At 45.7% G+C, this 144179-nt stretch overlaps 1 protein-coding gene across 1 annotated transcript; it reads right to left on the reverse strand.

Moving 5' to 3' along the window:
- Window positions 1-1869: 1869 nt before the first annotated feature.
- LOC136157207 (basic proline-rich protein-like) lies at window positions 1870-86843 on the reverse strand. Its single transcript, XM_065919199.1, has 6 exons — window positions 84261-86843; window positions 84025-84081; window positions 83632-83937; window positions 34097-34197; window positions 33412-33563; window positions 1870-2024 (listed from the first exon to the last, which is right to left on the reverse strand). The coding sequence occupies exons 1-6, from the start codon at window positions 86841-86843 to the stop codon at window positions 1870-1872; spliced, it is 3354 nt and encodes a 1117-aa protein (XP_065775271.1).
- Window positions 86844-144179: the final 57336 nt, after the last annotated feature.

The following is a 144179-nucleotide window of genomic DNA, read 5'->3' on the forward strand; positions in this document are numbered from 1 at the left end:
TAATTACGATGAGTAGGTTTCTCTGCCTCCTTTGAGAACTGATGCTGAGCTTGCTGGCGCAATTCCTCCTTGCACGCATCTTCATCTCTCTTTTAAATCTCCTTCATTATTGGCTATTTATTTTGCTAAAGGTAATCACTGCCTTATTAACCACTGCTTGACTACAGTGGGATTTGAAAGAAGCTTGTCTGGATGGTAAAACCACGCCTTGCAGGTAGTGGCTCAGACTTGGACCACTCCAGCTTTTTCTTTCCCCCTTGATTCCGCAAGAGCTGCCCTGTACTCTCGAAATGGTCCAGGTGCCCTTGAAAAGAAGGTGTTTTCTGCATCCATGGGAGGAGGGTTCTAATACGTCAATTAGGGTCTGTGGGTTGGTTTTCTGCTGACTTTCTCTATTCATTTTTGAGAGAGGGGGTATTGGAATCTCTGACTATGATTGTGGATTTATTTCTTCTTTCAACTCTATCAGTTTTGCTTCATGTATTTTGAACCTCTGGTGCTAGGTGCATAAATATTTAGAATATTTAGGTTGAAGGTCAGCTCCCCATTCAGAGCCAAATTCCAGGTTGTACATTTTATTACCTGCTTCTGTTCCAAGAACCCTAGTAGATTCCTGAAACTGTGGATAGTACCAAAACCCATACACAATATGTTTTTTTCCTATCTATACATACCTATGATAAAGTCTGATTTATAACTTAGGCACAGTAAGAGATTATCTGCAATAACTAATAATAAAATAGAGCAATTATAACAATACACTGGAATAAAGAAGGCTGGGTGCCAAAGAATTGATACCTTTGAATTGTGTTGCTAGAGAAGACTCTTGAGAGTCCCTCAGACTACAAGGAGATCAAACTAGTCCATCCTAAAGGAAATCAACTCTGAATTTCATTGGAAGGACTATTGCTGAAGCTGAAGCTCTAATACTTTGGCCACCGCATGCAGAGAGCTGACTTGGAGAAGACCCTGATGCTGGGAATTATTGCAGGCAAATGGAGAAGGGGACGGCAGAGGATGAGATGATCGGATAGTATCACTTATTCAATGGACATGAGTTTGAGTAAACTCTGGGAGATAGTGATGGACAGATGAGGCTGGCGTGCTGTGGTCCACGGGGTCGCAAAGAGTGGGACAGGACTTAGCGACTGAGCCACAACAGCAACAACTACTGGAATGAAAGCGATGTGAGTGTAGTCTGTCTCTCAGAATATCTCGTTGTACAAATGTCAGGCCTTTTCCATCTTTCCTCAGCACTTACCACACGCGGTGGCTGTGACTTTTGCCGGTGGAGGGGCAACAGCAAAACTAGCATGAATTTCTTTTTCCTTCACAACTTCATGGATAGCATATTTGTTCTGTCTGCAGAAGTAACCAAGAAACACTCTATAACAGAAATAGAAAAGTGCGCTATTTGAGTCAAACTGCGTACTATTGTTGTAGCCACGCGTCCCAGGAAACAAACTCACTCAGAAGGATGATGCAGATAGTGGAGTGCAGTTTATTACACCGGTGGGCCCAAGGCAGAGCCTCCTCTTAGCCAAGGACCCCGACCAGTTTTTGAGAAAACCTTATATACCCTAGGCGTACTTGCTCAAACCCACCTCCCCAAATTCCTCGAAACTAGTCTGGACAAGGTAAAAGAGAGATATGATCAAAGTTAACCCATGACTCATGTGTCACAAGACTAGATAAACAGTGGATATTTATCAATAGGCCTGTGGTCATATTCCAATAAACATAATGGAATTACGACTTTGTTCTGTTACAGAGATAATTAGCATATTCTTTTAGGCAACGAGAGTCCAAGTCCTGAGGCTCTTTTATCCGGGGATCTGGTTTTCCATTGGTATGCCATTTCTATGGACACTAGGCGCAAAGTTCAGAGTCCGTTGGGAGGGTGACCATGCGTGTGGCCTGAGGTTCGCAGCCTGGCCTGAGACGGGAGCCAGCTCTGTCTGTTTCCTCCTTCACGTAGCCGGGGAGACACAGGTTGAAGGGCACTTGAATTGTGTTCTGCTGGTCTACAAGATGAGGGAGGCTTATAAAGGCTACAGCTGCAAGATTACAGCTCGTTTCATGAGCTGTTTATCAAGAATTATGATTTGAACTGGTAAGAAGTAAGGTACTGGTTAAGTAAGGATCAGAGTGAGTCTGTAATGGCTGCGTGTTTATAAGCGGACACCTTCAGTCCTTAAGGCTGCAGCTGGCAGCCCCCGGGAGACACTGTGTTGAGAATGGATGATGGCGGCCAGGAGTCAGATACCTTTCAGAAAATTCCAGTTCTCAGTGATGCAGGAAGTGTCGGAAACCACATCCACAGTGGCCACCCAGCTCCATTTTGAATGGCTGAAGCACAGTTACTCTGTTTTAATTTATCAATGCGTTCTTTTCTCTAACAGTTAAAGCTGATGTACAATGCCTGCTTGGGCTTCCAGGGGACTCAGTGGTAAAAAATTTGCCTACCAATGCAAGAGACATGGGTTTGATCCCTGGGTTGGGAAGAGCTCCTAGAGTAGGAAATGGCAACCTACACCAGTTTTCTTGCCTGGGAAATCCTGTGGGCAGAGGAGCCTGGTGGGCTGCAGTCTGTGGGGTCTCAAAGAGTCAGACACAAATTAGCGACTAAACAGCAGAAACCGACAGGCCATAGGCAGAGTCTTCCAATTATCGCCAAGTTCAAGTCAAATCACAGATGAGCCAGAATGGCCTCCTCCTACCTCAGTATGTCAAAAGAAATGTGAGGAAAAGGAATAAGACATGGGGGTTTGAATTCTAGCGACAGTGGCGACATGGAGATTGAAAGGCAGGATGAAGTGGGTTGGGACAAGAGGTCTAGAAGTCAGACGTCAGACTGCACACGTGAGCCAGCATTTGACGCTGATGAGGACGCAGCCTCTGACACGGCAGCTGGAAGAGCAGACGCGAGACTGGCCGTCATGCTGGTGTGATGGGGCAGTCTTTAGCCCCCCATGTCCCCCCAAGACACATACGTCATATAAACCTGCTACACTCGTGTTAGGTGCAAAGGATGGACACATCCTGTCCTGTCTTCATGGAGATTTCACATCAAGGCGTGGAGAATAGGGTAGATGTTCACGGAGCATTCCCACACATCATCAAGAACCATGGAGGAGAGAGGGAGGGTTCAACAGAGCATGCAGCTGAAGGCCCGTCGCTAATCTACCTCAGTAAGAAAACAGTCCTTGAGAACTGGCTTTTCGACTGGGCTGCACTGCATGTGGGCTCTTAGTTCCTGGACCAGGGATGGGACCCAGGCCCCTGCAGCGGAAGAGCGGGATCTTAAACACTGAACTCTTGACACTTAAACACGGACTTCCTCAAGGAAGTGCAGGGAACTCAAGAATTTGCTTTTTGAATTGAGATTTAGAGGAGGTTTGTCGGTCAGCTCAGGCTGCCATGATAAAATACTGGGTGGCTTCAATAGAAATTGATTTTCTCACAGTCTGGGGGCTGGAGGTCTAAGGCCAGAGCTCGCGTGTGGTTGGCTCCTGGAGAGAGTTCTCTTGCTGGCTTGCAGACGGCCCTTCTTGGCTGTATCTTCACATGGTGGAGGGAAAGAGCAAGCTGTCTTGGGTCTCCCCTTGTTTTGTTCAGACGCTGAGTCGTGTCTGCTTCTTTGCGACCCCACGGCCCGCAGCACGCCAGGCTCCTGTCCTCCACTGCCTCCTGGAGCTTGCTCAAGCTCAAGTCCATCGAGTCGGTGATGCCATCCAACCATCTCACTTCTGTCGACCCCTTCTCCTTTTGCTTTCAATCCTTCCCAGCATCAGAGGCTTTTCCATTGAGTTAGCTTGTCACATCAGGTGGCCAAAGTATTGGAGTTTTAGCTTCAGCATCAGGCCTTCCAATGACTATTCAGAGTTGATTTCCTTTAGGATTGACTGGTTTGGTCTCCTTGCAGTCCAAGGGACTCTCAAGAGTCTTCTTCAACACCACAGTTTGAAAGCATCAATTCTTCAGTCCTCAGCCATCTTTATGGTGGAGAAGGCAATGACACCCCACTCCAGTTCTCTTGCCTGGAAAATCCCATAGACGGAGGAACCTGGTAGGCTGCAGTCCATGGGGTCGCTAAGGGTCGGACATGACTGAGCGACTTCACTTTCACTTTTCACTTTCATGCACTGGAGAAGGAAATGGCAACTCACTCCAGTGTTCTTGCCTGGAGAATCCCAGGGGCGGGGGAGCCTGGCGGGCTGCCATCTATGGGGTCGCACAGAGTCGGACACGACTGAAGTGACTTAGCAGAAGCAGCAGCAGCAGCCTTCTTTATGGTCCAAGTCTCACATCGTATGTGTCTCCCCTTATAAAGGCACTAACTCCATCATGAGGGTCCCACCTTCGTGACTTCCTCTGACCCCAGTTACCTCCCAAAGTCCCTACCTCCAAAGAGCCACGTTGAAGGTCAGGGGCTCAATATATGAATTTTGGGGGACACAGACATCCAGTTCCTAACAGGGCTGAAGGGAGAGTTTTCCAAGAAGGAAGCCGATGCTCTCCTCTCTCCTCCTCACCACTGCCCGCTGACAGTTCCAAAGGTCAGCTTCTCATCTCAGGCCCAGAAATGACAGCGTGCGAGGTGCCAGCCTCCACCACTACCCCCACGGTGGACGCACCCACCTGCCCTCCCACCGGCGGCCCTGCCTCTGCCCCCCGCCTCGGATGAGTGCAGAGTATGCTTGAGTTCGTGCAAGCCATCCACACAGACTGAACAGTTTCACGTGTTTGGGGCCAGACTTTTATCCCCATCCGCATCATTCTTCATCTCCATGGTGCTCAATGAAGCCAGGACGCGGGCCGACAGCCGGTCTGAGTGGGCGAGTGAGTGAGCTTCTGGCCAACACTGTTGCCTTCTGTCCCACCCGCTCTGCCTCCCTCTCAGCGTAAATGGATGTTGTCACAGCTCCCCGGCTCCCTGGCCAACTTTGGAAACTGCAAAGGGATCTTTTTTGGTACCTTTTTTTGGCCATGCTTCATAGCGTGACCTCAGTTCCCGACCAGTATCGAACCCGAGCTGCGGCGCTGCGAGCCGCTCGGCCACTGGGGGGACTCCCCTGGTACCTTTTAGAGAGATCAAGTCTTTGAAGAAAATCTCAGAGTCTAAGTTGTTTTCCAGAAGAAGCTCACCCAGTTAAGATCTCTTGGATTGACAATCTCTTGGTGCCATCGTAACATGACACTTACAATAATAACAACAATAGCAGCGACTAAGAGATGTCCTGAGCACATAAGTATCAGGTGCAGCGCTGAGAACTTTGCGAAGGTTTTCTTCTTGCTGCCATTCTGTTAGGTAGACAGTCTTATTTTGAGATCAGAGTAACTTATAACCAGTTAATAATTTATGTATTCCCTCCCGTTTCCCTTGAATATTTATGAAGTATCTATTGGACTTAAGGTAAAATGTACACAACTTGTTAAAGACTTTTGGAGAGCTTTTAGCCTTAACTAGGGAAAAATTAAAACAACTAACATTTGTCGAGTTCATTTATTGAGTTCTTACCATATCTCTGGAGAAGGCAATGGCACCCCACTCCAGCACTCTTGCCTGGAAAATCCCGAGAACGGAGGAGCCTGGTAGGCTGCAGTCCATGGGGTCGCGAAGAGTCAGACACAACTGAGCGACTTCACTTTCACTTTTCACTTTCATGCATTGGAGAAGGAAATGGCAGCCCACTCCAGTGTTCTTGCCTGGAGAGTCCCAGGGACGGGGTCGCACAGAGTCGGACACGACTGAGGTGACTTAGCAGCAGCAGCTGTACCACATCTCAGACGCTGAGCTTTCCAGTCTTTACTTATTTAATGCTCTTGACAATCCGTTGATATAGATTCTGCTTTCTGCCCCATGTTCTTCAAGCAGGGGAATGAGTGTACATAGGTTAAATGAGATGCCTCCCAAATCGCTCATTTTCTAAGTAGCAGAGTTCAGATTTAAGCCCCGCAGGCCTGGCATTAGATTTCTAAATTCTGCTTACCCAACCATGCCTCATGTAGGCCTAGCTTATACTATTATTATTTTTATCTCTTTTTAAAGGTACATTTATTTTACTTTTTGGCTGCCCTGAATCTTTGTTGCAGTGCATGGGCCCCTCATTGCAGGGGGCTCTCTTGTCGCAGAGCAGTCTCTAGGGCGCTCAGGCTTCCGTAGTTGCAGCCCTCGGGCTCTAGAGCACAGGTGCAATAGTTGTGGCCCACGGGCTTAGCGGCCCCATGGCATGTGGAAACGTCCCGGACCAGGGCTTGAACCTCTGTCCCCTGCATTGCAAGTAGAACTTTAAACCACAACCACCAGGGAAACCTGGGCCTAGTTCATTTTAGATGCACACACATGCACCCACACGCACAATAATCTGTAACGTGAACTAGTGCAGACGGTCCCCTCTCTTTTTTCCTGCAATGAGACTCAGTTTGCGCCATCACAGAGGCGCCCTCATCCGTGTCTCAGTGTCCCTGGGCAAAGATTCAGGCGCTGCTGCTGTTGGTTTTGTTCCCAAGGAACGTTTGCAACATCTGGAGACATTTTGGGATGTCACAACGGGGAAACGGCATCTAGTCGCATCCAGTGGGATCCAGCGGGATCCAGTGGGAGGAGGCCAGGCATGCTGCTCAACAGCCTCCGGTGCACAGACAGACCCCACAGAGAACTCCTGGCCCCAGAGGTCGGTAGTGGCGAGGCTGGAAAACCTGCCCCAACCTGAAGCTTAACCCAGAGCAGCTTCCCAGTATATATTCTGCTGTGTGGATTTCCAATCACATACAAGACCCTCCACCAAAGTTGTTGTTCAGTTGCTAAGTCATGTCTGACTCCTCAGGCCAGGCTCCTTTGGCCTTTACTATCTCCCGTTGTTTGCCCAAACTCATGTCCATTGAGATGCTTTTAATATTGAACGTGTCATCCTCTGCACCCTCTTCCCCTCTTGCCCTAATCTTTCCCAACATCAGGGTCTTTTCCAATGAGTCGGCTCTTCACATCAGGTGGCCACAGTATTGGAGCTTCAGCTTCAGTCCTTCCAATGAATATTCAGGACTGATGTCCTTTAGGATGGACTGGTTGGATCTCCTTGCAGTCCAAGGGACTCTCAAGAGTCTTCTCCTCACCACAGTTCAAAAGCATCAGTTCTTCAGAGCTCAACCTTCTTTATGGTCTGTCTCTCACATCCAAACATGACTACTGGAAAAACCGTAGCTTTGACTGTATGGACCTTTGTGGGCAAAGTGATGTCTCTGCTTTCTAATTTGCTGTCTAGGTTGGTCATAACTTTTCTTCTTTTGTCTTTTAATTTCATGGCTGCAGTCACCGTCTGTATTGATTTTGGAGCCCAAGAAAAGAAAATCTGTCACTGCTTCCATTGTTTCCCCTTCTATTTGCCATGAAGTGATGGGACTGGATGCCATGATCTTAGTTTTTTAACACTGAGTTTTAAGTCAACTTTTTCACTCTCCTCTTTCACCTTGATCAAGAGGCTCTTTAGCAGTTCCTGAAAGAGAAGCTTCCACTTTTCTTTCAGAATCCAGCTTAAACATCATCTCTTCCTGGAAGTCCTTCTGACACCCTCAGACAGCTTTTCTTTATTTATTATTATTTTTTAATTCCAGTAAAATATTGACAGATTTTATGAACTTTCTCATTCACTATGGTCAAGAAAATCTGCCTACAATGTGGGAGGCCTGGGTTTGATCCATGGGTTGGGAAGATCCCTTAGGGGAGGGTGTGGCAACCCACTCCAGTATTCTTGCCCGGAGAATCCCATGGACAGAGGAGCATCATAGGCTACAGTCCAGGGGTCATGAAGAGTTGGATACGATTGAGTGGCTGAGCACAGCGCTTGGCCATTCAGTGGATCTTGAAGCTGAAGCTCAAATGCTTAGGCCACTTGATGTCAAGAGCCAACTCATTGGTAAAGACCCTGATGCTAGGAAAGATTGAAGGCAGGAGGAGAAAGGGGTAAGAGAGGATGAGACGGTTGGATGGCATAATTGACTGAATGGACATGAGTTTGAGCAAGCTCCGGGAGTTGGTGAAGGACAGGGAAGCCTGGTGTGCTGCCGTCCATGGGATCAGAAAGAGTCGGACATGACTGAGCAACTGAACAGCAAGCCTAAGAATGACACATTTGGGCCAAAATACGTTTATTAAAAGCTACATAGCACATTTGAAAGTAAAATAAAATTATCTGTGGATTTTCCATGGCTCTGTAGGTAGCAGGATCAGGATGGGATTTAAATTTTAAGTTTTCAACCATAAACAGTTATGCAGCTTTTAATGAAATGCAAACCCTCTATCCAGTTGCTAAATCTCAGGAGGTGATTTCTGTGTTCTTTAGTTCTCAGTAGGGCATTGAAAAAAAATTTTTTAAAGTCAAGTTTATTGAGGTAAAATTTACACACAGCAAAATTCACCCTTGTAAAATACATAGTTTTATTTATTTTGACAAATATATGCAGTAGTGCAAGTGTAGGGAAAAAAACCCTAAACACACACAGCTAACATTTTATTTTTTAGTATGTATTTCAGTCTTTTGTAAGACACATGCGCTAACTAGTATTTTCTGTCTGACCAATTGAGGTGTGATTTACAGACAGTAAACTGACCCTTTGCAGTTATAAGAGTTTTGACAGGTAGAGGGTATCGCATGGGCTTCCCTTGTGGCTCAGACAGTAAAGGATCCATCTGCACTGTGGGGGCCTGGGTTCAGTCCCTGGGTGGGGAAGATCCCTGGAGAAGGGCGTGGCAACCACTCCAGTATTCTTGCCTGGAGAATCCCACGCACAGAGGAACCTGGCGGGCTGCGGTTCATGAGGTCGCAACGAGTTAGAACGACCAGTGACTAGCACTGTTTCCAGGGCTGCTGTTGTCACCACCACAGCACTGATAAAGAACGTTTCCATCGCCTCTAAAGATCCCGTGTCTGTCTGTCTGTCGTCAGCCCTCTCCCTCCCCACGCCCCCAGCGCTGGCGTCTCCTGGTGAGATTCCGGTCCCTGTCCTTCTGCTTTGCCCAGACTGTCCTATGAATCGAGTCCTAGTCGTCAGTGACACTCTGTGTCTGACTTCTCTGATTCAGCGTCATACTTCTGAGATTTATCCATGTTGTCGAATGTGTCAGTAGTTCGTTACTTTCATGGCCTTTTATTCTGTTGTATGGAAGGATTTGCACACAGGGTTTCCTGTGGACATTTGTTCATTTTCTGGAGGAAATTCTAGGAGTAGGATTGCTGGATCCTGTCGTTAAGTGTGTGTCTGACCTGCCGAAAAACTTCGAAACTGTTTTCCAAAGTGTTCGTGCTGCTGTATTTTGTCTTCCCGCTAACAATGCATGGCGCACCGCTTGCTTTAAGTCTCCTTGACACTTACATTGTCAAGTTTTAGAAAAATAATTGTTACTTGTTTCTGTCGGTGCTGGGTCTTTGCTGCTGCTCCGGCTTCTCCCTAGTCGGGTGCAGGCGCTGCCCCCTGCGGAGGCTTCTCCTGGTGCAGAGCAGGCTCTAGAGCCCAGGGGCTTGGGGTCGCAGCAGCAGGAGCCCGGAGTTTCGGTGACCAGGCTCTGCAGTTGGCGGGCACCAGCTTAGCTGCTGGGAGGCCTGTGGGACCTTCCGGATCAGGGGTTGAACCCGCCGCTCCTGCATCGGCAGGCAGATTCTTTACCACTGATGTCACGGGGGAAGCCCTAAACGGTCAGTTTTCTAAAGCCATATTACTTGGTGTGTTGTGGGTTGGCAACGTTCTTTTAATTTGCATTTCTCCGATGACGATGATGTTGAGTGATTTTCTTGTGCTTATTCGCCATCCGTGTCTCCGCACGGTAGGAGAGGTCGTGAGGGGATGTGAGCCCGGCTGCCGGGTGGGCTGCCCCAGGGCGGTGGGGGCGGCTCCCCCTGCCTGGGGCAAGCTGCCCTCCGCGCGGGCGGGGCGCCTGGAGAGAGGGAGGGGATGCTGAGAACCCAGGCGGAGGCAGGACCGCCGCCGGACGTCTGTACCGAACCGTGGAAGGTGCGGGCCGACGGGGTGGGGACCTATTACTAACTGTCTTGCAGAGCCCAATGCAAGCCTCGGTGTGAGTTCTTTTCCTTGTTTAAAACCACAGCTACGCTCCTGGATCAGCTGCCTCTCTCTTTGGCCTCTACTTGCCCTTCGGTTTTCTGGTTTCTCCTATTCTTTCATTCTCTTAAAGATCTTTCAAAGGCAGGTGTTTTTACTTCTGAGGAAGTCTAATTTGTTTTTATTTTAACATCTGTGTTTCTTGTGTCCTCTGTAAGAATGTTTGCCAGGCATGAGGTCCTAAGGATTTTTCTCCTAGGTTCTCCTCTGGAAGTTCTCTAATTTCAGACATTATTCTAAGAACCATGATGCACTTTAAGTTTTGTATATAGAGTGAAGTGTAAGTCACGATCTCCTTTTTTGCTGTATAACAACCATCTGTTGAAAAGACAATCTTTTCTTCGTTGAATTACCTAGTGCCATTGTCAAAAATCAAATGACTGATGTGTGTGTGGATTTATTTCTGTATTCTCTGGTCTGTTCATAGCAGCCTTTTACTTTATTTTCTTGAGCAAACACTTAGATGTGCAAAGCACTCTTCTAGTATTCATTACAAGTTGAGTGCTAGGCGCTTTCCGGAGTTCCGTTTTATTGACAAGGAAACTGAGACACAGAGAGGTTAAGCAGATTTCCCAAGGCCACACAGCCAGTCCGTGAAGATCCCCGGCTTACCCCTTCCTTTGTCCATCACACTTGACTGTAATTGTCGCTTTGGTTGTGCACACTTCAGGGAGTGGAGATGGGGTCTTTTATTTTTATTTATTTACTTTTCATGATAACACAGCAGAGCCTCACAGCACAGTTACACACCCTGTCCTTTTATTTATCTATATATAGAATTAATTCACTTTGACTGTGCCGAGTCTTTGCTGCTCTTCAGTTGTGGTGAGCGGTGCATGGGGCTGCTCCCCGATTGTGGGTCGGGGCTTCTTATTGCAGCTGCTTCTCTGGGTGCGGTCTGCAGATCCTGGAGCTCTGGGGCCTCAGTTATGGCTTGGGCGCAGGCTCACGAGTTGTGAGCACGGGTTTGTTGCTCCTCAGCCCATGGGATCCGCCTGGACCAGGGATGGAACCTGTGTCACCTCCCTTGGCAGGCGGATTCTTGGCCACTGAGCTACCCGGGAAGCCCGAGATAATGTCTTTTAACTTTGTAGCCTGAGCCTCAACATGTCTCATGAAATTGTACAAATGTGGGAATGAGTGAATGAATGGATGCGGGAGCACAGAGTGTAGACCACACCGGTGCTTTGACCTTTATGCTCTCTGGGGCCACTGCCTCTAGCAGCATCCCCAAGGAAAACTCTGCCAGACACCCAGTTGGAAAGCTAACTCGGACTCAGGGAAAAACAGACAGCACCGTGCCCAGGGAGATTCATCACCCACTCACCGGGTTCAAATGGCCATAGATCAGCTTTTCTGGGCTGGTCAGGGGCTGTAATTAGAAGGTCCTAGTCTCGCCAGACGGAGAAAGCAATGGCACCCCACTCCAGTACTCTTGCCTGGAAAATTCCATGGACGGAGGAGCCTGGTGGGCTGCAGTCCATGGGGTCGCGAAGAGTCGGACACGACTGAGTGACTTCACTTTCACTTTTCACTTTCATTCACTGGAGAAGGAAATGGCAACCCACTCCAGTGTTCTTGCCTGGAGAATCCCAGGGACGGGAGCCTGGTGGGCTGCCGTCTACGGGGTCGCACAGAGTCGGACACGACTGACATGACTTAGCAGCAGCAGCAGTCTCACCAGAGGCCTAAACCAGAGAGGTGACACCTGCCAACATCTCAGGTGTGAATTAAGTTACGGAGGTGTGTGGTGAATTGCCAAGTGTTCAGAGATGTCGAAGATGGAGCAGGAGGCGGGGGCAGAATTGTGAGGATCACGTTGGCCTCGTCTTGGGGAAGAATGGAGGCTTAGGAGTGGGCGAGGAAGATTAAGCCACAGCTAACAAGGGTGTGTGGAGGGAGACCGAGACTCCAGCCAGCTGAAGGTGGCCTTTCTTGTGTCCTTTTGTGAGTAAGACACAGCTTGTGGTTAAAACTGTCAGCAGAAAAGGACAGTGCGACTTACAAAGGAAATGTGCCCTGAACTTCCACGAATAGGGTCTTTGATTCTGGAGGGTTTTCTGGGCACATGCAGTGGTCTGTCGTTTGCGTCCGAAGGTCAGGCATTTTCTGTTGTTGTCCCTCCCCTCACCCCAGAGAGCCACCCCACTTTCAAGCCTTTCCAGAGCCTCTCTGTCGGGGAGTGCAGTTTCCCCGCGCTTTGTTTTGAATGAGAAAGAACTCTTTCTTGTTCACCTTGGCTGCAGATTACAATCACCTGGGAGCTTGGTTCCGCGTTTCAGCGATGGATGAGGACACTTAGGCTGCACCCCCGAGAATTCCGCTCGGTCCGTGGCCTGGACGTTGGAGTGGCCCCCACGGGATGCGGTTGTGTAGTCAAAGTCAAACAGAGGTGGTTTCCAAGCCTGGTGGTATCAGGTCATTTTGTTTTCTTTGGCTGTAGCTGACCAGGCCCTCGTTTCACCTAACTGATGCTTCGGGGTGGGGATGAGGAGGTGGTGGTTTGTCAGTGGTCCCCAGGGGCAGCTAGAGTGGAGCGTCCTGCTCTCAGAAGTGTTTGCAGTCAGTGGTGCACGTGCCTTGCAGAGGGGCCCTGTCGTAATCGGGGTGTGTGTGTGTGTGTGTGTGTGTGTGCACGAGCCCACTGGTGTTTGACTCTGAGGCCTCTTGGACGGAACCCCGCCAGGCCCCTCTGCCCATGGGGGGTGTGTGTGTGTGTGTGTGTGTGTGTGTGAGTGAGCCCAGTGGTGTTTGACTCTGATCGGGGTGTGTGTGTGTGTGCGAGCCCAGTGGTGTTTGACTCTGAGGCCTCTTGGACGCTACCCCGCCAGGCCCCTCTGCCCATGGGGGGTGTGTGTGTGTGTGCCTCTGTGTATGTGTGTGTCTGTGTGTGCGAGCCCACTGGTGTTTGACTCTGAGGCCTCTTGGACGGTACCCCGCCAGGCCCCTCTGCCCATGGGGTGTGTGTGTGTGTGTGTGTGTGTGTGTGCACGCGCGCCCAGTGGTGTTTGACTCTGAGGCCTCTTGGACGCTACCCCGCCAGGCCCCTCTGCCCGTGGGCTTTTCCAGGCAGGGTTGCTGGAGTGCATCGGCATTTCCTCCTCCTGGGAAATCTTCCTGCCCCGGGGATCAAACCTTGCGTCTCCTGCATTGGCGGGCGAACTCTTTATCACTAGTGCCACCATAATCGGTATGAAAGGAGGCAAAGACACTGGACAAAGCTTCATCACTGTTCTCAATAGGGGCTCACAATTGTAACTAACGGCTACTGTGACAAGCCACTTAAAGATCGCGTTAATAGTCCAAACACTAGCTGTGACTCCATGGTGCTCACGCAGGTTAAAAGAAAAGTAATCTCGTTAATGGTGTATGATCCGTCACTTAGGCGCCAGTGGCTCCAGATTCCATCTCATTGACTAGCGTCCCCCGTGTGGACAACAGTGAGTGTCGTCTGCGCTGGGTCACTACGTTCCAGAGGCGTCTCAGCTTGAATGTGCGCAGAAAGCATAGGGGATTTTATTTTATGTTTATTTGTCTTTTTCATTTTTTAAATTATGAAAGTATGATAGCACTTTTACAAGAAGACTTGGAAAATACAGAACACAGTTATATATAGTTCCACTATATATTACAGTTATTTTTTAAGTAGATAAATTAAGATTTTTTAGCTGATGTTTCAATATCAAACTTTCAAAATTAATGGAATGAATAGACAGAAAAGTGAAGGATACAGTAGACCTGAGAAGCATTGTGAACCAATTCAGCATAATTAAAATTTATACAATTTTCACAGAACAGTAGGATGCAAATTCTATTGAAGGATTATAAACTAGGAAACACTTTAAACCAGGAAACACTGGAACACATCCAGGGATGTAAAACAAGGTACAAAAATTTCATGGTCTAAAGGTATTAAAATCATACAATCTGTTCTCTTATCACTATGGAATGCTGTTAGAAATCAATATCAGAAGATATTTTAAAATAAGCCACATGTTTTCAAGTGTGATGTGACATTTACCAAGAGAGATCTTTGACTTAGCCATTGAAAGCCTCAATAAAATTATAAGACTGAAAAAAACCACAGAGGGTGATTGCAGAGAAGAAAGCATTTAAATGAGAAATTAATATCCAAGGTACTTTAAAAACTTGTCTGGGAATTTTATAAAAAACGCTGTTTCTGATTAAGTGGGTCTGGGGTGGGGCCTGAGAATCTGCATTTCTAGGAAGCCCCTGGGGGATTCCAGAGTGCGTCGTGGGATGACACTTTGATTAGCAAGATGTCAGATCACTCAAAACACGGTCCTGACGTGAGAAGAGTTTGAGCAGAGTTGTGCAATCAGAAAGTGGAAAATATTTCGGGTTGACTTTATTATTTTATATAGATGATTTCAAATGGATACATAGCTAACATAATAAATGAATAGATACTGGATCATTCAACTAGATACCAAGTTTATGTTCTGGCCCCAAAGTGTTTTTGCTTATTTTTTAGCTTCACTAGGAATGGAGTTCTGCTTTACTTGGTGTGTGGGGGGTGGACTTGCCACGTTCCGGCGCGGGGACCAGCATCTGTAGACCCAGATGATTCTGTCCGTGCTGAGCAGCTGACATCAGCCGTAAGACGTCAGCGACCAAGAAGCGTCTGGGCTGGTCGGCAGCTGCCTCCATCTGCCCAAACGGGGGCAACATGAATACTTACCTCGCAGGACTGTTGTGCGGATAGGATGAGGACATGTGTGTGTAAAGCGTATCGCACGATGCCCGCTTCACTGAAGCCCCTGGAGGTTCGTTTCTTTCATTATTATGTTATCAGAAGAATTCAGGAGGGTGTGGGCTGTTTAGAAGCATGGTTGGACACTTTTTCAACAAAATGGCTAAAAAGTGTTTCTTTATTAACTCTTAATCACAACCAGTACTTTTTGAGGCAAATAATATTATTATCTGTATTTTACAGAAATGAAGCTGATTCATAAAGAGATTAGGCCGCTTGCCCGAAGTCCTGTGGGAATAAGTGGGCGAGCTGGGTTTTGAAGCCGGTCTAGCTGCAGGACTTGAAGTTAGTGGCACTTACATCTCACAGCCTATCCTGCTTGATTGATTTTACTTAATAATATATCTTGGATGTCTTTTCACATTAGCACTTAGAGATTATCTCATTCTGTTTTTCAGCTTTATTGTTTAATGTGCCAGAATTTCCTTCTCTTGTCTTCTATGGATGGACATTTAAGTTGTGTACAGTGGTCTGCCATTACAAAGAATTTTACAATGTCATCTTTGAATATATGCATGGTAGGTTATCTTTGGGAATTTGTATAAATGCATCTGAAGGATAAATTCTCAGCAGTAAATGTATTCATTCAACAGTGTGTGCCTGTACATTTTTGCTAGATGCTTACCTCTACCCTCAACTGTAGAAATGAAATCAACTTATAAATTTAAACATGCAGCCGCAACGTGATAGTGGGAGAGCAACTTTTAAAGGATATATATATATTTAAAATGCTGTTTATTTTTAATTAGGCTGCCCCAGGTATTAGTTGTGGTATGTGTGATCTAGGTCTCCAAGCAGGGGTTGAGCCCCTGCATCAGGAGCCCGTAGTCTTAGCCACTGGACACCACGGAAGTCCTTTAAAGGCTGTTTTAAAGGATGCTCTGGCCATGACTCACATGATATTTCAAAATGACAGGTCACTGTTTCTCCTCTCAACTTCGTCTCGTTCCTATTTCAGTACGAAAGTCAAAAACCCAACAATCCTATTCCAATCAGAAATGCCAAATACATCAGTAGATTTTTAGAGAGATTGCCTTAATTATCTGAATGTAGTAATGATGTCACCTGGGGACTGGATTCAGGCTGTTGGCTTCTCCACATGTGTTCAGTCATAATGGGGGAAATGAGACCATTTCCAATTTCTGTCTGGAGCACAGAGGTTTGAAGAGTCTTGGGAAAGTGACAGCTTTCCGTTTCTGTAACATCTGAGATACAACCTCCCCAAACTGAGCTCAGAGCCCTAGCCTCGGGTGAGATGATTGGAATGGCGACGGGAGCCACGGCTCACACCGACGCCCCCTGAACCCCAGCTGTCTTCTCTTCTCCTTGTCTCTCCCCCAGGACAACCTCTGTGCCTGGTAGACGAGGAATAAACAACACGCTTCTCTCCCATTCACAGAGGAACGATTTCTCCTCTCTTTTCTTCTTTCAAAGGTGTCATGTTACGTTTGTTGAAAACACTTATTTTCCCTGCCTTGACATAATTGAGCACTGGACAGTTCATGCAAATAATAAATCCCCCTAACTTTACACACTTCTGACTAGAAATAATAAACCTGGCCAATAATAATAATGACGGTAGAACTGAGTACATTGCTCAGAGGGGCACTCAGTAGGGAAGTTTGGCACTTACGGTTAGCAAATGGCCCTTTGCCAACAGAATGTCTTTCTTAAAAGCGCCACAAGAATAATTTTGAGGAAAATAAAAAGGCATAATCTGTGAAATGCTAAATGTAAACTGTACCACATGACCTAATTAAGAGGACTGCTGTGGAGGCTATTTCTGAAATACTCAGTAAAATGAGCCTCATTGTGGCAGTTTAGGGGAAGGAGGCCTATTTGCTTTTGGAGGCGCAAAGTCCAGGTCATCTAATATTGAAAGGGCTTCCCAGGCGGCAGAGTGGTAAACAATCCGCCTGCCAATGCAGGAGACACAAAAGATGCAGCTTCAGTCCGTGGGTCGTGAAGATCCCCTGGAGGAGCAAATGGCAACCCACTCTAGTATCCTTGCCTGGAAAATCCCATGAACGGGCTACAGTCCATGGGCTCACGAAGAGTGGGACACAATTTGGCAACTAAAGAACAACAACCAAATGGCAAGAAGGAAGATAAAGCCGGCTAAAGGGATAAAGCTTGATGGAGATTGTGTGTGTGTGTGTGTGCGCGGGTGCGTGATGTTTCACAGAAACCAGAATGAAACTGGGGAGAAAAGTCTGGGGTTTCCTGGGAGAAGACCTCTGGGATGGGGCAAAGGTCCTGAGGTAGAATGGGCTTGAGATGTTCAGGAGTAACAGGCCAGTTTGACTAAAGCAGAGTTTTCAAGAAGGAAACTCTGAGAGTCTAGAGCAGAGGGGTAGCGTGCAACAAGACGATGTCCTCTGGGCCTTATAGGAAGTGGATTTTATTCCTAGAGGGATAAGACACCAGCAGACGGTTCTGAGTGCTGAGTGGCTTGATCTGGCTTATGATTTTGTTTATTCAGTTTGTTTATTTGGCCGTGTTGGGGCTTCGCCGCAGCACGTGCTGTCCTTGTTGGGTCGGGAAGGTCTCCCCCGCGATGCTCGCTCCGTTTGGCTGCGGGACGCTGGCTCAGTCGTTGTACTGCATGGTCTGCTTTGCTCAGCAGCCCGTGGCATCTGAGTCCTTCCACCCGGGATTGAACCCCTGTCCCTGGCGTTGCTAGGCGCACTCTTAACCACTGGCCCAGCAGGGAAGTCCCTGATGGGTGTTTTGAAACGCTGCATGAGGTACTTTCAGATGTGACAGCAGCATCCTGTCCCGTGATGGCTCTGCTGGTTTCAGGACTGTCTGTGTTTGTCAGAGCTTGTGGAAACGAACGCCTGAAAACGGTCCATTTTACTGTGTGCACACTAGATCTCCGTAAGTCTGACTTTAAAAACACTCCGTGTAAGACGCAGACGCAGAGAACAGGACGTGGACACAGGTGGGGACGTAGAGGGTGAGCCGGATTGAGAGAGCAGCGCTGAAACATGTATGTGAGCGACGTAAAATTAGCGAGCCAGCGGGAATCTGCTAGGTGACGCAGGGAGCTGGCCCCCGGGGCTCTGCCACAACCTAGAGGGGCGGGGTGGGAGGTGGAGGGGGTCAAGAGGGAGGGGACGTGTGCACACTTGTGGGTGATTCTTGGTGATGTACGGCAGAGGCCAACACAGTACTGCAAAGCGGTCATCCTCCAATTAAAAGTAAGCAAACTAAAAGAAATGCTCCCTGTCAGTGCTGTGTGGGTTATAGAGGAACGAGAGTGAAAGTAGAAAGACTGATTATTAGGAGGCTGCAGTAAAAATTCAGACGAAACACAGTGACGCTTTCAACTAGACTGGTATCCAGAGATGTGGCGAGGAGCAAACGGGTTCGGGGTGGGTTTTAAGACAGGGCCGTTGGGAGTTCATCGATTCTGTGTGCGTTCTCCTGGCGCGCTTCACGCCTGCAAATCTCAGCAGATGCTCCCACTGTAAACCAGCTACTCAAGCCCGAATCTCGTAGCCCTCTTTGACATCACCCTCTTTCTTATTCCCCGGTGTCTATGCCACTACATTCTGTTAGCCCATCTTTTAAATCGTGGCTTGAGATCGTCCGTTTTCATCCATCCTTACTGTCCAGGCTGAACCCCATCATTTCTTGCCAGGACAGTGGCACTGCCCACTAGCAAGTCTCTGCATTTGCATTCCTCCTCCACTGAGACCCATTCTCTGTGCAGAAGTCAAAATACCATTTTGAAACTTTTATTTAACACATGTTTATTCAATCCCTATTATTTTCCTGGCTGGTTTAGAACCAAGAGATCTATCAGGGAACAAAGCAGATCAAAGTCTTTATATGAGCTATTTAAGTGGATTTATGTATCAAAATACCTGAACTCCTTTTTTTAACCTTTAAACAGTGAACAAGTGGCTTAAAAATATCATTGCCAAGAAACTGAGGATATGGACAAAAGGGTACCCTTCTGACCTGTCGGTGGGAATTTATGGGTTGGCCCAAAAGTTTGATTGGCTTTTCTGTAACATTTTATAGAAAAACCCAAACGAACTTTTGGGCCAACCCATAAACTGGGGGAGCCACAATGGAAACAGTATGGAGCTTCCTTAAAATCTCAAGCTCCATGCACAGAGCAGGGCACTCAGGCCCGGGCTCGGGACAACCCAGAGGCTGGGTGGGGAGGCCGTGGGGGGGTGCAGGACGGGGGGCCCTGTGCACCCGTGGCTGATTCATGTCCGCGTGCTGCGGGAACCACCGCAGCATTGTGATTAGCTTCCAGTTAAAATAAATAAATAAATTTAAAAACTAAAAATAGATTTGCCTTATGATCCAGCAGTCCCACTCCTGGGCATATACCTGGACAAAACTGTAATTCAAAAAGATACAAGCACCCAAGCATTCACAAGGACACTATTTACAATAGCCAAGACATGGGAGGAACCTAAATGGATGAAGAAGATGTGGCATATATAATGCATAACGGAAGACTACTCAACCATAAAAGATTGAATCATGCCATTTGTAGCAACTTGGATGGATCTAGAGATGATCATACTAAGTGAAGTCAGAGAAAGACAAAGACCACATGATATCACTTCCATGTGGGATCTAAAATATGATAAAATTGAACTTATTTACAAACCAGAAACACTCATGACGCAGAAGACAAGCTTGTGGTTACCAAAGGCGACTGGGGTTAGGGAGGGAAGCGTAAAGCAGGGGCCTGGCATCGGGCGATACACACCACTGCCTCTAAAACGGGCAAGAGCAGGTCCTCCTGGGCAGCTCAGGGGGCTGGAGCCAGTGTCCTGTGTGTCCCCGCTCAGCCGCCCTCGGGACCCCAGGGGCCGTGGCCCGCCAGGCTCCTCTGTCCGTGGGGCTCTCCAGGCAAGAATACTGGAGTGGGTTGCCATCCCCTCCTCCAGGGCATCTTCCCAACCCAGGGGTTGAACCCAGGTCTCCCACTTTGCAGGCAGATACTTTACCATCTAAGCCACCTGGGAAATGATTCAGTTATATTTATATTCTTTTTATAAATAGCAGTTTTATTTTTATAAATATAGATAGCAGTTATATTTATAGTCAGTTATATTCTTTTTCCTATTCTTTTCCATTATAGGCTATTACTACAGTATCTTGTAAATATATATGAAAAAGGGTATGTATATAATTTATGTATAAAAAGAATATATATATAACATATATATGTACATATATGTATAGGTACATATATATAAATATAACTGAATCACTTTGCTGTATACCACAGAAGGTAAAGAAACATTGTGAATCAAACCCTTCAATACGTAAATGCATAAATTAAAGTCCAGACCCAAGGGTGAAACTTATTTCTGTGACTTGGTCAAGGCTTGCAAAGAGAAACACCCTCTCTCTCCCTGTGTGAACTTCCCTCCATCTTCTGTGGAATTAACAGTGTATCACTTTTGGGAAAAAGGTAGAGTCTTGCCTGGGAGGAGACTCAGGGCTGTTGCTCGTGGTTTAGGATTCCCTGACCTTGAGGCCGTGAATCAGGGCAGCGGCCTCAGTGAGTGTCAGGTTCGCTGATAAACACACACGACCCTTGCAGCCCGTGGGGTCTCCTTCCCTGAGTGGGAGACCAAGCCGTGCGTCTCCCCTGTGTTCATCCTCAGCTGCAGGAGGAGCGTTAGCAGGTCATCAGTTCACTCACACATCCCCTTCTTTCCAGCTGCCTCCCTCAAGTTCGCAGTCTCAGCTACTCATGCCATCCAAGCTGATTTTCAGGGTGGGACCGGAGGAACGGGTGTGTGATGGATGGGGACCTTGATCTTGGCCGGCATGTTTCTGAACAGGAAAGAGTGCCCATGCATTTGAGGGTGTCGAGAGTTTCCTCTCCCAAGAGCAGCCCTTTCTGCCTTGGTGTGTGGTTTTGTTGACAACTGGGGAGGGCTGAGTTAGATTTTCTGCTAACACAATTGTATTGGATCCTATAACTTTCGCCTACCTTGAGGAGATTTAGCTGCTCGTGCCCAAGATTGGACCTTTGATATAGTGACTTTTTGAGGTTAGCCAACAACGTCTTCCTTTTTATTTATCCTTTTGTTTTCTGCAGAAGTCTCTCATTTCTTTCAGGAACTCTGCAAAGTCTGGGATTTTATTCTGCTTGCAAGCCAGCCCCTTAGTCTGCCCCAGCTTCTTAGATGCTGGCACAGCCAGGAGACTGCCGGGCGAGAGACAAAGAGCTTCCATTACAGCCCCGCGGGAGCGGGAGCCCCACGTTCACACCAAGCCTGCTCCCCAAGTTCTACAGGAGCGGTGGGAAGCCGCCAGCCAGATGCCCCACTGTCTCAGGAGGGGTCCATCGTAGCTCAGCAACCCCCAGCTTAGGAAACCCCAACCTTTGGAAGGGGCTGCTAGCAAGACTGTCTGGCTTCCCCAGTGGCTCCGTGGGTAAAGAAGGCCTGCAACGCCGGAGACACAGGAGACTTGGGTTCTGCCCCTGGAGCAGGAAGATCCTCTGGAGAAGGAAGTGGCAACCTGCTCCTGTATTTTTGCCTGAAAAATCCCATGGACAGAGCAGTCTTGTGGGCTACAGTCCGAAAGGGTGGAAAAGAGTCGGACGCGACCAGGTACACACAAAAAAACTGTCCACCCTTTGCCTGGAGAAATTCTTTACTGCGTTGGTCAGAAAGTAACTCTTGCCCCGAGGGATCTACAGCCTCACGGATCGTCACAGAGCCCCAGGTGTGAGCGCCCTGTGTCACACGGCAAACTGTGAATAAAAGCAAATCTAAAAACATTTTCTTTGGCTCAAATGTTAAACAGCATGAAATTTTGCCTGTAGAGTACAATCTGGGGTAACATCCTATCCTTTTATTTAATGTCCCTTCAATTAAAATGCCAGTTAAAATATGATTTATTTCAAATAAATGTACTATTTGCTTTTAATTACAGTTTACTGTATCAGTGTATTCATATTGAAAACAAAATTATTAAAAAGATTATTTATCTTTGAAGTTGAAGCATTATTCACTCAGTGTGTCAAACTCTTTGCGACCCCATGGACTGTAATCTGCTAGGCTTCTCCGTCCATGGGATTCTCCAGGCCAGAGTACTGGGGCGGGTAGCCGTTCCCTCCTCCAGGGGATCTTCCCAACCCGGGGATCAAACCCAGGTCTCCCGCATTGCAGGCAGATTCTTTACTGTCGGAGCCACCACGGAAGCCCCCTTATTTGTCTTATACGTTGTTAAATGAGGCCAGGCCCTGCGGTTTCTTCCAATTTGAGAGGAGCTGCGAAGATAGAAAATAATGGGATATTTTATTTCTGAAAAGTGGAGGTTCATCTAAAATATGACTGTTTGAATTGCTCTCTCATTTTTGTGAACTGCCGCTTTATTTTTATAAAAGAAAAAAGTTTCCTGAAGAAATGATCAGAAAGCCCCACTTCCCTGTCTCTACACTTAAGACTTACCGCCACGCCTTTTTTGTGTTGAATATTGTGATTATAAGATTCTTTCAGGCTGATCAGTGTAGCGTGTAAGAAGTGCTAGTTCTCTCAAATATCTTTTGAACTTTATTCATCTAACTATGGTTCTTTTTTTCTTTTAAAAGTTTCTTTTAATGGCTCTAAATTAATCTCAGTAGTCATTTTTATTTGATGGTCTATCATGCATAGTGACCCAGTCATCTTTCCAAAAGTCAGATTTCCAGAATTTAGGAAACTTTAAAAAGCCTCAGGCTTATTCTACCGACATCTTGTATGTTTTTGAAAGATTAATTGATAACTTCATGTGATACTTCGAGGCTCTGATGAAAGAGCTTGTTTTTCTCTTTTCTTCCTGTCCTCAAAACCATCCACAAATATTCTTCCAGCAGTTCTTGTCTCTTTGATATTTTATTTCTCTCTATGGAAGTTTAGGGAAAAGAGAAAAAATCTTTGGAAGGATACATTGTAATTTTCTTTTCAAGATGGTTGGTGCTGTTGCAACCCCTGGCCCCTGACAGTAATATCTGCTAGACTTACATCTGCTCTGAAGCTGAGGTGTGACTACAGGACCCCAGGCAGAGCGCGCCACAAGCAAGATGTCAGGCAAACACTCAGGCTCCTTGTCTTCCAAACACATCATTTAAGTGGCTAAGAGCTTGGAGGGTGCCCTCCCCAAGCCTCAGGTTTGCTTCTGTATCTTTGTGTTCATTGAACAGTGTAACAGAGAATCCACAGTTATGATAAGCCCAAGACCCAACCATATGGACTGGAGACCAATAATTGTTAAAATGATTATCATGATTAGGTTCCTATTGTGCTGAAAAGTAACAGGCAGATATTCCTATTTTGCTACAGTTCTAATGACTTTCTTGAGATGGTTCTCTCTCTTTTCCCCTGTCTTGCTCTCTCAAAAGAAAAGTTTGAAGATTTCAGATTCACTTTCCTTCGGACTTTTAAAGAGCAGTCAGTATTTTGTAGATAGATTCATTTGTGCCATATTAGATTCCACATATAAGTGACATCATATGACCTTTGTCTTTCTGAATCACTTCACTGGGTGGGGCAGTCTCTAGTCACGTCCATGTTGTTGCATATGGCATCATTTCACTATTTTCTGTGACTGGGTAATATTCCACTGTTCAGTTCAGTCACCCAGTCGTGTCCGACTCTTTGCAATCCCATGAACCACAGCACGCCAGGCCTCCCTGTCCATCACCAACTCCCGGAGTCCACCCAAACCCATGTCCATCGAGTCAGTGATGTCATCCAGCCATCTCATCCTCTGTCGTCCCCTTCTCCTCCTGCCCCCAATCCCTCCCAGCATCAGGGTCTTTTCCGATGAGTCAACTCTTTGCATCAGGTGGCCAAAGTATTGGAGTTTCAGCTTTAACATCAGTCCTTCCAATGAACACCCAGGACTGATCTCCTTTAGGATGGACTGGTTGGATCTCCTTGCAGTCCAAGGGACTCTCAAGAGTCTTCTCCAAACACCACAGTTCAAAAGCATCAATTCTTCAGTGCTCAGCTTTCTTCGTAGTCCAACTCTCACATCCACACATGACCACTGGAAAAACCATAGCCTTGACTAGATGGACCTTTGTTGACAAAGTAATGTCTCTGCTTTTTAATATGCTGTCTAGGTTGGAGATTCTACTGTAGATATGTACTACATCTTCATTCATTTATCTGTCAATGGACATTTAGGTTATTGTACAGCTGAGACCAGCACAACGTTGCTAATTAACTACTGCTAATTTATTATTAATAAATGAATAACATAATTAGCAATAATTTGTGAGTTTTTGTTATTCAGTTGCGAAGTCGTGTCCAGCTCTTTGTGACCCCATGGACTGCAGCAGGTGAGGCTTCTGTGTCCTTCACTGTCTCCTGGAGTTTGTTCAAATTCATGTCAATTGAGTTGGGGATGCTATCTAACCATCCATCCTCTGGTGTCCCCTTCTCCTCCTGTCCTCAATCTTTCCCAGCATCAGGGTCTTTTCCAATGAGTCAGCTCTTCGCATCAGGCGGCCAAAGTATTGGAGCCTCAGCTTCAGCTTCAGTCCTTTCAGGAATATTTAGGGCTGATTTCCTTTAGAAATGACTGGTTTGATCTCCTTTCAGTCCAAGGGACTCTCAAGAGTCTTCTCCAGCACCATAATTTGAAAGCATCAGTTCTTTGGCTCTCAGCCTTCTTTATGGTCCAGTTCTCACATCTGTATGTGACTACTGGAAAAAATAGCTATACTTTAATTAAAAAAATAAAATTGAATAAAAGGGCCATGACTTTGATTTTTTTTAAAGGTATTATTTCTTGCTTTGTTCCATTATTGAGCAGAGAACTGTAAAATGGCTCCTAACAAGGGCATGGGGACTAGATGAGCAATCTCCTGCAGCAATAGTCAAAAGCAGCTTGTTTATACTAAGGTGATGATATCATGTTCACATGCTCGCATCCTGTCTCCCTGAGTAAGTGGCCAGTCTCCCAAGAAGAAATAGGCCCCAAACAGCAACATCACTTCTCCACGCTGTATCTGGGAGTCCCGCCAGTTTATGGTGGTTAATAGGACCAATCAATGTGAAAGGAAATCAACCCTGAATACTCACTGGAAGGATTGATGATGAAGCTCCAGTACTTTAGCCACTTGATGTGAAGAGCCGACTCATTGGAAAAGACCCTGATGCTGGGAAAGACTGAAAGCAGGAGAAGGGGGCAGCAGAGAATGGGATGGTTAGACAGCATCCCCGACTCAATGGACATGAACGTGAGCAAACTCCGAGAGGAGGTGGAGGACAGAGGAGCCTGGCAGGCTGCAGTCCCTGGGGTCGCAGAGTCAGACACGACTTAGGGACCGAACAACAACAAGAGGGACCAGTGGCCCAGCTTCATCTTGGCGCATGAGCTGGATGGAGCAACGACACCACCAAAAAGACAGTTCTGCTATGAGTCATTTTCCTGATTGATCTGATTTGCCTTGAAGGTTAATGTATTCTAAACTAATTCCGAGATTAATAACCACTTAAAGACACATGAGAGACATTTCACTCTCTGCGAGCACTGAGTCATAACCTCGTTCATTGCCTCTCCAATGACTTTGGGAGTTATCTGATGAGATTTAAAGGGAGATTTGATTGCAGGATATGGAGACTGACAGGTGCAATGCATAAAGGGCTTTAGAACTTATTCCTGTTAATAATAAAAACAAGCTTGTAATTTGATTTTCAGTAATAGGATCTTTGGAAGCAAATATTTATTTTCAAGGTGGAAATCATTTTTATTTATCAAATGAGATAATTGAATATGCCATTATGCAAAAAGGGAAAGGTTGCTTTTAGGATAAAAAGGGACACACATGTTTTTATTTCACCTCATTTCATTTATTTAGTCAAAACCAGCAGCCCGTTGCTGAGAGATCCCTGTGTGTGGGCATCTTAAATAGAGGTTCATAAAGAGTGTTTTCTCTCTTCGTTTTCCATCAGTTGGAACATAGTATTTACCAATTTCATGTGGTTCACATCATTTGGGCATCATTAAAGTCGAGGTATTTCTTGTTGTTGTTTATTTGCTGAGTCCTGTCTGACTCTTTGTGACCCCATGGACTGTATCCTGCCAGGCTCCTCTGTCCATGGGATTTCCCAGGCAAGAACACTGAAGTGACTTGCCATTTCCTCCTCCAGCGGGTATTTCTGACCCAGGGATTGAGCCCACATCTCCTGCATTGGCAGGCAGAATTCTTTACCACTGAGTCACCAGGGAAGCCCCCCAACCCAATAAATGGCAAGATCCTGTCAACAAAGCTCTGCTCTACTGAAGGCAGGCAGAAAAGGGGACGACAGAGGATGATATGGTTGGCTGGCATCACTGACTCAATGGTCGTGGGTTTGGGTGGACTCTGGGTGGTGGTGGAGGACAGGGAGGCCTCGTGTGCTGCAGTCCATGGGGTTGCCAGAGCCGGACACGCCTGAGAGGCTGGACACAGCTCCTTCTGGTGTTTCCCCCTCAGCTTTTCTCCACCTTCTCTTTCTGTCATTGGTCTCCTTTCCCATTGATCTAACTCCACCTGAAATTCCCAAGTTTAACATGAACGCTGATATGTAGTCAGTGAGATTATATTGGAAGGGAAGAAGTGGCAGGGCAGTGCTGTTAGGATTTATTGCAGCCACAGTGGGCAAGAGTTTTTGAATCTGCACAAAGCTGTTAAGAGATTTAGAAAGAGGGTTTCAACTGCTCAGAGAAAAGGAGTGATTGTGGGGAAAAATAGTTTCCTGTCTTCACCCACCTTAAAGAGTGGACTCTACCCTAAGTTGTAAAGTGCTGTATATATGTCAAGACCAGTTACCTCTCAACAACAGTGATATCACTTATTGGCTCTCAGCTGTTGCTTTAATACAATACACAAAATAACATATATGTAAAGTATATTTGAATTCCGAAGCATGATAATGAAACAGACAACTGGACCTTACCACCCACCTTAAGAAGTCAAGTATCACCTTTATCATCAGAGTCCTTGGGTGTCCGTCTTGGGGCTTCCGTGGTGGCCCAGATGGTAAAGAATTTGCCTGCAATGTAACAAACCCGGGTTTGATCCTTGGGTCGGGAAGATCCCCTGGAGGGAATGGCTGATCACTTCAATATTCTTGTCTGGAAAATTCCACCTGTAGAGGAGCCTGGTCGGCTACAGTCCATGGGGTCGCAAAGAATCAAACATGACTGAGCAGCTAACACTTCACTTTCATTTTTTTTATGTCTCTCTTTGATCTCATCTCCTCTGCTTAGTTTACTTGCTTTTCTGAATTTTTTGCTTTTTATTCCCTTGATTTAGAGAAAAAGTAGCTCTCGAATGTCAGGTTGCTGAGGGCAAGGGACCCCAGTTGACATCTCTGTCTGTGGAAGTCAAAGCTGCCTTGCTGGAATGTAAGCCGCATCCCACCTAGAACATGAGATGTTATTCGTCTGATTCTCTCTGATCTCTAGCTAGTTGCCTGGCCCCCAGAGTATCTGACGCACGTCCACATGTGGGATACTGAGATTTGTGATGAGGACTGTGACTGATCGCCTCTACGGAACACATGCTCTGGGCCAGGCTCTGCTTATGTTTTTCTCTTTTTCTACAATATCCTTTAAAGCAGTTTGTATTAATACTGCTTTACATATGAACAAACCAAAGGGTCATTTAATAAAGCTACACTCGGCTAGTTAATGGCTGGACCAGACTGGAAGCCAGCTCTTCCAGGTGACCAAACTTGCCCTCTTTTCATGGTGCTAACTCGAATTGATCCACTTCTCGGCGTCTCTTATAGGATCAGGCGTGTGTGTGTGTGCTGAGTCATGTCTGACTCTTTGTGACGCCATGGACTGTAGCCTGCCAGACTCCTCTGTCCATGGCATTTCCCAAGCAAGAATACTGGAGTGGGTTGCCATTTCCTACTAAAGTGATCTTACCGACCCAGGGATTGAACCCGTGTCTCTTGAGCCTCCTGCATAGGCAGGCCATGGGCAGGCCACCTGAGAAGCCCAGGATCAGGTCTAGGGCATGTTATATAACAGAGATCTAGAGAGTTCCAAGTGGTCTGATGATCAACACAAGTGTGGCATGATTCCCAGCACTGCCTTCCTGGTGAGTTCAAGGTTTTCTGTTGTTGTCTTTGCCCTTCCTTACATCATATCTTTGATTGGTAACTACTAAAAAAAATGATTTACAGGAAAAGTTGCCTCAGGAACTACAACTGGTTATTTATCTGCAGCCTTTGTGGCATAAACATTGGAGGTACAATGGGACTTGTGCTAAGAAATGATTTATCTCCACATGCTATTGATTCTCTCATGAGTCAGGAATGGTGCAACTGAGCAGAGTAATGTGTGATTTATGAAGAGGTATCAACAAAGAATAGAAATCGGATGTCTCCATAGCTGGGTCCATTTGATTTCCTCTCTTGCTGCATTGAACCCAGATACATTTCACAATTCAATCAGTTACCTACTGTCGGGACTGTGTCCCAGCCAGCTGTTTAGAAAGGCGATCTTATAATTGATAAGATCCTTTAAATTGTGCTTGTCAACCAAAAAGTGTCTTTACAAACACTTTGAGGTTTTATATCTCTTCTTTCACAATGAATTGCGAGGTCAGTGTCTTCTCAGCTTGAGCCTTTTTAGTCGGAAGTTCTGGCTGCTGGACTTGTCACATCCCCAGATATTTTAATATCTTGTTTCATCTCCTTGAATCTTTGCTGATTTGATGTATATGTGTAATTAGTAATTATTAATATATAACACATAACAGTGTATCATGTTAGTGATATGATATGAGTTCCTGAGCCAAAACCAGCCAACAAAGCTCTGTGTTTTCTTAACTCTCAGAAGCGTGCAGAGCTATATGTGCTAGCTGTTTTAAGTTGCTGAGCTTGGGGGTACTTTGTTACACAGTGATAGATACTTTACTAGCCATTGCAAACCCTGCTTTGGCCGTTGACATTCCTAGCTTCTCTGCTCTCTTTTTTCTTTTCTTGCCATCTCTTTCTCTCTCTCCCTTTCTTTCTTTCTTGTTCTAAATCCCTTGGCATCATTTATTCATTGCTTGTGTTTATTGTCTATCTCTCTCCTTCTAAAATATAAGTTTCACAAAGATGGAGGTTTGGATTTGTGTTAAGTATTATAGCTTAAGTGCCTAATAAAGAGGGACTCAGTGAATGTCTATTGAAAGAGTAAATAAATACAACAGACATGCAATTGTCTTGTTTAATTATGGTTTAGAGAAAAGTCTCATTTTCAGGTTTTTGGCTTTGTTTCATTTAGTTTTGGTCCCAACTCAGATCTGCCCTAGACTTGGAACATTTTAGAAATTTAGGTTCAGAGAGCTAAGAGATAAAGATTCCTGCTATTCGAGGGAATTTTTTAAAATGTCATTAAAAATCTGATTCTTTTTCCTAGGTGGTTATAAATTTTGGTAAATTTGCCTGCTGGGGAAAGAGGGATGAAACAAATGGCCTTCTGTTTAAATGACTTTCACTTGAGTTTTATTTCATTTGTGCATAGCTTCAGTATGAAGTTGGTTTAGGATTCTTTTGATAATAAGCAATGCTGAAGAAATGGAAGCAATCACAGTGGGCTGTATGTGTGTGGGGGGGTTGGGGGAGGAACCAAGGTTTCGTATTTCTCTTTCTTCCTTATTGATTCCAGCTTTTCATTTTCTCTGCATCTTCTCTCCAATGAGACTCTGAATTCTGTTTCTCCCTCTTAGACACACTGAGTGTGCTCCAGTTGTCTGTCCACCCTGACGTGTGTACTTTCAATTCCGAGGATTTAGTTCAGTTCAGTCCATCAGCCATGTCCTACTCTTTGCAACCCCATGGACTGCAGCACACCAGGCCTCCCTGTCCATCACCAACTCCCAGAGTTTATTCAAACTCAAGTCCATTGAGTTGGTGATGCCATCCAACCATCTCATCCTCTGTCGTCCTCTTCTCTTCCTGCCTTCAATCCTTCCCAGCATCAGGGTCTTTTCAAATGAATCAGCTCTTCACATCAAGTGGCCAAAGTACTGGAGTTTCAGCTTCAGCATCAGTCCTTCCAATGAATATTCAGGACTGATTTCCTTTAGGATGGACTAGTTGGCTCTCCTAGCAATCCAAGGGACTCTCAAAAAGACTCTCCACCACAGTTCAAAAGCATCAATTCTTCAGTGCTCAGCTTTTCTTCACAGTCCAACTCTCAAATCCATACATGACCACTGGAAAAACCATAGTCTTGACTAGACAGACCTTTGTTGACAAAATAATGTCTCTTCTTTTAATATGCTGTCTAGGTTGGTCATAACTTTTCTTCCAAGGAGTGTCTTTTAATTTCATGGCTGCAATCACCATCTGCAGTGACTTTGGAGCCCAGAAAAATAAAGTCAGCCACGGTTTCCACTGTTTTTCCATCTATTTGCCATGAAGTGATGGGACCAGATGCCATGATCTTAGTTTTCTGAATGTTGAGCTTTAAGCCAACTTTTTCACTCTCCTCTTTCACTTTCATCAAGAGGCTCTTTAGTTCTTCTTCACTTTCTGCCATAAGGGTGGTGTCATCTGCATATCTGAGGTGATTGATATTTCTCCTGGCAATCTTGATTCCAGCTTGTGCTTCCTCCAGCCCAGCGTTTCTCATGATGTAGTCTGCATATAAATTAAATAAGCATGGTGACTATATATAACCTTGACGTACTCCTTTTCCTATTTGGAACCAGTCTGTGGTTCCATGTCCAGTTCCAACTGTTGCTTCCTGACCTGCATACAGATTTCTCAAGAGGCAGGTCAGGTGGTCTGGTATTCCCATCTCTTTCAGAATTTTCCACAGTTTATTGTGATCCACACAGTCAAAGGCTTTGGCATAGTCAATAAAGCAGAAATAGGTGTTTTTCTGGAATTCTCGTGCTTTTTCAATGATCCAATAGATGTTGGCAATTTGATCTCTGGTTCCTGTGCCTTTCCTAAATTCATCTTGAACATCTGGAAGTTCATGGTTCACATATTGTTGAAGCCTGGTTTGGAGAATTTTGAGCATTAGTTTACTAGCGTGTGAGATGAATGCAATTCTGTGGTAGTTTGAGCATTCTTTGGCATTTCCTTTCTTTGGGATTGGAATGATAACCTGACCTTTCCAGTCCTGTGGCCACTGCTGAGTTTTCCAAATTTGCTGGCATATTGAGTGCAGCACTTTCATAGCACCATCTTTCAGGATTTGAAATAGCTCAGCTGGAATTCCATCACCTCCACTAGCTTTGTTCATAGTGATGCTTTCTAAGGCCCACTTGACTTCACATTCCAGGATGTCTGGTTCTAGGTGAGTGATCACACCATTGTGATTATCTGGGTCATGAAGATCTTTCTTGTACAGTTCTTCTGTGTATTCTTGCCACCTCTTCTTAATATCTTCTGCTTCTGTTAGGTCCCTACAATTTCTGTCCTTTATCAGACCCATCTTTGCATGAAATTTTCCCTTGGTATCTCTAATTTTCTTGAAGAGATCTCTAGTGTTTCCCATTCTGTTGTTTTCCTCTATTTCTTTGCACTGATCCCTGGGGAAGGCTTTCTTATCTCTCATTGCTATTCTTTGGAACTCTGCATTTAAATGGGAATATCTTTCCTTTTCTCCTTTGCTTTTCGCGTCCCTTCTTTACACAGCTATTTGTAAGGCATCCTCAGACAGCCATTTTGCCTTTTGCATTTCTTTTTCTTAGGAATGGTCTTGCTCCCTGTCTCCTGTACAATGTCACGAACCTCCATCCATGGTTCATCAGGCACTCTATCAGATCTAGTCCCTTAAATCTATTTCTCACTTCCACTGTGTAATAGTTAGGGATTTGATCTAGGTTTAATTCCTAGGATTAAACATGCAATTAAGACTTAAGTAAAATAAACTACAAGAAAATGTGCAGCTCAATGAGACTGTGACACTGGTGAAAGATTGAAAAGTCAACACCTCGCTGGTCAGAAATGGGGCTTTCCTCGCTCAGTGTTGAGTCTGGAAAACACTGTTCCAAGCTGCTAACCAGAATCAGGTGAAGCCTCAGTGCACTGATAGCACCTGCTTTCAGGCTTATAATGGATTTGCTGGGGCTAATTTTCAGAGCGATCTGTAGGCTTTCAGGGTCCACAGGGAGCGGCACAAATGATGTTATTCTAGCTTATCAGTGTATCACGGCATCTCTCCTTTCTTTCTTTCTTTTTTTATTAGCTTTTTACTTTGTATCGGGATATAGCCAGTTAACAATAAAACAACATTTACAAACAAAGTTGGGATAGTTTAAGGTGGGCAGTGAAGGAACTCAGCCACACATACACATGTATCCATTCTCCCCCAAACTCCCCTCCAGTTCCCTCCCTGCCTAGCGCTTGCCTTGTAAATCTTCCATTCACAGGCGAAATCTCTGTGATCCACTCGGCTGCCTTGAGTTGCAGCAACATTATTGTGAAAAATACGTTCATTTTCCACATGGAGAGGACTTAAGGGTTGCTGCATTCATTTTTTACCGCAGTCTGAGTACTTAATCATATGGACGTTGTTCAGCAAGAAAAGGATCTCTTCCTCTCTTCCCCATCAGCAACATTCTTGCAGTCTAAAGAAATATAAATATTGGAGCCTATTAATGAAAATGACATCCAACACTGATATATTAGAGCTCAAAAAATGTGATTAAGTATGCAGTTAATTAACTCTTTTTGCTAGAATCATCTTAAATGTGTTCTCATATTTTAGAGCTGTTTTAACTGCCGGGAAAAGGTTAGTAGACTGGTCTGAGATAGTTGGAAGTCAGACACCATTAGTTTAATTAAATTCCATTAACATAACAAAACAGAGTTTGCATCTTCAGTTTTAAAAAGGATCCTAACGGGGAGAATCGCGGTGGTTGCAATAGCAGCTAGCAGGATGGAAGCGCCTCTTTCTAATCCACAGCCTTCCTCACTTGTCCAATGCGTTTGTGGCCACTGTCATCACTTGTTCGGCGACAAATGTTTATTAAGCAGGTGCTGGGTTTAGGCACTGATCCTGGTGTCGGGGTAGAACCGTGGGTGAAGTAGTCAAGGCCCTCCTTACGTGACACTTCCATGCCGGTGTGGGGGGTGGGATATAAAACGGAAAAGTGGGACTTCCCTGGTAAGAGTCCACGTTGCCATGCAGGGCATGTGGGTTTGACCCCTGGTTGGGGAACAAAGGTCCCACACGCTGGGGAACAGCGAAGCCAGCGCCCTGGAATTCCTGAGCCCACCGGACACAACAAAACATCCTGCATGATGCAGCACAGCGAGATAAATAACTGATAAATACTAAAATAAGGTGAGATTGATAAGCAAGATAATTGTGGGTGGTGATAAATGTTGCGAAGGTGCCCGGGAGGTACGTGAATAAGCAATCATTTTACTAAACCATCATGATTAAACCATCCTCTTTAGACTGGAAGGCTGCATACCCACTCTCTGAGGAGGTGGTTTGTACACCAAGACCCCAGAGACGCAGGAGTGGAGGACTTGGCAGGCGAAGGAAGGAAGGCGTGGGGAGGAGGACAGGAACCTGCTGACGGGCGGGCTCCGAGGGGAGTGGGGGCTGGATGACAAGGCGTCTGGGCGTGAAGACCGGGCGGCAGGCTTGGATTTTGTTCCCAGGGCAGTGGAGGCCATCACAGCAGAGGGCTGTGGTCTGGTTTAGACGGTTGATCTTGTCTTTGGTGCTGCTGTTTGGGGGAGGGACACAGAGGCTCAGGGGTCAAGTGGTTGGAACCTTTAGGAAGCTGATGAGAGCTAAGTCACTTTAGTCGTGTCTGACTCTTTGGAAACCATGGACTGTAGCCCGCCAGGCTCCTCTGTGCATGGGATTCTCCAGGCAGGCATACTGGAGAGGCTGCCATGCCCTCCTCCAGGGGATCGTCCCGACCCAGGGATGGAACCCATGTCTCTTAGGTCTCCCACGTGGGCAGGCAGATTCTCTACCACTTGCGCCCCCAGGAAGCCCCGGAAGCTAACGCCTCGTCACCGTGGCCGGGGTGCTCTTGCAAGGTGATGTGCTCAAGGATGGGGCCCTGAGTGCAGAGGCAGCTGCCTGGAGGCTGAGCGTGACCTTCACCCTGGATAAAGCTCGTGGTGGCCTGAGGCCGCCACACTGTGTGACCCCTACCCTTTTCCCCAGCTTGATTTCCTGCGACTTATCGCTGCAGTGGATGAAGGTCATTCAGACTCCTTGGTGACCTCACGCATTTGGACTTCTCACCTCTGCTCAGGGTGTGGGTTCTGCGGAAACGTTCCACATTCTCCGTGATCTGCGTCCTTCCCCTGCAGGATGCAGTTGGGCACTGCTACCTCCAGGTGGCGCTAGTGGGGAAGACCCCGCCTGTCAATGCAGGGGACAGAAGAGATGCAGGTTCCATCCCTGGGTGGGGAAGATCCCCTGCAGGGGGCCATGGCAACCCACTCCAGTACGCTTGCCTGGAGAATCCCGTGGACAGAGGAGCCTGGCGGGCTACAGTGCGTGGAGTCGCAAAGAGTCGGACAAGACTGAGTGACTTAGCACACGGCGCACCTCCGAAAAGGGTTTCCCGCGTGCCTCAGGGGTAAAGAATCCGCCTGCCAATGCGGGAGACACGGGTTCAGCCGCTGGGTCAGGAAGATCCCCTGGAGAAGGAGATGGCAACCCACTCCAGTATTTTTGCCTGGGAAATCCCATGGACAGAGGAGCCTGGTGAGCTTCAGTCCCTAGGGACACAGAGTCCGGCATGGCTTAGCCCCTGAACAACAGCAGTAACCTCCAAAAAACCCGAGGGCCAGGCCAACCTCAAACCTCACATCTGCATCTGGATCAACCCGACTATAGACAGCCTGCAACAAGAGTCCCGGCATCCTCCTTACAACCACACATTTCTGCGGCTCACTCAGTATGATGTGCAAAATCAGCTGTTTGGCTCGGAGTTAGGAATGCCTAAGTTAGGCGTTGTAAGTGATTCAGGTATCCACTCGGATTCGCGAATGAATGAGCTCATGCTTCTCGTGTGTTGTCTGGTAACGCTGGTTGTTTCTGTGATTCCTGTGTTTGCACAGAGAAGCCTGTGTTCCTTTGGTTCAGGATGATCTGGGTCGGTGTCTCTGCTCTGCAGCTGGCAGCTGTCTGTTGCCAGGCAGGTCAGTGTCTCTGAGAAGGGCCAATGCCCCTCCGCTTCCCCAACCGCACACTTCCAGATGGTTACGAGTAAATGAAGTGGTGTACGTGAAGTCACTGGCCCTGTTCCTGACTGAGCATTTGTCACAGTAACAACAACTAAGATAATTAGTGTACGGGATGTAGGGGCCAGCAATATTCCAGGCACCTGTTAAAAGACATTCATTTATTAATTTTTTTTGCTGCGCTGAGTCTTCATTTGTTCGCATGCATTTCTCTAGTGGTGGCAGCCGGGGGCCACTCCCTAGCTGGGGCGCCGGCTTCTCAGGGCAGTGCCTTCTCTTGTTGCGGAGCACAGGTTCTTTGTGCGTGGCCTTCAGTAGTCATGGCTCGGGGGCTTAGTTGCCCCATGGCTCATGGGATCTTCCTGGACCAGGGATGGAACCGGGGTCCCTTGCATTGCAAGGTGCATTTTTAATCACTGGACCACCAGGGAAGCCCTAGGCAACGTTTTAATTGCTTTATATGGAGGAACTCATTTAATTTTCACAATTACCCAAGAGGTCCACTTTATTGCTATTTATCTCCAATTTGCTTCCCAGGTGGCCTGCGGATACAGGAGACACAGGCTGGATCCCTGAGTTGGGAAGATCCCCTGGAGAAGGAAATGAATCACTCCAGTATTCTTGCCTGGGAAATCCCTTGGACAGAGGAGCCTGGTGGGCTACAGTCCACAGGGTCACAGAAATGAGCGCGCACACGTCTCCATTTTGCAGATGAAGAACCTGAGGCACAGAGGAGTGAATATTTGACTGCAGAGAGCTAAGAAGGGGCCCTAAGTAACTGTAAACTGTAAGTCCTGGTAACTAACAGCCCATGTGATTAGCTTGTTATGCTACCCTGCCTTTTACCAGAGCTAGAGAGACCCAGTGGGGACATCATGTATGGGAGAGCTTGTTTCTTTGCTACGGTTTTTCATTAAGGAGGAAGAGCTGTTATATGTGCTCAGGATATAGCCAGTCTAGTTATCATTCTCCACATTCTTTTCCTTCTCTTCTTCCTCCTCCTCATGAAATCCTTGAGGCTCTACTTTCTAAAGCTCTTATTTTCCGACGTGACTTCCATGGTCACCTTACACAAGCAAAGAGGTCAGCAACAAGTGTTGAAAAAGAGGGTATAGATGTATTTAAGACATAGCACACAGACTTCCTGGTGGCTCAGTGGTCAAGAATCCCCCTGCTCCAACCCCCAGGAGCTTCGGGTTGGATCTCCGGGTGGGGAAGATCCCCTGAAGAAGGAAAGGGCAAACCATTCCAATATTCTTACCTGGGAAATCCCATAAACAGAGGACTCTGGTGAGCTACAGTCCATGGGGTTGCCAAAGAGTTGGACCCAACTTAGGAGCTAAAGAACAACAAGATACAGTGCCGGGCCTGTAATGGGAAAGGTGCTCAAAGAACGTGTCCTGAGTGAATGAGCGAAATCAGACTTCTCTGCCTCTGTGTGCTCTTGACCTTCCTTAGGGTTGTTTTACCTTTGACCTTGGTACCATCATCTAAATAATCAAAAAGCTGGGCCTTGCATTGAACTCACCACTATACCCCCAACCTCTAACACACGCACAGAGAGACATATTACGTGTCTTCCAATTTTTCATGTACTAAACCCAAGCATTCCAAACACCAGCGTGTGTCTTGGAAAGTAACAGGCTTCTGTGGTCGTTGATTTTCATGATGATACCAAGGTAGCTTTAATTCCCTCTCAGGCTGAATATATCTACGAAGAAGAATTAATTTGTGTTGCTATGAAGTTCTGAAGTCCTGCCTAAAATATATCACCTCTAGCAGATGGTTCTGCTGTTTCTCTGTAAAGAGAAATGGAACGCCACTGATGCACAGATGTATTTAATGGGAAATAATGGGGCTGAGCTTCCCAACAGCTTGGGTGTCTCTTTGGGTTGTGAATGACAGAAAGCTATGACAATTGAGCTTGAGCAAAATGAGGACTGTGTTATAAGGACTCTGGGGTGTTTCTCCCACCATCGCAGGTCAGGATGTGGCTCTGCCTCTGGCGGATCTGGAATCAGACTCGTCCTTAGTAGCTGGCTAGTCGCTAAGCCGTGTCTGACTCTGCGACCCCATGGACTGTAGCCCACCAGGCTCCTCTGCCCACAGGATCCTCCAGGCAGACACTGGAGTGGGTTGCCGTGCCCTCCTCCAGGGGGTCTTCCAGACCCAGGGAGGGAACCTGCCTCCTCTGCATTGGCAGGCGTGTTCTCACCGCCGAGCCACTAGGGGAACCCCTGCACCCTAGACACGGGGTTTCCTCCTGTCCTGCTTCTCTCTGTGCATCCGGTTTACCAACTTGACTCTCTTGGCCTCCCCTTTACCGGCATCCTCGGCCTTTTCCCCTGGTTGAAGGTGCTTCTCTGGGCTTTAGAGCTTCCAGTCTAGCCCTTGTGTGTGACTTCTCTCTCTTAGCTGTAGTTCTCAGTTTCCCCAGGCGGCCCCTCCCGGTGCAGTCTGGACCAGGAGCCCACCCCTGCACCAATGGACAGAAAATGGGCTAGTATAGACGGCTGTTCCTATTACAGCCATACAGATGGTTTGAAGAAATAGCTTCAGAAAGAGCAAACGGGCGGCTTGCTGACGGAAGCCAGAGCTGAAGAATGACACCAGGCAGATTAGACAGTGAAGCGTTTACTAAAATCTACCAGGAATATCTAATTGCTATTGCCATCCACATAATTGCCTCTGGCAAAAAAGGACTGTGGTTTTTCTCTATAAAGAGGGATAAAGTGGAGTTGTGCTAGGTACATTTCATGGGAAATGTCAAGGCTGAGATTTCAGATGGCTAGAACATGGAAAACCACCCCTTAGCTTTCAGAGAGTCTTTGTTTCACACGTAGGGAACCATCTGGTATTGAGTTTCCAGGACATAATGCACAAAAGCAAGCAGAGGGCTGATTGTTATTTTTTAAAATTTAATTGGAGAGAATGGCCTTACAGTGTTGTGTTGGTTGGTTTCACAGCAATCTGAATCAGCTGTGGGATGTTGCTGAGTAGCTAAGTCACGTCCAACTCTTTCTGGACCCCGTGGACTGTATCCTGCCAGGCTCCTCTGCCCACAGGATTCTCCAGGCAAGGACACTGGAGTGGGTTGCCGTGCCCTCCTCCAGGGGGTCTTCCGGACCCAGGGATGGAACCTGCATCTCCTGCGTTGTAGGCGGCTTCTTCACCGCTGAACCGCCAGGAACTCGGCTGTGTGAGTGCATGGAGCGCCTCCCTCTCACCCTTCCCAGCGCACCCCCGAGGCCGTCACGGAGCGCGGGGCTGGCCCCTGACCTATGGAGCAGCTCCCCACTGCTGGGCGCTCTACACGGCGCGGTGTCCATAAGCCAGCACCACCCCTCCTCCCTGCCTGGCCACAAGACCGTTCTGGACATCTGTCTCCTTCCCTGCCCTGAGGGCGGGTTCATCTGTACCATTTTTCTAGATTCCATGTATATATGCATTAATATGCAGTGTTTGTGTTTCTCTCTCTGACTTCACAAGCCCTAGGTCTACTTCCCTGCAAACTCCTTGTTATTTAAACCGATGATAGGTGGAGAGGAGGAATGGAAAGTTGGACATTTATCTGTCACCCAAAGCTTAGATGGATTCTTTCTTATCTAAGAAACTGTTGGTTGGGTATTTTCTTCTGGGCAGAAGCACCAAAACTAAAACAAGTGAACTGTTAAATAAGAAGGTGCAGATATTTTAAAAGGTGAAAAATATTGAGAAAGTACAGCTAGTGAAGCAAAAAATACATATGTGGAACACAAAATGCAAATATTGTTAAGATTAATAATGCAGAATTTGTCAGTTTTCTATGAGTAACTTCCAAAGAAAATCATCAATAGTTTAGTAGATGTGCCTTTTCCCCCCTCTTATTATGACCAGCTTACCTGGTGGCTCAGATGGTGAAGAGTCTGCCTGCAATGTGGGAGACCCGGGTTTGATCCCTGGGTTGGGAAGATCCCCTGGAGAAGGGAATGGTTACTCACTCCAGTATTCTTGCCTGGAGAATCCCACAGAGGAGCCTGGTGGGCTAGCCCTTGGGGTTGCAAAGAGTCAGATGTGACTGAGCGACTAACATTTTATCTTTAACTTTTAAATTTTTTATAATAATTGTAACATACTACTCTAGTTTCCTTTCTCATTTAACAGCATGTGTTTGTACAAACCGTGGCTCTCACTGGGCTTTTCAGTGGCTGTGTGATATTCTAGAGTACAGAGGGCAGGTCACTACATCCTTCAGGGGATGCCAGCTGGCCTTGGCTGTTAGAACTGTTAACAAGAGTGTCCAAAATTTGTATTTCTTGGAATATTTTTAAAATATCCCCCAAACAATACAAAAATGTATGTATCCTATAACATTTATTATATAACTTTGTGTTTATTATAACAACAAATAAGGAAACTATGATTCTTTTGGTTCTTGATCACATCTTTTAATTATGTGTTAGTATTTTCCTGAGTGCTCCCCAGGGGGCTCAGTGGTAAAGAATCCGCCTGCCATTGCAGGAGCCGCAGGAGATAGGAGTTGAATCCATGGTCAGGAAGTGGCAACTCACTCCAGTGTTCGTGCTTAGAAAGAAGCGCCTGGCAGGCTACAGTCCATGGGGTTGCAGAGTCAGACACGACTGAGCGACCACACACAAGAGTATATACAAGATTTTCCTGAGTACAATAGCATACCTACAATTACTAACTTTAAGCCTACTTTTTAATAAATGGTAATAATTTAAATTTATAATTTTTCCTAGAATAGCATTAAATAGCAAACAGAAGAAAAAAAAACTGTAGCAAATTGTGAAGGGGATCATGGAAGGGAAAACGTCTTAGTGCTTTTAATGGCACTGTTTCCCTGGCACTTTGGATGAAAGGCCCCCATCCTCATTTTGCACCGGGTCCTATGTGTTAGGTAGCTTTTGACCTCTCTGCTTCTCCTGAGGTGGGTTCCAAACCTTTCCTGATTGGAGCACCCTTCTGTCTGTAGTCCTTGGGGGACTCCAGCTGATTGTCAGTAATTTTAAAGCTTAAACCTACTTTTTAACTTTCTTTTTAAGCCAGCATTCTGCTCTTGCAGTTGGTATGTCTCGTGTCCCTTTCATAACTAAATGTTTTCACCGGGAAGGTGATATGGAATGCTGATCCATCCATACATCACTGTTTTTATGCACTCCATGATTATTAATGGGTTCAGGGACTGGAGGTTTTTAATGAATAGGACATAAAGACAGATATAGAAAAAGGTATTAGCTTCACTCCCCAGAGTGATATAGTTTAATTACATGTAGGATAACTACCTGTGGAAGAACTTACAATCACTCTCACACAAAATGAATTATTTTGTTTGAACAGACTGAATATTGTTTTATCATTTACTTCAGAGGGAAAAAAATTGACTGAATTTGCTGGGGAAATGGTAATGTCATGTCCGTTATTCAAATATGTTAGCACCTGTCGCATTTATTCAGTAGAGATTTACTGGGTGCTTACTTTGTACCAGGCGAAGGTGCTGGGGTTACAGCAGCTGAGAGAACAGACAAAATCTCCTAAAAGAAATGAAATCTTAGTGCTGTCAGAACGTAATGAGATTTCTCTGTGGATAGCCCCAGCTGAAACCTGGACATGACTCAGCGACTTACTTTTTTATATATAATTTTATTTATTTATTTTTAATTGATTGATGCCTGCTTTACCATGCTGGTGTGATTTCTGCCACACGTCGACATGAATCGGCCGCAGTATCCTGTGTCCCCGCCCTCTTGGAGCCCGCCCCAGCTCCCAGCCCATGCCAGGCCTGCAGGCCCTCACGGAGCCCCGGGGCGACTTCCCCGAGTCACAGAGCAGACTCCCCCGGCTGTCTGTTTACCCCGCTGGTGTGCGCCTCCCTGCTCCTATCTCCCGCTCACCCCTCCTCCCCCGCCCTTGTCCACACGTCTGTTCCCCATGTCTGTGCCTCCGTGGCTGCCCTGCAGGCAGTTGCATCAGTCCCATCTTTCTAGGTCCCATGTATGTGCGTTAAAATACGATGTTTGTTTTTCTCTTTCTGACTTACTTCACTCTGTATAATAGGCTCCAGTTCATCCGCCTCATCAGAGCTGACTCGAACGCGTTCCTTTTTACGGCTGAGGGGTACCCCGTTGTGTGTGTGTACCCCAGCTTCCTTACCCATCCGTCTGCCGACGGACCCTAGGTTGCTTCCATGTCTTAGCCACGGTGAGTAGCGGGGCACCGAGCCTTGGGGCACGCGTGTCTCTTTCGGTTTTGGTTTCCTCGGGGTATGTGCCTGGGAGTGGGATTGCTGGGTCGTGTGGTGGTTTTATTCCTGGTTTCTTTCGGAATCTCCAAACTGTCTTCCACAGTGGCTGCATCGGTGCACCTCCCACCAGCAGCGGAAGAAGCTCCCTTCTCTCCACACCCTCTCCAGCGCTGGTTGTGTGTGAGCTTCTTGACGATGGCCATTCTGACCGCTGTGAGGTGGCAGCTCATTGTGGCTCTGACTTGCGTGTCTCTGATGAGGGGTGTCGAGCATCTCCTCATGTGTTTATTAGCCATCCATACAGCTTCTTTGGAAAAATGTCTGTTTAGGTCTTTTGCCCTCTTTTTGATTGGGTTGTTTGTTTCTCTGATATTGAGTTGTATGGGCTGCTTATATATTTTGGAAACAAATCCTTTGTCAGTTGTTTCATTTACTATTACTTTCTCCCATGCTGAGGGTTGTCGTTTCCCCTTGCTTATAGTTGCCTTTGCTGTGCAGAGATATTAAGTTTAATCAGACCCCACTTGTTTGCTTTTGTTTTATCTGTTATTCTAGGAGGTGGGTCACAGAGGACCTCGCTGTGGTTGGTGTCACACAGTCTACGGCCTATGTCTTCTGTTGACTTACATTTTTATTGGAATGAGCATTTCTCTCATTTATAAGAAATTGAGAAGAACCTGATGCAAAGTCAAAATTCACAGCTATGAGTTGAGTGATCAACCAGAAATTTGGAAACATTTCTTTCTTGATAGACTAAGCATTTCAAACTTCAGGTATGAGAACCCTTAGTGGGATTATATTGACATTTCCTTAAAATCTACTTTTTATCAATTATTATTATTTTAAAAATATTTGTCTTTATTTGGCTGTGTCAGGCCTTAGTTGCAGCTGGCAGATCTTTGCTGCAATGAGTGGACTCTTCCTCTCCTGTGGATCAGTCAGGGCTGGCCTCAGCTGAAACGGTTCTTCTCTGTTCCTTGTGGTGTTGGTTTGGCTCCTTAGAGCACGTGCGTTTAGTTTGCAGGTAAGCTGGGGTGGCTGGTGCCGAGATGGCCTCACTCACGTCCTGGCAGGTGGCTGGGGCTCCCCACCCTCCTGCACGTTGCCTCGCCAGCAGCCATCTAGCACTTGCTCACTTGTTGTATATCAACCGTTTTCTGTTGTTTGAAAGTGAGTCACGAGGCCGGGCATATACAAGGCAGTGGAGAATATGCTCCATGTCTGAATGAGAGGAGCCGCAGAGAAAGTACTGCTGTTTCATCCCACACCTGGACACCTATCCCCAGAAAGCCATAATTTGAAAGGATACATGGACCCGATGTGCACTGCAGGACTATTTACAATATGCAAAACATGGAGACAACCTGAATGCCTATCGACAGAGGAGTCGATAATGAAGATGTGGTGTATACATACCATGGAATATAGTTTTTCTGCTTGTTTAGTTGCTAAGTTGTGTCTGACTCCTTTGCGACCTCTGGAACTAGAGCCCGCCAGGCTCCTCTGTCCATAGGACTTCCCAGGCAAGAATACTGGAGTGGGTTGCTGTTTTCTTCTCCATGGGATCTTCCCAACCCAGGGATCGAACCCGCGTCTCCTGCATTGGCAAGGATTCTTTACCACTGAGCCACCTGGGAAACCCACGATGGAATATTACTTAGCCATAGAAGGAATGAAGTAGTGCCATTTGCAGAGACGTGGATGGACCTTGGGACAGTCACATAGAGTGAAGTAAGTCAGAAAGAAAAAACAAATACCGTATAGTATCACTTTTATGTGGAATCGAGAAAAATGGTGGAGATGAACTTACTTGCAAAGCAGAAATAGTGTCACAGGCATAGAGAACAAGCTTATGGGACCACAGAGGGATGCGAATGGGGAATTGTTACTGAGATGTATACACGACTAGGTATACGACAGACAGTTATAACACAGGGGATTCTACGCAGTGCGCTGCTGTGACCTACGCGGGATGGGAGTCTGAGAAAGAGTGGACGTATGTGTGCATGTGGCTGATTCACTTTGCCGTACAGCAAGGGACTAACCAACATTGTAAAGCAATTATCCTCCAGTAAATTACTTTTTAATATTAAAGTAAAAGAAAGCGTGGCTGTTTTTAATCAACTATAGTCTATTTTATTCTGTTAGCTAATGACATTTTGGTGGGAGCTGCGTATAAAATAGAAGGTAAATTTTATGATGTTTTGATCACACTTTGGTTTTGTTATATTTATCTGAAAGCCAAGTTAGAGTCCTCTTAGACATCACCGTCATGAAACAGGGAATAAATTCTCCATCCTCTTTATAGCCAGCTAAGCACAGCTTATCATTTCTAATAAACTGCATCCTCTGTCTTCCCTGATGAGTTCTGCTAGTCTGCTCTTGTCAGAAAGACACACGCAGCAGCTCACCAGGTGGCCAGGTTAATGTTTAATTGTCATGTTTATTCCACTGAAAAATAGATTTGCCTGATGAGCTGAGAAAAGTGAAGGTGACGTGAAAATGGTGGGTTGAGTTCTCATGGAGCACGGTTTACTGTCTTGGAAGATACACAACTGTCATGTTGATAAGGGCTTGGGATACGGATACTCTTACATACCCCGGCAGTGGGACTATAAGTTGACAACTCTATTTTGGAGAGCACTTTGGAGATTTCTGTGACATCTAGCCATGTATCATATTTTAACAATCTTTCCAATTTTCTCTGAGTGGGCATATTGAGGAGTCATTTTCCAAAATGTGTGCCAAAGCATGCTCACTCCAGAAAAAGGTCATAATTGGTTCCAACAGATGACCAGTCTTATCTGGGAGATACTTGATCCCGTGGTTGTTCTTTGAAATTTGCGCAAGCTGTTCGCATTTTCAAGGCTCCGGGGAGCTGAGCGGTAGAGAATCTGTGTAACTGCATCACTGAGCACATGGAGCTTCCCCAACTTAAGAACAGGGTTTTCCCTTCACTCTTGAGAGTCCCTGGGACGGCAAGGAGATCTAACCAGTCCATCCTAAAGGAAATCATCCCGGAATATTCATTGGAAGGACTGTTGCTGAAGCTGAAACTCTAATACTTGGCCACCTGATATGAAGAACTGACTCGGAAAAGACTCTGATGCTGGGAAAGACTGAAGGCAGGAGGAGAAGGGGGCAGGGAAGATGAGATGGTTGGATGGCATCATCAACTCAATGGACATGAGTTGAAGCAAACTCTGGGAAACAGTGAAGGACAGAGGAGCCTGGTGCGCTGTAGTCCATGAGGTCGCAGAGAGGCGGGCATGACCTAGCAACTGAACAGCAGCAACCTTCTCGTTCACACCTGCCGATACACACCCATACTTCTTACACAACTTCCTACACCAGCCGCTCAAGCACCCATCTAGGAACCTGCTAGAGAAAGAATATATGCATCAAAAGGACGACTAAATTAGGAGATCTCTGTTAGCCTCTGATTGTGTTTCCTTAGCCTGAGCTAGAATTGTGAAACATTTTCTCCTTCACTTGTATTTTTTCATGAACTAAGTTTTGTCCTCTGATTTAGTGACTCAATTGTTATAGCTTGTAAATTCCAGGACAGCATAAACTGGCATTTGGGTTGGTGAACATGTCTCACTTTCAATGTCAATATTGAAGTTGATTCATTACAGTTGGACCACGCAAGTATCACCTAACATCCTGGAAGGAGGGGCAATGGTTAGCAGGCTCCATCGAGCTGTGTGACATCTATTTGTGGCTAAGTAGATAATGAGGGTTGTAAATGGACAGCATTTGAGCTAGGTAATTTGTCACCTAGTTAGGCATTTTAAAATACTCATTACAGAATCTAACAGCTGTGTCCAGCCATGGGATCCTTAATGGGAAACATCACTCAGCAATGTCTGGGAAGGTTGAGAGCCTCCTGGATCTTTCTGTTCCAGTCTTGGGAGATCGATGCTCTGAAAACACCTGACTCCTCTGCATTCTGTTTGTTTTTGTGTGTGGAAAGTAATTTGTTGCTGTTCAGTTGCTATGTCGTGTCCGACTCTCTGCAACCCCATGGGTTACAGCACGCCAGGCTCCTCTGTTCTCCACTGTCTCCGGGAGTTTGCGCCAATTCATGTCCATTAGTCGGTGACGCTATCTAACCATTTCATCCTCTGCCACCCCCTTCTCCTTTTGCCTTCAATATTTCCCAGCATCCGAGTGTTTTCCAATGAGTTGACTCTTGGAATCACGCAGCCAAATTATTGGAACTTCAGCATCAGTCCTTCCAATGACCATTCAGGGTTGATTTCGTTTAGGATTGACTGGTTTGATCTTACAGTCCAAGGAACTCTCAAGAGTCTTCTCCAGTACCACGGTTCAAAAACAACAATTCTTTGGCACTCAGCCTTCATTACGGCCCAACTCTTACATCTGTACGTAACTACTGGAAGAACCACAGCTCTGACAATGCGGACCTTTGTTGGCAAAGTGATGTCTTTCTTTTACCTTCACGGAAAGAAAGCTGTTCTCTGTGAATTCAGGGAAAGGGAGGTGATGCTTCTTATAGATCAGATTGCCTGTATCTTTAAATGTGCCAAGGGAACAAAGGCGTTCCAAGGGATGCTGTTGCAATCTGGCCCTTTAACTCTGAAGACCTCTTGCCAAAACCATAACACAAGTGAATGTCCACTGGGGTAACATCAAACTCTGACCTTCAGTGGTACACTGGATCAAGTTCTTCAGACTCTAACGAGACATAAAAAGTAAATAGAGTTGACAGGCCTAAGTTTAATTAGGAGTTTTGTGATGAGCAGAATGTGTCACCCAGAATAATCAGTTAAAAATTTCCCATGAGTTAATATTTGGGTCAGAAGTACTTGTGCAATTGTCTAGTTGTTCAGTCACTAAGTTTTGTCTGACTCTCTGCAACCCCATGGGCTGCAGCGTGCCAGCCTTCCTTGTCCTCCACTATCCCCTGGAGTTTGCTCAGGTTTCTATCCATTGTCTATCATGCATAGACAGAAATTGTCTATTATGCATGTTTTTCTCTATCATCACAATTACTGTTTTCTTATACCCTATCCCAGGGCCAAGAGCAGAGATCTTATAACCTAAGTGAGTAAGTGAAAATGTTAGTCACTAAGTCTTGTCTGAGTCTTTGCAACCCCGTGGACTGTAGCCCACCAGGCTTCTCTGTCCATGGAATTCTGCAGGCAAGAATAATGGAGTGGGTTGCCATTCCCTTCTCCAGAGGATCTTCTCGACCCAGGGATCAAACCCAGGTCTCCTGCATTGCAAGCAGATTCTCTACCGTTTGAGCTGCCTAGCCTGGGGCACATAAAATTCAAAGAATAAATGGTTGTAGATCCTTTTTCGGCCCCTTTCCAATCTACTATTTTTTACTTCAATGCCAAAAGGAAATGGAAATAAATATGGATATATATACAGTATCGGTATAGGTGTAATATATGTATATGAATGTATACATGCGTACAAGCAAATCTTTCTTTTTCCTCCAAAGACACCCAGGAAGAGTGAAGATTATAACACGGTGGTGTTAAGGGCAATGTGTATTATCCCTGCTTTTGTTCTGGGTATTGAAACCAATCTTGCTGTTATAAATGCATCACTACGACTGCTTTGATTTAGCCCGGCAGGTATGATTCCTACTCAGAGCCAAATGCTTCCGAGTCAGGATCCCGTGAGCTCACCAGATTCCTTCATCACTTCCTATCAGACTCATTGGCCCTCCTTACACTGTTCTGCTTTGCCATAATATCTTAAATACAGTAACCAAATACTATATTTACTTAAATATAGTAAATTCTGCTATTGTTTATCCCCCCCAGACTGAAGTCAGAAAGTCATGGACTAGTCATTCATCATGGGCTTTGGCTCAGTGACTTGAAACTGAAAGCGTAAGAGAAGCAAGAGTGCTGACTGTGCAGAGGTGGCCAGATGCCCAGGGGTGGAGTGAAACTGACTGAGGACGAGAGAAGTCAAACCTCAGCTTCTAGAACTTCCGCAGAGATAACTTGCTTTTTAAAAGTAGCTTCTTTTCCACTGAGACTTCTATTTTGGAAATGTATTATGGATGCTTTTTCGTCTGTTGATCTGCTAAATCTTCATTTAACAATCATAAAACAATGTTTAATGACAACAAGACTGTTGCTTTCTCTGTTATTTTAGTTCATAAGGATTCTGTAAATGTGTTCTAATGCTAGTAATTTGGTGTTTGAAAGTGGGGTTGTTAAACTAATGAATAAGTAACAAACCTGAATTTGCCAGCAAACATTATTTTTAGACAGAAAAAGCCTTCTTGAGAATGAAGCCAATCCTAGCAAAGCAGAACCTGCAGATTGATAATACTTGTTCACATAATTTAAGCCTCTGAATACAGCCATACCTGAAGCTGACTATTTCTCACCACATGAGCCAATATATTCCAGTTTTTTCTTAAGCAATTTTGAACCAAACTTCTGTTACTTGCTATCAAGAGTTCTTATTAATGTATTTCCCCAACACATAACCTGCTTTCGTCATTTTTCACACTGAAGTTATCTAATTCAGTCTAAAAAGTGAAATTTCCAGGGGAAAAAAGATGTTGCTATGTCTCCTTCCATTATTTAAAAAATCCATCTGGAGTTTACTTTAAATAATACTTTCACTAATAATTAAAATAACACTGTGTACTTTCAGCATTATGTAATGCAAGCAGAATCAAGATTATTACTTAATACAGTTGGTGAATTTGTCCATTTACTTACTATTTTAGCTATTTCCCTCCCTACCTGTTTTCCTAAGACACGGTCATATTACAGCAAAGATTTAAGATATAAGGGTGAAGAAAATTAGCAAAACCTAAAAGCCTGCAGTAAGACGAGCCAGAAGAAATGCAAAAAAAGCCCTAGAACATACTAATCTATATTCTTATTCAACTATTATTATTGATCTGTACCCTTACAAAAATTTGTAGCTGAAGTACAAATTGGGCTCTGAGCTTCCAGCAGGTAATGAGAAAACTGAAACAATACTGATCTTCATTTAAAAATTATCCAGTGTGTTCAGGAATTCAATCTTTTTCTAGTAGAGAATGCAAAAAATTTTACCTAAATGCTGTGTTTCTCATAAAGATGAGAAGGTGGCATCATAAATCCAGTTCAGCACACACAGGAATTTAAGGGAGATGTTCCGTATTCTCTTAATGGAACGTGATAGGGTCCCACAGCCCCGCTTCTGCTGACTTCTTGAAAGTACCTTGAAGAACAGGTGGACAAACTGGGATTCAAGCATGTCTTTGCTGAATATTCTTGGCACCTTTTTAATATATAAGTTTGTAACAGGCTGTAATCCACACTTCCTTTGTGACCCCATGGACAGTAACCCACAAGGCTCCTCTGTCCACGGGATTTCCCAGGCAAGAATACTGGCGTGGGGTACCATTTCCTCCTCCAGGGGATCTACCCGACCCAGAGATCTAACCCGGGTCTCCACTGCAGGCAGATTCTTTACTCTCTGAGCCACCTTTATACAAAATGGCACCTTTTAATAAATAAGTTGGTAACAGGCTGTAATCCACACTTCCTCAAAGCCTTGACTATACTTAAACTCTATGGGTAACTTGTCTTCCCAAGTTATAGCAGACCCTGTAGTTGTAAAACCCATTAAAAAGTTCTCATGGGGATTTTAATGTCCTTGGAGGCTAGACCAACATCTGCTGCGTACTTAGGTGCTTCCAAAGTCATCTCTTAAAAGGTTAAAACTTGAAGATAATCCAAGCTCAGCAGGCTTATTTACACGTTGCTGATGTTATTTGGAGAGGCCACGAGCAAAGAGACGTGAGGTCAGGTGACAGCACAGCGGAGATGTGAAATAGTTATCGAAATGTACTAAGCACGTTTTATGCATCCTTTTTATTCTTCTCTGAAAGCTGAGGAAAGGAAGCTCAGTTCAGTTCAGTTGCTCAGTCATGTCTGACTCTTTGTGATCTTATGAACCACAGCACGCCAGGCCTCCCTGTCCATCACCAACTCCCGGAGTTCACTCAAACGCATGTCCATCGAGTCAGTGATGCCATCCAGCCATCTCATCTTCTGTCGTCCCCTTCTCCTCCTGCCCCCAACCCTTCCCAGCATCAGGGTCTTTTCCAATGAGTCAACTCTTCACATAAGGTGGCCAAAGTACTGGAGTTTCAGCTTCAGCATCAGTCCTTCCAATGAACACCCAGGACTGATCTCCTTTAGGATGGACTGGTTGGATCTCCTTGCAGTCCAAGGGACTCTCAAGAGTCTTCTCCAACACCACAGTTCAAAAACATCAATTCTTCGGCGCTCAGCTTTCTTTATAGTCCAATTCTCACATCCATACATGACCACTGGAAAAACCATAGCCTTGACCAGATGGACCTTTGTTGGCAAAGTAATGTCTCTGCTTTTTAATATGCTGTCTAGGTTGGTCATAGTTTTCCTTCCAAGGAGTAAGTGTCTTTTAATTTCATGGCTGCAGTCACCATCTGCAGTGATTTTGGAGCCCCCAAAAATGAAGTCTGACACTGTTTCCACTGTCTCCCCAGTTGTTTGTAAACAACTTCCTATAGGACCCTCCTCACTGTGCTCCATGCTGCCCATCACATCCCTGGATATTACTCATAACTGGAAGTTTCTACTCTTTGACCAACGTCTCCCCATTGTCCCAGTGCCCCACCCCCTGACAACCATTATTCTACTCTATGTGTTGGGTTTTTTTTAAGATTCCACATAGAAGTGGTATCACACAGTAGTTTTCTTTCTCTGCCTCACTTATTTCACTCGGCATAAAGTTCTCAAGTTCCACCCATGTTGTTGCAAATGGAAGAATTTCCTCTTTCTCATGGCTGAATAATATTCATATCTATATATCTATATCTATCTTACCTATCTCTCTATATATACATTCACTCTTGAGAGTTCCTTGGACAGCAAGGAAATCAGACCAATCAATCCTAAAGGAAATTAACCCTGAATATTCATTGGAAGAACTGATGCTGAAGTTCGATACTTTGGCCACCTGATATGAACAGCCGACTCATTGGAAAAGACCCTGATGCTGGGAAGATTGAGGGCAGGGGGAGAAGGGGACCGCAGAGGATGAGATGGCTGGATGGCATCCCCGACTCAATGGACATGAACTTGTGCAATCTCTGGGAGACAGTGAAGCACAGCGCGGGGATTGCAGAGTTGGACACAGCTTAGCAAATGAACAACAGTGGCAACGTATCAGCCATTACCTGCTAATGGGTACTTAGTGGTTTCCGTGTCTCGGTTGTGATTAATGCTGCAGTGAACAAGGGAGTGCAGGGACCCCTCTGAGACACTGACTGTATGTCCTGTGGGTTTAGTCATTGGTGTCCATGGGGATTGGTTCCAAAACCCTCAAGGATACCAACATCTGAAGATGCTTAAGATCCTTACAGTCAGCCCTCCGTATGCCCGGGTTCTTGGTGCAGAGGGAGGTTGTATACCTACGTCTAGACTGTTTTCCACAGCGGCTGCACAAGCTGACATCCCCCCAAGAGTGCGCAGAGGTCCTCTTCTCTCCACACGCTCACCCGCACTTGTTATCTCCTCTTTCGGATAGCAGCCATTCTAACGTGTGTGAGGTGATATCTCCTCGTGGTTTTGATTGGTATTTTCCTGATTAGTGATGTTGGGCATTTTTCCTGTGCTTGTTACTGTCTGTGTGTCTTCTTTGGGAAAACGTCTCTGCAGGGGCTCTGCCCGCGCTTTAATCGGCTCGGGTTCCACCCCCTTTGTTTTCGTTATTGCTGTTTTTGCTATGCTGTAGTATTTGGTTGTGTGAGTTCCTTACGTATTTTGGATATTAACTGCTTATCCCATAGATGGCTCACAGATACTTTCTCCCACTCTGCATGTTGCCGCTTCATTTTGCTGGTTTGCTTCTTTTGCTATGCAGTATCCTACTTGCTTATTTTTGCTTGGTTGTTTGCACTCAGTGGGATATCCAAAAAAGGCACTGCCAAAACCAATGGCAAGAAGATTTTTCCTTATCTTTTTTTTGTAGGAGTTTTGCAGTTTTAAGTCTTATATTTAACTCTTTAATCCATTTTGAGCTAATTTTTTTGTGAGTGGTGTAAGATAGGAGTCTAGTTTCTTTCTTCTATATGTGATTATCCTGTTTTCTCACTCATTGAAGACATGGTCTTGCTTCAGTGAATATTCTTGGCTTCTGTGTCAAATATAAATGCCTATATATGCAAGGATTTGTTTCTGAGCTCTCAATTCTGCTTCATTCATCTGTCATAGTTTTGTAGTATACTTTGAAATGGGGAATTATGATGCCTCTAGCTTTGTTCTTCTTTATCATAATTGCTTTGGCTCTTTGGGGTCTTTTCCAGTTTCATAGGAATTTTAGGATGACTTTTCTATTTCTGTGAAAACATGCCATTGGAATATTGATGAAAATTGCAGTGAATCGATAGATAGCTTTGGGTATTATAAATCTTTTAACAATATTAATTCTGATCTATGAACATGGGGTAGCTCTCCATTTGCTTGTTTTCTTTCATTTCTTTCATCAAATTCTTACAGTTTTCAGTGTACAGGTCTTTTACCTACTTGGTTAAATTTATTCCTAAGTATTTCCTAAGTTAAGTTTATTTCTAGATTTTTGATGCTGCCACAAAGGGAATTTTTAAATTTCTTTTTCAGACATTTTCTTGTTAGTGAATAGAAATACAGTTGACTTCTGCCTGTTCATTTTGAATCTTGCGACTTTACTGAATTCGTTCCAATAGGTTTTTTGGTGGAGTTCTTAGCATTTTCTGTATATAACATTATATTATCTGCACACAGAGTCCGTTTTGTTCCTTTCTTTCCAATTTGTCTGCCTTTAATTTCTTTTTCTTGACTCACTGTGCCAGGCCTTGTCCTGGGGCCGCCGCGTCTGTAAATAGACTTTTTTGGAATTCCAGCTGCTTTGAGTATTGTTCTTGTCCAGTCTCTCAGTTGTGTTGACTTTTCGTGACCCCACGGACTGCACCACACCAGGCTTTCCTGTCCTTCACTGTCTCCTTGAGTTTGCTCAAACTCATCCATTGAGTTGATGATGCCATCTAACCATCTCATCCTCTGTCATCCCCTTCTCCTAATGCCCTCAACCTTTCCCAGCATCAGGGTCTTTTCCAGGGAGCTGGCTCTTTGCATCAGGTGGCCAAAGTAGTGAAGCTTCAACTTCAGCATCAGTCCTTCCAATGAATATTCAGGGCTGATTTCCTTTAAGATTTACTGGTTTGATCTCCTTGTTGCCCAGGGGACTCTCAAGAGTTTTCTCCAGCACCATAGTTTGAAAGCAGTTCTTTGGCGCTCAGGCTTCTCTATGGTCCAATGCTCACATCCGTATACGACTACTGGAAAAACCATAGCTTTGACTAGACAGACCTTTGTCAGCAAAGTCTCTGCTTTTTAATATGCTGTCTAGGTTGGTCATAGCTTTTTTCCTAAGGTGCAATTTAAATTTCATGGCTACAGTCACCATCTGCAGCGATTTTGGGTCCCAAGAAAATAAAGTCTGTCACTGTTTCCTTTTTTCCCTGATCTACTTGCCATGAGGTGATGGGACCTGATGCCATGATCTTAGTTTTCTGAATGTTGAGTTTTAAGCCACTTTCCTCTCTCAGCTTCACTCTCCTCTCTCAGCTTCATCAAGAGACTCTTCAATTCCTCTTCGCTTTCTGCCATAAGGGTGGTGTCATCTGCATATCTGAGATTATTGATATTTCCCCCAGCAATCTTGATTCCAGCTTGTGCTTCATCCAGCCTGACATTTCGCATGGTGTACTCTGCATATAAGTTAAATAAACAGGGTGACAATATACAGCCTTGACGTACTCCTTTCCCTGTTTGGAACCAGTCTGTTGTTCCATGTCCGGATCTAACTGTTGCTTCTTGACCTGCATACAGGTTTCTCAGGAGGCAGGTAAGGTGGTCTGGTATTCCCATCTCTTTCAGAATTTTCCACAGTTTGTTGTGATCTATGCAGTCAAAGGTTTTAGCATAGTCAATAAAGCAGAAATAGATGTTCCTCTGGAATTCTGTAGCTTTTTCTATGACCCAACAGATATTGGCGATTTGATCTTTGGTTCCTCTGCCTTTCCTAAATCCAACTTGTACATCTGGAAGTTCTTGGTTCACATACTGTTGAAGCCTAGCTTGAAGGATTTTAAACATTACATTACTAGCTTGTGAAATGAGTGCAATTGTACGATAGTTTGAACATTCTTTGGCATTGCCCTTCTTTGGGATTGGAATGAAAACCGACCTTTTCCAGTCCTATGGCCACTGCTGAGTTTTCCAAATTTGCTGGCATATTGAGTGCAGCACTTTCACAGCATCATCTTTCAGGATTTGAAATAGTTCAGTTGGAATTCCGTCACCTCCACTAGCTTTGTTTGTAGTGATGCTTCCTAAGGCCCACTGAGTTCACTCTTTAGGATGTCTGGCTCTAGGTGAGTAACCACATTGTGGTTATCTGGGTCATTTAGAGCTTTTAGTACAGTTCTATGTATTCTTGCCCCTTCTTCTTAATCTCTTCTGCTTCTTTTAAGGTCCCTACCATTTCTGTCCTTTATTGAGTCCATTTTGCATGAAATATTCCCTTGGGATCTCTATTTTGTTGAAGAGATTTCTAGTCTTTCCTATTCTATTTTTTAAAATTTCTTTGCATTGTTCACTTAAGAAGGCTTTTCTCTTCTTGCTGTTCTCTGAACTCTGCATTCAGTTGGGTGTATCTATCCCTTTCTCCTTTGCCTTTTGTTTATCTTCTTTCCTCAGCTGTTTGTAAGGCCTCCTCAGACAGCCAGTTTGCCTTCTTGCATTTCTTTTTCTTAGGATGGTTTTGGTCACCACCTCCTGTGCAGTGTTGTGAACCTCTGTCCATAGTTCTTCAGGCATTGTCTCTACCGGATCTAATCCCTTGAATCTATTCATCACGTCCTCTGTATAATCATAGGGGATTGGATTTAGGTCATACCTGAATGGCATAGTGGTTTTCTTTACTTTCTTCAATTTGAGCCTAATTTTGCAATAAGGAGCTGATGGTCTGAGCCACAGTCAGCTCTTGGTCTTGTTCTTGCTGACTGTATAGAGCTTCTCCATCTTTGGCCACAAAGAATGTAATCTGTCTGACCTTGGTATTGACCATCTGGTGATGTCCGTGTGCAGAGCTGTCTCTTGCTGGAAGGAGGTGTTTGCTGTGACCAGTGCATTCTCTTGGAAGAACTCTATTAGCCTTTGCCCTGCTTTGCTTTGAACCCCCGAGGCCTAACTAGCCTGTTACCCCAGGCTTCTCTTGACTTCCTACTTTTGCATTCCAGTCCCCTGTGATGAAAAGGACATCTTTCTTGGGTGCTAGTTCTAGAAGGTCTTGTAGGTCTTCACAGAATCATTCTACTTCAGCTTCTTTGACCTTAGTGGTTGGGGCATAGACTTGGGTTACTGTGATATTGAATGGTTTGCCTTGGAAAGGAACTGATATCATTCTTTCATTTTTGAGATTGACCCAAGTTCTGCATTTTGGACTCTTTTGTTGACTACGGGGGCTACTCCATTTCTTATAAGGGATCCCTGCCCACAGTAGTAGATATAATGGTCATCTGAGTTAAATTCACCCATTCCAGTCCATTTTTGTTCACTGATTCCTAAAATGTGGATGTTCACTCTTGCCATCTCATTTGACCACTTCCAATTTGCCTTGAGTCATGGACCTAACATTCCAGGTTCTCATGCAATATCGTTCTTTACAGCAGCGGCCTTTACTTTCCCACCAGACACACCCACAGCAGGGTGTCATTTGGGCTTTGGCTCCGTCTCTTCTTTCTTTCTGGAGCTGTTTCTCCACTCTTCTCCAGTAGCATAATGGAAACCTACTTACCTGGGCGGCTCATCTTTCAGTGTCCTATATTTTTGCCTTTTCATGCTGTTCATGGGGTTCTCAGTGCAAGAATACTGAAGTGGTTTGCCATCCCCTTCTCCAGTGGACCACGTTTTGTCAGGCCCCGCCTAGCAGACGCAGGCCTTCGGCTGTTGCACGTAGCTGAGGACATACCCAGCACCCTGGCTGTCTGCTGCTGGTCCCCTTGAGTGTGTGAACCTTCACCAGGCGCTGGGCATCAGTCAGTGAGTCACCGGGGGCCTGGGCAGGGGTCCTGCTGGCCTTGTTGGCGAATGCCGATGGGTGTTGAAGGATGCCCAGGAGTGGACAGTTTCCTGGGCTCTCTGTGGCCACTGGTTGCCGTGAGGCCGATCCACTGCCCCGGAGCCTAGAGGTGCAAAGGGCTCCTGGCCTGACTGTGGCTGCTGGTCACACTGTTAGGATAAGGTATTTTAGAGGGGTTATACTTTGTTGACAGAACTCAAGGAATTGCAATTTAAATTTGGAAATAATATTTTTAGGCCAAGCCTAAACAAAGGTTTGGAAAAGGAAGGATAGCAGGGATATATAAGCAGAAAGAGATTGGATTAGAGCTCTTGAGTTTAAAGGCCGAAATCAAATATAAAGTTTTGAAAATAATTCAGATAAAGGTAAACTTTTTGACTTGAAATATCTAAATTGTATTCTCTTTCCAATTTGTAAGTACTCAGCTCCATAATGATAAATGAATCTGATAGGATACAAATATTCATTTTAACTTTCATAACGTTACTTTTGTAGACACAAGAAATAATGACATAATCGAATCACTTCTTTTGCTTCTTTTTCTTAGCATCTGTTTAGAACTATATAAGTAAAGAATTTTGTCAAGAGGAACACTTTTAATCCAATTAATTTTCTAGTTCTGTGGGACAGTTTTTTCCTCCAAGAGAAAATGCATATATCCTCTCAGTGTGGATCTACTGTGACAAATTTGCATTTATCCTTTGTTCACAGCTCACAGTAGGAAAATGTAATCAGGTATTAACCACACGTGTACTTCCAATAAAGTATAATTTTAATGTCTTGCAATTTGAAGACTTAAAAAAGAAATCACACCAAAGCAAATGATTCCTTTCAGAAGCCAGTAATAGAACGTGCCATGAAGGTCAAAATCATCTAGGAAGGAGAGGGCTAATTCATGTATGTAAATGAAAAGTGGGCTGTGGGTTAATACTTAGGCTTAGTGAAATATTGACTTTTGGCTCCTGGGTTTTTATAGATTATTAAATAAATCAGCCTAGAGAATGATTTACTTTATCCACACCATGCTTGGGAAGCAGCGCAGAAGCCAAGCCTAACTTCAGTATCAATCAAGGCTATAGTTTTTGGTTTGACTATCTTGAAGTACTTGAAAAACAATATTCTTAAATTCTTGAGATTGTGGCTATGCTGTAGTGAGCAACCAGAATTTGGCCCATATCACACTGAAGGCATGTGTCTCTCTTCTAAGACGCTTACAGCATATTAGCTATTTACTGCTTGGCTTCCCTGATGGCTCAGAGTAATGTAATGCAGGAGACCTGGGTTCGATCCTGGAGTTGGGAAGATCCCCTGGAGAAGGAAATGGCAACCCACTCCAGTATTCTTGCCTGGAGAATTCCATGGACAGAGGAGCCTGGTGGGCTACAGTCCCTGGGGTTGCAAAGAGCTGGACATGACTGATAGGCTAACACTTTCACTTTCAACAGATTACTTCAACATGGCTGAAAATACACATTTCTTACCTCACTTGGTCTCTTGAATCAGGAATTCTGGAGCAACTTAGCTGGTAGTTCTGGCTGGGAGTCTCTCTTGAGGTTTCACTCATGATACAAGCTGGGATTGCATTATCTGAAGGCTTGACTGGGGCTGGAAGATCCACTCCCAAGAAGGTTCATTTATGCGGTGCTTGTTGTTGGCAGGAGGACTCAGTTCCACAATGCAAGGACCTTTCCACAAGCTGCTTAAGCATTCTTGTGGTGTTACAGCCAACTTCCTCTAGATCCAGTGATCCAAGACAGCAAAATAGTAGCCATAATGTTTCTTATGACCACACTTTAGAAGTCACACTCTGTCTTTTCTGCAGAATCATAGTTAGCCCTAGCCAGTAACAGAGGAGATGCTATTCTAGAGGGTGAGAATCATTGAGGACCAGCTTGGAGGCTGGCTTCCACATGTTTCTTGTGAAGTGAATTGTATGGCATGTTACAGTTTTGAGTATCCTTAAATTGGAAATAAATAGAACCAAGAAGAAATATGGTATTTAGGTATCTAAGAGCAAACTTGTTACTATCAGATAGCTTTTGATCATCCTTGAAATGCAGCACCCCTCAACCCAGTAGAAACCATTGTTCATGTTCAGTTGCTCAGTCGTGTCTAACTCTTTGGACCCCATGGATTGCAGCTCACCAGGCTTCCCTGTTCTTCACTATCTCCCAGAGTTCTCTCAAACTCACGTCCATTGAGTCGATGATGCCATCCAACCGTCTCATCCTCTGTCGTCCCCTTCTCCTCCTGCCCTCAATCTTTCCCAGCATCAGGGTCTTTTCCAATGAGTCACCTCTTTGCATCAGGTGGCAGAAGTATTGGAGCTCCAACATCAGTCCTTCCAATATATATTTGGGATTGATTTCCTTTAGGATTGACTTGTTTGATCTCCTTGCTGTCCAAGGGACTCTCAAGAGTCTTCAGATGTGAGAATTGAACTGCATAGAAGGCTGAGCACCAAAGAATTGATGGTTTCAAACTGTGGTGCTGGAGAAGACTCTTGAGTAGAAACCATTACTAGTTACAAATAATTAATGTGCTGGCTCAGAAAATCAAGTATGTAATTCAGGCAAGGAGAATAAGACAGAAAACAATCACTCTAATTTTCTCTGGAATACATTGGCAATTGTATACTTTTCTGCTTTCTCAATTGGCACATATCTAAGAAGTTCTCTGAACTTTGAGACAGATGGTAGATCATTGCTATTGTTTGTTATTGCACTATCTCAAAATTTTCCTACATTTAACATTTGAAAATATATTTTCTGAAGCATCAAATATGAAATTTGTTGAATTATCTGTAATTTGTGCAACCTGTACATGGAACCAATAGGTGTGGATATGATCAAAAGATGCAGTTATTCATGGGCCATGCATCTTTTCATTTGCTACTGTAATAAATCCTCTAGTACCTTAGATTAGATTAATTAAATCTAGAATCATAGGTGTGTGTGCTCAGTTGTGTTTGGCTCTTTGCAACCAGATGGGCTGTAGCCCGCCAGGCTGTTCTGTCCATGGAATTTTCAGAATCATATGCCTCTGTTTCAAACTGAAAGATCTTTCAATCATTCAAACATTTTCAGGTCTCTACTTTCTTGTATAAGTTGTTCATTCACAAACATTTATTGATGCCTGCTGCTGCTGGGCTTCCCAGGTGCCACTAGTGGTAAAACACCTGCCTGCCAGTGTAGGAGATGTAAGAGACTTGGGCTCAGTTCCTGGGTTGGGAAGATCCCGTGCAGGAGGGCATGGCAACCCACTCCAGTATTCTTGCCTGGAGAATCCCATGGGCAGAGGAGCCTGGCGGGCTGCAGTCCAGGGGGTCAAGACTTGGCACACATGCCGCCACTGCTGTTTATTCGCTAAGTTGTGTCTGACTCTCTGTGACCCCGTGGACTGTAGCCCACCAGTCTCCTTTGTCCACGGGATTTTCCAAGCAAGTATACAGGAGTGAGTTACCATTTCCTTCTCCAGAGATCCTCCCAACCCAGGAACTGAATCCACATGTCCTGCATTGGTGGGTGGATTCTTTACCACTGAGCCACTGGGAAGCCCTCTATTGACGCCTGCGTGGCTCCCACTGTTGTAGAAAACGGGGATGCAGAGGCTGACTGAGAGAGACAAGGTTCCCTTCTCTCACGGCCTTTGCATTTTAGTGGGGGACACACACACATAAAATAAATGCATAGACATGCCACATGGCAGATGATAAGTGCTCTGAGAAAAGACCAGCAGGGTCTCAGATGTGTCATTTCAGGTCAGAAGTTAGGGAGCGCGGGCCTGTTGCAGGCAGATCTGGAGGAAGGATGACATGGAGGCGGGCCGAGGTCTGGAGGAAGCGTGTTTAAGGCAGGGGGCTTGGAGGTGCCTTCTTGTGTTTGCGGAGCTGAAGACCTGCAGTGAGACCTGAACTCATGACCGACGGGAGAGCAAGGAGAAAAGGAAGTCAGAGGCAAGGTCACGGGACTGTGTGTGTTTTTTCACCGTAAGGATTTTTGAATTTTAGTATGAATGGTATGAAAAGCCACCGGAGGATTCTGAGCAGACAAGCGACATCATCTGTCCTTGGTTTTAAAAGGATCGCTGTGGACTCTGGGTGAAAAACGTGTAATAGAGGGTCAAGGAGGGATGAATCGGGGAGGTCAGTAGATGGAAGAATATACTCTTGCATTAGCCCAGGAGACAGATGCTGGTGACAGTGTGTGGAGGTTGCTGTGGGGAGAAATGCTTGCGGTCTGGATGCCTTTTGGAGAGAGCGCTCACGTGTCTACCTGGTGTGTCAAGATCAGTAATAAAATCTGCTACTCCGGAATGTACCTCGTGCGCGGTGCTGTGAGGGAAAGCCAACTCAGGGACTTCCCTGGGGACCCAGTGGCTAGGACTCCACGTCTCCACTGCAGGGGTGCGGCTCTGATCCCTGGTTGGGGAACTAGACTCCCCTGTGCCTAGCAGCGCAGTGAAGAAAAACCCAGACTGTCTGATGTACGCGCTATTTGGCTGCTGCCCCAACCCCCTCCTAGTGCTCATCTAGCCTTTCCAAAATAGTTTCACCAACTAGTCATGTGTGTTAGCTGGATTTTAAACCAAACATGCAAACTGGTCGACAAGCAGGCCGTTGTCTTGCTTGATAATTTTGAGTCCTTAGTCTGTCTCCAAGACCACGCTGATCATTTTGTGTATCTTGCCTAATCCAAACCTGTCAATAGCAGATGGGATTACACGGCTTTTCAAAATTGGAATAAATGAATATATATCAAACGCAATGCTTGACATATAGGTTTAAAAAAAGCAGAATGGTGTAAATACCCAGACATCTGTAAATTTCCTCTTGTTCTTTAAGCATAGAAATTACTATATAAGGAAGAATGTTGTATCTTATGTGTGATTTAAGGGGTAATTTAAGATTATTTTATTTTATTCCAGATTACTACTATCCAAAACAAATATATTGTAAATGATTTATGTAATTTTACATTTTTAGTAGACAATAAAAAACAGTAAAAATAATCAGACGAAATTAATTTCAATGATCTGTTTTATTATATTATTTATAAAGTTAATGCTAAATATTAGCATTTAAACTAAATATACTAAAATAGAAATAATTTCTATTTTGTCTAACTCAATATATTCAGTGTAACTTAATTTCAACAGGCAATCAATACAAAACTTATTGCAATAGTTTATATATATATTTTTTCATACTGAAGACTTTAGAATGACTTGTATTTTACATTCACAGCATCTCTCAGGTTGGCCTGGCCGCTGACCATTGGCTCTGTATCCCTCTGTGGCAACTGGGTACCATTTTGGAGCGTTTATCTGACGACTTTAGGCTCTAACCTCAGTCTAATAGGACAGAAGGCCTTAGGCAGTGGTTCTCTGGATTTATGTTACGTTCATCTGGGAAGTATTTTACAATACCAACGGTTGGGCCTTACTCCTGATACATTAATTATAGTCTTTGGTGCTCAGGGAAGCCAGGCAGGAGAACTTTAATTTCTCCTTGTGGTTATATCTGGGCAGACAGTGCTGACAAACCTTGCAAAAGTATGAGGTCATTTAAAAGAAAACTCCCAGAGAGGGGCTCCACAAGGAATTTGCACGCATGGCTGGATTTAAAGGAAACTTTTCCAAGGGCCTCCATGTTCATTTGCTTTCTTTCCTACAGCTGAGAAAATGCCTTGATTAAAGCATCACGTTCATTCTCCTTTCTTTTTTAAAACTGCCTTCTTTCCACTTTACCGAAGAAAGGTCTACCTCAACTAGAAACTTACTCTTATGTATTGTGCTGAAGACTACATTTCTGCATTTCTCAAAAAGCAAACAAACAGAAGAGATAAAGACAAAGTGAGAAGTTGGGTATAAAGGAGACAGCCTTTGATCATTTCAGGGCAACCACCCTCACCCTGTGTCCACCTATCCATCTCATTAAAGAGATACACTTGTAATAAATTTCCTGCTAGGATTTGCCAGGCATACATATTGTTTTGCTTGGTCCTGGGTTAATAATACTCATAGTTACAAACCAGTTGAGTGAAACATTGTAATGCCATGGGGCTTATGGTTATAAGAAATGTAAACAAAATTTTAACATTTTAGTTTGCCTTATATGTCTTTGTTGCAGAGAAGTAGGTTGATGTGTTTATATTTTTAAGCATAAAAATATTTTAGAATAAAATTCTCTAGTGGATATAGAATAGCAAAGCAATTTCAAGGGAAAAAGCAAGTCATTTAAAAGTTCTGACTGCCGAAGGAACATTCTTGTTCTTGTATATTTGAAATGGATGACTGCAGATGTCAAGTTGAAATGATATTTATATTTTTTCAAATAAATATAAAAGAGTGATCTAACTTTTTAAGAGTCAGTACTTTCAATCTTACAGAAAGTATGGCCTTTTCAATTTAAGATGAAAAGATGAAGGTGTCAACTTAATATGTCAAGGTAGATAGAGATTTCCAAAAATGTGTAGAAGGTTGGGAACGGAAAGCACTTGAAGACCATAATTTGGTGTACTTGCCAACCAGGGTTTGGACCAAAAGTCTATCACTTCCTACATAAATGACCTTTACCAGAGCTGTTTACCCTCCTTAAACCTCACTTTCGTTATCTGTAAAAAGGAGTAATACTGCTAACACCTACCTTCATTCCCCTGATGTGGGGTGAACTGTGACACCGGAAGTTGACATGTAGTAAGTACTGAAAGTTGATATCTTTCAGTATCTTTCTAATAACCATCAGAATGAGTGGAAGAAATGGTGCCAGTTAGAATGATAAAACCCACGAGAAGCTCATGCACGCTTCCCAAGAGCTAGTTCCAGATGTTGTCAGCTCTCTCCACCTCTAGCTGTTGGCATGCTGAGGTATAACAAGTGTCCAATAAATAAGTTGGGTTGACAAAGCTCAGAGGTAGCTGGTCTTTAATATTAACTAGAGGGCAGTCTACCCTAGACATCTGTGGTCTCTTCTTCGCATTCAGCCTCACTAATAGAGTTTAGTCTGGGTCTGCATACGTGCTCAGTCGCGTCCGACTCTTCGCAACCCCATGGGCTGTGGCCCACCAGGCTCCTCTGTCCTTGGGGTTTCCCAGGCAAGAACACTCGAGAGGGTCGCCATTTCCTCCTCCAGGGGATCGTCCCAATCCAGGGATCGAACCTGTGTCTCCTGCATTGGCAGGCAGATTCTCTACCGCGGGGCCAGCAGGGAAGCCCACTGCAGTTTGTAACTCCAGGTCGTTCTGACCAGAAGACAGGCACAGACAGCAGTAGAGCGGTCAGGCCCGTTTCCCGTCGACGCAGAAGGCGTCCCCACTCCCAGGAAGCGAGGGCACTGGCACTCCAGGTGCCTGCTTCTGGCTGAGAGCTGGGGGCTCTTTTGTTGACTGACTTTCTCTTGACGAGGGCCCCCTCTCACTTCTTGCCGTGACTGGTCGTTTTCGTAACTGTGTTTGGGACGCTGAGCCCAGGAGAGCAGGGGAGGCTGAAATGCCTCCCTTTCTTTATCCGCTGATGTGAAGCGTTTCATCAGTTTGATCAGATCAGAGGCTGAGCAGATCTGGGGGAGGTTTCTGACTTTAATCATCTAACAACATCTTAGATGTCAAAGACCTGGAATCAGAGTACCTTTGCTGTTTCACAAACATATGATAAAATACAAATAACGTAAATTTTACCATTTTAACCATTTTATGCGTGCGGTTTGGTAGCGTTAAGGACATCCACACTGCTGTGCAACCAGTCTCCGTAACTCTTTTCATCTCACAAAACTGAAACGCTACCCATTAACCAGTAACTCCCAGCTCCCCACGCCACCCCCAGCCTCCAATAATCATTCTACTCTCTGTCTCTAAGAATTTGACTATTCTAGATATCTCATATGTACAGAATCATACTGTATTTGTCTCTTTTTTGGTGACTGGCTTATTTCACTTAGCATAATGTCCTCAAAGCTTATCTATGTTGTAGCATGTGTTAGAATTTCCTTCCTTTTTAAGGCTGAATAATATTCCATTGTAGGGCTTCCCTGGTGGTCAGACAGTAAAGAATCTGCCTATAATGCAGGAGAGCCGGGTTCGATCCTGGGTTGGGAAGATCCCTTGGAGAAGGGAATGGCTACCCATGTCTGGTTCTTTGCGACCCCATGAACTATACAATCCATGGGATTCTCCAGCCCAGAATACTGGAGTGGGAAGCCCTTCCCTTTTCCAGGGGATCTTTTCAACCCAGGGATCGAACCTGCATTGGAAGGCGGGTTCTTCACCACTGGACCACCAGAGAAGGCCCCCTGTTCTTCCTTGATGGGGGCTCAGCCAGTGAAAACTGTGGGCTCTGTTTACAGCCCTCCCACTTCCTCTCCCTCCCTGGGAAGCATCCTCCTTCCTTTGCCCTCCAGAGACTTGCACGTGGCTCACCATGGTTGGAGACCGTGAACTGCAGTTCTCTTTAGATCCTGAACAAACCCATCTTTCCTGGAGGAATAGCTGGCACTGTGTTTGCTTCAGGTCAACAAAAGAACACCCAGCTGTCTCAGACTTGCAGGGAAAAGCTAAAGATGTCTCCTGAGGAAGAGAATCAGGAACCAGAAAACCACCAGGAAGTAGAAGGGATGCTTATTCTTATTAGTCTCTCTTATTCTCCTTCTTATCATTAAGTGCCTGATGGCTGTGCATTTTGGCTTCATTTCCTCCTTTTCACTTTCTCTGCTTCTTTTCACACCAAGAGAGACGGCCGCCGTTGCTATGGAGCGACATCATTTCTGGTTCTTTCTCTGACACTGAGCACCGTTCCAGTGCCACATTAGAGGGTCTCAAGTGGGAGAGTCTAGTTAGCAGAGCCTTGACGTGGGGTCCACTCCGGGACGAGGCGGCTGTTGCCCTGAGGTCAGGCTCTTACATTATAAATAGGGCCACAGTGATTCCCTCCTTTGGCTACATGAGTCTTCACAGAGAGGGGGGATATGACACATGCCATCCAGATATTCCAAAAGATGATTTTAAAATAGCCCTCTAACCCACTTTGCTCCAACCATACACCCCCTAGGAAGGATCTTAGTGGAAAGTCTTTTTTGGACATTATTGCAGAAAGTAATGTATGACTGTGAAATGTCTGACATCAATTAGCATACATATTAAATGTCGATCTTATTTTCAAAAACTAATTTACAACTCTCTCACCAGCTTCTTTTCAAAAACTAATTTGGAACTGTCCAGCCAGTGATCTCCTCCAATAACAAAGCACACTTCTTGCTCATTTTATTGAATAATCAGAAAGCAGTTCTCACTTATTGCTTAATGGTTGGATAATTAGACCTGAGCAATGGTGGTCTCCTCCTGTGTGTGCTTGTTGAAGCTTATAGTACTTTTCACGGGTTGACTTTTAATTAAGGAAAGCCTTGAAGACCTACATTAAATTATTACGTGGGTATCTTACTAGGGCCCCAGGGGGCAGAGAACAAAGTAGGCAGGGGTGGTGGAAAGAATGGGGAGGGAGGGAGAGGTATGTCCTCAAAGTCTCAAGTCTGGGGGGATTCGTTTAATAATTTAGTAATAAAGAAGCTATTACTTGAAGTTATTCTTTATTTATGCCTAGATGTGGCTTTCTTCCTTAGCTTGTTCAATGGCATTCTGCAGAGTGATGAGACAGAGGGCTTCATCGTCTCAGTGACATAAACATGAATTACTCACCCATTTTTCTTCTTTCAAAATACCTGGCAATATTGAATCTTTGGGGGCAGTAACTAGCTTAATAGTACCCTAATAAGCTTTCCTGCAAGAGAGAAGAGATTTATGCTCACTTGTATTAGCAGCAAAAATAATGTGTCCATTCAGTCCGATTCTTCTGGGATTAGGAAATTTCCTCCTGGACTCTGGAATGCCCATAAATCAGCATGAAGACTCAAGCACTGAGGTCACTGCAGAATTATTAGTAAAACAGTCTTTGATTATAACGAAACACAGACCACATGCACGTCCAGAAAATGAAGCCCCTATATTCGAGCAGTTACAAGCCCAGAGTGCAATCTCCTCGATGACAATTTCCAAGATGAAGAGCTGAATAACTCAACGATGCACTAAATATATCGAAGATTTAGAATTGATCTATGGTCCACCGAGGCCCTTTGATTACTCACTTGTGTCAGCCTTGCTCATGAATTATGTGTCTGTGGATTCTTCATGAATATAAATCCCCATCTCTCTGGTATAGTTATATGTAGTTAGATCATTTATGTGGTGACGATCCCGTGCGTTGAAGGGAAAAGGGAGACACTTTTGCAGTGTTTAAAAAACACGAAGAGTTTTCTGGCACCAAGGAGACTCTCAAGGGCCCAGAAAAACACCATGTGCCGTCCAACTCCTGCCATCATACAGGGTGTTAACTTAAACCCTTACAATGCCGTTATTTCAGAGTAGATCTGCCTTCCCTGCATCATTTCTTACTAAGTTTAGGGGAAAGAAGTGGGGGTCTTAATCAAGACATTAATAGTTTGCTAAGAGAAGGCAATGGCACCCCACTCCAGTACTCTTGCCTGGAAAATCCCATGGACGGAGGAGCCTGGTGGGCTGCAGTCCATGGGGTCGCGAAGAGGCGGACACGACTGACGTGACTTAGCAGCAGCAGCAGCAGTCTTTATGTGGAGCACCCTAGCTTATCAGGGGAGATCATCTGAGCTCCATGTTAATTATTTAGTTTCTCCTTTCTATCTTTTTAAAAAATGTTTTAATGAACGGAAGTGTGAATTTTACTTTATTTATTTTTCAGCCACACTGCATGGCGATGGGATCTCAGTTCCCAAACAGGGATCGGAGACTCACCCCATGCAGAGGAAATGTGGAGTCTTAACCTTGGCTGCCAGGGGAGTCCCTGTTTTCTAGTTTTCAATGATGGGTCTTCCCTGGCGGCCCAGGGGCTGAGACTCCATGCTTCCAGTGCACGGCGGCATGACTTCAATCTGTGGGCAGGAGCTAGGATCCCACATGCCGTGCGAAATGGCCAAAAAGTAAAAGTAAATAAAATAACAATAAGAATAATACAGTAATTTTAAAAAATACTTTAAAAATATTTAGAAAACGGTATTACTAAGGTATTGTTATTGGTGAGCACTTGCCAGAGAAACAGAACCAGTGGGAGGAAATTATAGGTATCTGATAGGTACGTGGATGGTTGTTCAGTTGCTCAGTTGCATCCGTCTCTTTGCAACCCCGTGGACTGCAGCACACCAGGCCTCCCTGTCCTTCGCTGTCCCTGGGAGTTTGCTCAGACTCACGTCCACTGAGCTGATGATGCCATCTCATCCTCTGTCGTCCCCTTCTCCTCCTGCCCTCAATCTTTGCCAGCTTCAGGGTCTTTTCCAGTGAGTTGGCTCTTTGCTTCAGGTGGTCAAAGTATTTGAGTTTCAGCATCAGTCCTTTCAATGAATATTCAGGGTTGATTTCCTTTAGGATTGATTGGTTTCATCTCCTTGCAGTCTAAGGGACTCTCAAGATACATGGATACATCATAGATAGACAGGTAGGGACTTATTTTGAGAAATTGGCTTTCATGATTATGAAGCCTGTCAAGTCTGAAATCTGTACGGCAGGCCAGCAAACTGGAAATTCTAGGCTGATGTCTTGAGCCCTGAGGCAGAAATTCTTCTGCAGAGAAACTTCAGCTTGCTCTTAACTTTTCATCTGGGTGAGGTCCACGCAAATGATCAAAGGTAATGTTCTTTACTGGAAGTCAGCTGATCAGGAATGTCAATCACATCTACAGAATGCCCTCCTAGCAACACTTAGATTAATCTTTCATTGAATAACTGGGAACTATAGTACAGCCAAATTGACACATAAAGCTAACCACCACAGGATATTTTGGTTGTGATTTACAAGACAACTAATAAAACTGCCTTCGTAATAATGGTTAATGTACACTGAGGTTAGTTACAGGGCAGGTAGTGTTCTGACGCTTATATATGTCACCTCATCCCAAGGTTTTGCAGTTGGTGATGGCAAAGACGGGATTTGAAATTAGCTACCTGACTCCAGAGGTTGGACTTTGAACTGCTATATGGACTCCAAATACTGTTTCAGAAGAGCATTTGTTGAATCATGTATCTGGATGGGGTAAGGATAGCTCTGGCTTCAGGTGTGGCTGGATTCAGGGCCCAGAGAATGTGATTGGATCTCCACCTTTTTATCCATATACTTGGGCTTCCTTCTCAGGAAGGTCTTCTTCGAGTGACAGCTCCCGGGTTGTGTTTTCTGAGCTCAGTAGCTTCAGGGAGAGGAGAGAAAAGAACTTCCCTTTCTCAGCAGTTAGGACGGGAGTTCTGGGCTCAGATCTGAGATCCTTGCTTAGGCCATGCGCTCAGTCTTCAGCCGACCCACACGTTCAGGAGAGTGGAATGACGCACTGGGGCACAGGGCCTGGGCCTTGTCCTCGGGGGAGGCGGGGCGCTCACACCTCTGGAACCCCTCAGGGGGGTGCGGGAGAGCTGATCCCTCAGGACAAATCTGGGTGTCAAAGACGGAAGAGGACACGGTGCTGGGCAGGCAGGAAACACAGGTGCCCCCTCTAATTTCTGCTCTCTACACTCATGGCGCCTCCCTTCTGTTTCCACATCTCTTGGCGTGTCTCTGAAGAGCCTGCTCCGTCTGGGCCCAGGTCTCTCGCCAGCCCCCACTGCCTCGTTCCCTCCTGAGATCTTCTGTCATCAGCGCTTCAGGCTCCCATTGAGCTGTGCCTTCTGACAGCTCTGCCTTTGCTCCTGCTGTTTCCCCACCAAGAATGATTTTCCCAACACAGCGCCTTCTTTTTGCAAACGCTGACTTGCGCTTCACCTCTTTAGTGACGCCTCCATCAAGCTTGCTTTGATCAGCGGAGTCACCCCTTCCTTATTTATTCAGAAGCTCCTGCTATGTTCCATGACTGGAAGGAGTTTTGGACTCTGGCAGATCGGGGAGCCTTGACCCCTTTCCTCGTGGAGCCCGGCTCTCCTTGCCGCTGGATCGGGAGAAGGGGAGTCTGTGCTCGGTCCATCTTTTCTCACTAGCGCGTGCAGTGTAGCCCCAACAGGAGGCAAAGCCCAGGGTCCTGAGGCAGACAGACCCGGATTCCGGCCCAGTCTGCCGCGTGAACTTGGGTGCATTGATGGACTTCTCTGTGCTTCACTGTTTTGTCTCTGCAGTGGGGATAACAATTCCTATCTCTCTCTTTTTTTAATGTACTTATTTATTTAACTGCATTGGATCTTAGCTGCTGTGGCATATGGGATCACGTTCCCTGACCAGGGATCGAATCCGGGCCCCTGCATTGGGCGTGCAGGGCCTTAGCCGCTGGACCACCAAGGAATTCCCAGTGACTCCTATCTTGTTGGATGGCTTTCGGTACTCAGTAAGGCAATGTATATAAAGTGAGTGTCGCTGCCTCAGATCACAAGCTCTCAAAGTAACAACAGCTCTGCTGTAGTCGGTGATCCATCTGCGTGTCCGAGAACACCTGGTCTCATCAACCACACACTGTCACGGCGCCACGTCCCTGGAGGTGGGAAGGAAACGGCTGCCCCGGCCTGGGCTCTTCCAAAGTGGAAGTCCTGAATTTTAACACAAAGCTCAAAAAAACCATAAAAGGTTATAATAAAGCTATACTATCAAGGCATTAACTCTTATCCCCATGAATCAACCTCTTTAACAGAAGTTGATTGCCGTTTAGATGGGTTAGATGGGAAATCTCAGAGTACTTCCCCAACCAAATCCCCTCCTTAGAACAAGCTCTCCTTCGTTAATGGAGTCAGGATTCGTGGTTCCCTCTGAGACTGGGTAATGCAGCGAGTTTAATATTTTCTCCCTCAAGCAGTGAGGTGATGGGTGGAATATTTAACTGCCCTCTCATATTATCAGCCCATCCACTGAGGACACAGCACCATCCTTTTAATGTGATTTCCCACTAAATGATGCATGTTGCCCAACATCTGGAGACTTGGATTCAAACCCAAGCCCGAGTTACAAATGCAAGTGGATTTAATTGCCTCTATTTAGCCCTTATCAGCAAACTCATTGAAGAGCTGACACAGCCTCTGGGCAGGGCTTCGGGGAAGGCTGAGGTGTCTCCAGGTGAGGACACAGGGGAGACTTGAGAACTGAGCTGAGGAGAGAGAAGAACTTGCTTGTGCATCAGGAGATGAATGCAGAGATGTTCACTGCTGGCATTTATCAGAGCTGGAAAAGGGACACAAGCTCATTTTCCATCAGCAGGGGGGCTGATAAATAAACTGCAGTTCATTCATGCAGGGAAATGAATGGCAGGTCTGCATGAGGTCTGCAGGTATAATAAGGATAAATTTCGATGACATAGTATTGAGCCAAAAAAATGGTCTACCATTTATCTATATTTTTAAAGAACAGGAAATGATATTGTATACCACTTCAGAATACATTATAAGGACATACATAGATATTGTGTGCATATATACATACATTTGTGTCTATTTGTGAGTATATAAATGTGTGTGTGTGTGTGCTCAGTTGCTCACTCATGTCTGACTCTTGGCAACCTTACGGACTGTAGCCTGCCAGGCTCCTTTGTCCATGGAATTTTCAGGCAAGAACACTGGAGCAGGTTGCCATTTCCTCCTCCAGGGGACCTTCCTGACCCAGGGATCGAACCCGTGTCTCCTGGGTCTCCCGTATTGTGGAGGATTCTTTACTGGTGCACTAGCAGGGAAGCCCCATATGTGTATGTGTGTGTGTATATAGATAGATAGACACGTAAGAGTCTAAAAATATGTATAGTAATCATTTCAGGGAAGAAGTAGAGGGAAGATATAAGAAATAAGGTTTAAGTCAAATTTGCGATTTATTTTCTTTAAAAGAGGAAGACAAAAAGAGTTAAAGAAAATATAAAAGTCTGTTAACTATGATTAAATCTTGGCAGTATGCGTAGTGTTGCAAAATTATTTTCTGAATGCCTAGCATGATTATTATTAAAACTTTATAGGAAAGAGCAGAAATTTGCAAGAGAATTTTGTGAATATTGGGAGACTGACAGTGACCATCATTTCAGAACTTCAGATAAGTGAACAATTTACTCACCAACTTAATAATAATTGCAGTCATAGCATGAAAGAATACCCTGTAAGCTATTGAATTTTACATCAGCCATAAAAATAATTTCTGGCCCAGCAGGGATTAGAAATTAGGAGTAATCATAAAGAAAAGCAGCTGGTGATTCTAAAATACCCCATCGCTCCTGTGTTTAGTCAGAAGGCCCTGTCAGAGGGAGATGTCCTTAAATTCAGAGTCTTTTTGACACCCCCCTTTTTTACTCCTGCTTCAAAGTCCTACTGGCAAATGCATTTGTAAATCTCGATGTTCCTCAGAATGGTCTGTACTCCTAGTATCTTAGTTAGTAAGGGCTGCCATAATAAAGTACTGCGAACTGGGTGGCTTAAACAACAGAAGTTTATTTTCATTAACTATTTCTTTTCAATTTTTTAAAAAGGCTTCTCTTAGGATGCGACTTTCATTTTCCTTTCATAGCGGTGATTCAAAATATCCCTCATAAATAAACCAGTAGTTATTTTAAATGACTCGTGATGTTCTGTGATGGTGAATTTTATGGGTCACTTTATCACGGGGTGCCCAGATATTTGGTCAAACACTATTCTGGTGTGTCTGTGAGGGTGTTTTGGCTGGAGATTAACATTTGAATTGATATGCTGAGTAAAGCCGATGGCCCTCGGCAATATGGATGGACCCCATCAATCTGTGAGCGGCCTGGATAGAACAGAAAAACAAAAGAGAATTCTCTCTCACTGTCTGACTCTCTAGAGCTGGCGCATCAGCCTTCTCTTGCCTTTGGACCCAGGCCGCAGAGCACACCGTCAGCTTCCATGGCTGCAAGCAAGGCCTCAGGACTTGAGCTGGAGCCGTCATCTGCTGCCCGGGGCCTCCAGCGTGTGGGCTCCCCAGCCTCCATAACTGTGAGTCACTTCCTTATGATGTAGATATTATGTATAATATTCCTCAGGATAGAGAGGTAAGATGCATCTCCTGTTGATTCTGTTTCTCCAGGAACTCAGACCTTCCATCCTGCAATATTATCATGAGAATAATTTCTAAAATGCTGTTGTCTTTGTTGCACATGACTTGTCGTTTATTTAAAAAACTAGGAAATGTAGAAAAGCAGAAGAAAAAATAAAAATTACCTATGTTTCCGCCTTCACAGAGCAATCAGACTGAACATTTTAGGGTGTGCCTGTCCAGTGGTTCCTTTCTATCATCTATTTGTCTGTAGCGTGTTGAATGGTGTCCCCACCAGATTCACGTCCACTGGAACCTCAGATGGGATCTTACTTGGACAGTCTTTGCAGAGGATTTTATTACTTAAGATGAGGTCGTTCTTGATGAAGATCAGCCCCAAGTTCCACGCATGAAGTCCTTAGAAGATGAGGAGAAGCCACGCAGAGAGGATGCTGTGTGAACACGGAGGCAGAGGCTGGACTGGGGCACCTACAGACCGAGGACCAACCACGGTTGCCAAGGCCACCACCAGAAACCAGAGCAGAAGCAAGAGATTCTTCCTCAGGGCTTCCAGAAGAAACCGGCACTGCCAACACCTGGCTTCATAATTCCGGCTTCCAGAAATTCGAGCCAATACATTTCTGTTGTTTTAAAGCCATCCAGTTTGCAGTAATTTATTATGGCCGTCGGGCTTCCCTGGGGGCTCAGTGGTGAAGAATCTGCCTGCAAAGCGGGAGACCCCAGTCAGTCCCTGGTCAGGAAGACCCCCTGGAGGAGGGCATGGCCACCCCCTCCAGTGTTCTTGCCTGGAGAATTCCATGGACAGAGGGGCCTGGCGGGCTACAGTCCATGGGGTTGCAAAGAGTCGGATACGACTAAGGCAACTGAACATGCGCACATTATGGCAGCTACAGGAAATTGTCCATACACATAGGCTTTAAAAATGAGAATTATATTATATAATTATATATATATAATTATTATATATATAATATATATTATGTAATATAATATATATAATATAAATATAATATAAATATATATAAATATAAATATAATATAAATAATATAATAATTATTATATTGTATATATAGTATATATATAATCTCAGGATTATATATATATCCTGAGATTATATTGTATAGGACTTCCCAGGTGGCAGAGTGGTAAAGAATCTGCCTGCCGATGCAGGAGCAGCAGGAGATGAGGATTTGATCCCTGGGTCGGGAAGATCCCCTGGAGGAGGAAATGGCAACCCACTGCAGTGTTCGTGCCTAGAGAATCCCATGGACAGAGGAGCCTGGCGAGATACAGCCATGGGGTCCAAGAGTCAAATGTGACTTAGGGTGTGCGTGCACATACACACACACTGTTTTGTAGCTTATTTATTTTAATTGAAATATTTGAATCATATTTGTATGTTATTTAATATTCTTCTGTAGTGTTATTTTTATATTTCATTTCTTTTATTGGTGTATGCTATTTTATTGATTAGTCTCCTATTATGCTTTTGAACTGCTAGGTTTTCCCCAGGTTTTCATTATTAAATATATTGTGCTCATGTATCTTCTCATGGCTAAATATTTGATTTAAATATTCATATATTTTCCTTAGAATAAAGTCTTAGGTGTTAGATTCTCGTAAGAACTAAGTAGGCAGAGACCTTGTCTGTCTTGTTCTCTGCCACTATCCATCAAATAGTTCTAGACATATAATAAGAAAATTGCCCATTTGTTTAGACCTACTGGGCAAAACAAAATTGAAAAGCTTTGTTCATTTTTACAGCTTTGGGAATATATTGCAAACTGTATATCAGATAATTTTTCAGGTGTCAGACTAAAGGAATAATGTTGTTCCTGGGTGAACTCATGCAGTCTGACTCCAGTGATTAGATTTGTTCTACCCTAAAGTCTCCTCTTATGCAATCATTACTTATGAGTCCAGAAGAAGTTTCATATACAAACTTCCTGATTTAGTTATTTTAGGCTATCCGTGATGCCATCAATTTTTGAAATTGTGTATTTTCTCCTCTGGCACAAACCATACCTCATACTGTTCAATTAACCCAAATTTAGAATGTAGGCCCAGGAGATGGAGATTACTCAACAATTTGGCACTTATTTTGATTTGAGTCATACTTATACTTTAGAAGTGATGATTATGGATCATGATTCAACGAATACTTCCGTATGTTATTAGAAATATTAGTAAGAAAGGCAAGGAAATGTGTAGTAATAAGGATGAATTCATCACCAACTATTGAAAACTATTTTCGATGATTTTCATTCTTTTTCCCAAAATAGCAGATGGCTTAATTCTTTCAACCAACTGCTAAGAAAAGAAATATTTGAATGATGAGGAGCATAAAGTTGTTTCCCCTTGTAAGACATGCAACAAAAAAGTCTTTCGTGCACATATAGATATGCCTATATAGATAGATGTGTGTGTGTGTGTATATATACACACACACACACATATATATATATATATATAAAATGATCAGATTAAAAAGAATAAAACCCAGTCAGCAAAGCCCAAGTCTGGACAAAATTATTGCATAAATTTTTAGTGGTTGATCTTGGAATATATCTATATATATGCCTTTCAGGTGGCGCTTGTGGTTAAGAACCCACCTGCCAATGCAGGAGATGCAAGAGACAGGAGTTCAATCCCTGGGTTGAGGAGGGCGTGGAAACCCACTCCAGTGTTCTGGCCTGGAGAATCCCATGGACAGAGGAGCCTGGCGAGCTGTAGTCAATAGGGTCACATAGCGTAGGACACTACTGAAACGACTTAGCATGCACACACACGTGCATATACATGTGCATATGTGTGTATGTATGTATATGACATTTAGCAATATACTCAGAATCAATTCTTACCACTTCACATGAAATATAGAAGCCATATGGGTCCCTGCATCCTCCCCGTTTTATGTTTTAGTTGTTTTATGTATGGAATTCACATACATTGAAAACTCTATCAGTGTTATAATTTTGTATTTCATCATTCAAACATGATTTAAAGAGCTTGAGAGGGAAAGAATAGTCATAGCAGACCACATTACTGTTTCTGTTTCTTTTTCTTCAAGAACACATTTTATTTTATTTTTTTCATTTGGCCATGCTGCTCAGCTTGAGGAATCTTAGTTCTCTGGCAGTGATGGCTCTGAGTCCCTTCACTGAACCACCAGGGAATTCCCACAAAAATACATTTTAAATAGATGTTAGAAGTTGCTGCTGCTGCTGCTACTGCTAAGCGCTTCAGTCGTGTCCGACTCTGTGCGACCCCATAGACAGCAGCCCACCAGGCTCCCTGTCCCTGGGATTCTCCAGGCAAGAACACTGGAGTGGGTTGCCATTTCCTTCTCCAGTACATGAAAGTGAAAAATGAAAGTGAAGTCGCTCAGTCGTGTCCGACTCTTAGCGACCCCATGGACTGCAGCCCACCAGGCTCCTCCGTCCATGGGATTTTCCAGGCAAGAGTACTGGAGTGGGGTGCCATTGCCTTCTCCATGTTAGAAGTTAGGGAGTGGTTAATAGAGGTACCCCTCAAATGATCTGGAACAAGCATTAAACGCTTGCATCACTGAGGGCTTTTCTGAAAAATGCAAGCAACAGAAATCTTCACTTATTTGTTTTAGCAGGGAAGGATTTGCTAGAAGATTTCGGGGAGCTCGCAGTTTCCCTGGAAGGGGCAAAAGACAAGCTCGGAGATTATGCAGCCACAAACAACGCCCCAAACTAGTCCTTTGGAGACAGATTTCATAGCTGTTTGGGTAGAGATGGTGTGTGCTCAGTCGCTCAAAAAGCGTCCGGCTCTTTTTGACCTGAAGGACTGTAGCCCCACTGGCTCCTCTGTCCATGGAATTTTCCAGGCAAGAATACTGAAGTGGGTTGCCATTTCCTTCTCCAGGGGATTTTGCTGATCTGGGGATCAAACCCACGTGTCCTGTGTCTCCTGCATTGGCAGGCAGGTTTTTTACCACTGAGCCACCTGGGAAGCCTTTGGGCAGGGATACATGGTTTATACACCACTGCAGCCCCAGGTGGCTGTTGGTGTTCAGTTGCTAAGCCTTGTCCAGCTCCTTGTGACCTCATGGACTGCAGCACGCCAGACTTCCCTGTCCTTCACTGTCTCCTGGAGCTTGCTCAAACTCATGTCGAGTCAGTGATGTCATCCAACCATCTCATCCTCTGTCTTCTCTTTCTCCTCTTGCCCTCAGTCTTTCCCAGCATCAGGGTCTTTTCCAATGAGTCGACTCTTCACATCAGGTGGCCAAAGTACTGGAGCTTCAGCTTCAGCATCAGTCCTTTCAATGGATAGTCAGGGTTGGTTTCTTTTAGGATTGACTGGTTTGATCTTTTTGCTGTCCAAGGGACTCTCAAGAGTTGCTGCTGCTAGAACCACTATCTGCTGGCCCCCAGAGAATGGATGTTACTAAGACTCTTTACCTTCCTTGCCTTCCTTCTCTTACTAGCACCTTCCTTATACCTCCTAATTTGATTCAAAGTCTGGAGTGGATGTGTCTAAGTCAGAGCTTAGAACATGTGTCCTGTGATGTCTTACTTGCAATAGCATCTAGGAAAGAAAGTATCCAGCATTTTTATCTTTATTTATTTATTTGTTTGTTTTTTTAATTATTTTTTTTATTAGTTGGAAGCTAATTACTTCACAGCATTTCAGTGGGTTTTGTCATACATTGACATGAATCAGCCATAGAGTTACACGTATTCCCCATCCCGATCCCCCCTCCCACCTCCCTCTCCACCCGACTCCTCTGGGTCCTCCCAGTGCACCAGGCCCGAGCACTTGTCTCATGCATCTCACCTGGGCTGGTGATCTGTTTCATCATAGACAATATACATGCTGTTCTTTCAAAACATCCCACCCTCACCTTTTAGTTTCTATTATAATGAAAAGAAAGCTCTGAATCATAAGGTAGAAATATTCCCCAAACAGAGAAATGAAAGCAAAAAAAAAAAAAGACAAATTCCAATAGATTTCAGTTTTGAGTCAGGTATTTTATTCCTTAGTGTATGTGGTATTGGTAGAATGAGAGTTTCTTTTCTGTTTTTAATTGGAGGATAGTTGCTTTACAAACTTTTGTTAGTTTCTGCCATATGTCGACATGAATCAGCCACGGGTACACATACGTCCCTCCCTCTGCAGGTTTTTCCCAGTGTAGGGTTCTGTGGGATGGTCTGTTTCTCAGTGAGTCTGTTACGGTTCACGGAGACAATGACTGTCAGACATTCATTGCAGAGTCTTGCACAGAATAGGTAATTACATGTTATTGTTAAAAACAGTCTAGTGGTGTCGTAATTGTTGTTATTGAATGAGAAGTCCTATTAGCAGGAAAAGAAGGGCAAGAATAACTAACCGTTTGGTTTTGAACCCATTGAGCTTGAGGTATCAGAAAATACAGAGGTCAAAGAATATTGCAAGATGATGGTGGCTGTAGGGGTCAGAATCTTCAGAAAGCTCAAGACTAGAGATATTCCATTAATTCTCCACTTTGTGCTAGTAGATAAATATAAGGCTGAAGCTGCTGTGGAATTAAACCATTCATTAAATTTTTCCTTTTGTCCGAAAGGACCACATCAACAACCAAAGAACCCCTTTACCTCCTTGATTGAAATTAAAATCCAATATAAGAGGGGAATGAAGATGATGCATATTTTATGCCTTGGCCTCTCTGCCAGTGATTAATATTTTTTTATGCCCTGGGGGTTAAGCAGAAACCATTATTTTAGAGGCATTAGCACAGAAGAAATAAACCCTCAAAGCTGTAATAGATTGGCTATGCACATTCATAGGCTCTACTGTTTTCCTAGTGATTACCACAATTTATATGTGTGTAATATATATCACATTTTGTGTTATATCATGTATTAAAATATATTTACATTATAGGCATTGTATTCTGTATTTATCTTCAGTCAGTTCAGTTGCTCAGGCGTGTCTGACTCTCTGCAACCCCACGGACTGCAGCACGCCAGGCTTCCCTGTCCATCACCAACCCCCAGAGCTTGCTCAAACTCACATCCATCGAGTAGGTGACGCCACTCGATGTGGTATTTATCTTAATATGTTAATATAACTGATGGATAATGAACATTCTTATATAAACAATTATCAACAAAAATTAATATTTGTGTATATGTGCATTAGTTGCTCAGTCATGTCTGACTCTTTGTGACCCCATGGACTGCAGCCCGCCAGGCTCCTCTGTCCATGGAGCTCTCCAGGCTAGGATACTGGAGTGGGTAGTCACTCTCCTCTAGGGGATCTACCTAACCCAGGGATCAAACCTGGGTCTCCTGCACTGTAGGTGGACTCTTTACTCTCTGAACCACCAAGAAAGCCCAAATCAATATTTAATTATTATAAATTATTTATAGTATAAATAAAAGTATATGTTTGCCTTAGATTTATGGCAGGTTATTTACTGTCTTTCCTTTGGAAATGATGTAAAATTTTCATACCTACTATTCATAAAAGGTGGTAATTTAAAAAGAAATATCAAATGCACAATGTTACAGGTAGTTTGGAAATATGACAAAAGTTGCAATAGAGATAAATACAAAATATAGGAATGTATGAATAGAGCAAAAAGCTGTGAAGACAGTGTTCATGGGGCTGACATTTGGGGAAACTGAGCTGTATGATAAAGTAGAGGTCCTTTATTTTTAGCCCTTGGTTGTATCCCTAAATTCACTGTGGCCAAGATAATCCCCACCTTCTCCCTTGGTCATAGAACCCATTCTTCCCTCCACCAAATATCCAAGCCCATTAGGGGAAGCTGGGGAGTGAAGCTTGATTGGTCCAAACACGTTGTAGTGGGATGATCTCACTCCTTTTGCTGAGTGACTTGGTTTAGCATATCACCCCACCCCGTAGTATGTAACCCCATTCAGGCTTTCCAAGTGCCTCAGGGGTAAAGAATGTACTTGCCAACTCAGGATACGTGGATTTGATCCTGAGTTGGGAAGATCCTCTGGAGGAGGAGATGGGCAACTCACTCCAGTATTCTTGCATGAGAAATTCCATGGACAGAAGAGCCTGGCTGGCTGCAGAGGTGGACACGACAGAGTGACTGAACATGCATACACATGACCAAATTCTACCCAACAGACACAAGAGTTAGTCTGCTTGGATGATGCTTGTCAATTTAGAGAAGCTCTCTCATTTTCCTCCAGGTATAGCTATGAAAGGAAGAAATGCCGTAAACTGTGCAGCCATCTCAAGACCTGGAACTCTAAAGTCTGAGGACCAATATCCTGAGGGTGGTAATACTGAAATAAGGTAAGAGACAGTCTCTAAAGACAGTTTTGGAACTAGCAAAACCATCCCTGTAACCATCCCTGTAGCTGCCCTCCCTCCAGACTTCTTGTTCAGTGAAATAATAAATTCCCTACTGAGTCTGCCCCTTATGTATTGAATAGCCGAAAGCATCCCCGAGATTCACTCACCTCCCACCTCTTCTTGCTGGTGTACTTTCCAAGAGCTTGTCTGGCTGCTCTGCCTCTGGCCCTTCAGCTTGTTTCTGACTTCCGAGCCTTTTCTCACAAGGCTTCCTCTTTCTGGGGGGCCACCCTCCTTCCTCCTGACGAGGCTCCTTGGAAACTGAGCTCTGCATGACAGACTGAGCTCATCCCGAGTGAAGGAAGTCAGAAAGTGACAAGCAAATACTGTTATATTAGCCACATACACGCATCTGCAGAAACGGCACTGATGAGCCCGTTTGCAGGGCAGGAACAGAGACGCAGAGGTACGCAGGGGCGTGTGGGTGGGCGTGGGGGAGGGAGGGGGTGAGGGGAACCGAGAGAGAACAGTGACATGCACACGCGTGTGCCAGTAGAGCACACGCGTGAAGCTGCAGCGTATCACGGGAGCTCAGCTCAGAGCTCTGTGATGACCTGCAGAGCTGTGGCGGGCTGAGGGCCGAGAGGGAGGCTCCCGACGGAGGGGATGTAAGTGTACCTGTGGCTGATCCACAGGGTTTACAGCAGGAGCTAACACACCATTACAGAGCAGTTATGCGCTAACTGTTAAAGAAGAGAACTCAGGCGTTACCTTGAGAGCCTTTCGTGGGGGCCGGGGTGCTCTGAGCACCCAGTGCTCCCCTCTCCTCGCCACGCTGGCTGTGACTTTCTGCTCATGCGCCTCTGCCTCTCCCTGGCTCCTCTCCACGGTGATGGGAATGATGTTCTATTTTAGCTTGGTGTCCCAAGACTCCCATCACAATGGACACAGCAGAGTATGAGATATGTTTGGCCAGAACACTTCTTCCTAGAGCAGTAGTGAGCAGCACAGCGTGTGAGGTGGGCTCAGTCTTGTCCGACTCTTTGCCGCCCCATGGACTGTGGGCCACCAGACTCCTCTGTCCATGGGATTCTCCAGGCAAGAATACTGGAGTGGGCTGCCATTTCCTTCTCCAGGGGATCTTCCCAACCCAGGGATCGAACTCGCATTTCTTGGGACTCCTGCATTGGCAGTTGAACCCTTTAGCACCTGGAAAGCCCTGGCGAATAGCACTGAGAACTTGATATTTGGAGGCTGTGGTCCAAACCTGAGTCCACTGTTCATGTGATATTGAAAAAGACACCGCAGGACGCAGTTCCGTTATGGGGAAAATGGATGCCACAGTGGTACGTACCGTGTATGTATTTAAATGATATAATGATGCTCATCAATTGCCTTGTTGATAATAAATTCTGTCATAATTCATTAGCTTTCCCCCGGGTGCTTACATATATGCTCAGAGATATGATAAACAGGTCTGTACTTTTATATTTCTACTTATCTCTGTATCTAGCTCTTGGTAAAAAGAACTAGAGTCCCACAGCCCAGTGACATTGCATTTTAGAGCTTGAATCTCTTCTCAGTACTGCCTGCTATACTTGAGAAATATACCTTGTCTAATACCTAGGTCACAAATGCATATTTGTGTGTTTAAAATAAAGAACAAATGTTTGTGATGGTGGATGCATAATTTAACCTTTTCATCATTTGATATGAAGTCTAAATTAATCTAAGAGCACAGTTTCAACATGAGGTGAAATTTTTGACCTTTAATGATGCTTCGGTATCTTGACATTCTTACCTTGTGCTAATTTTAAGTGACTCTTTGATATATGTTAACAAATGTTTACTGAAGCAGAGTTTGAAAGGGCAAAAGGGGGAAGGAAGGAAGGGAGGACAATAAGGGAAGAGAGGAAAAAGTCTGAATCTTCATCAGTAAATGAAAAGATCTCTGAATAAACTGTAAGATAGCTTTACATGGATTTAGCAAGTATTTACAAGAATTACGTCTTAATACATCTCTATAGTTTCACCTGAAGGTGTGTCCATGATATAGTAAAATATGAGTGCAAATTGCAGAGCTGTATCCTGGGAAAGATTGAAGGCAAAAGGAGAGGAGGGTGGCAGAGGATGAAATGGTTAGATAGCATCACTGACTCAGAGGACTTGAATTTGAGCGAATTCCGGGAGATGGTGAAGGACAGGGAAGCCTGGCGTGCTGCAGTCCATGGGACTGCAGAGATTCAGACACAACTTAGCGGCTGAACAGCAACAACATGTATGAGATATGCGAAAATATTTGCTTTTATTTGTAGAAGCTGAAAAAAATGTGTGGAAAGAGAGACACCAAACTGTGTGATAACATTGGTTACCTCAAAGAGGAGGGAGACAGGTGGATGCATTTAATATTTTTACCCATGTCTCTGCTTTTTTATTTGTTGCAGTCAAAATTACTGAGATATAATTTACCCTAAAACTCAACCATCAAAGTGTACAACGAAAAAGTATTTAGTAAATTTCCCAAAGTGTGCCACTATCTTTATAAGGCATTTCTAAGCCATTTCATCATTCACCAAAAAACCTAGGGTTCAATTACAATTAATCCTCATTCCTTACCCTCAGCCCCAAGCAACCACTCGTCTAATTTCTGTCTCTACAGATTTGCCTTTTCTGGATATTTCTTATGAGTGAAATCATACAATATGTGGTCCTTTGCATCTGGTTTCTGTCACTTAGCATGTTTTAGGGGTTTATCCACATTGATGAACCACCTATCAGTTCTTCATTCTTTTTTATGGCCAGAGTATTCCACTGTCTGAACCCTGGTACATTCTGTTTGTCCATTCACTAATTAACAGACATTTGGGTAGGATTGCCAGATTAAATACAGAATGCCCAATTTAATTTGCTCCAAATCATGTGGGATATACTTATGCTAGAAAAAAATGTGTCATTGTTTATCTGAAATGTGAATGTAACCAAACATCTCGTGTTTTTATTGACTAAATGAAGCAACTTTACATTTGAAGTTTCCACTTCTTGGCTCCCATGAATAAATGCTGCTGTGAACATTTTCACGCAAGTGTCTCTGTGGATGTGTGTGCATTTTTGTAATTTGGAAGAAAGAAAAACTTTACCAATTAAGTAAAGCCTCCCTTTCTGAATGGATTCCAGGAGCACCAGCAATTTGAAAGTCAGTGAAATAACTTAAGCTATTGTTAACAAATCTGTTGCAGAGAAAGGCACATAAATATTGGGCTCTGCTTTAATTACATGTCAACATCTCCTCCTATGGCAACTCTGGGCTGCCTTGGTTTATTTTATTACTTGCTGGATTGCCTATGGTTATTTAAGAGGCTCATAAAACTTGGATACCAGACCTGCTTGACGTCTAAATAATCTAAGTCCAGCTCATTAAAAGCTGAGATCAACAGCTTGCTGAATACTGTCACACAGGCGTTGTGTTTTCCATTTAGGAACATTCTGGCTCGCGGAGAGAATGAGGTTGCCATCGCTGTCTTGCTACCACATCCCACCTCCTACTTTTGCCCTTCCTGTCTCCGGCCGGAAACACTCTTGCCCTGACAGCTGCATGACTCACCCGTTAATTTCATCCAGTTCTCTGCTCAAATATCCCTCATCAGACAGCCTTCCACAACCACCCACTCAGGGCTGCCCAGAACCTGGCCCGGTCACATCTTTATAAATAGGTTTGATAGATTTAGCAGATGGAAACACAGGATGCCTAGCAAACTTTCCATTTCAGATAAAGAAAAAACTCCCTTTTCAGTCAAAGCAAGTCCCATCATATTTGGGGCATTCCCCGATGGCTCAGTGGGTAAAGAATCTGCCTGCAACGCAGGAGGCACAGGTTTGATTCCTGGGTCTGATCCCTGGGTCAGGAAAATCCCCTGGAGGAGGGCATGGCAACCCACTCCAGTTTTCTTGCCATGGAGAATCCCATGGACTGAGGATCCTGGCAGGTTACAGTCCAAAGGGTCACAAAGGGTTGGACATGACTGAGCGACTTTGCATTCATGCGTGCTGAATATAGAGTTATGTGTGGTTTATCTGACATAAAGCCATTTAACTGGGCACCCTGAATTTTGACAACCCTCCTCACAAGCCTTCATACAACCAGACATTATATAAGGTATGTATCTGCTTATTTAATTTATTATTGCCATCATCCTGAGAACGTGGCTGTATTTGCTTCATACACACATACATACATTCCTACATACATAATGTGTTGTCATAACACAGTACTGCAAACGGGGGTTGAAAAAGCAGAAACTTATTCCCCCACAGTTCTGGAGGCCGGAAGTCTGACGTGAAGATGCCCACAGGGCCGTGGTCTGTCCTCAGACTCCAGAGCACCTTCCCTGGGACCGTCCAGCTCCTGGCGGCTCTCGGCAGCGCTCCTGGCTTGCGGCCCTAACAGCCCAGCCTCTGCCTCTGCCTTCTCGTGACCTTCATCCCTGTTCATCTGTGCATCATTTTCTTGTCTGCCTCTTTTAAGGACACCGGTCACTGCACTTGGCACTCAGCCTGGTCCAGGACGATCTCATCGTGAGATCTTTAATTACATCCACCAAGACCCTTTCCTCAAATAGGGTCCCATTTACAGGTTTTCAGGGCAGGTCTTTAAGTGGAGAGGGGGGGACCCTGTTCAACCACTACAGTGGCATATAGAAGTTTGACACATGTATTGGGTTGACCAAAAAGCTCATTCATGTTTTTTCATGAAATGGTAGGAAAAATGCAAACGAAGTTTTTGGCCAACCCAGTGTGTTGGATGAATGCGGGGTGGGCATTTGGGGCGAGGGCTCTATCCCACAGACATCTCTGCAGAACCTAGTGCTTACTGAGGTCAGGAGGGAGCTGGGTGCGCGCGCGTTTTCAGGTCCCCGAGGGCCACCCCGTCGAGATGCTGGGAACTCGGCGGTGGGGTTTGGGGTGGGGCTGTGGGCGCCCAGGGCCTCTAGCCGGCAGCTGAGGCGTCCGAGCCGCTGCACAAGGCCGGGCAGAAGGCGCCAGGCGGCGGGCGGAGGATGGCGCTCCACGGGGCTCCACCGCGCGCGGGACCGCGGGCAGCGGGGAACCTGCCCAGGTCCCGTCCCCGCAGCCGCGAGCGGGAGCGCCGGGGGCCGGCCTGTCGGGGGCCTTACCTCCTGGTGCGGAACAGGGAGCCCAGATCGGAGCCTCCTGCCTGCTCTTACGGACTGGAGACCAGATGGAATTGGAAGGCGCCGGGTTACCGGGCAGCGGCGACGCCGGAGCCGAAACCGCGGCTGGGCTTCGCCGACAGACCCGCGCTACGCGGGGAGCGCGGCGGGGCGCTGGCGGGCACTTGCTTCGTCTTTTTGTTTTGCGTTTTTTTTTCCGTTTTAGTTACTTTTATAAAAGCATTTGTGTATGTGTTTATTAGGTTAGTTGCTTTTGGCTGTGCTGAGTCTTCCTGCTTCACTGCGACTGCGCTTTTCTCTAGTTGTACCGAGGGGGGGCCGCTGTCGTGGTGCTCGGGCGCCTCTTGCGGGGCGTCTCTTGCGGGGGCGCCTCTTGCGGGGCTCCTCTTGCGGGGCGTCTCTTGCGGGGGCGTCTCTTGCGGGGCCTCCTCTTGCGGGGCGCCTCTTGCGGGGCGCCTCTTGCGGGGCGTCTCTTGCGGGCCTCCTCTTGCGGGGCGTCTCTTGCGGACCTCCCCTTGCGGGGCCTCATCTTGCGGGGCCTCCTCTTGCGGGGCCTCCTCTTGCGGGCCTCCTCTTGCGGGGCCGCCTCTTGCGGGGCGCCTCTTGCGGGGCGTCTCTTGCGGGCCTCCTCTTGCGGGGGCTCCTCTTGCGGGGCGTCTCTTGCGGGGCGCCTCTTGCGGGGGCGTCTCTTGCGGGGCCTCCTCTTGCCGGCCTCCTCTTGCGGGGCGTCTCTTGCGGGGCGTCTCTTGCGGGGCGCCTCTTGCGGGGCGTCTCTTGCGGGCCTCCTCTTGCGGACCTCCCCTTGCGGGGCCTCCTCTTGCGGGGCGCCTCTTGCGGGGGCGTCTCTTGCGGGGCCTCCTCTTGCGGGGCCTCCTCTTGCGGGGCGCCTCTTGTGGGGCGTCTCTTGCGGGGCCTCCTCTTGCGGGGCCTCCCCTTGCGGGCCTCCTCTTGCGGGGTGCCTCTTGCGGGGCGTCTCTTGCGGGCCTCCTCCTGCGGGGCGTCTCTTGCGGGGCCTCCTCTTGCGGGCCTCCTCTTGCGGGGCGTCTCTTGCGGACCTCCCCTTGCGGGGCCTCCTTGTGCGGGGCGTCTCTTGCGGGGCCTCCTCTTGCGGGGCCTCCTCTTGCGGGGTGTCTCTTGCGGGGTGCCTCTTGCGGGGGCGTCTCTTGCGGGGCCTCCTCTTTCCGGCCTCCTCTTGCGGGGCGTCTCTTGCGGGGCGTCTCTTGCGGGCCTCCTCTTGCGGACCTCCCCTTGCGGGGCCTCCTCTTGCGGGGCGTCTCTTGCGGGCCTCCTCTTGCGGGGGCTCCTCTTGCGGGGCGTCTCTTGCGGGGCGCCTCTTGCGGGGGCGTCTCTTGCAGGGCCTCCTCTTGCGGGCCTCCTCTTGCAGGGCGTCTCTTGCGGGGCTCCTCTTGCGGGGCACCTCTTGCGGGGCGCCTCTTGCGGGGGCGTCTGTTGCGGGGCGTCTCTTGCGGGGCCTCCTCTTGCGGGGGCTCCTCTTGCGGGGGCGTCTCTTGCGGGGCCTCCTCTTGCGGGCCTCCTCTTGCGGGGTGCCTCTTGCGGGGCGTCTCTTGCGGGCCTCCTCTTGCGGGGCGCCTCTTGCGGGGCGTCTCTTGCGGGACGTCTCTTGCGGGGCCTCCTCTTGCGGGGGCTCCTCTTGCGGGGCGCCTCTTGCGGGGGCTCCTCTTGTGGGGCGTCTCTTGCGGGGGCTCCTCTTGCGGGGGCTCCTCTTGCGGGGGTTCCTCTTGCGGGGCGTCTCTTGCGGGGCACCTCTTGCGGGGCCTCCTCTTGCGGGGGCACCTCTTGCGGGGGCTCCTCTTGCGGGGCCTCCTCTTGCGGGGCTCCTCTTGCGGGGGCTCCTCTTGCGGGGCTCCTCTTGCGGGGCGCCTCTTGCGGGGGCTCCTCTTGCGGGGCTCCTCTTGCGGGGCGTCTCTTGCGGGCCTCCTCTTGCGGGCCTCCTCTTGCGGGGCGCCTCTTGCGGGGCGCCTCTTGCGGGACGTCTCTTGCGGGGCCTCCTCTTGCGGGGGCTCCTCTTGCGGGGCGCCTCTTGCGGGGGCTCCTCTTGTGGGGCGTCTCTTGCGGGGGCTCCTCTTGCGGGGGCTCCTCTTGCGGGGGTTCCTCTTGCGGGGTGTCTCTTGCGGGGCATCTCTTGCGGGGTGCCTCTTGCGGGGCCTCCTCTTGCGGGGGCACCTCTTGCGGGGGCTCCTCTTGCGGGGCCTCCTCTTGCGGGGCTCCTCTTGCGGGGCTCCTCTTGCGGGGGCTCCTCTTGCGGGGCTCCTCTTGCGGGGCGCCTCTTGCGGGGGCTCCTCTTGCGGGGCTCCTCTTGCGGGGCGTCTCTTGCGGGCCTCCTCTTGCGGGCCTCCTCTTGCGGGCCTCCTCTTGCGGGGTGCCTCATGTGGGGCGTCTCTTGCGGGACTCCTCTTGCGGGCCTCCTCTTGCGGGGCTCCTCTTGCGGGGCGCCTCTTGCGGGGCGTCTCTTGCGGGCCTCCTCTTGCGGGGCGCCTCTTGCGGGGCCTCCTCTTGCGGGGCGCCTCTTGCGGGGCCTCCTCTTGCGGGGCGCCTCTTGCGGGGGCTCCTCTTGCGGGGCTCCTCTTGCGGGGCGTCTCTTGCGGGCCTCCTCTTGCGGGCCTCCTCTTGCGGGGTGCCTCATGTGGGGCGTCTCTTGCGGGACTCCTCTTGCGGGCCTCCTCTTGCGGGGCTCCTCTTGCGGGGCGCCTCTTGCGGGGCGTCTCTTGCGGGCCTCCTCTTGCGGGGCGCCTCTTGCGGGGCCTCCTCTTGCGGGGCGCCTCTTGCGGGGCCTCCTCTTGCGGGGCGTCTCGCTGCGGGGCGTCTCCCTGCGGGGGCGTCTCGCTGCGCGGGCTTCTTTTGCCGCAGAGTAGGGGCCCTAGGGCGCACATGCTCAGGAGTTGTGACGCAGACTCAGTAATCGGGCACACGGAATTAGTTGCTCCCTTGCATGTGGGATCTTCCTAGACCAGGGATCAAAGCCCTGTCTCCTGCATTGGGAGGCAGGTTCCCTGAGCCGCCAGGGAAGCCCTTAAGGTTGCGTTTTAAGAGTTCTTTGTATATTTTGGATTAACAGTTCTTTATCAGGCGTGTCTTTTGCAAATGTTTTCTCCAAGAATGTGACTTATCTTCTTGTTCTCTTGACGTTATCTTTCACAGAATAGAAGTTTTTAATTTTAATGACATCCAACTTAGCAATTCTTTAAAAAAAATTAATTCATTTATTTGAGTCCGTAAGGTCTTAGTTGCCCTGCAGCATCTGGGATCTTAGTCCCCAGACCAGGGATTGAACCTATGTCCTCTGCTTCGAAATGTGGATTCTTGAACCCTGAACCACCAGGAATTTGTTCAGAATTATTTTGGTATTTCTCCCAGGGAATTGCTCTTGGGGGAGCGAGGGAGCTTTGCAGGAAAAGTAGAATTGTTAATGTGAAGAAGGCGATACAGATCTAGTGAGATTGGGCTCCTAATTCTGATGTTGTTTCTAAGGAGCTGGCTGGCTCCTGTTGGTCTCTTTCCTCATCTTTGACATGTGACCAACAATCTTTATGCCATAGGGCTGTTGTGAAGATTGGAAATACGCATGAACGCGTGTGAAGCCCCCAGGTCCGGGGCTGATAGAGACGGGCCGCAGCGCATGGTGGTGTTCTCAGACTCACGCCTGCCAGAGAGGCTAGCCAGAGGCGCCTACAGTGACGTGAGCACCAGCCCTCCGTCAGCTCTGTGCGGCGCTGGCCCCGGGAGTGAGCGGGGACAGCCCTGCTCTCTAGAGCTCTCCTGGCAGTGGTTCTGTGCGTTGTTTCAGTTGCTAATTCTGATTCTTTGTAGCCCACCAGGCTCCTCTGTCCATGGGATTCTCCAGGCAAGAAGACTGGAGTGGGTTACCTTTTCCTTCTCCAGGGGATCTTCTGGGCCCAGGGATTGAACCTGTGTCTCCTGCATTGGCAGGCAGGTTCTTTACCACTGAGCTGCCAGGGAAGCAGATTGACAGAGGTGGGGGAAAACAATGAAACAAGTGTGCAAGTAAATAAATAGCAGAAGTTCAGGCAGTGATGAGTCAGAGGGAGGGAAAGTGAAGCAGCTTAAAAGGGATAGAGTGGACCTGGGGCCAGCCTCGGGGGTGTGCCTCTGGATACAAGGTTAGGAGCTGAGGGAAGAAGACCTCTTGAAGGAGATGACTTTGGAGGAGAGACCTCGTGTGTGATTGGAAGACCCACTGAACTACCTGGAGATACAGTTCCTCTGAGCACAGGTAACCAGAGTGAAGATCTTACAGTGGAAACAAGTTTGGGAAATTCTAGGGACATCTCATTTCTAATTGTAGGTTGAATATTGGCAGCAAAATATGCTCATTCATAGAAGGGATTGATTTAATGAATGCCCCTTGGGTCCCTACAATTACACGGAGCCATGCTGAGGGAGGAGATAAAAAACAAACCCGTAATTGCCACGTTCAAAGGAGCCGGCAATGTAATTGAGGAAACAAGTGTGTATAAAGGAGTGATCTGCAAAGAGCGGAATAAAGTATTTATTAATGCCAGGATTTCAAATACCAATGTTGGCTTCATGGAGTGAAAAAGTCCCTCATAAATCCTTTGCTGGGATGGGGTTGATGAGATAACTTCCTCCAGGGTGTGGGGTGTACAGATTGGATGGAGAAGAACTCAGGCCTCTCAACACATCTTTAGGAGGGGGATGGAAGGGGACAAAAGATGAATGTGTTCCAAACATGTGAACATGTGCAACCCAGAAATCAGCAGAAGTCACTGTTCTTGCAGATTCGGCAAAGGCCGGCTCCAGGACAGCACATGGCCAACCTGTGTTCTGGGGGAGGCTTCTCCGCTCACAGCAGTATTCCTGTAAATCATGGGTCTTATGTCCCATGTTCACCGGCATTTACATTTGACTCTTTTTTCTACTAGAGGTCCCAGCAGGACCTGCGTTTATTCAGTTTCTATAACCGTCGGCATTATTATTTATTTTTTATAAATAGCTTCAATAATCATTAAGCTTTAGCATCTGTTTTAAAAAAATACTTATTCACGTTTGGCTGTGCAGGGTCTTCGTCTCTGCTCAGGTTTTCCCCTGGTTGCGGGGGGCAGGGGCTGCTCCCCAGTTGGGGTGTGAGGGCTTCCCGCAGCAGTGGTTTTGCCTTGTCGCGGAACATGAAGTCTGGAGCGTAGGCTTTGGGAGTTGTGGCCTGCAGGCTTAGTAGCTCCGTGGCATGTGGGATCTTCCCTGACCAGGGATCAAACCCGTGTCTTCCCTTTTGGCAGGAGGATTCTTTACCACTGAGCCACCAGGAAAGGCCAGTGTTTTTTTAAAGATATAGATCCACTACTCCAATCAATTTTTAGTAAGGTATTTCCCAAACCTTGCCACTCATTCTTTTTCTCTCTCCTCTCTCATTTTCCTCTCTTTCTATATATTTATGCATCTTTTGTCTGTAATTTTCTAGTCATCATTTTTAATACCATGTCTAGCATTGTTTTTGTAAATTTCAGAAAAGCACAAGGAAAGTTAGTTTTCAAAGCAGAGTATTTGTGTTACTGATTTTTATGATGTTACGTAATGATTTTAAAATACAAGTACATGTATATCTTTAAATTTATTCAAACATTGCTTTATCTTGCATTTTTGTATTTGGTGATATTATGACTTTAGATTTTTTTAATTAAAAACATTTAGATCAGCCCAATATTAAATTTCATATTTTATTCTTTTCGATGAACAAGACTAATGAACAAACAACATGAAAGTGCCATAGCTTATTGAACTACAGGTATGAATCTCAATTCTGATGAGATTCTGGAATTGGAGATCTATTTCAGAGATTATTTGTGCCAATAAACTTTTTCTGGAGATGCCATATGTAAATTTCTCTTCACCACAGATTCAAAACATTCAGTGCTCCAAGAAATAAACAGGCTGATTTAAAAAAAAGTATGTTCTCTTATTTGTTAAACAAGATTAACAAATGAATTTACAGTTATCCTCTTAGAAAAATAAGAGTGACTTTGCATCACTGCATGGAACCTCACCCTTTGTAGGATGTAGAGTCATTTTCAAGTAAATACAATAAAACCATCATCCTTTCTTGTATTTTAAAGTAGCGGTTGACAAACACTATACTTACTTATATTTATACGTGTCTTTACTGTTGAAGAAGTCTAGCTGTCTTGTCTAATAACCTTTTGTTTAAGGTGGAGTTAAGTTATTGCGATCAGAGCCCTCATCCCGTTCTAAAACTTATCGCTGTAGGAAGATCTACCTGCAGGAAACCTCCTTTGACGATTCCCATGGTGACTTTATTAGTGCATTGTATAGTACATCTTTGTGAATATAGTAAGTCCCCTGCATATGAATGAGTTCCAGTCTGAGAGTGCATTCATAACTCCAATTTGTTCATGACGTCAAACAAAGTTAGCCTAGGTACCCAACTGACACAGTGGGCTATGCAGTACTGTACTCTGATAGGTTTATAACACTTGTCACACATATGATGCATAAAAGACGAAAAATAAAGCAAACATGTTTAATCTTGCGATACAGTGCCTTGGAAAGCACAGTAGGACCAGCTGCATCACTGCGGCTTTTCCGCTTGCTTCTGGACATCCTGGGCTTGAAATAAAGCACTGGACTGCCATAGTCTATACAGGACTCTAGAGTAACACACCCAGAAGCACCCGCTTGGGGAGCACGCCTGCCCGTGGCAGTGTACACAGACCTGGGAACTAACTTGCCTTGGACATGTGAACACAGGCTTGCAGCTTGAAGGTTTGTATGTAGGGGACTTACTGTACTACGTGTTATAGTTTGTGATGACAGAATTTAGTTGTTAGATATAGTGAGCTATTTGATAGCTATATTCACCTGAATTCAGTGGTGGGAGGCCATGTTTGTGGATAAGAAAACTCAATGTTGTAAGGGTCCTGACTCTCCTAGATGAATCTATTAATTGGCATTTTAGTTGGAATTGCACTGAATAGGATTTTTCAGTGAACCTAAAGCATGTTTCATAGAATTCATTTGGAAAAATGAAAAAAATGATTCAAAGCAATTGGAGAAAGATCAAAAAAAGAACGAAGCATTTCCCTTGCCTCGTATCAGTAGTTGCTATGAGGTGTGGTAATTAAATTGTTGTTCAGTCATTCAGTCTTGTCCGGCTCTTTGTTACCCCATGGTCTGCAGCACGCCAGGCTTCCCTGTCTTTCACTATCTCTCGGAGTTTGCTCAAGCTCATGTCCATTGAGTTGGTGATGCCATCCAATCATCTCATCCTCTGTTGTCCCCTTCTCCTCCCGCCTTTCTATCTCATCCAGGATCAGGGTCTTTTCCAATGAGTCAGTTCTTCACATCACGTGTCCAAAGGATTGGAGTTTCAGCTTCAGCATCAGTCCTTCCAATGCATATTCATGGTTAATTTCCTTTAGGGTTGACTGGTTTGATCTCCTTGCTGTCCAAGGGACTCTCAAGAGTCTTCTCCAACACGACAGTTCAAAAGCATCAATTCTTTGGCGCTCAGCTTTCTTTGTAGTCCAACTCTCACATCCATACATGACTATAGGAAAAACCATAGCCTTGACTAGACGGACCTTTGTCAGGAAAGTGATGTCTCTGCTTTTTGATATACTTTCCAAAATAGTTCTTTTGTCTGAGTCCTATCTTAGGTACTGTAAGGAATAGAAAGAGATGTATGAAGATTAGAGATATTTAGAGCAAGAAATATTTAGAGGCAGTGTATAGTTGAGCTACCTGTTAACCTTTTCCTATATCCTTGGCTTTAGTTCCCAGAAGTATAAGAAGAGCCTAAGCTTGTCAATGGTGAGGGTTGGTGTTGATACCAATTAGATTTGCCATGACTTGGGAGGAGTGGGTGAAAGACCCTCTATTTCCCCCGTTAGTTATGATTCTTGATTTCGAATCAGAAGGCATGTCCTTGGGCAGATCCCAAGGCTTGTCTTGCCCTTCTCCCCGTCTGTAGGAGATGAACCTATTTGGCATCCCAGATGTTTCTGCCCTGAGAGGGAGCCCCCGGAGGTAGTCCAGGAACTGCAGCGCCCAGCTGCGCCCTTCAGCAGCCCTGTGGGGTGGAGCCTTTGAACTGGGCTGACAGTTCTGATGATGGCGGTGCTGTGTTGAGCAGAATGCAATCCAGCTTGTTCCTGCAGAGTTTTATTGGCTTTGCAAGTTTTAAAACTCATAAAAGGTGTTTTGTCAGTAAGAGAAACCAGCCTACGGGGGAACAGATAATTATGTAATAAGGCATCGTTTTCCATGGTCTAATAACCATAACCTGTTTTAACTGTTACAGATTATAATGTCCATAAAGCCTTGGTCATTTATTATCTGTTTTTCACATCTTCTCCTTTCAGTGGAGATGTTAGAAAAGGTCAGACTGCTGTCAGAACCCGGTGATGAAGAGCAGGCTGGTACTTTGGAAAATGGCAGTCCTCGCAGCGTTCAGGGCTATAAACTTTTTAAATTGAATTGTAAAAGTTTATCACTAATAAAGAAACTCTTTTAGGTGATTTTAATGTTATTTGGTCGTTTGAAATATTTCACAGATGGAAACAGATGGTAAGGTCATGAAATGGGTGAGTATTCAGCATTATAAAATGCAAAATGCCTCTTCTCCACGTTAGAGATGGAGCTGTGCAGTGAGGATAACGCTCTAGGGTATTACCCACTTTCCACAAAGAGCAGGTGCTTCACTTGGCACTTGTGTACAGAGAAGGGTTGAAAACAGCCAGATCTGTTAGCAAAATAAACATATATTTCTTATTCTCTCCTTCAAATGACCTTGACCACTTTCTTTCTTATGGTGGGTAAGTTACACTTCACCTGAGATAAGAATAGGAATTCATGATTAGCAAAAGATAGTGATCATAAGGGACTTCCCTGGTGGCTCAGGGGTAAAGGATCCACCTACCAATGCAGGAGATCAAGTTTGATCCCTGAGATGAGAAGATCCCCTGGAGGAGGAAATGGCAACCCACTCCAGTATTCCTGCCTGGGAAATCCCATGGGCAGAGGAGCCTGGCGGGCTACAGTGCCTGGGGTCACGAAAGAGTCAGTCAGGACTTGGTGACTAGACACCAACAACAATGTTCATCAGAGGATCAGTTCTAAGAAGACACATATTTAGACTGTGAATTCCTTGAAGGAAGATCCTTGGTCTTTCAGAGTCATTCATTCATTCATGCATCCAATAAACAATTAGTGAATACTTGCTGTGTGCCAGGCATTTCTCTAGACACTTAGAATACTTAGAAATCTTTGTGGAATTTGCACAGGAGTAGCATAAGCCACGCAAAAACAACAAAGCAGATAAGCAAATCAGTGTGTTAAGTAGAATAACATATTTAAAAGTGAAAAGTGCAATAGGAAAAAGCAAAGCAAAGCAGGTTAAATGTAACCAGAAGGGAGCTGAGGTGAGGAGTGAGGTTCCCTAAAAATAGTCCCTATTATTTAGTATGTATCTTGTGGATCTTCATTTCACAATTCTAACAACAATAGATTCTTGATAAACACACAGCATTATCACTTCCTTTCAGCTCTCATGAAAATGCTCCATGTCGATGACTATTTCTCTACAATGTAAAGAAATGAACATGGCAGTTAGGGAGGCCCTCCTTGAAAAGGTGGTGTTTGAGCAATGACGTAAAGGGGATGCACAATAGACCGACCTGGATAAAGAGAGTTCCAGGGAGAAGGAAGCCCCAGTGCAAAGCCATGGAGATGGGCACGTGCCTGGCATGGTTGAGGAGGAACAAGGAGGCCAGGGGGCTTGCAGGTGACTCTAGTCGTAAAGATTCTGCCTGCCAGTACAGGAGACACAAGAGACATGGGTTCGATTCCTGAGTCGGGAGGATCCCCTGGAGGAGGGCATGACAACCCACTCCAGTATTCTTGCCTTGAGAATCACATGGACAGAGGAGCCTAGCGGGCTACAGTCCATAGGGTTGCAAAGACTTGGACACGACTGAAGCATAGCATGCATGCAAGGAGGCCAGGATGGTTGTAGAGGCAAGAGCAAGCAGAAGAGAAGGAGAGGGAAGCAGAGAGCCAATGGGTAGGTGGCCCTAGGTCATTGAGGACACAGAAGGCCATTGCCAAGGCTTTGGTAACTATGTGAGATAATGGATGTTAACTAAACATGTGCTAATCATTTTCCAGTGTATGCATCTATCAAGTCATCATGTTGCTTAGTAAAACTTGAAATTCAAAATTGGGAAAGGAGTACGTCAAGGCTGCATATTGTCACCATGCTTATTTAACTTATATGCAAAGCACATCATGCAAAATGCCAGCCTGGATGAAGCACAAGCTGGAATGAAGATTGCCGGGAGAAATGTCAATAACCTCAGGTATGCAGATGACATCACCCTTATGGCAGAAAGCAAAGAGGAACTAAAGAACCTCTTGGTGAAGGTGAAAGAGGAGTGTGAAAAAGTTGGCTTAAAACTTAACATTCAAAAAACAAAGATCATGGCATCTGGTCCCATCACTTCATGGTAAATAGATGGGGAAACAATGAAAACAGTAACAGACTATTTTCTTCGGCTCCAAAATCACTGCAGATGGTGACTGCAGCCATGAAATTAAAAGACACTTGCTCCTTGGAAGAAAATTTATGACCAACTTAGACAGCATCTTGAAAAGCAGAGACATTACCTTGCCAACAAAGGTTCGTCTAGTTAAAGCTATGGTTTTTCCAGTAGTCATGTGTGGATGTGAGAGTTGGACTATAAAGAAAGCTGAGCAGCAAAGAATTGGTGCTTTTGAATTGTGGTGTTGGAGAAGACTCTTGAGAGTCCTTTGGACTGCAAGGAGATCAAACTAGCTAATCCTAAAGGAAATCAATCCTGAGTATTCACTGGAAGGAATGATGCTGAAGCTGAAGCTCCAATACTTTGACCACCTGATGTAAAGAACTGACTCCTTGGAAAAGACCCTGTTGCTGGGAAAGATTGAAGGTGGGGGGAGAAGGGGACAACAGAGGATGAGATGGTTGGATGGCATCACTGAGTCAATGGACATGAGTTTGAGCAAGCTCTGGGAGATGGTGGAGGACAGGGAAGCCTGGTATGCTGAAGTCCATGGGGTCACATGACTGAGTGAACAACAAAAACTTGAAAAAAAAAAAGGAATCCTCTGGAAGCTTAAAATACATTGTTAGTAGGTAAAGGCTGAAGCAGAAAGACCAACTAGGAAGCTGTCGCAACAGTCCTAGGGAAATGAGGGTGCTTGGGTCAAGGTGGACTTTGTGAGAGGTGGGCCGACTAGGCATGTTTGAGCCAAGAGGGCTCTTGCAGATTATGTGTGGCCTATGAAAGAAACAAGTCAAGGATGGCGCCCAGGTTTTGGCCTGAGCAATGGAAAGAGGAAGCTACCATTTCCTGAGATGAGTGGTTTCATTTCCACTTTGGACAAGTTGAGTTTGAGATGCCTTTAGTCATTTGAGTGGAGGTGCCAAGTAGGCAGCTGGGTATTTGGCAGAGTCTAAAATTTGAGAGAGTGCTGGACTCACATGGAAATTTGAAGTTATTGATATATATATATGGCATTTAAATCTAAATATCATATGATATGTGGTATTTAAAGCTATGAGACTAGATGAGATCACTAACGGCGGGAGTATAGATAAAGAAGAGGACTCAGAACTGACTTTGTGACTAGCTCGAGAAAAGCTGAGTTGATGAACAAAACAAATGAGTCGTGATAGCAGTTAGCACACTCCTCCACAAAGTAACTCAGATCAAGAGCACCACATATGTCACTCAGGAAAGCAGCAAAATGGAGCTGTTTACAACTTGAAGCCGAGTTCCTGGGTGCAGGCTTCCCCCGGGTGCAGGACGGAAGCGGGGCCCAGATGAAGGAGGTCACAGTGGGAGGATAGACGTCACGCTGGGCCGTGTGTGCTGTCTGCCTCTCAGGCATCCAACAGGGGCATTTTAGTTGCTTAGTACGCGCCGGGCACGGACTGCTTCTGTGGGGGGCTTGGTGTGTTTGTCCCCCAGCATCAGTTCCTTTTTTCTGACTGACCCCCCAATTTCCCTGCAGGTATTCCTTCTCCCGGGAGTGTGCAGTCCTACCGGGAGAGTAAACCGGGAAGCCAGGTCCAGCTTGGTGCTTCCAGGAGACCAAGTACGTGACCTAAGCTTGGCCAGTTGGACTCTGTATACCAGGGTTCTGGCTTTTCAGCCAGCAGAGATGAAATATTTAATGCCCATGAGCCAATGGAACATAATTCAAGTCACAAATACAAACTACCCACACAATTTAAAATTTTCCAATAGTGACTAAAAAAAAAAGCCAAAGAAATCATTTAAAAAATTTATTTATTTTTTAATTGCAGGATAATTGCTTTATAGAATTTTGCTGTTTTCTGTCAAACCTCAGCATGACTCAGCCATAGGTGTACATGCGTCCCCTCCCTCTTGAACCCCCTCCCATCTCCTGCCCATCCCACCGTCTAGGTGGATAGAGAGCCCCTGTCTGAGTTCCCTGGGACCTACAGCAAATTCCCATCGGCTATATAATTTACGGTGGTGTAATTCATCTTATTTATTTTATTTGCCTCACTGTGTCCCAAGTAGTGTCATTTCAATGTGTAATTTTTGTAAAAATTATTCTGGCACAAACGCTTTGAGATCTGGCGTGTGTGATACGCTTACAGAGCGTGTGTGCTCGGCCCCTCAGGCATGTCTGACTCTCTGTGACCCCCTGGACGGTAGCCCACCAGGCTCCTCTGTCCAGGGCACTTCTCAGGCAAGAAGACTGGAGCGGGTTGCCATTTCCTGCTCCAAGGGATCTTCCTGACCCAGGAATTGAACCTATGTCTCCGTCTCCTGCATCGGCAGGCGGATTCTTTACACGGGCGCCGCCTGGGAAGCTCTTGGCACGCTGAAAGCGCAGCTCTTTTCAGACGAGCCTCAGTTCAGCGTGCGGTCGCCGCGTGTGGCGGTCTTGTTGATTGAAGAGAGCAGACCTGAATTCATTCATTTCCTCGGCAGCGCCGGATCAAACGGTACCTTCCACAAGGGTCATAACAGCAGGTTCTGCTTCCTGATCCTTCAGCGCTTCCTCAGCTGTTGCAAAGTCCACTCCAAGGTGTCCAAACTCCTGAGAGGACTGAGTCAGTGAGCGTCCGACAGCTCCTAATATAGTCCCTTTTGCTTGGGTAGGTAGAGTGATCGCCTATGAGTTGCATTCAAAGGATTGTCACTGCTATGTTCCTTGTGCAACAGAAGAAAGAAGGCTTGGGCTAGATCAAGACCTTTTCACAGTTCTACTCTTAAGGGTGGAGTCACAAAGTGGACTAAACCTTTGAAAGGAGTAACATAGGTCTGCATGTGGTTAGTTGAAAAAAATCTGCAACATAGAGCTTTGAGGGGAAAGAACGAAGTGCACAGAATATTTGTATATCTTTTCAAAATCACACATGTATATATATTTGTGGGCATGTCTATACAACTTCTGGGGTCCTTCCCTGGTGGCTCAGATGGTAAGGAATCTGCATGCAATGCAGGAGACCCGGGTTCGATCCCTGGGTTGGGAAGATCTCCTGGAGATGTAAATGGAAGCCCACTCCAGTGTTCTTGCCTGGAGAATTCCAAGGACAGAGGAGCCTGGCAGACTCCAGTCCATGGGGTCACAAAGAGCTGGACATGACTGCGTGACTAACACTTTCACTTTCATGTAAAACTCCTCAATGGAGAGAGACAAACTTGCTGAACAGTGGCGGCCTTTGGAGGACACAGCCCGCGTGCTCTGGGGTCAATGGTGTGTCTTCCCCAGGCTCACATATTGGTACCCTAACCGTCCCCTACCCCCGCATCTGAGAATGCAGCTATGCTTGGAGATGGGGCGGGGGTGGTCTTTGCAGAGGTGATTAAATTAAAATGAGGTCATTCACAGGGCCCCTAGTCCAGTATGACTGGTGTCCTTGTAGGAAGAGGAGATGTGGACAAAGAATCATGCAGAGAGGAGGCCGGGTGACGGCAGGAAGAGGGCTACCTGTCAAGCAGGAGAGAGGAACAGACCCTCTGCTCACAGCCCTCAGGACAGACCAACCTGCATCTCAGACTCCTGGTTCCTCTACAATGAACACCTGTGGCTGAAGCCTCCTAGTCTGTGATGCTTTGTCAAGGCAGCTCCAGCAACACACGGGGTCGTTGACCAGAGAGGCAGACTTGTACCCGTCGTTTGATCATTGTCGACGACGTTGTGCTGGCTTCTGCTGCAGGCCCGTGCGGAGCAGACCTGAGGGCACAGATGGCCCCTCCCTCGGAGCCGCCCCCCGCCCCGCCCCGCCCCGCCCCACCCGCTCTCCTGCCCCGCCCTCCGCCCCACCCCGCCCCGCCCCGCCCCGCCCCGCCCCGCCCCGCCCCGCCCCGCCCTCAGGAGCTGACCTCCTGCCTCCCGCCCTTGCCCCGCCCCGCCCCGCCCCGCCCCGCCCCGCCCCGGCCTCAGGAGCTGACCTCCTGCCTCCCGCCCTTGCCCCGCTCCGCCCTGCCCCGCCCCGCCCCGCCCCTCCCTCGGGAGCCGCCCCGCCTCCCACTCTCCTGCCCCGCCCCACCCTGCTCTCGTGCCCCGCCCCGCCCCGCCCCGCCCCACCCGCTCTCCTGCCCCGCCCCGCCCCGCCCCACCCCGCCCCCGGGAACCGCCCCGCCCCGCCCCGCCCCGCCCCGCCCCCTTCCCCGACCCCGGCCCTCCCCGGGCGTCGGAGGGCCGGGCTGAGCCCCGGTGTCAGGCAGAGCTCCCCGCTGGCCGTCTCCTACACGCCGCGTGTGCGTCCCTGCTGCTCTCTCAGCTGCCCCCTCTTCCCCGGCTGTGTCCACGAATCCGCTCTCTGCTCGTACGTCCGCATCTCTGTTCCCGCCCTGCAGATAGGCTTATCGGTACCATTTTTCTACATTCCATATATATGTGCTAATATACTGTGTTTCTTTTTCTGACTTACTTCACTCTGTATAACATGCTCTAGGCTCATTCGCTTCATTAGAACTGACTCGAATGCATTTGCTTTCTGGCTGAGTCATATTCCATTGTACATGCGTACCGCTACTTCACCCACTCGTCTGCCCACGGACACCTGGGTTGCTTCCCTGTCCCGGGGGTTGTAAGCGGCGCTTCAGTGAACACTGGGGTAGGGGTAGGGGTGGGGTCTTTTTCAGTTACGGTTTCTCAGGGTATATGCCCGCTATTGTTACCTGTCATTTGAAAGGTTTCTCTTCTAAATGTTTTACTTATCTTGTGTGTGTGTGTGTGTGTGTTCAGTTGCTCAGCTGCGTCCTTCTCTTTGCGACCCCGTGGACTGTAGCTGCCAGGCTCCTCTGTCCGTGGGATTTTTCCGGCAAGATACTGGAGCGGACTACCATTTTCTCTTCCAGGGGATCTTCCCGACCCAGGGCTTGAACCTGCGTCTCCTGTACCGCAGGTGAATTCTTTGACCTGCGTGAGTCTTCAGGGAAACCCCTTTATCATGTACACTTCTGTTTAAACATCAAACAGTGAGGTCTCGGAGTCCCGCTTATCTTCCTGTATCCCTCTTCTTTCTTTCAGCACTCTTCCTCCTCTGCACTCCTGTCCCGTGTGAAGGGATCTGATCGGGATGAGCGATACCCTGAGAGCCCCAGAGCTAGGAAGGGAGAGCAGACTCATGACCTGGTTCTTCCCTGTTTCATCTGGATGCTGGCTTCCTGGCCTTCTTGTTTAATGGTGGGAAGACTCTGGTGTATGTTAGAACAACTACAGGGTCGTCTTTGTTTTATTCCTGTCTCTATCCTTATGTCCATTTCATTATTACACTTTATGAAGTTCCTGATCTGGAACAATAGATGTATAGTTCCTCTGTTACAAGCAACAGAAAGCACTGTATGGTCGTTAGCACAAAAATAATCCATCCAAAGAAAACAAGGAATCTAACTGATTCCAAGAGAAAGCTGTAGAGTCAGGTTTTGAAAAGGACCAGAGGTAGGGAAGGCTTAGGGGTGAGAGGACTCGTGGTCAGAGATGGTGTGCTGTTCCTTTGTCGTTATTGCTCTTTAGTAACTGATTGTGTCTCACTCTTTTCGACCCCTTTAGGATGCCACCAGTGATGTAAACCAGCTCTTTTTTTTAATGAATCATTTCCTTCAAGATGCTATGCTCAAAGGAAAAAGTTTCTAATAAGTTTAAGTTGGGTCATAGGCCCATCCTTACTCAGGGAGGGCAGAATGTTACTATTTTTCTCATATTCTCTCCAGCAGGGAAGGTGCTCACTGCAAAGCAGACTCAACATGCTTTTGCCAGAGGGAATCCTAAGTAGCAAAAGCAGCATGAGATGTCTCTTGGATGATAATTAATTTGTTTATTCCACAATGTGACAGTTATTTGACCATTGGCGGTATTCTCTGGAAAGATCTTTCAGATATTATAATCTCCTGGGGGCAGATGCATAGTTTCCTTATATGGTATTCACGATGACAAAGGATTAATAGGTGCCTAGAGTCAAAATGCAAAATAAATTTCATTCCATTTTGCCTGGATAGCTTTCCTTTTACTTGTACGGGTCCCTTCCCTTGGTTTTACTTTTTACTGAAAAATTGCTTTTCTTTTTCAATGCAGCCCTTGCTGCATTGGCCAAATCTTACTTTATTCCTCAAGTAATTGAAAAACCTATCTAACACCCTCATCAGTGGGAAAAAAAAGGTAGGTTTAGAATCTTTTCCTTTCATTGGTGCATTTACAGACCCAGTTAGTATAAGACAGATTTTAGAAACACTGTTCTTAAAGTTTAAAATTAAGTTGTTCAAAGGTACATGTAGCTATTTCATTATGTCTGATGGCAAAGTACATTGATGTGGGCTGTGGTTATGAAATTGCTATTTTATTTTTAGCTAATGAAAGTAGAAATTTAAAGTGTTGAAACTTGGGTCTGTATTTTAATCATGTTTCTCAAAAGCGACTTGGGTTGGGATTTGATAATTCTGTAGCGAGAATATGAGCTCCTGGAGTCCTGCAGACCCATGTATCCTCATAAAACCCATTGTCATTCCAGGCATGGAAGATGTATCAAATGAGAGAGGGTGTGTAAAGACCTGGTTGAGAACATGTGTCAAGCTTTCAACAAACATAGTTCCCTTCCATCCTGTCTTCTTTTTGCATGACTGTGTAGAGGAGAGAGAGGCAACATAGTTGTGAGCAAAGGACTTAGGCTGAGACTTGAATTCAAAACTGGAATCTACCACATGCTAGCTATGTGGCTACTGGCAAGTGACTTAATTTCTTAGAGCTTTAGCATCTTCGAAAGTAAAAGAGGAGAGTGAAAAAGTTGGCTTAAAACTTAACATTCAGAAAACTAAGATCATGGCATCATGATCATCCCATAGGATCATCTAAGATCATCCCATCACCTCATGGGAAATAGATGGGAAGACAGTGGAAACGGTGTCAGACTTTATTTTTGGGGGCTCCAAAATCACTGCAGATGGTGACTGCAGCCATGAAATTAAAAGACGCTTACTCCTGGGAAGGAAAGTTATGACCAACCTAGATAGCATATTAAAAAGCAGAGACATTACTTTGCAAACAAAGGTCTGTCTGGTCAAGGCTATGGTTTTTCCAGTGGTCATGTATGGGTGTGAGAGTTGGACTGTGAAGAAAGCTGAGTGCCAAAAAATTGATGCTTTTGAACTGTGGTGTTGCAGAAGACTCTTGAGAGTCCCTTGGCCTGCAAGGAGATCCAACCAGTCCATCCTAAAGGAGACCAGTCCTGGGTGTTCATTGGAAGGACTGATGCTGAAGCTGAAACTCCAATACTTTGGCCACCTGATGCAAAGAACTGACTCATTCGAAAAGACCCTGATGCTGGGAGGGATTGGGGGCAGGAGGAGAAGAGGACGACAGAGGATGAGATGGCTGGATGGCATCACTGACTCGATGGGCATGAGTCTGAGTAAACTCTGGGAGTTTGTGATGGACAGGGAGGCCTGGTGTGCTGCGATTCATGGGGTCGCAAAGAGTCAGATACGACTGAGTGACTGAACTGAACTGAACTTATCATCTTCATTCAGAAAGCCAAACCAAAAATAATGATTTTTTGACTGTGACTGTGATTTTTAAGATCCAATGAGATACTTGCTGGGTCTTTTCTCTGCACATACTGAGTACTCAATAAACTGTAATTACTATTATTGGCAACTCACATATTTACATGACTGACTCATTTCTACTATTGACTGCAGATACTCTATAATACATTTAAAGCAGCTTAATGATTTGTTTCTTTAACCTGTCTAAAGGATTTGGTTCATATGAATACGATGGCTCTGATCTGAAACCACAGCAAACTGTGTAACCCACAATTTCCTAGAATGTTTCTGGAGCATACCCCTGCCATAGATGGAATAAAATGAGTCATTAGGAAAAGATTTTGTCTTCATACAGGATTGGGGAATTTTTGATCAACCAAATTTGATATACTCTCTTTATTACAGGATTTTTCAGAGCCTTTAGCAGACAAGCACGCATGGTGAGTTTCCAGGGACAAATCATGTAGGCAGAGTTTTCTAATACTGGTCTGTTTTTGACCAATAAACACACTGTCATGGGATGAGGACTATTCAGAAACACTGTGATGGCACAGCTCTTTTACCACCAGCCTGTCAAGAGGCACACGGTGTGGTCATAACACAAAATCCAGCTTGCCCAGAGCAGCCACTGTGAATTGTGAATTTAATCTAGTTGTTCTTGAAAGCTGGACTTTTTTTCCTTCCCCCAAATTGAATTGCAGCCTATGAGGGAGAAACAAATGCTTCCCCGCTGCTCGTACTCCTGCTCAGTCTGTAAATGTTAGGAAACGCCATAAAAAAGAAATTTTAATTCCTGCAGCAATAAATATGCAAATACTCATTTTCTCCAAATATGGCTAGGCATCATTTCCCCTCTTTCACCACCTCAGAGGCCCTAAGCAGGTTTGAATCTGTTGACAAAGCTTTTTCCAGCCATCTCACTGACTTTTTCTTTTGTGTGCTAGCAATCTGTTAGCCATATTCCCAGGGAACCTGTGGGAGAGCAAGCATGCTCTCCCCTCCTCCCCTCCCTCCCTCTCCCCTCCTCCCCCCCTCCTTCTCCCCTCCTCCCCTCCTCCCTACCCTCCCCCTTTCTCCCCTCCCTCCCTCTCCCCTCCCTCCCTCTCCCCTGGCAAGTCCAGAACTGAGTCAGTCTCGGTCTATGCTGTTGACATCTGTCATCCCCAGTTTAGTCCTTTGTTCCTAGCCTACCATTGATCTCCAAGGAATTTTGCTTGCAGAATATTGAAGTCCTATTTTTTTTTAAACGTATGAAGTCTTCTAGTTTTCTCCAGATTTCTGTGCCCAAGTGAATCGTAAGCAAAAGACAAAAAAAAACATTTCAGGTATCTGTGAGTCCTCAGAAGTACAATGATGCTTCCATCCAAAGCTGAAGTTGGAAATAGGACAAGAAAGAAAAAATCTTGGGGAATAGAGTCAAACAGATTGCTCAAAGCTTGCACTTCAGATCGAAGAGCACCATTTTCTAAGGTTTGCTTCGTGTGACTCAGGCAAGACTTTCTTTAGTGTTTTGTCCACTCATTATATTAAGTGATAATATGTCCATTTTCAGGATCCTGTTGGCGATGGGTATTATAGTAAGATATAGCCTTGTCTTTGCACCTATGGAAACAATTTGAGCTTCACAAAATTGAGACCAGGTTGGGATCCAATGTAGATAGGGTAGACGATGGAAGAAAGCAAATTTTGCATGCTGGTGTTAAATCTTGCCCTGGCTTGCCCACCTGTGTACTTCTAGAGCCTAGGAGAATGGGTGGCACATAGTGAGTATTCAGTCACTATGTGTTTAAGGATCAGACGGATGCCTTCAGAGAGGTTGCTTTAGCTGTGAACACATGAGCTGTATATTTATGTGTGGAGTTGCATGTCACGGCTCAGTTATGCCATGACTAAGTGTAGCATGATCATTAACACCAGCCAGATAGCCGAGAGAGGAAAGCCCAGGGTGGCTCTGTCTCATCTATATGGTTTTGTGCAAGTTACCGAGTCTTGCTAAGCCTGACTCGCCTCATCTCCGCAGTGGGGACAGTGAGAGCTTCCAGAGGTTTCATGCAATGGTTGATGAGGACAGAGTGTGCGAAATACCTTTGCATAGTACCTGGCATGTAGTAAGCATTCAGTAAATATTAATATTATCACTATAAACTGCGTATCATGTGGGTTCAAATTGGATCAGTCCCCAGTAACACCATAGGTTGCAGGATGCTCTGGAATGTAAACTGTGTGAAAATTGTAAGTACAGGCATTGAATCCAAGATGAAAACGTGGCCTGTATTACACTGTCAATAACTCAGTGCCCCGACCCTTCGCCCCACCCCTACAAGCATGGTGATAGTTCATAATGTATCTCATAGAATGCTTTATAAATAGTTATTTCAAGATGCTGCTCTGGAGCAATGGTTCTTTTTTTTAAATTTTTTTAAGTTGGAGGATAATGGGTTTACAGTGTCCTGTGGGTGTCTTAGCCATGCAGCAGCTTGAATCGTCCTAACTATACAGAGATCCTCTCCCTCCTGAGCCTCCCTTCCACCCCTCACCCACCTTCTAGGTCCTTACAGGCTGGGCTCCCTGTGTTACGTAGCATTTTCCCGCTAGTTACTTATTGCACACACGGTGGTGTGTGCGTGTCAAGGCCTCTCTCTCAGCTCGTCCCACCCTCTCCTTCCCCTGCTGTGTCTGCAAGTCTGTTTTCTATGTCTGCATCTCTATCCCTGACCTGCAAATAAGTTCATTGGTACTATTTTTCTAGATTCCGTATGTATATGCATTAATGTACAATATTTGTTTTTTCTCCTTCTGACTTCACTATGTATAACAGGCTCTAAGTTCATCCATCTCACTAAAACTGACTCAAACGTGTTCCCTTCTATGGCTGAGTAATATACCATTGTGTATATGTACCACAACTTCTTTATCCACTCATTTGTCAACGGACATCCGATCGCTTCCATGTCCTGCATGTTGTAAACAGTGCTGCAATGAACACTGGGGTACATGTGTCTTTTTGAATTGTGCTTTTCTCAGGGTATATGCCCGGTAGTGGAGTTGTTGGGTCATGTAGTAGTTTTATTCCTAGTTTTTAAAGCAGTCTCCATTCTGTTCTCCATAGTAGCTGTATCAGCTTACATTCCCACCAACAGTGCAAAAGGATGCCCTTTTCTGCACATCTCTCCAGCATTTATTGTTAGGTTTCTGACTGGTTTGAGGTGATACCTGCCCCCAGCCCTCCCCGACCTGGGGACCTTCCGCAGTTATCTGCAGTCATCTGTGGTTGTCACGACTACAGGAGTGGGGGCGGCCGAGTGTGCTCCGGGCTTTGAGGGGCTGGCGGTCGGGATGCTGGTAAACACACCTCAGAGGACAGGATGGTGCCCAGGGAAGAATGGGCTGTAGAGCCCAAACCGAGAAAGCCTGCTTTGGATTTGTGTTGAAAAATATATGACTTTTTTCAGACCCCTTGTCAGAGTCAACCATTTTCGAACATGAGGAATTTATAAAATTGTTTTGAGAGTTTGAAGAAGGGATAAGTCAAGTGGCCGGCCTGGCTGTGAGAACTGTCATAAGGCGACCGTCTCAGGGAGCCCCATCCCTGTTCCTCTTTCCGGAGCACGGCTGCCAGGCTGTGGGGGCCGGGCAGGGAATTGTAGTCTGAAGAAAATGCCTCAAGCCAATGATCTCCTGCTCTGGAATGTCTTCAATGAGGCATTTTCAAAAATTCAAATGCACTCACTGGTGACAAGATCCTAATTAACCCAGATTTCATTAAAAATAAAGGGAGAGCTATTTGCAGTGATGCAGAATTTCTTCATTAGATGGTAAAACAACCCTGTGAGGTAGGCTGATAAAGTTAATTCTGGGTAGTAATAATAACAGTAGCAGCTATCATTAGCGGTAAAGAATCCGCCTGCCAATGCAGGAGATGTAGGAGATGTGAGTTTGATCCCTGGGTTGGGAAGGTCCCTAGAATAGGAAATGGCAGCCCACTCCAGTACTGTTGCCTGGGAAATCCCATGGACAGAGGAGCCTGGCGGGATAGAGTCCATGGGGTCACATAGAGTCAGACACGAGCAAGCACACATGCATGCATGCACACACTGCATTTCTTGGCTGACGGCACAGGAGTGGGTTCCCAGGTCACCAGTGGGTGCGTTTGATTTTTCAAATAACACAAATTGCACGTCACATTGGGAAAGTTGCTCACGGAAGCATAACAAAAAGTGTATCAGTGTTTTCACTAGGGACTAATTCTTGCAGAAGACAGGTCATCATGCTCTGATCGCATCGCTGGGATGTTATTATCGTAGCTTCCTCCAGGTATTCACTGCAAGAGGCATTGTGAGGGAGACAGATCTAAAGGCTGCCTAGGGAAACTGGAAGAAGAGCGTCCTGTGTGCCTGTGCGCGTGTGTGAGCAGGTATGCGTGTGGCCCCCATGTGCCAGTGCATGCAGGTATGCGTGTGTCCCCTGTGTGCCTGTGCGTGCAGGTATGCGTGTATCCCCCGTGTGCCTGTGTGTGCAGGTATGCATGTCTCCCCTGTGTGCCTGTGTGTGCAGGTATGCGTGTGTCCCCCGTGTGCCTGTGTGTGCAGGTATGCGTGTGTCCCCCGTGTGCCTGTGCGTGCCGGTATGCATGTCTCCCCCGTGTGTCTGTGCGTGCCGGTATGCATGTCTCCCCTGTGTGCCTGTGCGTGAAGGTATGCGTGTGTCCCCCGTGTGTCTGTGTGTACAGGTATGCCTGTCTCCCCTGTGTGCCTGTGTGTGCAGGTATGCGTGTGTCCCCTGTGGGTCTGACTGTGCAGGTATGCGTGTCTCCCCCATGTGCCTGTGTGTGCAGGCATGCGTGTCTCCCCCGTGTGCCTGTGCGTGCAGGTATGCGTGAGTCCCCCGTGTGCCTGTGCATGCAGGTATGCGTGTGTCCCCCGTGTGCCTGTGTGCGCAGGTATGCATGTGTCCCCCGTCTGTCTGTGTGTGCAAGTATCCGTGTGTCCGCCATGTGCCTGTGAGTGCAGGTATGCGTGTGTCCCCTGTGTGCCTGCGTGTGCAGTATGCGTGTGTGCCTGTGTGCCTGTGTGTGCAAGTATGCACGTGTCCCCCGTGTGCCTGTATGTGCAGGTATGCGTGTGTGTCTCTGTGCCTGTGCGTGCAGGTGTGCGTGTGTCCCCCATGTGCCTGTGTGTGCAGGTATGCGTGTGTCCCCGTGTGCCTGTGAGTGCAGGTATGCGTGTGTGCCTGTGTGCCTGTGCGTGAAGGTATGCGTGTGTCCCCCGTGTGCCTGTGCGTGCAGGTATGCGTGTGTCCCCTGTGTGCCTGTGTGTGCAGGTATGCGTGTGTGTCTGTGTGCCTGTGCGTGCAGGTATGCGTGTGTCCCCCGTGTGCCTGTGTGTGCAGGTATGCGTGTGTGTCTGTGTGCCTGTGCGTGAAGGTATGCGTGTGTCCCCCGTGTGTCTGTGTGTGCAGGTATCCGTGTGTCCCCCGTGTGCCTGTGTGTGCAGGTATGCGTGTGTCCCCTGTGTGCCTGTGTGTGCAGGTATGCGTGTGTCCCCCGTGTGCCTGTGTGTGCAGGTATGCGTGTGTGTCTGTGTGCCTGTGCGTGCAGGTATGCGTGTGTCCCCCGTGTGCTTGTGTGTGCAGGTATACATGTGTCCCCGTGTGCCTGTGAGAGCAGGTATGCGTGTGTGCCTGTGTGCCTGTGCGTGAAGGTATGCGTGTGTCCCCCGTGTGCCTGTGCGTGCAGGTATGCACGTGTCCCCTGTGTGTCTGTGCGTGCAGGTATGCGTATGTCCCCATGTGCCTGTGCGTGCAGGTATGCGTGTGTCCCCCGTGTGCTGTGCGTGCAGGTATGCGTGTGTCCCCGTGTGCCTGTGCATGCAGGTATGCATGTGTCCCCCGTGTGCTGTGCGTGCAGGTATGCGTGTGTCCCCTGTGTGCCTGTGCGTGCAGGTATGCGTGTCTCCCCTGTGTGCCTGTGCGTGCAGGTATGCGTGTATCCCCCGTGTGCCTGTGTGTGCAGGTATGCATATCTCCCCTGTGTACGTGTGTGAGCAGGTATGCGTGTGGACCCCATGTGCCTGTGCATGCAGGTATGCGTGTGTCCCCCGTGGGCCTGTGTGTGCAGGTATGTGTGTGTCCCCCGTGTGCCTGTGCGTGCAGGTATGCGTGTGTCCCTGTGTGCCTGTGTGTGCAGGTATGCCTGTCTCCCCTGTGTGCCTGTGCGTGAAGGTATGCGTGTGTCCCCTGTGTTTCTGTGCGTGCAGGTATGCGTGTGTGCCTGTGTGCCTGTGTGTACAGGTCTGCGTGTATCCCCGAGTGCCTGTGCGGGCAGGTATGCGTGTGTCCCCCGTGTGCCTGTGTGTGCAGGTATGCATGTGTGCCTGTGTGCATGTGTGTGCAGGTATGCGTATGTCCCCATGTGCCTGTGCGTGCAGGTATGCGTGTCTCCCCCGTGTGCCTGTGCGTGCAGGTATGCGGGTGTGCCTGTGTGCCTGTGTGTGCAGGTCTGCGTGTATCCCCGAGTGCCTGTGCGGGCAGGTATGCGTGTGTCCCCCGTGTGCCTGTGTGTGCAGGTATGCATGTGTGCCTGTGTGCATGTGTGTGCAGGTATGCGTATGTCCCCATGTGCCTGTGCGTGCAGGTATGCGTGTCTCCCCCGTGTGCCTGTGCGTGCAGGTATGCATGTGTCCCTCGTGTGTCTGTTTGTGCAGGTATGCATGTCTCCCCTGTGTGCCTGTGTGTGCAGGTATGCGTGTGTGCCTGTGTGCCTGTGCATGCAGGTATGAGTGTGTCCCCCGTGTGCCTGTGTGTGCAGGTATGCATGTCTCCCCTGTGTGCCTGTGTGTGCAGGTATGCGTGTGTCCCCCGTGTGCCTGTGCGTGCAGGTATGTGTGTGTCCCCGTGTGCCTGTGTGTGCAAGTATGCACGTGTCCCCCATGTGCCCGTGTGTGCAGGTATGCGTGTCTCCCCCATGTGCCTGTGCGTGCAGGTATGCATGTGTCCCTCGTGTGTCTGTGTGTGCAGGTATGCGTGTTTCCCCCGTGTGCCTGTGTGTGCAGGTATGCGTGTCTCCCCTGTGTGCCTGTGTGTGCAGGCATGCGTGTGTCCCCCGTGTGCCTGTGCGTGCAGGTATGCGTGTGTCCCCCGTGTGCCTGTGCGTGCAGGTATGCACATGTCCCCCGTGTGTCTGTGCGTGCAGGTATGCGTTTGTCCCCGTGTGCTTGTGTGTGCAGGTATGCGTGTCTTCCCTGTGTGCCTCTGTATGCAGGTATGCGTGTGTCCCCGTGTGCCTGTGCATGCAGGTATGCGTGTGTCCCCGTGGGTCTGTGTGTGTAGGTGTGCGTGTCTCCCCTGTGTGCCTCTGCGTGCAGGTATGCGTGTGTCCCCCGTGTGTCTGTGCGTGCAGGTATGCGTGTCTCCCCTGTGTGCCTGTGCGTGCAGGTATGCGTGTGTCCCCTGTGTGCCTGTGTGTGCAGGTATGCGTGTGTCCCCTGTGTGCCTGTGTGTGCAGATATGCATGTGTCCCCCGTATGTCTGTGTGTGCAGGTATGTGTGTGTGCCCGTGGGCTGTGCGTGCAGGTGTGCGTGTGTCCCCCATGTGCATGTGCGTGCAGGTATGCGTGTGTTCCCTGTGGGTCTGTGTGTGCATTCTCGTGCCTGTGTGTATGTCCCCTGTGAGTGTGTGTATGTCCTGACTCAGGACCACGCGGAGCTTTGTATCCTTTATTGCTACCCCCTTTTCACTTTGTGGTTCTCTGGTTTATTTTTTGGCCCAGTCATCTGATGATGGGGGAATCCAGGGAAGCAAGACACCAGATGACTCCGGTTGTTAACCTAACGATGCCCACACCTCGGCAAGAATCCTCCTGCGTCAGCTGATGTGACTGCCTGGCACTGGGGCCAGCGGGGGTCCTTCCCTGTTGTTGACATCTCCTAAAACCAAAGATGTTTCCCCTATTCATTCTGTGTTTAAATACTTTAGATCTCTGTGATGATTCCTCATATTCTTCATATTCTATTCACATACATCTCTCTATCTCTTGAAATAGTAAATCCTTTTCTAAAAACCAATTCTACACATTTTCCCCCCAAATCCAGTAGGGTAGACCATAAGGACATCAACTTCACCATTATTTGTAACTCATTTCTTCATCCCATACATGTTTTTCATTTGTATTCCTCTATCTTTTTCTGGCTCTGCCGGGTCTTGGTTGCTGTGCGCGCTTCCTCTGGTTGCAGAGAACAGGCTCTCTCCTCTGGATGCCGTGTGCGGGCTTCTCGCTGCGGCGGCTTCTCTTGGGAGGCGCGGGCTCCAGCGCTCACGGGCTGCTGTAGCTGCGGCGCATGGGCTCACCAGCCACGGCCCCCGGCTCGGGAGCACAGGCTTAGCGGTTGTGGTGCCTGGGTTTAACTGCTCTGCAGGTGGGGTCTTCCCGGACCAGGGATCGAACTCGTGTCTCCTGCATTGGCCGGTGTATTCTTTACCACTGAGCCATCTGGAAGCCCCACAGATGTTTGTTGAGTACTTACTACCTTCAAGACTTTGGGGAATCAGCTGTAAATGGATATTTAAATGTGTTTCTCTTTTCCTCACAGAGCTTATGGCCTTGTTGGGAAAGACGATAAACAGACCACTTCACTAAAATAGATCATATTCCATGAGAAGGAAATGACACGTGTGCGGGGTTGTACGTGTGATTTCCAGCGTGGCTGCCAGAAACGCCGTCCTGAGTGCTGAGATTTGGGTGAAGGCCAGAGGACTTGAGGAACGCGCTCGGTGGACCGCGGGGGCAGAGAGGTTGGGAGGAGGAAGGAGCAAAGTCCCGGGCAGGACGGAGCCTGGCATGCGCAAGGGGCAGCGGGGAGACCCGAGGGGCTGGGACGGAGGGCGGCACGTGGGGGACGGTGGCGGGGGTGTCTGCGGTTCCCGGGGGCGCACGGACGCGGCGGCGGCGACCTTGGCGGTGACCTTGGCGGTGACCTTGAGTGACAGGGAGAGAAGGGGACGGTTCTGAGCAGGGGTGTGATGGGATCTGCCTTATGTGGTGGGTGTTTAATTTTCGTCTACTTTTTATTCCTGGCCGCACGGGGTCTTCCTTGCCATGCGCAGGTTTGTCTAGCTGCGGCGAGCCGGGGCTCCTCTTCGCTGCGGGGCCGGCGTCTCAGCGCGGGGCCCTCTCGCGGAGCCCGCGCTCGGGGCGTGCGGGCCGCAGGAGCTGCGGCCCGCGGGCTTCGTGGCCCCGAGGCAGGTGGGATCTTCCCGGACCAGGGGTAGAAGCCGTGTCCCCTGCATCGGCAGGCAGAGTCCCATCCACCGGGGAAGTCCCGTCTTGTGCTTTAATCAAACCATACCGGCTGCTGAGCAGCGACTGGACGGCATGGGGGAGACAAGGGCCAAAGCGAGAGCGGCGACCGCCGTGGTGAACACCCCGCGGAGGCACCAGCGCAGCCTGGGCTGGGACAGAAGACGGGGAGGCGGGGAGAGGTGGCCAGAGCGGGGTACGCCTGCAGGTAGAGACCGCAGGATTCATAAAGTGCCTGTGTGTCTATCAGGAGAGGAATTCTTGAAAAGCTACAGCATACGCATTCAATAAAATAATGAGATTAGAGTTGTAAGAGTATTTCTATGTTATACAGTTGCATGAAAGCGTCAAGGTGAACAGCAATGGGATAGTAAATTTCCTAGGTTATAAAAATGCATATATGTGCTCAAATATGCTATTTCCATTTTTTAAAAAATGAATACAGCAAACTTGAACAGTGGTTTCTTCCAAGTTGGATAACTGAAACTGGGTTGTGAAAGGGAAATTTCCAATGTTACCTGGATTAGTTTTTGCAGGTTTTTTTTGTTTGTTTGTACATGCTAAGTTGCTTCCGGCATGTCCAACTCTTTGCAACCCCATGGACTGTAGCCCACCAGGCTCCTCTGTCCAGGGGATTTTCTAGGCAAGAATACTGAAGTGGGTTGCCACGCCCTCCTCCAGAAGGTCTTCCCAACCCAGGGATCGAGCCCGAGTCTCCTGTGTCTCCTGCATTGGCAGACAGGTGTTTCACCATAAGAACCACCTCGGAAGCCCCTGTTTGTTTGTAAGCAGTGTTCATTACTTTTCACTGTTTTTTTTTTTAATAAAACATAAAGGGGAATATAGTCACCTCCCAAAGCTTATTATAAAGACATTTTTATAAAGACCATAACAAACCCCATGTCCCATAAAGCAGGCATATATTTTCAGAAAGGCTGTTACCAAGTTTTGGTTCACCATTTTTTCACTGTGGCCAATTGTAAAATGTTTGAGGGAAACAGAATAGTTTATTTCTGTGTCTGACTCAAGATTTTCTGCTTCTCTGTGGTGACTGAGAATGAAATCGGGCATTGTTGGTTTGCAATCAGAATCCAGTACTTCAGGGAAGCAAGTCCTAACAGCTTCAGCTGCCAGCAGTCAGAATGGAGATGGAGATACTTTCGGCAACTTGGCACTGATCTTCAATTCAGAAACTGCTCTTCTAGTGTGAGTTGGAGACCCAGTGAAATGAAACTGCAGTTGTTCAGGTCTATTTAAGTCTTCACGTTTATACATTCCATCTTCCAAGGATTTGCCGAGATCCCCGTAACACCGCCAATTGGTTAATGAAATGTAACTAAGAATAGAGGCTGTGGTGTTGAAACCTAACCTTACCCCCTCCGGTCAGATCTGTAAAATCTGGGTGATTGCCTACTCTTTGCAGCCCCATGGATTGTAGCCTGCCAGGCTCCTCTGTTCACAGAATTCTCCAGGCAAGAATACTGGAGTGGGTTGCCATTTCCTGCTCCAGGGGATCTTCCCGACCCAGGGATCGAACCTGCAGCTCCTGTGTCTCCTGCTCTAGTTGGTGGCTGCTTTGCCAGCAGCGCCACCTGGGAAGCCCAATCAAGAAAATAGGCATTTGCTAATAGAGTTTTATAATTTTAGGGAAATCTGTGATGTCCAAATTCGAATCTTGTCTCTATGTTTGACTTTTTCTGAATGTGCAATTGACAGAAATAGCTATAATCTCTATTATGGGTAGTTCTAAAATAGTCAAAGATAATCTGTATAATGGAAGCTGTCATGTTTCTCAGGAGTAGCGATAGAAACCATAAAATCATTTGCTAACTTTGAGTCCACTGTGATCAAATCATTTTTAACAATATATGAAATCAGACATTCTAAAGGCTGTCACAAAATGCCACCAAGTCTAAATTTTCTTTTGCTTGAGGGCAGTAGTGACAGGCCGCGTGCAGCATGTGGGTTTTCTGAGTTGGAAGTCTGCCGTCAGCAAGGCTGGGGCCGCCCATGGATTTGCTGCCTCAGACTGGGAAAAATTGAATTGTGAAGAGCATTGTTCTCCAGTCGCACCTTCCATGGGGATGGTGACTGCCCTTCTGAGTTAGTGCCAAGAAGCGTTAGCCGCATGGACATTCTCGTGCTTATGGTACCAGAACACAGAAGAGTCTAGCTTAGTGGTTCTCCATCTAGCACGGTTTTTCCCTCCTGGAGACACATAGCAATGAGTGGAGACATTTTTGCGTCATGATTTGGGGAGGGGGTCTTACTGGAATATAACAGAGACCATGGGTGCTGCTAAGCAGGCTCCCCGGGTGGCTCAGCGGTAAACACGCCTGCCAACGCAGGAGACCCAGGTTCCATCCCTGGTCGGGAAGAACCCCTGGAGGAGAAAATGGCAACCCACTCCAGTACTCTTGCCTGGGAAATCCCATGGACAGAGGAGCGTGGCGGGCTACAGTCCATGGGGTCACAGTGGGTCAGACATGATGGATGGAGTGAGTAACAGCAACAACATACTCCTTAGCAGTGGAATGGTGTGATCTCAGCTGTGTTTTTCAAAGGTGCCTCTGATTTCCCTGTGGACAGGTGCGCCGTATGTGGGCAGGCACTGAAAATTCGAAGGTTATTACTCTAAACCATGGGAAAAAAAATGGTGGTTTGAGTTAGAGGACAGTATAGGTGAAGAGAAGCAGGAGGATACATACTTAGAGGTCATCAAGGTCAATGATAGGAAGGAATCAAGAACGACTCAACGTGGAGCTTGAGCTGGTTTGTGAATGAAGTTTCATGTAATTAGAGGATGAAGTCCGGAGGGGAAACCCCCTTGAAAGTATGTATCACTCCGGATGCAGTGAGGACTGGAAACAGGAGCCCTGCCTTTGCCACACCAAGTGTCAGATGATAGTTGGAGTCAAGGAGGCGGTTGGATATATACAGATGTATTTAGAGGGCAGAGCACTGACTCGGGCAGGGAGACACGTTTGAAAGTCCTCTTAGAGGCATGTTTAAGGATATGCCCTGGATGAGATGTTTCTGGCTAGAAAACAGAGAAGAGGGCTGATGATGCATCCTTGGGGCGCTGCTATGTCTGGAGGTGGAGTAGAAGAAGCATCAAAGAGGCAGCGAGAAGACAGAAGTGCAGAAGTGCAGAGGTTTCGGAAGGATGGAGTGAGTGCACTGCGTCAGTCACCGCGAAGGATGGGGAAGGTCCAGGGACCTCAGCAGCGTCGGGATCAGCAGTGAACATGATGAGACGGGCTCTGGAGTCTCAGGTAAGGAACGCAGGTGGTCGTCATCAGAAGGCACCCGTTGATACCCTAGACTTTCTGATACCCTCATGTTTGACCCTTATGACTTGAGACACTAATAAATAGTTAAATAAGAACGAACAAAACCAATATGGTTTCACTTATATGAATCAGAAATTTTTTTCAGCTGATTTCATATATATGGGAACCATACTAGTAAATATCTTCCATATGTTCATTTATTATTTAATTTTTAAATACAAATATATACAGGGCATTCCTCACACAGGTTGTGTCGTAGGTGCCTGGTGTTACAGAGGTGAGGAAAGACATGCTGTTTCCTTTATCCTGAGGAAAGGACAAGACAAAAAGGGATAATAACAGGTGACTTTGTAAGTTGTGTAAGCACCTTGAGGGAAACAGTCAGGGTGCGTGAAGAGTGAACAACAGTGGGTGTCTCCAGGGTAGATGGGTCGATTCCAGGACTCGCTGAACTTGAAGGATGCAGGCTCTGCCATGCTGGTTGCTGAAGAGTAACTGTGCAGAAAAGGATGGCCAGTGGTGCCGAGTCCGGCAAACCCCCGAGTGGGAAGGCACTTGCACATTTCAGAAGCACCCTGTGTGGGGGCAGGTGAGGATTGGGCTAGGGAGGCGGGCAGGGCCTCCTTAGAGGGAACTTGGATATCCATTTGCTATTCGCTGCATATCTTTCCAAAGTTGCCTGAACAACTATTTGTTTAAAAATAAAAATTTTTTTTGAGTAACACATAAATCAGAAAGAAGTATTTTGTAGTACAATATTCCTAGACAGCATTTTAGCAATTCGCATTAAAGAAATCTGAAACACTTGCCTACTTTTAGGCCAAAGATTCCATTTCCAGGAATTTAAGCTCAGGAAATAATTTTCCACGTTCACAAATTGATATATAAGGATGTCCACTTGCATTTCTGAAACTCCTTAAATTCTGCGCTTAAAACTAGTGTGGTGGCGATCGTGGCTTAGTCGCTAAGTTTTCGACTTTTTTGTTTTTGACTCTTGCGACCCCTTGGGCTATAGCCGGCCAGGCCCCTCTGTCCATGGGATTTTCCCAGGCAAGGATACTGGGGTGGGTAGCCATTCCCTTCTTCAGAGACTCTTCCCAACCCAGGGAATGGGGTCTCCTGCATTGCAGGCGGATTCCCTACTGCTGAGCCACCAGGAAGTCTGCTTAAAACTAGGAGATGTTATCAAGTGTAATTTGTATCTTTAGAGAGCTGATTTTTTTAAAAGAAAAGAGTACCTGATGTAGCAAAATATTAAAAATAATCTAATGTTCATTAATATGAATTGGTTAATACCTCCTGGTCCATTCATACTCTCATTATAGAGCATGAGACATAACAATTTCTGAAATAGTTTATTTCATTGACATGAAAAAAATCCATAATATTTAGTAAGCAAAGATGAGTCAAAAACAGCAAATACAATTTTATTTGTATTTAAATTAGAAAGATAAACATATCCTATAGATATACATATAAAACAGACTAAGAATAATTTTTTTTTTCTGAGTGTTGAGATTCTGGGTAATTTTTACTCACTTCTTTCTACTTTCCTTTGTTATCTGATTTTTTTTAATTGAGCATCATGAAGTACTTTGTGTTAGAAAAACACTAAAGTTTTTACTATGTTTAAACAGAACAAACTTTAGCAGCAACAGAAAAGGACATTTTTGTGAGTAAAGTGCTGCAGTTTAAGCGCGTCTTTAGGAACCACTGAATACAGCCCCCACCTCATTTCAAAAGAATCGAGTGTTAGAATTAACGTCTACTGTGACGACCACCTGTTCTGGAAAACAGGCCAGATGGCGTTTATCTTCTCTCTCTGATGTGCTTTAACAGGGTATTATTGGACCTTATAGAAGCTTCTCAGAAGCAATAGTTACAAAACATCTTTGCAACTAGGTCATTCCAATTATCTTTTAACAAAGAGGCAAGACATTTAAAAAATGTCTGTCTCACAACTTATCCTGTCAATATAGAATATGTTTGTCCAAAGGAGTTTATGTTTATATCCATCCTCTCATTTTTCTTGGGTAGGATGTTTTCATCCTCCTGCGTTTGAGTAGCTGACCCTGAAAGGGACGGGAGGGGACGTGATTAAGACACGCCCACAGACAATTACACTACATGGTGGAAGGCACGGCTAGGACAGATTGGTAAAAAAAAACCATCGCATTGCAAGGTGAATGGCATTTCCAAGGTTTCTTTTTTTTTTTTAAGTCAAAGTTTACTGAAGGTGCATCACATGTTCATACTTTTCATGGACTGAACTTGAGTAATCCTTTTTATTTTCGTAGCAGAAACATCCAAAGACCTCAGTCTAACACAGATGACCTTCCATTTATATTGTAAATTAAAACGATAAAACCCAAGCCAGTGTAAATTGGTAGTCTTTTTTGTTCAATGCTTCATCTTCTGTGCACAGATTATTTTTATTATGGATTTTCCATGCTACCGATTTTCTGACTACTGGACTGTTAGAGGGGCTAAATGACTCGAATTAGGCATGGTTTAATTGGTGACCATTCAACAAGTATGTTTTGAACACCTCTTGAAGTGCATACTTTCCAGATCCTGATATTTGGTGTGGTGTATAGCAAAGGATTAAGCATTAAATTCCAGCTCATCTTTTTTAAAAGTTTCATGAATTTTCTTAAATGTTCAGGTATTGAGATGTATTTACATCTGAGATTTACGTCTCAGTGGGGTGTTTGTTCTGAAGTCTACACCTAAGGTGAAAAGCATGTTTTGTTCAGCATCACGTAAATCTACCTGTCCAGTGGGGTATGGACCATTCGCTCAGGGACCCGGACGTCTCGGCTCTTGTTGATTCCACGATGTGTGTGGATGCTCGGTCACTTCCTGTCCAACTCTTTGCCACCCCATGGACTGTAGCCCACCTGGCTCCTTTGTCCATGGGATTCTCCAGGCAAGGATACTGGAGTGGGTTGCCATGCCCTCCTCCAGGGGATCTTCCCAACCCAGGGATCAAACCTGCATCTCCTGTATTGCAGGTGGATTTACCCACAGAGCCAACTGGGAAGTCCCTGATTCTACTTCAACTTTTCTCTCTTTCTAATCTAAAGAAATATTATCCACTCTAATGGGTTACAAAGCGGTGCTTTTATTCATCATTTATTTCCCCAAGCTTGTGACTTACTATTTGAACTTCATTTAAAATATAATAAAGCCTATTCAATCGTATTGTTCCCTACAAAGGATTAATAATATTTTTTTGTTGGAACCAAAAAGACATGTTGTCAGGACTCTATGAAATTTAATTTACAACTAGTAAGGTATTTGCTACTTCAGTCTTTATCAAACCATTTTCAAGTTCTATTTTCAATCCAGGTAACAGAACATCCATATATAATATAGTAGTGTCACATGTATGTAATACATTGTAAATAATTATACACGTGTTAAAACATAGCTCAAAATATTTTAACTGAGAGAAGTGCATGGATTGCTTATTTAACGTGAGTTGGGCTTGGCAACCAGTGATGTAGTAATTATATTTGAAGGAGAGTCAGGGTATAAAATGAAAATTCCTGTAGGGTCGGGAAACAGAGTTTAGTATTTTAAAAATATTTTCTAGCCTCTCACACACTATCTGCCCTTGAAGGGTTCACAGACTCCAGACAATAATCAGTCCCGTGCTGGCTTGCCCCTTTCATCATAGCCCGAGACGAGTGAGGGCTGCCACGTTGCCTGGTTCTGCCCTTCTCCTGCGGGCCCACTGCCAGCCTGGCTTTTCTCAGACAGGGCACCCTCCCCTGGACTGTCTCCCCCACTGGACTTTGCCTTGCTGTATTTCCCTAGGCCCTCCTTGATCCAGCCTCACCTACAGAGACCTGCTTGACTGTTTCTCATGGAGGTGACATTCTCCTTCCTTAGAAATTCCAGAGCAGTGGCACGTGGATGTCTCATAGTGAGCTGGTAGCTCTTTAAAAACATATTTTCCAGGGTTTTCCCCTGGACTCTGATTTAGTGGGTTCAGAGAAGGGAGTCATTGGGCATTGCTTGGGAATCTGTATTTCTAAAAGCTCTCCAGTTAATTCCAATGGACAGTTGTGCTCAGAAAATCAGAAACATCCAGAGATCTTGCTGACTGGATATTTAGCCCAGCCTCCCTGATGGTGTTCATTATCTTTTTAGTAATTACCTCATCATCCTAAATTGATTTTAAATAACTCAGAGTCAGGGATTATTGTTATTTTGCTGTGGTAGGTAATAAAAAAATCATTTGTTGTTGTTCAGTCGCTCAGTCATGTCCGACTTTTTGCGAGCCCATGAACTGCAGCACACCAGGCTTCCCTGTCCATCACCAGCTCCCAGAGCTTGGTCAAACTCATGTCTATTGAGTCAGTGATGCCATCCAACCATCTCATGCTCTGTCGTCCCCTTCTCCTCCCGCCTTCAATCTTTCCCAGCTTCAAGGTCTTTTCAAATGAGTCAGCTTTTTGCATCATTTGGCCAAAGCACTGGAACTTCAGCTTCAACATCAGTCCTTCCAATGAATATTCTGTACTGATTTCCTTTAGGATTAACTGGTTTGATCTCCTTGCAGTCCAGGGGACTCTCAAGAGTCTTTTCCAACACCACAGTTCAAAAGCATCAGTTCTTTGGTGCTCAGCCTTCTTTATGGTCTCTTTATGGTCTCACATCCACACATGACTACGGGAAAACCATAGCTCTGACTATATGGACTTTTGTCAGCAAAGTGATGCCTCTGCTTTTTATTTTTTTATTTTTTCGCCTCTGTTTTTTAATATGATGTCTAGGTTTATTGTAGCTTTTCTTCCAAGGAGCAAGTGGCTTTTAATTTCATGGCTGCAGTTACCATCCACAGTGACTTTGGAGCCCCAGAAATAAAGTCTGTCACTGTTTCCACTTTTCCCCCGTTTGCCATGAAGTGATGGGACTGGATGTCATGGTCCTAGTTTTTTGAATGTTGAGTTTTAAACCAGTCTTTCACTCTCCTATTTCATCCTCATAAATAGGCTCTTTGGTTCCTCTTCAATTTCTGCCATTAGAGTGGTATCATTTGCATATCTAAAGTAATTCATTATCAAATAAGGATTGATGGATGGATGGGTCTTAATGCACTGAACCCTTTCTAGGATTATTCTATGAGACATTATGAAATACTAATGAAATTAATGGAGTTCTAAGGAAAAAGTAGATAAGGTTAATAACTGAATCCCTTGCATGCCACTAGGTAGGTGTTCATTTTCACTCTTAAATTTTTATTTAAAAACAGCTATGATGCTCTGAAATTCCTCCATGTGTTTCTTCCAATCAGAGTAAATGATCTTTTAAAAACTTAAAATATTGTTTCTACAAATTTCTCTCAAGTTATCTCTAAGCAAATAACATTCAAAGGATTTTATTTGTAATGAGTGGAGCTTTGAATCAGAAAACGAATATGCAGAAACCAATTAACAGCCAGTAAATTAGAATAAAAAGAAAGAACTTTTCTACTTTCAAAAGAGAGCTTTCATTTACATGCAAATATGTGGAGGGAAAAAACATTGTAAGCAGGAATTTATCTTTAAGGGATAGCAGACCTAGACAAGAGACACAGATCAATAGTTTCTCAAACCCACTTCTGTTTAGAATGGCAAAGAAATGGGCCAGTATGCTTAAGGATGAACTATTTTAGTAATAGTTACTAAATTACTATTTAGTAATCTTGCCAAATGAGAAAATTTATTAATTCACCCAATTGGCATTTGTATGTAAATTGTTCATTAACAACCCTCAGAATAAATTTAGAATATCTAGATCTGTAGATTGTCCATGCTTCTGTCTTCTGTGCTGTGAGAGAGGCCGTGTTTTTCAAGAAGAGGAACTACTCTAAAGACGAGTGATTACAGATGGCACAGGGCCGTTGGGGCATCGAATGCTATAAATCTGCGCTTAGTGAACAACTAAGATACACGTTTAATTATTTTGACATTCACAGAAGGCTAGGCCTATTGATGATTTAGTTGTGATTTTTAGAAGTTTCCCTAGTGCAGTGGTGATTAACTGGTGGTTTTGATATTTGTTAATGAGGGGTGTGTTTTGTTTCCTTAATGGACTCTACCCATCCCTGTATCCCCATCTACCCACCACCCACCTGAAAGCCAAGAGCCGGCATTCGTTATGGCGACCGACTGTGCCATGTGGGGGGAACGGAAGGATTTCTCATTTTCATTCTTCCCCAGCCTGGCGTCATTCTTTCCTTCTTATCTGCTGACAGCTTTACACTCCGCTGTCAGTTTAGTAAAAAGCATTTTGGCAGGCAGTGTTTATGAAAGTCTGCAACAGCTAAGGAATAAACACTTGGTCCAGGAAGAATTTTCACTGAAAATCCCTTAGTCCAGAGCAGGTTAACTGCTCATGGCAGGGAGCATTGTACCCCAAATCATTTCCAACCTGGTTATCGCAAACTAACAAATCAATTCTTTTCCTTGGAAAAACAAAATACTTCGCAAAACATGCTTAAGAATTGATCTGTAAATTCTATATATAATGTATAGTATGTGATGTATACATGAACGTTGAAACGGCTGTTATGCTATCTGCATGCTTTATATATGCAATACATGTGCAGGCGTGTGAGTGCTCAGTCACGTCTGACTCTTTGTGACCCCGCGGACTGTAGCCCACCAGACTCCTCTGTCCATGGGATTTCCCAGGCCAGAATACTGGAGTGAGTTGCCATTTCCTCCTCCAGGGGATCTTTTGGACCCAGGGATTGAACCCGTGTCTCTTGCTTCTCCTGCATGGGCAGGCAGGTTCTTTACCACTAGGGGCACTGCATATATATATGTACACACACACACACACACACGTATGTTGTTGCTTAGTCCTTAAGTCATGTTCAGCTCTTTGTGACCTCATAGACTACTGCTTGCCAGGTTCCTCTGTCCTCCAGTGTCTCCTGGAATTTGCTCAAATTCATGTCCATTGAGTTGGTGATGCTTTCTAACCATCTCATCCCCTGCTGTGGCCCCTACTTTTGGCTTCAATTTTTCCCAGCATCAGGGTCTTTTCCAATGAGTTGGTTCTCTGCATCAAGTGGCCAAAATTTTGGAGCTTCAGCTATAGCATCTGTCCTTCCAATGAATATTTAGGGTTGATTTCCTTTAGGGTGGACTGGTTTGATCTCCTTGCAGTCCAAGGGACTCTCAAGAGTCTTCTCCAGTACCACAGTTCAAAAGCATCGATTCTTTGGTGCTCAGCTTTCTTTATGGTCCAACTCTCACATCAGCACAGGAGTACTGGAAAAGCCATGGCTTTGTCTCTACAGACCTTTGTCAGCAAAGTGATGTCTCTGCCTTTTAGTATGTTGTCTAGGTTTGTCATGGCTTTCCTTCCAAGAAGCATGCATACATATGATACATGCATTTCACATACATTTCATGTATTATGTTCTTTGTTCAATATTTTCAGCCTATGCCATTCCCCTACTCAAAACCCTTTCTGGCCTCTTATCCCTTTGAGAATAAAATTCGAAGTCCCCACCATGGCCTGTGAGGCCAGAGAAGAGACTTACCTCCTCATCTTTCAGATCCAGTGTTCCATTCCAGCTGTTATTTGTCCTAATTCAACCACACTGACCTTTTTAATTTTTTCCCCTTTTCCTTGAACTCAACAAGCTTGTTCTTATCTTAGTATTTGCACTACTAGGTTTCTCTGCCTGGAATGCTTGCCCTCGTGATCTTTCTATGGCTGGCTCTTTTCTTTTCTGTAAATTTAGTTCTTAGTAATTCCCTGGCTGCCAGTGGTTAGGACTCCACACTTTCATTTCAGGGTTGACAAGAGTGAAGATTCTTGGTAGGAGAATTAAGATCCCATAAACTGTGGTGCAGGCCAAAAATACAGAAAAAACAGCTCTCACCTGAAATACCACCCACTAGAGAGATCGTCAGTTTTCCCAGGTGGGGCCAATGGTAAAGAAACTGCCTGGCAATTCAGGAGATGTAAGAGATGCAGGTTCGACCCCTGTGTCAGGAAGATGCCCTGGAGGAGGGCATGCCAACCCATTCAGTATTCTTGCCTGGAGGGTCTAATGTACAGAGGAGCCTGGTGGACTGCATCCATAGGGTCACAGAGTGGGACATGACTGCAGTGGCTTAGTGCACGCCACCACACACACACACACACACACACACACACACGCACGCACATCTTTAGAAGTCTCTCTGAAGGAGCTACTCTGGCCCTCACACCAGAGCATGTGTCACCATCAGCTGGAGACAGTTTTAGAGCCTCCCATGCCCGGCGTTTCTGATTCAGGCACTTTGGCATGAGGCCCAAGAGGCGCATGTGAAGACGTTCCGTGGTGCTGCTGTTGCTGACCTGGAGATTTCTTTGAGAACTGCGGCTCTAACGTTGCATGCCTGCTCGGTGACTCTTTGTGGCCCTGTGGACTGTAGCTCACCAGGCTCCTGTGTCCATGGGATTTTCCAGGCAAGAATACTGGAGTGGGTTTCCATTTCCTCCTCCGAGTGCATTGCCTACTATAGCTCCAGTACCTAGAATGATGCCTAACACCTAACAGGTATCCCCTAAATACCTCTTGACTCATTCATTCAGTAAATCAGTTTGCTACCCATTCTATGCCAGATGCTGGGTGAGGAGCCAGGGGACCAAGATTCATGAAGAAGATCCTTTCTCTGAAGAGTTCATGAGCTGTTGAGGAATACCACTCCCAACCAGCACACAATCTCGTGTAGCGGGGTAATTGCCATACAAGTCCACGGTCACCTGACAACATAAACGATCCTGGTTAAAGGCTGATTTTCCAACATTTGGGTAGAAATGAGTGAGTTTATGGAAGCATGTCCTTGATTGGTAGATTCATAACCTTTTAAAATCCTGTGTGCCTCTGGACGTAAACATGGCCTTGATAACTGGGAAATGCTTAACAGTGACTTGACTGGCCGTCTCTCAACAGAGCTCATTAAGAGTTTGCTACTTAAAAATGACTTCGGATGGAAAAATTGACAAAAATTTTTTTCTTATTTGCATTTAGGAAACCTGGCAGAAATGAGTGTTTCAGTGTTAGCAATGGATTTTTCCAAGTTAATTATAAAGCAAAACAAAACTCCAATTAAAAGAAAAAGAAATTTGGAGTTTTAATGTGACCAAGCAAAACAGAAATATTTAGACACAATATAGTTAGAACATATAGCTGGTAAACTTTCATCAGTTTTGAGGGAAATATGAAACCTAAGTCAAATCCATCTTGCCCTTTTTCTTAAATATCAACTGCGATTGAAACTTGACTACCTGTCTCCACTGGAAAGGACAAATCTCCTTACATTAGAGGTTACTACCTTTTTTCAGCCTGTGAACAAGCATTTTATTTCCTGCTTGGAAAAGGAAGACAGAAAGACAAATCATTTTATAAGTAATCCCAAGAAGTCTTACTCTCTGGTTCCCATTTCCAAAATTAAGACTCTGTTTAGTGTTAATTTTCATAAGGATAAACAAGCCGTAATGTTTTGAGTGCATCAGAGGTAAATAAAACCAAACTATATTACAAAATAAATTGGTGGAAAGATGCCTTTGTATTTCACAGCAATTAGCTGCATGATTGGTTATTGTTTTGCCTTGAGTTTTACATTCAGAAAATAAAATTTGAAAATTAGGTTGGGAATAATGCAAGACATTTGCTCCATTTATTACCAATTACTTTTTGAAGCCTGTCCTTATGCATAACATTCTTTGAATTTCAATGTCATGAGCAAAATTCCTGGGACGTTTCATTTCAAATTCTAACCTGTGGAAGAAATTCATTAGTTGACAATTTACCTTATGACTTTGGGCTGCTGTAATGAGAAAGTGGCATTAAAAAAGTATTTGTTGAGCAATTGCTTTTCAAGGCCTTTGGTGTTTATAGAGCGTAAAAGATGCATATGTTTATGAGAGATGGTTCGTTGGAGATCAATTTAGGTACTCATATATTCATAGCCTCTGTGTTTTGGAAATTCTAATTGCCAACACCAAATTAAAGTCATCGATGTTTTAAAAAATGTGTTTACATTTTATTATTGCCATGTTCTGCATATTGGATTATAAATATTTATATACCCAAGTGGAAATATGTCTCTTAGTGGTTCTGTAAGGTAGATATATAGAAAAAAAGAATGTTTACAATTCAAAACACCACCATCACACCAACCAAAAAGCCACGCTCATGGTTCAGTCCTTCCAAAACAGTTTTTGCTTTGTAGCATTTTCCTTGCACAGCTTCAGAAAACTCCCATAAGCGAAAAGTAGGCAAAGTAAATCTGAAGACAGCAGTGAAATGAAAGTCTTCAACTACTAATACTATTTATTCTGTTTAGTTGCTAATTCGTGTCTGACTCTTTTGCAACCCCATAGACTATAGCCTGCCAGGCTCCTCCGTCCCTGGGATTTCCCAGGCGAGAATACTGGAGTGGGCTGCCATGTCCTCCTCCAGGGGATCTGGAGTCTCCTGAAGCAGAGTCTCCTGCGCTGCAGATAGATTCTTCACCACTGAGCCATCAAGGAAGCTCAACTACCATAGCTTTGCTCGATAACGTATCGTGCACAGCGTCATGAAGATCTGACTTGAGAACCAATGTTCAGAAACATCAAAATGGTTGTTATGCTTTCCGTGTAATTTCCGGGGCTAATATTTCCGCTTCTGTAATGATTATTGCTTATGAAGGTTGCGTGTTAATTATCTGACACGATTCACTCCTTTAATTAAGTGCCTCAAAAAACTGCCAGATTCCCAATTCACTTCAGGCCAAATTCATCTATTTGGGTAAAACCAGGTGATGTGTTTCTGGGGGCTGAGGGTTTGGGATTCTGCTGTTTCAGTTCATTTGAGGAAAAGCTCATTGGGAGGCTTTATCTCTCCCTGAGACTTGTAACACTAGCAGCAACAACAATAATCATAAAAACTGCGGCCATTGATACAACGTTCACAGTATGCATGATTATGTATGTCATCTCATTTAAAGTTTGCCCCAACCTGAAGAAGTTACTCTGCTGATACTTCACTTTTAGGAATGAGACAATTTGTGCTCAGATGAGGTGTAAAATTTTCCATACTTTCTATAGTTCCTCAGCGGTGTTGCCAGCATTTAAATACAGGTTTTAACCTCAGAGCTTGGTACACGCTACACCACCTGTGACCTTATATTGTACAACCAGTTAGGGATTTCACTATAATCCAGGAGATTTTGGTTGGGTGATTTTGAGCAATTTTCAAACAATTGGCACCATATGTCTCCAAGTTTTATAAAGTTCAGGAGCCATTTGAAGGAAGAACATTCTTGCAAAACCCCTGTGTTGGCTTAAATTGCTTCTATTATAATGTTTTTTTAATAAACAAGCCAAACTATGACAGTCTTCTTACTTTTATTTCTCATATACAACTATAAAACCACAACAGATTTACAAATTAATTTCAAATGAAACTCTAAAACCAATAAAACGGAACTGGAAGGCATCAACACAATAGATTTCATTATGTTTGCCGAATCCAAATTTCTGCTGGTAAAGTGAAAATGTGATAACAGCTAGAACCAAGGTTTTTTTAAGTTTAGTGTGTGAAAGAATCCATCTGCCAATGCAGGAGACCCAGGTTTGATCCCTGGGTTGGGAAGATCCCCTGGAGAAGGAAATGGCAACCCACTCCAGTATTCTTGCCTGGAAACCCCATAGACAGAGGAGCCTTATTGGCTACAGTCCATGGGGTCACAAAGAGTTGGGCAAGACTTAGCGACTAAACAACAACCAGGCCAAGTGTGGTTATAATAGTTCATGCCAGGCAGTTACTCCTTTCTCCCACCATTTTTAATCTATTTGAGCTGCTCATTTCTTCGATGGACTATGGCTTTTTATACCGTCTCTTGTTACGAGTGAATTGTTTACCTGCCGAGTTCACTTCTATTCCTCTCTTTGTAAAAGGAGAGATTAAATTATAGTGGCATAAACAACCTCAACTCAGTCATACACACATGCTTTCATACTGAGAAGGAACGGCGATCCTCAGGTGTGCGGTGCTGAGTACAGACGTTACCGCTGCAGTCTCAGTTTATGCCCCCTTTCTGAAACACACAGGAAGAGTGCAGGTTCCCCTCTGCATGAAGCTAAGTGTAGGGACGGCATATTTGGTCAAGGAAAGCTGAGCAGACGCAGTAAGGACCACTGCACAGTATCCCATATGCTCTTTCCAGCTGCAGACACCGGGGACACGTGTTGATATTTCCATCCATCTGAAGCAGCCTCCATCAGTCAGCGAACCCATGGCCCTGCAGTGAGAAGTAGACTCTGATTGTCTTCATCACTGGGGTTTAGAAGGTTTTCGTTATAGCAACATAACTTAATCTCATTTGACTAATGCAGAAATCATCCATGTAATCCAGAATGCCCTGATGTTAATTTGGAGGGAGTTTTGTTACCATTTAACTGAAAGCATGAAATTCAAAAGATCCCTTGGGATCATTCTCAGCATTCCAGTGTATTCTCAAGGTTTCCTGAGAGTTCCTCAGTCTGCAGTTTGTAAGCTATTATTCTTTCTATCTGGACTGAATGAATCACAAACTGGAATCAAGTTTGCTGGGAGAAATATCAACAACCTCAGATACATAGATGGCACCACTTTAATAGCAGAAAGTGAACAGGAACTAAAGAATCTCTTGATGAAGGTGAAAGAGGAAAGTGAAACAGCTGGCTTAAAACTCAACATTCAGAAAACTAAGATCATGGCATCTGGTCCCATCACTTCATGGGAAATAGATGGGGAGTATGTGGAAACAGTGTCAGGTTTCATTTGCTTGGGCTCCAAAATCAATGCGGATGGTGACTGCACCACAAAACTAAAAGACAGCTGCTCCTTGGAAGAAAAGCTATGTCCAACCTGGACGGCGTATTAAAAAGCAGAGGCATCACTTTGCCAACTAAGGTCCGTACAGTCAAAGCTGTGGTTTTTCCAGTGGTCATGTATGGATGTGAGAGTTGGACTGTGAAGAAAGCTGAGCGCAGAAGAATTGATGCTTTTGAACTGTGGTGTTGGAGAAGACTCTTGAGAGTCCCTTCGACAGCAAAGAGATCCAACCAGTCCATCCTAAAGGAGATCGACCCTGAACATTCATTGGAAGGACTGATGCTGAAGCTAAAGCTCCAATACTTTGGCCACCTGATGTGAAGAGCTGACTCATCGGAAAAGACCCTGATGCTGGGAAAGATTGAGGGCAGGAGGAGAAGGGGACAACAGAGGATGAGATGGTTGGATGGCATCACTGACTGGATAGGCATGAGTTTGAGCAAACTCTGGGAGATAGTGAAGGACAGCGAAGCCTGGTGTACTGCGGTCCATGGGGTCGCAGAGAGTTGGACACGACTTAGTGACTGAACAACAATTCTTTCCGTAGAGTACTGCTCCTTTTATGTATTTATGACACTTATTTTTGGCTGCACCGGGTCTAGTTGCCTTCTCCAGTTGTGGAGAGCGGGGGCTCCTCTCTGTTGTGGAGCACGGCTCTGGGGGCTCACAGGACTTATTGGTTGTGACCCAAGGGCTCACGAGGTGTGGCTCTTGGGCTCCAGAGGAGGGGCTCAGCAGCTGTGATGCATGTGCTTAGCTGCACCTCAGCCTGAGGAATCTTCCTGGACCCGGGACTGAACCACGTCCCCTGCATTGGCAGGCAGATTCTCACCCACTGTGCAACCAGGGACGTCCTGCTCCTTCTTTTATAAATTACATTTTCCAATGGCACTTGGATAGAGTTTCTTTTTTTTTTTCTTCTAGAGTTGCCTTTTTATTTAAAATTCTCTGAACAGTTATCCTCAGTGCCAGGGAACTGCTGTTTGACTCTAAATTGATTGGTTCAAAGGAAATGCAATTTCCTGGCTGTCTACATCTGGCCACTTCATCTAGAGAAAACTTTTGTGTCTAGAACTTCAGAACAGAGAGAGAGAGATAACTGCTCCGCGCTGAGTCCTCACCCAGCTCCATACTTGAGTTTGTGGTCAGCACTCAGGACCGATGGATCCAGCACCTAGCTCCAACCATTCCTCCTTGGGAATCTGCGTAACCACATTCAGCTTCCCCTCCACCCAGCCGTGACTCTGTGATGCAGGCGGCCCGTCACGTCTGACGCCATTTGGATGGGTTCTGGAACTGCTGCTGCTTCATTAATGAAGCTGGTAGCTTAGTCTGGCCATTCCTCACTTCTTGCTCTGACCACAGTGGTAATAGCTGGAACCACAGCAGCTGCATTTTGAGCCTGAGGGAAAAGCCAGGAGACTTTCCCATGTAGAGCCACTGGAATAAGACCAGCAGCTGTCTAGTTCCATTCTCTTGTTCCCTAAGAACCATAGACTTCAATGCAGGCTGTCTGTACTCAGCGCTGAAGGCAATCCCAAATGACATTTACCTGCATTTCCTCACCAAACCTCACAGAATGCAGAGAATGGTGTGGGGAAGGAGCAGATTAGCCAGACACCGTGGTCAGGCCTTCTCGCCCCAGGGCCTCTCTCGCCCTTGCCCCACATTTCATAAATAAGGATTATGTAACAGCTGAGCGCGCTCATAGCCCTGCGCACGCGCATCCCGCCGCACTCGCTGGGACTCGGGCTACTTTTGTTATAAAAGCTTCACCTGGAAAATCCCCGGGGGGGTGTGTTATGGCGTGTCTGCCGCTATGGCTGTTTGCCAGGGAGGAGGGAATAAACGTGTCTGCAGTTCCTAGGACGCTTCGGGTTTTCTTCCATCCTCTTAGGTCGGGCCTTGCCTACCGTGGGCTCCGCGGGCAGTGTGGGCCGTGTGGAGGGAAGACTACCGCGTCACGGACAGGATCAGCAATCCAGACGGATGCAGTGAGACTATACCCATTCCAGGGGTCAGAAAAAGGAAATCTAGACAGGTAAGCAAGTTGTTCTCTGTACCACCTTCCTGGACGGTGTCACGATCTAAGTTTATAGCTTAAGCTGCATGAAGCGGGGGCCTTGTTCGTCTTGGTCTCATCAGAGCTCATCATAATTCGTCATCATTATATCTGGTGACATACCTGGAATAGGCTTCTCAGGTGACTCATTGGTAAAGAATCCATCTGCCAATACAGGAGATTCAGCTTCAATGCCTGGGTCAGGAAGATCCCCTGGAGGAGGAAGTGGCAACCCATTCCAATATTCTTTCCTGGGAAATCCCGTGGACAGAGCCTGGCAGACTGCAGTTCATGGGGTCACAAAGAGTCGGACATGACTTAGCAGCTAACAACAGCAGCAAATACCTGGAATATTCTCAGAAAAGTGTTAGATGAATTACCAAGGGTCATGCAGCATTAAGGAAGAATTCCAGTTCAGTATTATTCTATATTCTTAACCCCATCTTGCCAACATGAATAGCTGACTCCCTATTAGAGACCTACTCCTAATCCCCTCTTTGCAGAAATGAGAGTTGTACAGATATACACCATAGGATTATCCCTTTGGGGGAAAAATATCTCTTAGGAAAAACCTACTCTACAAAAGCTTTCTCAACTTGACAAAAGCCATCACCAAACACTGAGATATTCTAATTAGCAAGCTCCTTGCGGCATCGTTCAGACACCCAAAGGAAAGAGAAGAGCCAGGGGTGTTTGGGAAATTTTCCTCAGGGAAGAGGTTGGGGGGGAGGAGGAATCTCAGCCTGCTAATTAAAAGGATGAACTTGAGCTAAAGAGCCAAGTGGGACTGTTGTCGTAGTAACGCCACCCAAGTAAGAAAGCATTTCTCAGAGTTGCTATTCAGGAAGAAAACCTCGTGGTCTAGAAAGCGTTGCTTGTGATGCAAGGTGCCACATCTTCAGGCCCAAGCCTGGAAGATTTTGAAGCATTTACACCATGTCAGTCATCCCCTCCCCAGGCACAGACAGGGAAGACTGCTTATAATGTTATGCAAATAGCCAGGAGGGAGAAAAACACAAGGTAATTTTCTAGCATCATTTGTTAATGTTATTAAAGGTCATAGCAAAGAAAATAATTGGAAAGATTCACCCTAACAGTCATATCTCCCCTCATTACTTTTGGGTAGTTAAGAAAAATTTTTAGATTTAAGTAAATATGTCATATTAAAATCATGTGATTAGAATTCATTAAATATCAGTTATATGATCTTATTAGTTAGCTGTTGTTGTGTAACAACTCTCCTCCCCCAAACACAGTGAGTCTGTGAGCATTTGTTATTGATTACGAGGGTAGGGGAACCAGAGATCAAATTTCCAACATCCGCTGGATCAAAGCAAGAGAGTTTCAGAAGAACATCTACTTCTGCTTTACTGACTACGCCAAAACCTTTGACTGTGAGGATCACAACAAACTGTGGAAAATTCTTCAAGAGATGGGAATACTAGACCACCTGACCCGCTTCCTGAGAAATCTGTATGCAGGTCAAGAGGCAACAGTTAGAACTGGACATGGAAAACAGACTGGCTCCAAATCAGGAAAGGAATACGTTAAGGCTGTACATTGTCGTCCTCACATGCAGAGTACATCATGCGAAATACCAGGCTGGATGAAGCACAAGCTGGAATCAAGATTGCTGGGAGAAGTATCAATAATCTCAGATATGCAGATGACACCACCCTTATGGCAGAAAGTGAAGAAGAACGAAAGAGCATCTTGATGAAAGTCACAGAGGAGAGTGAAAAAGTTGGCTTAATGCTCAACATTCAGAATACTAAGTTCATGGCATCCAGTTCCATAACTTCATGGCAAATAGATGGGGAAACAATGGAAACAGTGAGAGACTTTATTTTTGGGGGCTCCAAAATCACTACAGATGGTGATTGCAGCCATGAAATTAAAAGACTCTTGCTCCTTGGAAGAAAAGCTGTGACCAACCTAGACAGCATATTAAAAAGCAGAGACATCACTTTGCCAACAAAGGTCTATCTAGTCAAAGCTATGGTTTTCCCAGTAGTCATGTATGGATGTGAGAGTTGGACTATAAAGAAAGCTGAGCAACAAAGAATTGATGCTTTTGAACTGTGGTGTTGGAGAAGACTCTTGAGAGTCCCTTGGCCTGCAAGGAGATCCAACCAGTTCATCCTAAAGGAAATCAGTCCTGAATATTCATTGGAAGGACTGATTTTGAAGCTGAAACTCTAATACTCTGGCCACCTGATGCAAAGAACTGACTCACTGGAAAAAGACCCTGATGGTGGGAAAGATTGAAGACAGGAGGAGAAGGGAACGACAGAGAATGAGATGGTTGGATGGCATCACCGACCCGATGGGCACAAGTTTGAGTAAGCTGAGAGTTGGTGATGGACAGGGAGGCCTGGCGTGCTGCGATTCATGGGGTTGCAAAGAGTCGGACATGACTGAGTGAACTGAACTGAGCTTAATAAGGCTGTGGATCAGATGGGTAATTTTTTTTTTTCCTTTTTTATTTTTTTTTATTTTATTAGTTGGAGGCCAATTACTTCACAACATTTCAGTGGGTTTTGTCATACATTGACATGAATCAGCCATGGATTTACATGTATTCCCCATCCCGATCCCCCCTCCCACCCCCCCCTCCACCCGACTCCTCTGGGTCCTCCCAGTGCACCAGGCCCGAGCACTTGTCTCATGCATCTCACCCGGGCTAGTGATCTGTTTCACCATAGATAATATACATGCTGTTCTTTTGAAACATCCCACCCTCACCTTCTCCCACAGAGTTCAAAAGTCTGTTCTGTACTTCTGTGTCTCTTTTTCTGTTTTGCATATTGGGTTATCATTACCATCTTTCTAAATCCCATATATATGTGTTAGTATACTGTAATGTTCTTTATCTTTCTGGCTTACTTCACTCTGTATAATGGGCTCCAGTTTCATCCATCTCATTAGAACTGATTCAAATGCATTCTTTTTAACAGCTGAGTAATATTCCATGGTGTATATGTACCACAGCTTCCTTATCCATTCATCTGCTGATGGGCATCTAGGTTGCTTCCATGTCCTGGCTATTATAAACAGTGCTGTGATGAACATTGGGGTGCACGTGTCTCTTTCAGATCTGGTTTCCTCGGTGTGTATGCCCAGAAGTGGTATTGCTGGGTCATATGGCAGTTCTATTTCCAGTTTTTTAAGAAATCTCCACACTGTTCTCCATAGTGGCTGTACTAGTTTGCATTCCCACCAACAGTGTAAGAGGGTTCCCTTTTCTCCACACCCTCTCCAGCATTTATTGCTTGTAGACTTTTGGATAGCAGCCATCCTGACTGGTGTGTAATGGTACCTCATTGTGGTTTTGATTTGCATTTCTCTAATAATGAGTGATGTTGAGCATCTTTTCATGTGTTTGTTAGCCATCTGTATGTCTTCTTTGGAGAAATGTCTGTTCAGTTCTTTGGCCCATTTTTTGATTGGGTCATTTATTTTTCTGGAATTGAGCTTCAGGAGTTGCTTGTATATTTTTGAGATTAATCCTTTGTCTGTTTCTTCATTTGCTATTATTTTCTCCCAATCTGAGGGCTGTCTTTTCACCTTACTTATAGTTTCCTTTGTAGTGCAGAAGCTTTTAAGTTTCATTAGGTCCCATTTGTTTATTTTTGCTTTTATTTCCAATATTCTGGGAGGTGGGTCATAGAGGGCCCCGCTGAGATTTATGTCGGAGAGTGTTTTGCCTATGTTCTTCTCTAGGAGTTTTATAGTTTCTGGTCTTACATTTAGATCTTTAATCCATTTTGAGTTTATTTTTGTGTATGGTGTTAGAAAGTGTTCTAGTTTCATTCTTTTACAAGTGGTTGACCAGTTTTCCCAGCACCACTTGTTAAAGAGGTTGTCTTTTTTCCATTGTATATCCTTGCCTCCTTTGTCAAAGATAAGGTGTCCATAGGTTCGTGGATTTATCTCTGGGCTTTCTATTCCGTTCCATTGATCTATATTTCTGTCTTTGTGCCAGTACCATACTGTCTTGATGACTGTGGCTTTGTAGTAGAGTTTGAAGTCAGGCAGGTTGATTCCTCCAGTTCCATTCTTCTTTCTCAAGATTACTTTGGCTATTCGTGGTTTTCTGTATTTCCATACAAATTGTGAAATTATTTGTTCTAGTTCTGTGAAAAATACCGTTGGTAGCTTGATAGGGATTGCATTGAATCTATAGATTGCTTTGGGTAGAATAGCCATTTTGACAATATTGATTCTTCCAATCCATGAACACAGTATGTTTCTCCATCTGTTTGTGTCCTCTTTGATTTCTTTCATCAGTGTTTTATAGTTTTCTATGTACAGGTCTTTTGTTTCTTTAGGTAGGTATACTCCTAAGTATTTTATTCTTTTTGTTGCAATGGTGAATGGTATTGTTTCCTTAATTTCTCTTTCTGTTTTTTCATTGTTAGTATATAGGAATGCAAGGGATTTCTGTGTGTTAATTTTATATCCTGCAACTTTACTATATTCATTGATTAGCTCTAGTAATTTTCTGGAAGAGTCTTTAGGGTTTTCTATGTAGAGGATCATGTCAGATGGGTAATTTTGATCCCTGTGGAATTTGGTTGATTTCAGCTGAACTTATTGCTGTGTCATCTACAGAACAAGTCAGTGGCTCTGATGGTTAGATGGACTCAGTTGTATAGGGCTTTGTTGCCTCGTCCAGAATGGCATTGGCCAGAATAGTTGGACTCTCCTTGATGTCATCTCTCATTTGCCATTGGTCTGATCCAGGCTTGTTCCCATGCTGGCAGCAGAGTGTGTGTGTGTGTGTGTGTGTGTGTGTGTGTGTGTGTGTGTGTAGGCAGTGTGTGTGTGTGCACGCACACGCATGCACATGCGCTTAGTTGCTCAGTTGTGTATAAATCTTTGAGACCCCAAGGACTGTAGCCCACCAGGCTCCTCTGTCCATGGGATTTCCCAGGCAAGAACACTGGAGTGGGTTGCCATTTCCTCCTCCAGGGGATCTTCCAGACCTAGGGATTGAACCTGCATCTCTTGCGTCTCCCTCACTGGTAGGTGGACTGTTTACCACTGTGCCACCTGGGAAGCCCGCGGAGGCAGTACCCCTAGAGAGAGCAGAGGTGTTAGGGCCTCTTGATTGGTTTTTGGCACTGTTCATCTCACAGATGCTGGTCATTCTTCGCTCAGCCCTGTGGAGCTTTCTCTGTGCCGACACAGCTTGCCATTCTGAAAAGGGAAGGGCCCCCTGTGCACGTATCTGGGGCTCTGTTCCCTAGCCGTCTGTCTTTGGGAACTCCAGTGTGTGTCCTCCAACAGCCTCCGCCTTCCTGAGCCTCAGTCTTCACCCCCTCACCTCGGTGAGATCACCATGCTCTTCGCATCCTCTGCTTTTTTTTTTTTTTTTTTTAATATTTATTGATGTGGCTGTGCCAGGACTTGTTGTGACAGGTGGGACTTGGTTCCCTGACCAGGATCGAGCCTGGACCCCTGCTTTGGGAGCATGGAGTCTCAACCACTGCACCACCAGGATGCCCCACATCTTGCCTTCTTGAGCTTCAGTCCAACGCGCGCTTGTCAGGTCAGAGCTGAGACTCAGCTGACTCTTCCTGCTCTGTTGGCAGAGATGATTAAGGTGTGATTCTTTTCGGTGAATGTGCTGGATCACCTAATCACTCCTCTCTGCATGACTGAGAAGCCATTCAAATACTCAACATTTTTAAAAGTCAAATTTCACAGTGGTAGAAACAAACATGGAACCTAATTCTACTAAGTAACTGTTGCTATTATTTTAAACATATTTTAATAAGGAAATGGATTTACCTTAGACTTTTTTTCTTTATGTACTTTCTTGACTTTGGATTAGAAATTTTGTAAGTTTGACATTTCTTCTGGGGCATACCCATCCTCACCAATTTATTCCTCCTTACACTGCCTGCTGTGGGGATTATGCTTCTGAGACATCAAAAATAGTGTGATGGTGGTAGGTCTTTAGCCGTAACTCCTAAAACAGCACCACACACACTGTAAAACTTAAGGATGTGAGGAGGAAGAGAGAGCAGTCCTTGCTTTTCTTATTCGTATTTGGGTTAAGTTTTTAATATAAGTCCTTACTAATAAAGTTCTTAATGGAAGTTAGCATACATATCTAGATACATTGATATTTTCCCCTTAACTCACAGTGAATTTAAAAATAATGTTTGTGACCCCAGGCTCAGCTTTTATGGGCATTTTTCAATTCACGGTCCAGTGAACAGAAATATGAATCATTTGCCACATCAGTGCACTAACGAAATGTTACATCACTAAATTGCTCAGAAATGGCCCCGTGCTCGTCCATGGACCATCATCACACACACACACACACACACACACACAGAATCATCTGTATAGGAAGGCAAAAATCTAAGCCCAAAGCTTGATCTGATCCATTTTCTCCTCTGTGAAGAAGACATCTCACTCCCTATGGAGAAGCACAGGGTGACGTGTGGTGGGGGTAGGTGGCAATTTCAGATTGATGGCCGACCGCAGCAGGAACACGGAAAGAAATGATGGCCGGTTCCGCTTATTAATCATTTCTCGACAGCCTGCCCTAATAGCACCATTTTTATAGCTCTGCGGTAAATTCTGTTTCCAGACTGCAGTCACTCAGTTATAGATCATCCGTGTTTGTAACAGTTCTCCCAATTTTCAATACAAAATCTGGAATCAAGAAGGGGTCGGGAGAAAGTCAGGTGGCTGCAGGAATGCAGTTTCAATGAATTGGGAGCCTTCTGTCAGCTTTGATTTTGAATTAAATGCAAACACGATGATATTAAAAACATGACCAAAGGCCATTGCTTTTGAAGAGAAATAAAAGGTACGGTCAGAGTAAGAGATAAGCCAGTTTGCTCACTGATAAGGCTGCTCCACGCCTTGTAATTTACGGTCGGCTCGCCACATCCGCCTCTTGAGAAACTTGTATGCAGGCCAGGAAGCAACAGTTAGATCTGGACATGGAACAACAAATAGGAAAAGGAGTACATCAAGGCTGTATATTGTCACCCTGCTTATTTAACTTATATGCAGAGTACATCATGAGAAACGCTGGGCTGGAAGAAGCACAAGCTGGAATCAAGATTGCTGGGAGAAATATCAATAACCTCAGATATGCAGATGACACCACCCTTATGGCAGAAAGTGAAGAGGAACTAAAAAGCCTCTTGATGAAAGTGAAAGAAGAGAGTGAAAAAGTTGGCTTAAAGCTCAACATTCAGAAAACTAAGATCATGGCATCCGGTCCCATCACCTCATGGGACGTAGATGGGGAGACAGTGGAAACAGTGTCAGACTTTATTTTTTTGGGCTCCCAAATCACTGCAGATGGTGATTGCAGCCATGAAATTAAAAGACACTTACTCCTTGGAAGGAAAGTTATGACCAACCTAGATAGTATATTAAAAAGCAGAGACATTACTTTGCCAACAAAGGTCCGTCTGGTCAAGGCTATGGTTTTTCCAGTGATCATGTATGGATGTGAGAGTTGGACTTTGAAGAAAGCTGAGTGCCAAAAAATTGATGCTTTTGAACTGTGGTGTTGGAGAAGAATCTTGAGAGTCCCTTGGCCTGCAAGGAGATCCAACCAGTCCATCCTCAAGGAGATTAGTCCTGGGTGTTCATTGGAAGGACTGATGCTGAAGCTGAAACTCCAGTACTTTGGCCACTTCATGCGAAGAGTTGACTCGTTGGAAAAGCCCCTGATGCTGGGAGGGATTGGGGGCAGGAGGAGACGGGGATGACAGAGGATGAGATGGCTGGATGGCATCACTGACTTGATGGGCATGAGTTTGAGTAAACTCCGGGAGTTGGTGATGGACAGGGAGGCCTGGTGTGCTGCGATTCACGGGGTCGCAAAGAGTCGGTCATGACTGAGCGACTGAACTGAACTGAATGCCGCATCCGCAAGTTGCACACGCATGCCTCCACCCAGCTAGCGAACCTGTTTCTGATCCTTGGCTGGTTGAACCCATAGCTTCCGTATCATTGAACTTGGAGGGCAACTCTCCTAAGCCATCTTATATAAGGAACTCGAGCATCTGTGGTTTTAGGGACTGTGGTGGGTCCTGGAGCCAATTCCCTAGGGATAGGGAGGCGAGTGGGTGTTCGTAGATGGTTTTGTTCATGGAGGAGTTAAATGATGAAGGCAGTCTTGGTACTGAATTTGTCTTCCCAATGGCCCGTATAGAATCCTTATAGATTCTGTCTTTCTGGTGGCGTCCTGTCCCCCTTCTCAGATCAATTTCCATCTCCAGTGGAAGATCGTTTCTGTTGCACTCAAGCCCGGTGTAGGCGGAGTTCACTGATAAAGCACCTGGACGGTCTCTAGATTCTAGAACCTGCCCTGAATGGTGCTCCTCCTTCTCTGGCCTCAGGATTCTGAGTGCGGCGCCCCCAGCTCGGGGCCCTCTATCACTGTAACTGTAAACACCGTCCTTTCTTGACTGCTCACTACACCGGGCTCTCTGCACAGGTACAGACGTGTTCCCTCCTAAATGAGGTGGGTGCGTGAAGCTCCCGGGAAGCTCTGCAAGACGGCGTTGACTGCGAACAGGAAGGCAGGAGGGGGTGTGACCTGTGCCTCCAAGGGCAGGTGCCCCTGTGGGCCACTGGGGCTCAGTTCACTTGGGACCCGGGGGGGAGCATGCACAACAAGCCAGGGCTGTCCCCGAAGAGGCCAGGAAGTGGTGGCACTGTTTCAGGGTCATTTCTGGGGATATCTTCCCCAGTCTGGCTGTCTCGTGTGTGTGCCAAGCAGTGCCCAGGCAGGAGACGCCCACCAGGCCGAGAGAAGGCAGTCAGCTGTAGGTGTGGGTGCAGCAGCCTTTGCTGGCCTGCAGAGTAGTGGGATGATGTGAGTGGGCTTTGGGCAGCGTCTGCTCTGGCCTTTCCCGCCATCCTCTCCTTAATCTTGCCAATGCCTGTGAGGTCTGTCCTACTGCCTCCATTTTACAGACAAGCAAACCAAGGCTGGGGGTTGGTGTGACCTGCACACGGGTGGCAGAGTTGCGACTCAGAACCGAACCCCTGCCGATAACCCCCGGACTATACCACCTCTCCTAGGGCCACATCGCCTCTGGTCAGCCCTGTAGCCACTGCATCCATGGCCAGTACACACACAGAAGTGAACTGTCTGCCTGTCAGCCTCTCCAGGAGCCATCCAAGACGTCCAGAACGCATCTTTACCACAGATACCATCCGAAGACTTCCTGTCTTCCATTTTCTCCTCAAAATGTCTTTATTTCCCTCCACATATTTATGTGGCTCTTCTCTTTAATTGCTTCAGGCCTTTACTCAGATAATGCCTTCTCACTAAGGCCTTCAAAACCATCCCATTTACAAGCATGAATTTTAAGCATGTAAGTTGGTGTGGCCACTACGGAAAACGGTATGGAAATTTCTCAAAAAGCTAAAAATAGAACTACTGTATGACCCATCAGTACCACTCCTGGGTATTCAGTTCAGTTCAGATCAGTTCACTCCCTCAATCGGGTCTGACTCTTTGCCACCCCGTGAACCACAGCACGCCAGGCTTCCCTGTCCATCACCAACTCCCGGAGTCCACCCAAACCCATGTCCATTGAGTCAGTGATGCCATCCAACCATCTCATCCTCTGTCGTCCCCTTCTCCTCCTGTCCTCAATCTTTCCCAGCATCAGGGTCTTTTCAAATGAATCAGCTCTTCGCATCAGGTGGCCAAAATATTGGAGTTTCACCTTCAGCATCAGTCCTTCCAATGAACACCTAGGACTGATCTCCTTTAGGATGGACTGGTTGGATCTCCTTGCAGTCCAAGGGACTCTCAAGAGTCTTCTCCAACACCACAGTTCAAAAGCATCAATTCTTCTGCGCTCAGCTTTCTTCACAGTCCAACTCTCACATCCACACATGACCACTGGAAAAACCATAGATTTGACTAGATGGACATTTGTTGGCAGAGTGATGTCTCTGCTTTTTAATATACTATCTAAAAAAATAATAATATACTATCTAGGTTGGTCATAACTTTCCTTCCTAGGAGTAAGCGTCTTTTAATTTCATGACTGCAGTCACCATCTGCAGTGATTTTGGAGCCCCCAAAAATAAAGTCAGCCATGTTTCCACTGTTTCCTTATCTATTTGCTATGAAGTGATGGGACTGGATGCCATGATCTTAGTTTTCTGAATGTTGAGCTTTAAGCCAACTTTTTCACTCTTCTCTTTCACTTTCATCAAGAGGCTCTTTAGTTCTTCTTTACTTTCTGCCACAAGGGTGGTGTCATCTGCATATCTGAGGTTATTGATATGTCTCCTGGCAATCTTGATTCCAGCTTGTGCTTCCTCCAGCCCAGCGTTTCTCATGATGTACTCTGCATATAAGTTAAATAAGCAGGGTGACAATATGCAACCTTGATGTACTCCTTTTCCTGTTTGGACCCAGTCTGTTGTTCCATGTCCAGATCTAACTGTTGCTTCCTGACCTGCATACAGATTTCTTAAGAGGCATGTTAGGTGGTCTGGTATTCCCATCTCTTGAAGACACACAGTTTATTGTGATCCACACAGTCAAAGACTTTGGCATAGTCAAAATCCAAAAACACTAATTCAAAACATTGCTTGCACCCTTGTGCTCATAGAAGCATTATTTATGATTTCTAAGATATGGAAACAACCTCAGTGTCCATCAGCTGATGACGGGATAAAGAAGACGTGGCGTGTATATATATCTATATATTCTCTACCAGCTCCCAAGCGGCTCAGTGGTAAAGAATCTGCCTACAGTGCAGGAGGTACACAAGATGAGGGTTCAATTCCTGGGTGGGGAAGATCCCCTGGAGGGGGAAGTGGCAACCCACTCCAGTATTCTTGCCTGGGAAATCCCATGGACAGAGGAGCCTGGTGGGCTACAGTCCATGTGGTCAGAAAGAGTCAGACACGACTGAGCATCACATGGGTACACACACAGACACACACATACACACTCAGACACACACACACATGCACACACACAGACACACACACACAGACACACACACACACACAGATACACAGACATACACAGACTCACACACACAGACACACACACACACACACTCACATGCACACACACAGACACACACACATACACATGCACACACACACACGCGCACACACACACACACACACACTCACACACACGCAGACTGGAGCACTACTTGTGCTGTGCTGGCCTTAGTCGCTCAGACATGTTCGACTCTTTGCGACCCCGTGGACTGTAGCCTGCCAGGCACATGGAATACTACTTACTCAGCCATAAAAAAAAAGAAATTTTGCCATTGGCAACAGCGTGGATGGACTTGGAGAGCTTTGTGCTTGGTGAAGTAAGTCGGATGGAGAAAGACATACTGTATGATATCACTTATATGAGGAATCTAAAAAATGCAACAGACTAGTAAATATCAAAAAAAGAGGCAGACTCGTAGGTACAGGGAACAAATTAGGGGTTCCCAATGGGGAGAGGGGAGTGAGCAGGGGCAAGAGCGGGGTAGGGGACTAAGAGGCGCACACTCTCAGGTATCAGCTATACGACAAGCACACACTGGACCACACGCGTCAGAGCGCTCGTCCCCTCCTGACCCTTCCGCCTGGCTCGAGCATCTCCGCTCAAGCATCGCTTCCTTGAGGAAATCTTTCCTGACACCACTGTACCCTCTGCTGCTGTTCTGGATCAGATTCCATTTTCACAGACTGCTTCTTTTCAACATAACGTTTCTCTTACTTGGATGCCAAGCTCTCATCCCTGTGATTACGTGATTATTAAATCTCTTCTTCCTAAACTGAAAGCTGTCATCATCTTTATCTCCACCGTTCTTCCCTGGCCGATGCCAGCCTGACCCATTCCGCAGGCACCAGCCTCTCAACGACAGCAGCGCCGCCCTAACCCCATCCTGACAATCTCCTGCTCGTGCGCAGTCATGTCTGACCCCTTCCAGCCCCACGGACTGTGGCCTGACAGGCTCCTCTGTCCATAGGACTTTTCTGGCAAGAGTACTGGAGTGGGTTGCCATCTCCTCCTCCAGGGAATCTTCCTGACTCAGGGACTGAACCCTTCTCTCCCACGTCTCCTGCCTAGGCAGGCAGACTCTCTACCCGCTGAGCCGTAGGGGAAGGGCCCTAACCATGAGCATCTCTAAATACAATATTTTTCACTCTAGTGGAGATCACCCCAGGGATGCTGAAGGCCAAGCCACAGATTTGAAGAGAAGGCTCTGCTTTGCTTTCGGGTGAGCTGTTTCCTTCCTCAGCAGAGCTGAGCTAATTTGTTAGATCCTGGCCTCAACTGCACCCATCAATAATTAAGTAAAGTATCTCACAGACCTGCATCTTTGGATTCGCTTTTGAATCCCTAGAGGGGGGAGGCACTTAATGAAACAGTCAAAGAAAAGTCACTTATCCTTCAAGTTGCATTTCAAAGAGACTTTGAATGAGCACATACAAGATCACCAAGGCGAATGATGTGTTTGGGGGGATGCAGTGATTGGATTCAGCTCCTCAGATTGTGCATAATACATTTAGCTTCTTACAGAACAAGATATGAATTGAAAACTAAACTCAGCTTTTCTGTTGAGATGTGACTATTTTTTTCATCAAGACTTTCTATGACTTTATATAAGAGTTGATTTATATCTTAAAAAAAGTATTTAAATATTTATTTATTTCGCTGCACCAGGTCTTATTTGCACATGGGCTCTTTGATCTTTGTTGTAGCTTCAGTTCAGTTCAGTTCAGTTGCTCAGTCGTGTCCTACTCTTCTCAACCCCATGGACTGCAGCACACCAGGCTTCCCTGTCCATCACCAACTCCTGGAGTTTACTCAAACTCACGTCCGTTGAGTCGGTGATGCCATCCAACCATCTCACCCTCTATTCTCCCCTTCTCCTCTTGCCCTCAATCTCTCCCAGCATCAGGGTCTTTTCCAATGAGTCTGCTCTTCGCATCAGGTGGCCAAAATATTGGAGTTTCAGCTTCAGCATCAGTCCCTCCAATGAACACTCAGGACTGATTTCCTTTAGGATGGGCTGGTTGGATCTCCTTGCAGTCCAAGGGACTCTCAAGAGTCTTCTCCAACACCAGAAGCATCAATTCAGAAGCATCAATTCTTCGGCGCTCTAACTCTTCTCTGTGGCGTGCGGGGTTTTTAACTGTGGCATGCGAACTCTTAGTTGTGGCATGTGGGATCTAGTTTCCCGACGAGGGATCAAACCCAGGCCCCCTGCATTGGAAGGTGGATTCTTAACCACTGGACCACCAGGAAAGCCCCAGGAGCATCATTCTCACTTCTGCCTGGGATAATACTGATTGTCCTCCTCCTTTGGCCTTACTTCCTGCCTCTTTCCCCCTCAAATCAATTCCAAACATTTGACTAGGGCTGTGTATTTATCCCTTACCAAGAACCCCCTTCGACCATTTTCAGACCAGGTCTTCTTTTGCTTCTGTCAAGTAGACTGTAAGTACATACCCTACTGTTGGCTTTGAATCTGCATAATACATGTGCGTGATGGGATTCATTACATTGAACACGTAAGCCGATGGTAATTTGCAGAGCCATATGTTTACATATCATGTCTGAAGTCAAGCTGTTATCATCTTTATTATAGCTCAAAATGATCTGGCATTAAATCCATCCATCCTCCATGTGTCTGGTAATAAAGCTTTCTTGGAATCATATAACACTTCAGTCTCTACCATGAGGCATTCCTGCTGTGGCTGGCTGGGTGCAGAGGGTGAGGGTTACTTGTTTATATGTTCTGCTCCCAGAGCAGCAAGCCTTGCCTTTGAGCGGCACACCCTGAGAAGGTCCAGCTTTTGTTTGGGTGGAAAGCCAAGTCAATAGTTACATCAAGTGATTAAATACAGTGTGGCGCTGCCAGCCAAGGGTCAGATCATTAAACAGGGGGCACGCGGAAAGACAGCTTTAGAATAATACAAAGAACGTATTCATCTGAGAATAAGGGGACCAGAATTCTCGTTCTTGTTGTGCAGCAGGTCACTCTATGACTTGTTCTCTCTGCTCCATTTTCTCATCTGTTTTATATGGAGATAAATCTGGCAAATTCTAAAGCCCTTTTTATATACAATTTACAAAATGTATTGGGAGATTAACCAGCTCTTCTGAATGCATCCGAAAATAAATGTTAATAGATGGAATTATTTTTGATGAGATGTTATGCAGTCACTAAAATAGGGGTTTTTAAACAGTAAGTAATGACATGAGTCTCTATGCAGGAAAATAATTCCCCAAACCATAGAATCCTGGCTTTTTTTTTTTTTTTAAGAAAATATATGCAGGTAGGAAAAGAGGGACAAAGATTTTAGCAGTATGTATTTCTGGATGATTAACCTATTGTGATTCTATTTTTATTCCTAAATTCTGGTTTTTCTTCAAGATTTCCAAAATCTGTCAAAATTTCTTTGATTCCTTCTCATCGCCTCTCAGATCTGAATCTTTGTGAGATGTCCAGACCTTGATCTCAACCATGCAGACCCACACTCTTCCCCACCTTCTCACAGTAAATGTTTGTAAAATCCTCTTACGTAGCATGAAGTGAAATTTGTCAGTAACATAACTGTACATGCAAGATAAATACAATGCTGTAACTATTATGAGAG

The sequence above is a fragment of the Muntiacus reevesi genome, chromosome 2 (assembly GCF_963930625.1).
Source record: "Muntiacus reevesi chromosome 2, mMunRee1.1, whole genome shotgun sequence".
NCBI lineage: Eukaryota > Metazoa > Chordata > Mammalia > Artiodactyla > Cervidae > Muntiacus > Muntiacus reevesi.

Bases quoted from the DNA above. Each gene is read 5' to 3' on its own strand.
- LOC136157207 (XM_065919199.1), bottom strand. From the start codon at position 86,843: ATGTGCGCCCTAGGGCCCCTACTCTGCGGCAAAAGAAGCCCGCGCAGC. The intron at 83,938-84,024 runs GTAACCCGGCGC...GTTCCGCACCAG, and splicing joins TCCGGCGTCGCCGCTGCCCG to GAGGTAAGGCCCCCGACAGG. The intron at 2,025-33,411 runs GTCAGCAGGTTC...CTCATCTTGTAG, and splicing joins ACTCCCCTCGGAGCCCGCCC to ACCAGCAGAACACAATTCAA.